The 133,617-nt window shown below is 39.9% G+C and overlaps 1 protein-coding gene and 1 long non-coding RNA gene across 14 annotated transcripts; both read right to left on the bottom strand.

The window, feature by feature from the left end:
- Window positions 1-3,959: 3,959 nt before the first annotated feature.
- LOC120296793 lies at window positions 3,960-10,692 on the bottom strand. The gene is made up of 3 exons (XR_005553584.1): window positions 10,650-10,692; window positions 4,664-4,777; window positions 3,960-4,077 (listed from the first exon to the last, which is right to left on the bottom strand). It is a non-coding gene; the product is annotated as an uncharacterized LOC120296793 (long non-coding RNA).
- Window positions 10,693-63,878: 53,186 nt separating this feature from the next.
- On the bottom strand, window positions 63,879-130,665 carry LOC120296794 (lipase member K-like). Of its 13 annotated transcripts, none has more exons than XR_005553585.1 (13): window positions 130,325-130,665; window positions 121,903-121,933; window positions 111,455-111,558; window positions 110,907-111,024; window positions 110,475-110,673; window positions 108,323-108,432; window positions 107,559-107,695; window positions 106,110-106,256; window positions 101,153-101,224; window positions 99,165-99,233; window positions 92,244-92,352; window positions 87,332-87,425; window positions 87,074-87,111 (listed from the first exon to the last, which is right to left on the bottom strand). XR_005553585.1 is itself a non-coding variant. In XM_039318771.1 (13 exons), exons 5-13 carry the CDS (start codon window positions 111,545-111,547, stop codon window positions 97,106-97,108), a joined length of 1,179 nt encoding a protein of 392 aa, XP_039174705.1. In that variant the 5' UTR covers window positions 111,548-111,558; window positions 121,903-121,933; window positions 127,969-128,118; window positions 128,615-128,781; window positions 130,325-130,401; the 3' UTR covers window positions 96,975-97,105. The 13 variants fall into 13 exon arrangements, 12 of the variants coding, with proteins under 12 accessions (XP_039174703.1, XP_039174704.1, XP_039174712.1 ...); XM_039318771.1 differs by lacking the exons at window positions 87,074-87,111; window positions 87,332-87,425; window positions 92,244-92,352 and adding exons at window positions 96,975-97,339; window positions 127,969-128,118; window positions 128,615-128,781 and having other exon boundaries at window positions 130,325-130,401; XM_039318777.1 differs by lacking the exons at window positions 87,074-87,111; window positions 87,332-87,425; window positions 92,244-92,352 and adding exons at window positions 96,976-97,339; window positions 112,231-112,309; window positions 118,972-119,991 and having other exon boundaries at window positions 130,325-130,400.
- Window positions 130,666-133,617: the final 2,952 nt, after the last annotated feature.

Here is a 133,617-nt window from a genome sequence, read left to right as displayed (position 1 = left end):
TGTTGAACTGCTTGGCAATGAGTGGGTGTATAACAGTTAGATGGTTCAACCAAAACCCATGCAGTTCATCTTCACCTGGTGCTGACCAATTTTTGATTTTCCTTGCTCTTTTTTCTACCATTTTTGTTGTTATTACTAGTTCTTTCATTTCAACTTCTGTTTTATTTGCATCCACCTCTTTTAACCAAGCCGCATCCTTGTTGTATTTCTTGGGTTATCCCATATCTGCTTCCAGAACTGCACTGTTTCTTCCTTGTCAGGTCCTGACTGATTCCTTGCAGTTTCCATTGATGGATTGGTAGAAGAAACGTTTTCTGATTGGACTTGAAATTGGAGGTTTACTGCCTATAGTTTGCAAATTCGAGCTTCATATCTACTGATTTTCCTGGCTATAGCTGTTATTGTTGCTTTATTATTTCCAGTGTTTCCTTGATCTTCCTTGTTTCTAAGTGGTATTTCTTGATTAGGTATTCTTTGGTCTTCTTGTTCTTCAGCTTCTTTTCTTTCATCTGTTCTAGCTTGCTTGCATGTGATCTTAACTTGCTGATCTTATTTTTCTAGTCTATTTTTCTGGTGCACTGTTTGTTTGTTTTTCTTCTTTGTTGATTTTACCATCCCAGGATTTGTTATAACTGCAGCTGTGCTGTACATTAATTGTTTGTTTCTTGCAGTGAATTGGTGCTTATACTTGATATTGCAGTATTTGCATCTTTTAATGCTTGTGCTAGCTGTTTCTTTGGAACAAGCTTCAATCAGGCAGCCTTATTCTGTTGTTTTTGTGCTGTTCTAGATGCTCAGTTATTCTTTGTTTCAATTCTTTTATTTCTTTAGTTAGAGGGTTTTGTTCTTCCTGAGGAAGAGGTGCCTGGTTTCCAAATGAGAACAGTTGTATATCTCTACTGGATTCTTTCACTGCCAACTCCCCCTGGTTTGCCTCTACATTCTGAATTACTTCTTGTAAGGCTTTGATTTCTTTGCCCTGGGTAAACCTTTGCAGTTCGTCTAATTCTGTTTCTGTAAATACTTTATTTCGTGTTATAAATCGGCGTTGATCTGCTAGTCTCTGTTCTGTTATTTCTGATTCTGGATGTTGTTCTTTCCAGAATTGGTGCATTTTTTTAGATATCCTCGTCTTGTTGGACTTGATCTGTAGTAACAGATCATTATTTCTTTGTTTTCCATCACTGTGTATCTGCGACGGGTAAACACCTTTTCTTCCCAGTAGTTCTTCTGCTGCTGGCCCTGGTTGCTCAGCCAACAGTCCTGAGTCCTGTAACCCATTTTTCACCAGATATCCAGGAACTCCAATATCTAGTGCGGACCTTGTTAACCCGGCGACGTCCGAGCCGGTATGGCATTCTGAAATTTACGTCTCACCATATTTTTTATGGGAGAGACACTCTTTGTCTGACTCCTCTGATGAGACCTGTCCAGTATGGTTGAACCTCTGGCATAGCTCTCATCTTCCTCAGAGTACACAAGCCCCACAACCACGTCAAGGTAGTGCCTCACTGGGGGATTATTATTATTATTATTATTATTATTATTATTATTATTATTATTATTATTCCTGTTAACTATTTCATCATTAATATAGTATGTAAAAGACGGGTCAATAATTTGCAAGTAGATTTACTAGTTTAAAAAATTTGGGGGGGAATGTTTTGCAAGGGATAGGAACCAATATTGTAGTAATGTATTAATCAATAATCAGTTAGTGGGGATATATGTATACGTGGGTTTTTTTCTTTTCATTTTGATATACTTTTTTAAAATGTCTTGATTGTTTTATGTTTTATCCTTTTGGGGATTTTTTGGGGGAGTTCTGTATTTTAACTTTCTTTTGAATCAAATAAAAAATAGGGAGGAAAAGAAATATAATAAGCAACAGAAGAAAAATCAGTAAAGATTTTAATTAAGATATGCCAGCCAACCTAGAAAATGACACAGTGGTCACAAAGAAGTAAATCTATGTTCCAACACCAAAGAAAGGAGACTTAACAGCTGTACAAACTATGGTTCTATTTCACACACTAGCAAAATAATGCTTAGAACGGTGGTTCTCAACCTGTGGGTCGGGACTCCATTTGGGGTCGAATGACCATTTCACGGGGGTCGCCAAACAACGCAGTCCGCCATTTTTTCCCCCTTTTCCTTAGCTGTGCTACTCCCTTTTATTCTATTGGCTTTTGAAAGAGTCTAATTCTATTGGCTTTCAAAAGCCAATAGGAATTGTCCAGGCTGTCTCTGCCCTGCTGAGCCTGCCAAAAGTCCCATTCTGCAAATGGTGCTGCAAGTTGTCTGCAGCGAAGGCGAGCTGTCTGGAAGTTTCCACCCCTCCCTGCTGAGCAACTACTAAAAATGTAAGTAACAGAGGGCCAGGAGTGGGAGGTGGGAGGCCGACGGGCGCAGGGAGGGTTGCTGGTGTGCGTGGGGCCCGGCGGGTGCCTTACCTCCCTTGGGCTGAGCCAGCTGGTGGCCCAGCCGGTGGTCGGCCTGCGCCGTCTCTGCTGCTTGCTAGCTACGCCTCGGCCGGCGCAGGGGGCAGCACCAAGCATGTGCAGCGCTCCCGGGCAGGGAAAGTCCTCGACTTACAACCGGTTGGGTAGTCCTCAACTTACAACCAGTTGGGTAGTCCTCAACCTATGACCAGTTGGGGGTCACGGCATTAAAAAGGTTGAAAACCACTGGCTTAGGATCATCCAGTGCAGATTAAAGAGCCCTTGCAAACCAACATGGTAAAAGAGGAAGTAAAGAAGAATAGAAAAAGAGATGCAAGATATTCAATCTGGCTTTTAAAATAATCCAAGGAACGTGAAATATTGATACACCTGGATAATTGAGAAAGCCAAAGAATACCAGCAAGAAGTCAATATCTGCTTTCTTGATTATAGAAAGTCCTTGATTATGTCTATCACATTGTTATAGAATGTCCTTAGAAAAAATGGGATTTCCTGAGCATTTCATTGACCTCATGAGAAACTTACCACATATATACTGTAGATCAGGAAGTCTCTTCTCTAGACAGAATATGGTGAAACAGATGGGTTCCAGGTTGGCAAAGGAATGAGACAAAACTGTATACTCCCTTCTTATTTAGATATTGAGGTAGGTGTCCATTGGCCTATGAGTACCCCTTGATTATTGCAAACTCTAAAATAACTGATTCAAATGTAAACTTACTAGTATAACCTTTACCATTGTATATATGAAGTCTTGATTCAGAAACCGGATTAGAATTGCTTTTTGCAATTGACTAATGGCAAATTTGTCAATGCCAATGGTGTTCAAGTGGTGCTCCAGTTGTTTTGGGATTGCACCCAAGGTGCCTATGACTATTGGTACTACCCTTGCTTGCTTTTCCCACAGTCTTTCTATTTCTATTTGTAGGTCTTTGTATTTTGTTATCTTCTCCAGCTCTTTCTCTTCTATTCTGCTGTCTCCAGGCACTGCCACATCCACTATCCAGACTTTTTTGTCTTTCTTATCGACAGTTGTTAAGTCTGGGGTGTTATGTTGCAGGTGCTTGTCTGTTTGAATTCTGAAGTCCCAGAGCAATTTAATTTTATCATTTTCTATGACTTTCTCTATTTTATGATTCCACCAGTTTTTGCTTACAGGCAAATGATATTTTTTGCAGATCTTCCAATGCACCATTGTTGCTACTGTGTCATGCCGCTGCTTGTAATCAGTCTGTGCAATCTTCTTGCAACAGCTTACCAAGTGGTCCACTGTTTCTTCAGCTTCTTTGCATAGGCGGCACTTACTGTCTGTTGCTGGTGCATGTGGGGCCCGGCGGGTGCCTTACCTCCCTTGGGCTGGGCCAGCTGGTGGCCCAGCCAGTGGTCGGCCTGTGCCGTCTCTGCTGCTTGCCAGCTACGCCTCGGCTGGCACAGGGGGCGGCACCACACATGTGCGGCGCTCCCGGGCAGGGAAAGTCTTCGACTTGCAACCGGTTGGGTAGTCCTCAACTTACGACCAGTTGGGTAGTCCTCAACTTATGAGCGGTTGGGGGTCACGGCATTAAAAAGGTTGAAAACCACTGGCTCAGGATCATCTAGTGCAGATTAAAGAGCCCTTGCCAACCAACATGGTAAAAGAGGAAGTAAAGAAGAAGAGAAAAAGAGATGCAAGATATTCAATCTGGCTTTTAAAATAATCCAAGGAACGTAAAATATTGATACACCTGGATAATTGAGAAAACCAAAGACCACCAGCAAGAAGTCAATATCTGCTTTCTTGATTATAGAAAGTCCTTGATTATGTCTATCACATTGTTATAGATGTCCTTAGAAAAAATGGGATTCCCTGAGCATTTCATTGACCTCATGAGAAACTTACCACATATATACTGTAGATCAGGAAGTCTCTTCTCTAGACAGAATATGGTGAAACAAATGGGTTCCAGGTTGGCAAAGGAATGAGACAAAACTGTATACTCCCTTCTTATTTAGATATTGAGGTAGGTGTCCATTGGCCTATGAGTACCCCTTGATTATTGCAAACTCTAAAATAACTGATTCAAATGTAAACTTACTAGTATAACCTTTACCATTGTATATATGAAGTCTTGATTCAGAAACCGGATTAGAATTGACAATGGGGTTCCAACCCTTAATGTATTTAATTTTGTACTAAAGTATATTAACTAGGTTAAACTTACAATATTCATGAATGTTTCAGGGTTCACTTCTTTCTTTGTTCTTGACAATTGTTTGGAATCATTGAACTCCAGAACCAAAAGAGACATCATGAGAAACAAAAACATCTTCAGTATCTGTAAAATAGCAATGTAACCTATAGCATTATTGTGTTTTTGCCAGACATTTTTAAGCAACTAAATTACAAATTGAAGCCAATATGTTTTTGATGTTGACAACATTGTTATAATAAGAATGAGTACCTTATATTACTATGCAGCCTTGAGGGATTGAATCAGTTGCCACATTTGTTGTTTCACACAAATTTAAACTTTTCTGCTTAGGCAAACATTACACAAGAATATTTAGTTCATTTGTTCATTTAATCGTTTAATCCACATAATCTTGAAATCATTTTCACTTTGATAAGATAATGTTATGATAACAAGAGGCATTATTGTATTCAGTAAAAATATGCAATTATCTTCACAATCTCATAAATATATCAGAAGCAATTTCTTTAAAAAAATAATACTTGAAAACAATGCAATCGTTATTTTGAAGCATATATCGAAAGAAAAGGACATTTGTAATTAGATGACAACAAGATTGAATAAAAGGTTATAAAAAGGCAAAAGCTAAACAGAAGGGTGTCTATTGTAAAGGAACCGTGAATCATGAAACTTGATGAACAGGCAATTCTGATTACAGTAATACTCAAGAGTTTGGAGGGAGGAGAATTTTTGTGTAAACAATGTGTACTATTTTCTGAGCCCTTATAAATGAAACAAATATTCTGGAGGGGAAGAACATCTTGCAAACACATATTCCTCTTTACTGCTTAGGATTGAAGAACATCTGAATGATATTAAATGATATTATTATGTGCTCAGCATATAAGGGACTTTGACCTACAAGGGAAACCCTTCATGCCTGTATGAAAAAAAAAATAAAACTAGCTTAAAACACACATCATTAATATGACTTAAAAAAAAGATTGAAAGAAATTCTTACCACTCACTCCAAGGCTCTGCTGTATATGAGGTGTTCCAGATAATAAAGGGTGGAGTTATTTGTAGGTATTGTGTCTTGAAGGATATTGAAACTAACATCTTGGGATTTGCTGTTGCACCACAGTAACATTCCAGGCTCTTCCAATTACTATAATATTTATTTGTTTAGAGCAGGGATTCCCAACCAGGGGTGTGAGACGATATTCCAGAGGGTGTGAAAACTTGGGTTTTCAAAATTATTATCTCAAAAATTGAGATTCTCACCCAAAAATATCAGTGAAATAATATGAAAAAGTTTCTGATGACTATGAGATTAAGACTGATCTGTATAAAGAATGCAATGTACTGAACAAATCCATTATGGGCCTATGCAAGCATTGCTGGATATTCTATCTTTTACTTTGCAAGACAGATAGAGAGTTATTACAACATAACACTAGTGCTTTTAATAGATGTGTTTAATTTCAGACTACCTCTAATATTTCATTTGTTTTTTGATGCCTATCATCAAAGTTGTCTGGGATGTAGCATAAGTGACAAATTATAGTAAGGCCATATTTCTCTATTATTTGAGCCTGGAGGAACTGACAGACTCAATATGGATTCTTAAAGCCTAGCTAAAAAAGAAATGTGTGTGCCTCCTTTGGAAATTCATCCTGCAGGATTTCCTTGTAGTTGTGACATTAAAGGCAAGGATAAAGAGTTGCAAGACTTTCCTTTGGGACCTTGGCTGTTACCAGGGTAAGTGCCTCTCCCTGAAGTAGGAATGCGGTTAGTTTTTCTTAAAAATGCATTTCTTCTTACTGACCTTCTTTCATCATTTCCTCCTTTCTTGGGACATTTTGGAGGTCACTCTAGCCTTGCCTAGTGAATGTTCAACTATGCAACTGCTTTTTCCTTTTTTTTCCCCTTCCTTCCGGCTGTTAGGAGAGAAGAACAAAGTCAGAACTTAATTTAGTTGTCTTTGAAATCTAGAGTGGATGTCTTTGAACCCTAGACTGGATCATGAATCAGGATGGTAATATGAGTGAGGGATTGAAGGATCCATATGGCATGGATTCTCTGAGTAACTATAGGGATCAATAAAGCCCTTAATAACAAAGATAAGTGCTGTTCAGAATAAGAATTGTTGTCTTAGAAAATCTGTTTAATACTGAAAACATAGGAAGATAAATTTCAAGCATATGGTGCTGGATAACCTGGAAAATTCTGGTTCTCTTCCAAAAGTCAGCTTTTTCTAATCTAGATCAATTACCAGTCTAAAATTTCCTATTTACTATTTAGATATATCGATTTCCAAATACATGTTTGTCAAAGTATTGATTTAACAGCTAACCAGCTTATGTAATGTAAGATGTAATGTAATGATGGGAATGACTCAGCAGGGTCTGTGTCTCTTTAAGAACTTTTGTATAAAGGGAAGGCTCTGCTGATGTGTTCTCTCTCTTCCGTTTCCTGCTGTAATTGTGGTTTGTTGGATTATGCTGTATTAGCATGTGTATGTATATTGTTCCTGGTATATGATGTTGTAGGTAATGTAAGTTAAACCACCATTTAATACAAACCACTGTTTACTATGTTCACTCCTGGGTTATCTCAGCGCAATAAGACTGTGCATGTTCTGAAAGGTTATGGGCCCAGAAAGAGGAGAAACTCAGTGAGAGCTTGATCCAGAGCCAAAGGAGTTAAGGTTTGTGGTTTGTAGTGGTTTGTGGTGGTAGCAGGCAACATGGACTCCAACCGCATAATGTGAGGAGGTTTCGTAATTTCTCATCTGAATGAGACAAACTACTTCTCCTGGTGTCTGAAAATGGAGATGTACCTGTGAAAGGAGGAGTTGTGGATGATAGTTACAGATTCACCTGCAGCCCTGGATGATGGGGACTGGAGAAAGAACGAGAAAGCATCGGCTAGCATAATCCTGAGTTTGGAAGATAGCCAGCTGATACATAAGGGGTCTTCAGTCTGCTAAAGAGTGCTAGGAAACTTTGCACAGTGTGTACATGAGAGAGACTGTGAGCAGCAAAGTAATGCTGACAAGAAAGCTATATAAGGCCAACTGAAACTGGGAGAGAGCATGTCTACACATTTGCAATCCATGAGAAAGACATTCCTAGAGTTAGAAGAAAGAGGAATGACTTTTATTGAGGCACATAAGGTGTATGTGGTCGCATTTTATTGGATACTTCATGGGATGTCCTAGTGACCAGTTTAGAGTCCATGCAAGACAGGGACTTAACCGTGAGTTATTCGACTGGCTGGTTGCTGGAAGAGGAACAGAAACGGCAGAGAGGGAGTGACGACAATACACAGACCAGGCCTAGAACTACAACATCAGCAGTATAGTTGTGCACAAACATTTAGAAACACTCCCATGCATGATAATTGCATATATACATGCAAGTTTTAGAGTGCTGCAAAGGATGCCAGAACTAGTTGAGGAATTTAACATTAAACAATGCAACACTTATTTAGATTGTGCTATTTGTAAGGAGTCAAAGTCCAGAGTGTATCCTGTAAGTAAGAAAAGCTCAAGACAGAGTTTTGCAGTTAATGCACGCTGATTTAATTGGTCCGATGGTGCCCTCTCTAGGAGGAGTTAGGTACGTACTAGTTGTTGTGATTCCATGCCAGCTTGTGATCTTGGTAGCTGAGTCTGGGGAATCAGAGGAGGAGGAGGAGGGGTCTGGAGAGCCATCAGAGTCAGAGGGAAGCTCTGATGAGCTGCAGAACTTACAGACTGATGAAGAGGCTGGTGCTTCCACTCGTGATCGAGCTGAGAGCCAGCTGTGCTGGGAAGATGAGTCGGATTCAGAAGAAGCACACCTGGAAGACCTCAGAGACACTCATAAATGTAGGCAGGTCACACAAGTAAGACGGAGGAAGGCAATGGGGCAACTCCAGGGGAGGAGGAGGAAGCAGTGAGAAGCCACGCCTTGGGAGCTGCATAACAAAAAAGGAATGTGTCGGCTGGTTGCTGGAGGCAATCGTTTGCAAAGAACTTCAGAGTAAAGAGATCATGGTCTGTTTATTTTGTCTGTGAGTTATTTCCTGTTTGACTCGTGCTCCGTTTTTGCTTTTGGACAAGGTCTCCATTGGAAAAGTGTTCTGTTGCTTTGGTTTTCTGGGACAATTATCAGGTCTGTAACTCAAATAAAAAGGGTTTATTTTCCAGTCTACTGTTCAAAGAGGGGTTGTCTTTGTGAAGTAACAAGGACATAGATCAGGCTGGGACAGAACACTAGTCTTAGTAGATGACTACACCAGATATGAGTTTTGCTATCAATTAAAGAGCAGAACAGAAGTTCTACAACAGTTCAGGCAATGGGTGAACTTTGTAGAGTGAAGATATGGCCATAAAGTATGCCAGCTATAAACAGACAGGGGAACAGAGTTCATTTCCAAAAGTAGCTGAGGACCTTAGACATAAGGCATAGACTTATGAATCCGTACTTGCCAGCAGAAAATGGAGTTGCTGAACGGAGGAATGGCGTATTGAAAACCATGAAAGTCTCACTGCTGGTAGATGCAGGAATGAGTAAAACATACTGGGGGGAAGCCATGTAAACAGCCAACTATTTAGTAAACAGAGTATGGAGTGTTGCTATAAATGAAACTCCATATTACCTGTTATATGGAAGGAAACTTTCATTGGCTCACCTAAGGACATTTGGCATTTATGCCTGGGTGCATATTCCAAAAAGTATCAGAAGGCAAGGAAAGAAAAAGGCCAGGAAACTTAGGTTTGTTGGATATGAGCCAGGTTCCAAAGAGTATAGATTCACAGATGGAACAAAGAAGGCTGTGATTTCAAAGTCTGCTAGTTTTGCAGAACAAAATAATTGGGACAGGATGCATGCAAACACCAAGGTGTTCATGCCAATATGTAGCGCTAGTTCTCAGAAAAAAGAGGCTACCCAAAGCCCAATGAAGAAAGAACAGGTTAGCAGGTCAGAAATAGTAGAAATAGAAGAGGATAGACCTGAGGTAAAGAGAGAAGTCACAGATACACAGGAACAGATGATACCAAGGAGGTCTGAACATAGCAATAAAGGGGTACCTCCCGATCGGTTCTCAGCAAGTGGGGTTACAGTGTATAGTGTAAGGTATGAATCCCGTAATTACCAAGAAATGATGTCATTGCCTAAAGTAGAACAGGATAAAATAGAAGGAGGCTATGGATAGAGAAATGGAGTCAATGAATGTGCATCAGGTGTTTACCTCTATGAGATTATCAGAAGGACAAAAGGCCATCAGGTGTAAATGGGTATATAAAAAGAAGGTTTTACACAATAATGAACTGCAGTATAAGGGAGTTAGTTGCGCAAAGATTAACACAGAGAAAAAATGTCCAGTTAATAAGAGATGTATGTATTGATGTAAAAGAAGCTGTGCCAATATTTGAGGACAATGTTGCATGTATAAAGATGGCAATGGGAGAACGTATTGGAAGTATAAGCAAACATATAGATATAAAATATTGTAATGTCAGGGAGGCTGTAAAGGATAACTAATAAAGTTACAGCATTGTTCCATTAACAACAATATAGCCAATATGTTGACAAAGACTTTAAATGCAGGCAAGCATCAAGAGTATATAAAAGCATTTGGGATAACAGCTGTTTAGCTTTAAATGGGAGGAGTGTCAAAATATTGATTTAATAGCTAACCAGCTTATGTAATGTAAGATGTACGATTTAATGTAATGATGGGAATGACTCAGCAAGGTCTATGTCTCTTTAAGAGCATTTGTATAAAGGAAAGGCTCTGCTGATGTGTTCTCTTTCTCTTCCATTTCCTGCTGTAATTGTGCTTTGTTGGATCCTGCTGTATTAGCACGTGTATTTATATTGTTCCTGGTGTATGATATTGTAGGTAGTGTAAGATAAACCACCATTTAATACAAACTACTGTTTACTGTGTTTACTCCTGGGTTATCTCAGTGCAATAAGACTGTGCACGCTCTGACAATGTTTGTTTATTTCTCTGTTATTACCTCCATTGGAAGGCCTCCAGATCTTTTCTCCACTTTCTTTCCTGCAATGGTGGTTTCCGTGCTGCCATATTCTTTCTCCACACAAACCAGCCCTCTTGGGGGGAAAGGCAGTGGCAGCACACAAGCTGGTCCTATGGAAAAGACAATGGCAATGCCATGCAAAAACAGCATTGTGTAAGAGAATAGAGCAGCACCACACAGGCCAGCACTGAGGGGGTAAACATATATTTACTGTACATATATTTACATATATTTACTGTACTGTACATATATTTACATATATTTACTGTACATATATTTACATATATTTACTGTACATATATTTACATATATTTACTGTACTGATTTATCATTTGCCCTGGGTTTATACTCTCAATTAATTGAGTATAAACCCAGGGCAAATAATAAATCAGTACAGTAAATATAAATTGGCTGATCCCAGGGAAACTGGAATGTATGGTAGAGGGAGTAATTGAGAGTATAAACCCAGGGCAAATGATAAATCAGTACAATAAATATAAATTGGGCTGATCCCAGGGAAACTGGAATGTATGGTAGAGGGAGTCCTTGACTTATGACTGGTTGCTTAGCAACCAAAGTTACAACGGATCCCCCAAAATGTATTTATGATATGATTCCAAAGTTCTGAGAGTTGCCTGATCTTGGTGGCTCAGTGGTTAGAATGCAGTATTGCAGACTAATTCTGTCAACTGCCAGCAGTTCTCACCAGCTCAAGGTTGACTCAGCCTTCCATCCTTCTGAGATCAGTAAAATGAGGACTCAGGTTGTTGGGGGCAAAATGCTGATTCTGTAAACTGCTTAGAGAGGGCTGCAAAGCACTGTGAAGTGGTATATAAGTTTAAGTGCTATTGCTATTGCCTTCCCTCATAGTCACAAGACCACATTTCAAGCACTCAGCAACCAGCTCATATTTACAGCCATTTCCAAAGTCCTGTCATTATGTGACCATAATTTATTTATTTATTTTTTTGCAAAAACCCCTCCAGCATTTAGTTCTGGTTTTCAGCAAAAGCACCATAGCCAACAATGAATTAACTTAATGACTGCTGCTTAACAATTACAATATTTGCTTGATAACCACTGTCATCACTTAACAACCAACATAAAAAACTGTGGTCTTAATCACATGATGATCTACTTTGCAACTGTCACAACCTCTGACCATACTTGGCAGGATCCATTATGGTCAGAAGTTGAGGTCTACCCGTAGTCAAGACTGAGAAACCAACATCATATAAGACAGAACTATGTTTATTGTAACAACCATAGTAACAGAATCATGCTTCATCCTTCCATCATTTTAGAATGGTGGTATTGGAGAAGACTCCTGAAAATACTATAGGCCAGTGGTGGCGAACCTATGGCATGGGTGCCAGAGGTGGCACTCAGAGCCCTCTCTGTGGGCACATGTGCCGTCGTCCCAGTCCTAGGCATTCAGCTGGGTTTTATAAAAGCTTTTTGCTTTAGGCCTCCACCGCCGTGTGCAATCAGTCAATTTCAAGTTTTCACGGGGAAAAAAGATCTTGCAAAGTTGAAATTAATTGAACATTTTAGTCCCAGTCTGCCATTACCACCACAGCCACGTCCACTCAATGGGCCATACCCACCCGGCACTCGACGATGCATAAGTGGGTTTTCGGTTGCAGGTTAGGCACTCAATCTCTAAAAGGTTCGCCATCACTGCTATAGGCAATCAAGAAAATAAACAAATAGATTATCGAACAAATCAACTCAGAGTTCTCATTCAAGGAACAAATGACCAATTACAAGTTATCTTACTTCAGACACATTACGTGAAGACCCAGCTCCCTGGAAAAGATTTGCATGCTGGGGTAGGTGAAAGGGAAGATAACAAGAGGATGGCCAGCAGTAAGGTAAACTGAGTCAGTTACAAAGGCAATTAGTGCACCATTGAAAGACCAGGTTAGAGACAGATCATCATGGAGAAAATCTATCTATGTGATTGCCACAGACTTGATGACATATTTCTTAAGTGAAACTGTTTGATTATTTCCATCTATATACATTGCTGGGAAAACCAATAGCAATGTTATTAAGGGATATAATTTCTAAATTGGGAAGGTGCTTCAGAATGGGCATAGGTGTGCTTGCCCTTTCTTTGAAAATGTGGCACACTTACCAGTATTCATTTGCAGTTAAATGATTGCAGTAATTGGAAGTTTTTGAATTAAGACTTCATGATGCAATTTGATGCAATAAGGTTATCTCATCCTTACCACCTCCATACTTACTTTAATTTAGAAATGCAGAATGAAATGTAGCTGAAAATAAATGTTGACAATTTAGTTCATGGCAATTTTTGTTAACCAATTATACTTCTAACTTGACTTCAATAAATGATTTGTACATTAATGCAATCATGTTTGAAATTTTTCTACAGATTCAGATTATATAATCCAATTATATTTCATCTCTAGTTATCAATTATAGAAAACCCCATCTCTGCCTTCTCTGGATTCTGTCATACAAGGAAGGGAAGGGGGGGAACAAAGGGGCTTTCTGGCCCTCACTTCCTTCGGTACAATTTCAAAGGGATTGAATGTGGATAGCATCAAAAAGGCCTAATCATAACAAAGGGGGCTATTACCTTTCATGTAGTTTTCTCTGATGTCTCCATCCAGCTGGCAGTAAAGAAAAGGGGTGGGAATGTAATGCCTGAGACTATTGCTGGAAGTAGGGGGGGATTGGGTAGGGCTACTGGGAAACCCCTTAAAACCTTGAATGGGAGAGCTTGGACCCCAAGTCCTGTCTAGAATGCCTGCAACCATTTTCTCTTAATAAAGGATTCCTGTTGGAAGAATTATTCCAAGAGTTCTGTCTTCTTAAGATGCAAAGTGGGGTGGGTCCTTACATTAGACAGGACTTGCAAAATTAATCCACCTGGAAGGGAGACCCTTGCCAGGGGATTTTGCAAAAAATTACCATGTCAGACAATGGAGCAAGAAAGGGGGAAAACTCCCTGGAAAGAGAGCCGCTGACCCAATTGGGACCTTACCAGATGTTGGGATCCGAGAGGTCAGATTCCTCAGGAGAAGAAGTGGTGGAGACATGGGACCACAAGCCTCGCTGGTCAATGGGCGTTGGAAAGAAAAGTGAGTGGAGAAAGGAATCAAGAAAGGTGACCCTGAGACGGGGGACCAAGCAACCAGAATGGAAGCAGGAGATGGAGAAATCCCTGCAGGCAAGTGAAGAGGGAGATAGCTGGGCACCATACTCAGACTGGATCCTAGAGAAAGCTATTGACCTGATGAAGAGAACTCTCAGCTCCCTAAGAAAGGAGAATCCTGAGCCCAACGGCTGCCCCAGCTCCTGGAGCCGCAAAGGGAAAGACATCGATGGGGAAATGGAACCTGCAACCCTGGGGACATCTGCTGATCCAGTAGTCCCCACCCCCTAGCGGATCACAGATGGCGATCGGGATGGAAGACACTACCACCGACAACGGAGGCACCGATCCATTCCAAGACGTCCGCCGTTGGAGGTGAAATTCAAAGGGGAGCCAACACACTTGGGGTTTTTCCTAACCCAAGTCCTCAGTTACATGGAGGAATACGGGCGGGACATCCCCGGTGACAAAGCCCGCATCCGGATCGTGCAATCCACCCTGGATGGACCAGCAGCAGACTGGGTGGTGAACTTGCATGACTCCAACGCCCCAGAACTCAGCGACTTCAACCGTTTCATGTCCTCTTTGAGAAGACAATTTGAAGACCCCCTGGCTGAACGCAAAGCCTGTGAAAGGATAAAAACGATGAGGCAAGGCAAATGCCCGGTGGCTGAATATACACAAGAATTCCGGGCCATTGCCAGCAAACTGAACTGGCCATCCTCCTTAGCCATTTCAAAGACGGACTAAATGATGACCTATATGACACTTGCCTGCCCCGAGGGGACCCACACCAACTTGAGGAATGGTACATCTTGGCATAGGAAGCAGAGATCGACATATTGAAGAGACACCACCGAGGAAAACAATGGAGCCGCTGCCCGCCTGAGTTGACACACGAACCGGTGAAATCATCGACTACAGCCAAGAAGCGAATGGGGTGTTTCAAGTGCAGAAGAGAAGGGCATCGAGCTGTAAAATGCCACTCCAAAGCCCCCCAGCACAACCCAGACAGATCCCCAATCAGCAAATCCGGAAAGTCTTCAGCTAAGCCAAAAGAAACTGCCATGAGAATGATGGAAATTGCGGAACCCCCCACTTCTGCTCATCAGGGGGAAAGAACTCCAGCCTACACTGCAGGGCCGGCGGACGCCTCAGAGGACAGCTCGGAGGGCGAACCCCTGGTAAGTGGACACATCGCACCGATCCTCAAGACAGTGACTATATTAATTCCCCTCGTGCCTGAAGCCGTGAAGGTAAAAGCCTTAATAGACTCTGGCTGCACCCGCTGCCTCATTAGCCCAATACTAGTGGGGAATCTGGGCATCCCATTGAGGAGACTGGAACAACCAATCTCATTTGGCCAGTTAGATGGATCCATAGCAGGGGTGTGTGCCAGCTACACTAGCCACTCTACCAATACACCTCTCCCTGGGCAAACATGAGGAGGACATAACATTTGTGGTGACCCCAGGCATGGAATGCCCAATGATTCTAGGGATGGAATGGTCGAAAAAATGGAACCCCAGGGTAAATTGGAGGATGACAGAAATCAAATTCCCGAAGGGGGACCCTATGGACTTAAAACCCCAAGGGGGGGGCTACCAGAATCAAGAATAGAAAAAGCATCCATGGGAAAGGAAAAGGGACTAACAGAAATACCAGAGGAATACAGAGACCTTGCTGAAGTTTTCAGTAAGGAGAGGGCAAATGAGCTCCCCCCCCACCGACCCACAGACTGTGCCATTGAATTCAAGCCTGGGGCAAAACTCCCAAAGCCCAGATTATACTCCATGAGCTCAAAGGAGAAGGAGGAAATGGAAAGATTCATTAAAAAAAACCTAGAGAGGGGTTTAATTGAGCCAGCCAAGCGTAAAGTGCCTGCCCCGGTCCTTTTTAGAGAGAAGAAGAATGGCTCTTTACGTTTATGCGTGGATTATAGGGCCCTGAATACAATCAGTGAAAGCAACCTATACCCTCTGCCCCTCATGAAAGACATGCTGTCACACCTCTCGAAAGGGAAAAATTTTTCTAAACTAGACCTAAGGGAAGCATACTATCGTGTGAGAATTAAGGAAGGGGACAAATGGAAGACCGCATTTAACTGCCCCATGGGATGCTATCAATTCAAAGTCTTGCCATTTGGATTACAAGGGGGCCCTGCAGTCTTTATGCAATTAATCAATGATGTTCTAAAGGAGCACCTGTTTAAGGGGGTCCTTGTTTACTTGGACGAAATTCTTATCTTCACCGAAACAAAACAGGAACATGTCAACCTTGTGAGAGCAGTTTTAAAGAAACTGCAAGCTGCCCACCTATATGCCAAACTCTCAAAATGCGAATTCCACCAGGAAAGGATAGACTACCTAGGTTATTGCATATCCCCCCAGGGCATTGAAATGGACCCAGAGAAGGTCAGAGCAGTATTAGATTGGGCACCACCCCGCACAAGAAAGCAACTACAATGTTTCCTGGGCTTTGCAAACTTTTACCACCAATTCATCCCCTCATTTGCCCAGATAGCCTTGCCCCTCACTAACTTACTAAAAATGAAGGAAACATCCTCAGTAAAACCTAGCCAGCCACTAACATGGACAATGGAGTGCCAAGCAGTGTTTGAGAGACTAAAGAGACTTTTTTCTGCCGAACCAGTGCTAAGGCACCCAGACATGGACAAGCCCTTCGTAATATAGGCAGAAAACAATGATGGAGTATTGCAACCCTGTGCATATACATCCAAGAAACTCACAGAAACAGAACAGCGCTGGCCCGTATGGGAGAAGGAGGCATACGGGATACCTTGGGCATTACTCATGTGGTGACAGTTCCTGGAAGGCAACAAAATCCCCTTCCAGGTGTGGACTGATCACAAAAATTTGGAAGCCCTGAAAACGCCCAGGAAACTCAATCCCAAACAAGCCCGCTGGTCCCAGCATTTTCACCAGTTCCAATTTAAGCTCAAACATTTACCAGGGAGAAGAACTTCCTGGCAGATGCCCCAATATAACAGCGCACAAACCACAGACTCTAGACCAATAATGGCAGAGTCACAACTGGCAGCACCAGTAACCACAAGAACCCAAGCCAAATTAAAACCACAACTGGACAGCCAAACTGGAATTGAATTCAGAAAAAGTTTGGAAACAGATGAATGGTTCCAGAAAAACAAAAATGTGTGCACAATGAGAGACGGGTTGCCTTGGGTAGGGGAAAAGTTATATATACCAACAACCCAAAGAGTCACTTTCATGCAGCTTTGCCATGACACAAAATCAGCAGGGCATTTTGGATTTGTAAAAACTTTACACTTAATTAAACGGCAATTTTGGTGGCCATCAATAAAAAAGGACATAGAAAGTTATGTTGCCAGCTGCCCAACCTGTGCATCGGCAAAGAGGTTGCAAGGGAAATCGCCAGGGCTATTACAACCAGTGGCAAGTCCCTCAGCCCCCTGGAGGGAAATAGCCATGGATTTTATAGTGGAATTGCCACAAAGCAATGGGAATACTGTTATCTGGACAGTCATGGACTTGTTTTCCAAACAGGTGCACTTTATCCCTTGCCAAAAGATTCCCACTGCAAAGGCCTTAGCAAAACTTTTCATCCAGCACATTTACAGATTGCACGGGGCACCCCAACGCATCATCTCTGTCAGGGGGGTGCAATTTACGTCTGCATTTTGGAAGGAATTTTTATCCCTCTTAGGGACCACTCAGGGACTGACATCTAGCCATCATCCACAATCAAATGGGGGGGCTGAAAAAAATGAACTCTGTACTTAAGCAATATTTAAGATGTTTTCTTAGTTTCCAGCAGACCGAGTGGGCGGACTTACTCCCTTTTGCAGAAGTTGCCTACAATAATGCAGTCCACTTCAACACAGGTTACACTCCTTTTCAAATAGCCACCAGTCAAAGTTTCAACCCCATGCCAGAATTAACCCCAAACGAACCAACAATCCCATAACTGAAAGAATGGATGGAACAATTACAAAACACCTGGCCAATAGTTAGAAAAGCACTAGATGAAGCTAGCTAGGCATACAAAGCACAAGCCAATAAAAAAAGGGTTGAGCCTACACCATTCATTATAGGAGAAATGGTGTACTTATCTACAAAATACCTAAAGTCCCTACAGCCCTGTAAAAAACTTGGACCAAAACATATAGGGCCTTTTTCAATTAAAAGAATCATAAACCCAGTAACAGTAGAATTAGAATTACCCCAAAATCTCAGGCAAATACACCCAATTTTTCATTGCAGCTTATTTATTTATTTATTTATGAGACTTATATACCGTTTTAAGTGCAAGCACTCTCTAAGCGGTGTACACCAGTAAGCAATGTATATATATATATATATATATATATATATATATATATATATATATATATATATTTACATTGCCCCCAACAATCTGGGTCCTCATTTTACCTACCTCGGAAGGATGGAAGGCTGAGTCAACCTTGAGCTGGTGAGATTTGAACCGCTGACCTGCTGAACACAGTCAGCTAAAGTGGCCTGCAGTACTGCACTCTAACTGCTGCGCCACCTTGCTGAAAAGAGAGCGTCAGTCACCTCTATGGCCCAAAATCTCCCCACCACCACCTCCAATCATGGTAGAGGGCGAACAGCACTTCAAAATAAAGGAAATCCTTGACTCGCTACTCAGTACCTAGTTGCCTGGAAACACCTCCCTCCCTCACAAAACGAGTGGGTCCATAAACATCATGTCAGAGCCCCGAAGCTATTGAAGACGTTTCACACAGAATACCCGAACAAGCCTGACTAACTTTTATACCTGTTTTGTTTTCTTTCAGGTGGATCTGTCATATCTTTGAGGGGCAGGATTTCAGAATCCAATTATATTAATTATATTTCATCTCTAGTTATCAATTATAAAAAACCCCATTTCTGCCTTCTATGGATTCTGCCATACGATGAAGGGGAGGGGGTGAACAAAGGGGCTTTATGACCTCACTTCCTTCAATACACTTCAAAGCAGCTGATTGTGTGTATTGCCAAAAGAGCTAACCATAAGAATGGAGCTGTTACCTTTCATGTAGTTTTCTTTGAAGTCTCTATCCAGCCGGCAGAAAGGAAAAGGGGGTGGGATTGTAATGCCTGAAACTGTCGCTGGAGAGGGGGGTGATTGGGTGGGACTACTGGGGAACCCCTTAAAATCTTGAATGGGAGAGCTTGGACCCCAAGTCCTGTCTAGAATGCCTGCAACCATTTTCTCTTAATAAAGGATTCCTGTTGGAAGAATTATTCCAAGAGTTCTGTCTTCTTAAGATGCAAAGTGGGGTGGGTCCTTACAGTTGGGAAATCCAGTCCTGACCTCCGCTCCACATTGCTATTGGGATGGTAATTGCTTCAATGTCATACAGAGGAGGAATTGTCTGTGAAAAAATAAATAATATAGTAAGCATTCACATATATTTAAATTCATGGTAATTAAATTCGTTTTAATGCTTCTATGTTGTATGGAGGAATTGTTTTAGAAAAAAACAAATAATATAGTAATCAACAAGACAATATCTTCACATATACTTTAATTTATGGTAATTAATATAGTAAATTAATCTGGAGGTTCAATTTTAAAAAAACAGGGTGAGAAAGAAAATGAACTAATTAAAAATTCAGTCCAATAGATATCTGTTTACTATTTACCTATTCACGTTATGTCAACGTTATGTCAACTTTTAGTGGCTTCTTATGTAAATATATTTTTATTTATTTGGTTATTTGACTTGCTGGTTCAGGAAGTCAAATAATGGATTTCCTTGTCATTTAACATATAAGAACAACCCACATTAATCCTGGTTAGCAATCTAAGATCAGCAAAGTTTGGTTAGGTACTCTTCTGGTATAGTGAACTTTTATAGCAATGGACTGGTATGTTTATGTACAAATACATTATGATCTCAGCCCTTGTCTTCTTTCCATACTACAAATGAATTGATCCAAAACAAACGCTGATATTGATAATAAAGCCAAAACAAAAGCTAAAATTGATCAAATGTAATTGAAATTAAAATTACTTTTACATTAATTAAATGCAATTAATATAATTATTTCTTATATATTTAAGACTTCAAAGAAAAACAAGAAAGTCCAGTTGCCCCCTGAAAAAGCACCTTTGGGACAACTATGACCTGGATGACTGAGAATCTCCATTGATGTCAGATCAGTTATTTCTCACTGGAAGAAAAAACTGTTACAAAGTTACACAGGATCACAGTGAGATTTTCATATTTATCCATGGTAGTAATCAATGGAATTTTCATATTAATTTGGGAAATATCATTATCCATGCTAGTTACGCTAAAATAAAAGCATTTATCATGATGCATGTCTTAAGAGTTTCAGAACAACATTGATTTCTCATTCTCAGTAATCGCATGTGGACAGATTACACATCAAATCCTTCAGTGGAAACTTCTTGAAGAAGCTAATCTCCTGGAGCAAGATACTTGATAGTTACTTTTAGTCATTGTTGAATGAAGCTGAACATCTACAGTACATCATAGATGAGAAATTATAGATAGTTCTGAATAGCTACTTGATGTCTTTATACTTTCTGATCACTTCCTGGGAATCAAAGTGTAGAAGATATTTTGTCCATTTGGGATTCTGTGCATGTGAAATCTTCATTTCACTGTTCAGCAACCAGTGTAAATTTTAGAGTTAAAGGCATTGCCTATTCATGATCTATACCTATTTCAAATAGGCTATAGCTTAGTACTGGGACAGAAACATCTTTATGGGGTGACTTTTTCTTCCCTTTTTTTTCAGTAGTAGATTGCCCAGTTTGTTTTACATACCATCAGAGAACGTAACAGAACAGAACGTAACAGAACAGAACAGAACCTTTAAATGGTCCAATACCTATATACTGAAGGAGGCTTTCCAACAATTCTTTTCCAAAATTATACCCACAACTCATTAAATTCCTACCTGATTGTATATAATTTTGTTTTTTGAGCCATAATCATAATATGCAAATCGACTTGATTTAGCTGCCTAGAAAATAAAAGAAAACAATGTTTGGATATGTATATAGACCCTTCAACAAAACACAAATTTGCGCTTCCAAAACAATAATGCAGCCCTAACTTTCACATCAAGGACAATTGATGAGAGAAACAGAGATGTTTACATGTTGGATTCAATTTCTCCGACAATAGATTTGTTGTATATTATCTAAGTAATAATATATCTTTGACCTATCTCATCATATATCTCCAGGTCTCCGAGACAAATTTTCTTTGCCCCCAACCTTTCATTAGAACTCTTCCTTATGCTGTAATAAAAGCACTACTTTTTAGGGTCAGAATTAAGATTAAGGCCTTTTTTATATGTTTTATTAGATTTAAATTGCAATTAGTGAAAGGTTGCACATCTCAGAGAGTTCTTGATTTGTGCTATGTTTACCTTTAATAATGCAATTTGTGAAAGAGTGCTTATGTGTATCAGAGACCAGAACAGTGCTGCTGGACTCACTGTGTAAATTGGTCCAGATCAGATGCCTCCTGGAATGCCTCCAAGGAAAATACGGGTATCTAGGAGAAACTAAGGACATCCTCAAAATATAGAACATAAAACGCAGAATCATAGTGTGGACAGGACATCAGAAGTCTTCTAGTCCTACCCAGTCCTCAAGATTAGGCAGGAAACCTTACACTACCAATGGTTGTCCATTTTATTTTTGAAAACTTCCAGTGATGGCGTTCTCACAACTCTGGGAAGTAAGCATATTGATTAATTGTTCTCACTGTCAGAAAATTTATCCTTACTTCTAGGTTGGAGATTTCTTTAAGAAGCTTTCACCTGTTGCTTCTTGTCCTGCCCTCGGTGCTTTGGAAAATAAGTCAATGTCTTCTTTTGACTGCTTTTCTAGTACTAGAACTTAACTATGATGTCCCCTCAATCCTTCCCTTTGATAGGCTAGACCAGGAGTGTCAAACTGGCAGCCTGTGGGCTAGATGCATCATGTGCAGGCCACACCCACCCCGGCTCCACAAAGGCAAAAATGTCATAATACGTCACGATACATCACGATACGTCACATAATCGAGCTTGACACTCATGGGCTAGACATATCTAGTTCCCTCAACCATTCATCATATGATTTAGTCTCTTATCATCTTTGGTTGCTCTTCTCTGAATATTTTATAGGGTCTCAACATCTTTTTTTTTGTATTGTAGTGACCACAACAAATATTTGTGCCAAACTATGTGCAAACTCTATATAGTATTCTACTGTGGGCTCAGTATAAAGAGGTATTATCGCTTCTTGTAATCTTCATGCTATCCATCTGTTGATGCAGCTCAGGACTGTTACAACTTTTTTTGGCAGCTGTAGCATATTGCTGACTCATACTTAAGTGGTGATCCACTAGGACATCTAAATCTCTCAGTTATTACTGTACCACAAATTTTGTACCTATGTTTTTTGTTTTCCCGACCCAAGTGCAAGACCTTACTTTTCTCACTAAGGAACTGCATCTTGTTGGAAAGGACTAAGATTCTTTCTGAATCTTGAATTTATCTTCCATAATGTTTTATCTACCTTGGTGCCATCTGCAGATTTCATGGATTCATGCATTCCCATTCTATCCCCTCATCTAGATTATTTATGAAGATGTTGAAGAGTACTGATCCCAAGACAAAATCTCAAGGTACCCCATTGCATGGTTCCCTCCATATAGATGTAGTTTCATTGAGGAAACTGCTGAGTGCAGTTGGTCAGCCAATTGTAAATCCATCTGGTGTTGATACTGTCTATCCTACATTCTTTTTCCTTACATATTGAGGGAAATTTCCTGACTTCCACTTTGCAGATTTGGGCTATTTGCTGGTATTCTGTTTTAGTTATGTGTTCCTCTTTCCATTTTATATATTTGACCTTTTTGTCAGAGTAATAAACAAAAAGAAAAAAGAAACAAACAAAGAAAAATCATTTACAAAAAGGTAATCACTGAATTCACAGAAGAATTATGGACATCAAAAAAGAGATTCTCCTTCTATTGCTCTTTATCTTTTTTTATTATTCCAAATCTGAATATCCATTTGCCTTTACTTTGGAAGAGAACAAAACAATGAAAGGATACATGCAAAGTTCTGTCTGGGATACAGCAGGTCTTTAGGTCAAATTAATCACTCTTCAATTCCCTAATAGCTCTGTGGTTTTATAACTGTGATACATTGATGACCTACTGCAGATTGCAGATAATGATATTTCAGTTGTACTGCTATTCCATCTCGCAGATCATAGACATGAAGTCAGAGGATTGTACAGTTCTGCAAATTTCAAATTTTGTTTCTAAGTAATATCTTTTCACAGGGTGACCATAATTTATCTCCAGAGAGAGTACATGCTGTTCACACCAAGGAAAAAGACCTAGCAACATTCTTAGGGATGTTGGCTTTTGCAGGCCAAGGATTGTGGACTGGATTCCTATACTCCATTATTCCAACCATATTTAAGGGCAATGGGTGATGAACAGTTTCAAAACTCTTAAATTTGTCCCTGCCTTGTATCCCTTGAAGTATACATTGCTTTCTTCATTTTTCTCTACAAGACATGCACATTCTAGGATAAATGACATAATTGTCCATGACTGGTTTTTTTTTCCCCTAGTTCTATATTGGAAGAAAACAATAAGCCAAATAAGAACAGCCAAAACCAGGAATGCCAGCCCCAAGCTTCTGTTGAGCATTAACTGGACAAGTCCACTTAAATTCCTTTTTATCCCCTCTCTGGACAATTGCTTTCTCCTCTTATCCAGAATGTATAAACTTTTCATATGTAGGGGATTTTTTTAAGTAAGAGTTTCTGGTCACCCAGGACTGGTCGAGGCATAATAATGATGTCATGGGAAATGATCACTTTGGAAGTGATTGTTATATTTTGGGATTCAGTAAATGGTTATGATAAATTTGCTGAAAAAAATTCATGACAGCAATTTAATATCTCTATTTTAGTCTGTTTCTGTTCGTATGTGGAAAAGTGTAAAACTATATGTGTGTGTGTGTGTGTGTGTGTGTGTGTACAGTATATATGTATGTATACACACACACATAAACACATACACACAAAAACATATTTTCAAGGTGGTGAGCATATTTATTACTCCTGCCTTCTATTTTCCCTCAGAATAACCACTCTATGAGTGACTGTGATGAAAGAGTCACTGGCCCAAAGTCACCTAGCCACCTTTCATGCTTAAAGTGAGAATACAACTTACAATGTACTGGTTTCTAGGCCACCACCTCATACCAAACTGGCAAATGGAGATCCTCAACATTCTGGACCCTTACAAACATTTTCACTCAAGGACATGCCACTCCAGAACATCTTCGTAATCTTAATATTCTAGTTGGTTGGAACTCCTGGTCCACTACATCCTAGTTGTGGATCAAGTTGGTGATCTTCCAATCAAGCAAAACTCCACCATACTATTATCAAAGGCAGATGCGTTGAAATACTTTTTTTTCACTTGCAGTTACTACACCTGATTCCAATGGACTATATTTTTCACAGAGGTATAATCTGGGAATCATGATAGGTACACATCAATCCGACTCTGTAAGAGAATGGTGAATTGTTGAGAAATCATATCATTCCATAGAGAAATCTTTCATTGAGACAGTTATAAACAGCAACTTAAATGTTGCTCTTGACTTCTGCAGCTGCATGGCCACATGAGAAGTCAGTGAAAGTGTCCCATTGGACATGCATACATCATAAATGACTGAAGTTATCCTGCTCTGTGCTTTAGCTGAAAATTCAAATAATCTCTTAAAGGAGCAACCATAAATGACCAGGAATCCAATAAGTGACCACTGCTTCATGGATGGCATGAGGTCATTGTGCAAACAATGCAAATTATGTAATGGTTGTGCAATCATTGGAGCAATGACCTTATGAGATGCATGATGTCACATGCCTTCTTTTACGTCTCCTGCCCATAACACATCAATTGGCTAGTGCAAATCTGTTTTAGATCCCATGACATATATGGGAATTGCAAGGTCAATTTTTTTCACTAATCTAGGAAGTACAAAGGATTTTCCTGTACAATAGCAATATCTACAAACCTCACGACAAGACTTATAGCTTCTATGAACTGATGTTAAACCAGCTTAATCCCCTCCAGGTGTGTTAGGCAACTCTGATGGATTCCAGAAGTTGTATTACTCACACATCTTAGGGCTGCCAGATAGGAAAAAGAACAAAGGAACATTGAATGTAAGCATTATATTGCATTTATACTTACTGTATTCAGACTTCTCTCCCTGAAACCAACAACAAGAAAAACAGCTTGCTTGCAGATCATGCTTACTGGTTGGTAACTGCACATTTGAGCCAGCTGTGCTCTCAGTTTGGGGCTCAGCAAGCAGAATTCTTTTGTGCCAAATATAATCTATACACAGATATAAAAACAGTTCACATTATGAATATTAATTAGATGCATTTCTAAGATCAGTTTGTTGCCTTAATTCAAGGATGTTGAGTACATTCATAAGATCCACGGTGGCGCAATTGTTAGAATGCAGTACTGCAGGCTAACTCACTGCTCATTCCAGGAGTTCGATTCTGCTCAAGACTTTCATCCTTCCAAGTTCAGTAAAATGAGGACCCAGATTGTTGGGGGCAATAGGCTGACTCTGTAAACCACTTAGAGAGGGCCATAAAGCACTATGAAGCGGTATAAAAGTCTATATTATTTCTATTTTCTGAATTTGTTTCTGCTGATTGTTTCATACTATAGCATTATTTTGACAGTGCTGCTTAAATACATAGTCTCTTTGTTGGTAAGATGGGCAGTTTCCAAATTTGATAAATAAATAATAATAAAATAAACTGTACCATGTCTGCAACAGCCTCTATTTCAATAAAGTTGTTTACATGTAAGTAAACAATCCACTCACCATTTGTGTTATTTGTGCTTTTCTATTCTGAATTTTTTTTAATGTCTGGACAGCACACATATTTTGAGGGCGTCCATTGGGCAGGATCAAAGGATAAAGAAGTACAAGACTTTAGAAAATATCATTAATGTAATCTTTGAGCAGATACAGAATCTTGGAAATCACAAGAAGGATTTTCAATTTTCATTCATAAGGAATTCATTATAGTGAAATCTGTTTGAAGGGTTTTAAATGGTTCTTCCCAACATTAGTCTCTCCAGGGTGTACAAAAGCAGGGAGGCCATGACCACAAATTGAAGCCCTTCCCATTTGTAGTCAGTGGTGGGATTCAGCCAGTTTGCACCACTTCGGCAGAACCGGTACTAAATTTTTTGTTGCCCAGGCCCAGAATGGACTTCCGGAAGCGAGATCCACTCAGAGAACCGGTTGTTCACATATTTGAATCCCACCACTGCCCCTAGTGCTCTATTCCCCCAGAATACTAATAACCTTCTCCCGGGGGGGGGGGAGAGGGCTTACCTTCAACAATAATTCTGGCAAGCGTACGATTTGCAATAAAACACTTTTCGTATCCTGAAAAGTATATGAAGGGGTCAAGGCAAAAAACATCTTAACCTTAGCAGCCAGGTGAGGTATTACTGAAAATCCTACAAAGCCTGGAGATAAAGATTTAAGTTAGTATCCTTTAATTTGACTTTTAATGCAATAATTGTAGGAATGCTGATTACATTTTGAATTAAGCTTGATTCATTGGATATGATTTACTTAGCAAATGTCCTTCATTTGCTCCAGAAAGTAGTTTTCATCTTCCAGATCAAGCTTAGATATTTGCTGTTTTTTGCTAAAATTTCAAATTCAGAATAGGTCAGTTAAGTGCTGCCACCTAGGTAGATCTTGTCAGTAAATACTGATTTAAAAATGGAGTGAGTAAAGAGTTAGAAAGGATGGAATAAATAGAAAGCAATTTCTGTAAAAGTAGTTTTCTCCTGAGCAACAGCTCAGCATATGAATGAGTTTATTTTCAACTGGTTTTCTATTAGTAACATATAAATAAAAAGATGCTTTGATGTGGGAATTGCAAAGCCCTCTGTCTTAATGCTCAACCATTATAACTGAATTGAAGTGCTTATAACTGAATTTGCTGAACAAAAATTCAGTTATGAGCACCCATTGCAATGGTTGAATAATGGAGTCTAATTCAATTATGCTATCAATGTATGAAGGAACATGAGAGAAATTGTGCTCAATTGCCACAAGATCAGCAAGTCTCTTGAAAGGATCTCTTTGGATTCCAATTTGCTTACAAAGTATTCTCATTTTTGAAACATTTATCTTATAAGTGTGTTATACAAGAGCCAGTTTGGTCTAGGGGTTAAGGCACCAGGAATGAAAGTGATCATGAGTTCAAATCCCACTTTGATCATTAAAATCAGCTGGGTGACTTTGGGCAAGTCACACTGTCTCAGCCCAATTCACCTCACAAGGTTGTTGTTATTGTGGAGAAAATAGGAGGAAGGTGTGTTGGATATGTTCACTGCTTTGAATTATTTGAAAAGTAATAAAGGATATAAATGGATGGAAGGAAGGAAGGAAGGAAGGAAGGAAGGAAGGAAGGAAGGAAGGAAGGAAGGAAGGAAGGAAGGAAGGAAAGAAAATCAATGGAGATAGGAAAAAGGAAGATAGGGATGCAAGGGTAAACATTTTCTCTAACCTTTCTTTATTCTTTATTCTTGACTTGTAATTGCTGATCCATGAGTGAACTGTTCTACATTGTACAACAGTTGATGAGATTTGCCGATTAATGTTTTGATTCTACAAACAGGGAGAAGGTATTACACCAATGAGACAATCTTCAGTGAGGACTAGGAAGGGGGTTGGATTAAATGATCTCAGAGATATTTTCTGATCCTTCCATTCTGTGATTCTATTATTTTTGATACCTAGGGTAGACCTTCTTCACATAGCTTGATTTCTGAAAGTAGAGTTTTCAGGCATCATCAGGAATGCTTGAAATGTTGCTTTGGATAATAGCAATTTGTTCTTTATTCTCAACATACCTATAGTGCAGCCTTGTGAATGGCAGACAAAATAGAAGTGTTCCTGTCCCCTTTTCTGAAGAGTAAAGTTTATTATGGCAGGAAGGTCATATATCCCAATTTGTGAAAAATGAAACCAAACACATATAATTAAAATTTGCTAAATATGTCATTGTAAATGTAACATCATTCAAATCAACTTTGAATTGCAATATATATACCTAAGGAAAGAGGATGATGAGATAATGATATCATTTGATGTCATTTCACTCTTCACCTCTATCCCATAAGATCTGGCAGTTGCTGTGATAAGGAGCCGCCTACAAGAGGAGCAAGGACAACACCAGGCCTCTCTCCGTACTGAGGATCTTGTACAACTCATAATCTTGTGCCTCAAAACATATTTCACCTTCCAGGGTGTTACATATGAAGAAATCAAAGGGACACCGATGGGATCCCCCATCTCGGGTGTTATTGCGGAGGCGGTCCTGCAGCAATTGGAAGCTGTGTACCAAGTACCATCCCAAATTTTGGGCTTGATACATGGATGACACGTTTGCAGTCATTAAGAAACAGGATATTGCTAGTTTCATGGATGAGCTGAATTCAGTGTTTCCTGACATCCGTTTCACAGCGGAAGAAGAGACCCAAGGCACGCTCGCTTTCCTAGATGTACTGGTCAGCCATCAACCCAATTGTAACCTGCATACAACCGTCTACCATAAGCCGACCCACACTGATAGAACATTACATTACAGGAGTAAGCATCCTGTGATGCATAAGATCAGTTGCGTCAGAACATTGTTCAAGCGTATCAGCTCACACTGCAATACAGGTAGAGCCAGAGTTGAGGAGAGGAGCCGCATTTACCAGATCTGTAGATGCAACGGCTATCCTGCTGAGTTTGTTAGGCGGCATAGCAGGCCATACAAACCTCGTGGCAGTCTTCATGTCAACACGACAACAACACTGATCACACGAATGACCCTCCCATATATCAATGGTGTGTCCAAGGCAACAGCACGGCTGCTAGCCCCCTTTAACGTAAACGTTGCCCATAGACCAGACCAGACCAGACCCTGAGCACTATGATCATGCACTCCAAAGAGCTGCTCCCCAATGATGAAAGATCTTCTGTTATATACAGAATAAAATGTAAGAATTGCCCATGTAACTATGTTGGGGAAACAACCAAAAGGCTTAAGACCAGGATCTATGAGCATGAGTTGGCGATCAGGAGACAAGAGCAGCGCTCACAGATATGGGGTCATATGGCCAGTCATGGCCATATGTTTGATCTTGCCAATGCTGAGACTATATCTTGAGATGCCACCAAGGGGGGGCCGATTGCTCAAGGAGGCCTGGCTGTCTGACGAGAATTCGATCAGCCAACATATAGACCTATTACCTGCTTACCAGACCCTGAGGGGATGGGAGGGACAGCACCGTAATTCATGACGAATACAACCACCCCGCTCCTTGCAGGATCAGAATGCAGGGCTGTAGGTGAAACAATCATGACCACCAAGGAGGACTATGAATCTATAGTGCGCCCCAAATTCAATTCTGAGATGGACCCTCAGGTTCGGTTAGAAGAGAGGGGGGAAGGCAAAGAGCTAAAGCGGCCAGATGGCCAGCGTCTGGGTGTCTGTACGGGCACTAGGAGAGCGACTGCAGGTGGGGGAGCAGCTTGTGAACCCGCTAATATGCTGATAGATGCGGGATGACTAAGAGCACTACTGCCGATTGAAGCGAATGGACCGGTGACTTGCTCAAAGATCAGAGCACAGAAGCAGCCGGACGTATAAGTAAACTTATATGTAATTATATGTAATTAAAATGTCATCTTGCAAAATGAATTCAAATCACTTACATATCAATTGAGCATACCTGAAATTCCAAAATTCTTCTTGATCTATTGAAAAGTGTTGGTGTCTCCTAGACCAGGAAGTTTCTCTGATATTGCCAATCCACACACAATATCCAGCATCTGTTAGTATGAAGCCAAGGCTCTGATGTGGAAGGCTTTGTACGCAAACACTGCCTTCCATAGTCAAACAATGCAGTAAGAGTACAGAAGTTTTGGAAGCTTGTGAAGTTTTGGAAATGAAAATATTTATTAATTGCAATATGTAACAATATAGCTACTATATACTGCTGTTCAGTTACTACATTTGAACATGTGATTTGGATTGCTGATGCTTAACTGTGAAGTTATGAGATGAATGTTTCGTGGAATTATGAAGAACCAAAACAGCCTTTTTCCTCTTTTGCTGGAACTTTGTTCCCAGGTAAGACAGGTAATGTTGGAAGTCCTCCAGGAAAATGAAAAATAATTGCATAGGCATCTATTCCTTTTGTCCAAATTATTATTTAATTGGAATACTTATTAAAGTTAAAGACAAATTCATTCAAGTATTTGAATCAGTTCAATTTGATAATCCAAATCACATCACCTCTTCAAATAGGGTTTTACCTGATCTGTACATCATAACTCTTCATTTAAAATTTATTTGTATTTCCTTAAGTCTATGTAGTGTACCTATTCTTACAGTTTGATTTTATGTTCTAAAAGCAAATTTATGACATCTCAAAAGAGAATATATCTTGACTTCCTGTGGGGATGCTGCACTGATGGCAGCTTTCTTTGGGCTGCCAGCCCTGTGATTGTGTAAAAGCGCACAGAGACAGTGAAAATCAACTGTCCCGTGACTTGGAAACCTCCTCCTCGGGAGAAGAGGGGGGGTGAGTTTACCTCAGGTAGAGGTAGAGCTCCCCTAGACCTCCTTAATTATTTGGAGGTCGAAGGGTGTGAGTTCCCTTGAAGCCAGAGGCTTTTTCTCCGCATTCCAGGATGCCTTTGTTCCGAGTTGTAGGAGCAAAGCAAGATACCGCACCCACATCTGCACTTCAAAGGGACTTGTGAGTAATTTAAAAGCAGATGGAGCTGACCAGGAGAAGTTAAAATTGTGAATGCTTGAAACTTTAACTCGGGGAGAAATAATCTTCTCCATACTTTAATTTGACTTAAAGGAAAAAATGGCAGAATGTTGTTTCTTTGTTTGAAAGGACAGTGTTAAGAAAGAGCTACATTTGGAAACAAAGTTTAAATAGTGTATTAGACTTTAGCTATTTACTTAAAAAGCAAGAATTTTTACAGAATATTTTTCCTTTTTTTTTCTTTTTCCTTCTTTTTTCTGGGATTTCGCTTTTTACTTCTTATTTTGTAATTGTTGATTTTACAAGAAGTGGACTGATACAGGTAGGAAAATGGCTTCAAAGCATTTGGGAATCTCTGTTGTTCCTAAAAGTTCAATTTCTTCTCCTGTAACACAGCCTGCACAGCAAACTAAACCTAAATCTCCCTCACCTTCTCCCCCACTACCAGCATTTATGCTTAAATGTATTCAGGATGCTTTGAAAAAAGTGACACAAGAGATAAAGGAGGAGGTGGCCGATCTCCTCGACAGTAAAATGAAGGAAGAAATGACAGAGCTTCTTGAGAACAAAAATAGGGAGATGAGGGAAGACATATTGTTTGCACTTCAAGGGCTAGCTACTCATATTGAACGCTGTATGATCAGGTGGATGAAGTTGTGGAAAATACTAAAAAATTAGAAAGTAGAATTGTCAAAGTTGAAAATAAGATTGATATAACAGAGGATGAAGTCACTATCTCACAATATAGAGATATGGAATTTGCATTGCAAATAAAAGGATTAAAAGAGAATTCATGAGAAGATCTGAAAGAGGAGATGGCAAGAGCTATAGCTCCCATTCTGCGATATGAACCTGAGGAATTATCAAGAGAGATGGATAAAATATTTAGGGTCAATTCATGGATTGCGAGGCAGAAAAATTTACCCAGACATGTGGTTATTTATTTTTCTAGGAGATCACTTCAAAATGAAATTATTCAGGCTTTTTATAAGCAGAGATTTCAAATTGCAGGTCAAAATATTATAGTCTTAAAAGAAATACCTCCAAAAATTCTTAGAAAAAGAAAAGGTTTTGCCTTTCTGTCTGAGGAGCGTAAAAATGGACAGGTTCAATTTAGATGGGAGATACCTGTTGGAATAGTGGTGAATTATGCAGGGACACAATATAGACTAAATACAATTTCAAAGGCAAAAGAGTTTTATACTTATGTCCTGAAAGCAGGTTCACCACCATCTCCATGACCTAAGACAGTGGTTCTCAACCTTTTTAATGCCGCGACCCCCAACTGGTCGTAAGTCGAGGACTACTCAACCGATCGTAAGTCGAGGACTATTCAACTGGTGCAGCACCGTTTGCAGAATGGGACTTTTGGCGGGCTCAGCAGGGCAGAGACAGCCTGGACAATTCCTTTTGGCTTTTGAAAGCCAATAGAATTAGACTCTATTCAAGAGAGTCTATTCTATTGGCTTTCAAAAGCCAATAGAATAAAAGGGAGTAGCACAGCTAAGGAAAAAGGGAAAAAATGGCAGACTGTGTTGTTTGGCGACCCCCGTGTGAAATGGTCGTTCAACCCCAAATGGGGTCCCGACCCACAGGTTGAGAACCACTGACCTAAGAGAACAGATGAAAGGCTGGAAGATAAACAGCCAGTTGAAGGCGTAATGTCATTGGTTGTAGGAGATTTACCGCAGGCTGAACCTACTGAACAGAGCTTGGAGGTAAAGGATGATTTAAATGAACACAGGATGACTCGTGCTGCGTATAGACGTAAAGAAAAGGAGCAGAAGCAGAAGGCTAATTCTGGATCAATAATACAAGGTCCGATTACTACAGAGCCTGTGGGAGGGACATGACCGAAGAGATCAATGGCTGATCTTCAAGCAGTGTTCCAGAGGCTCCAGGCCACTAAGAATGGCAAAGTTTCTGACATGGAATGTTAATGGTTTCAACTCACCACAGAAAAGAAAGAAAGTATTTCACTACTTGAAACAACATAAGAATGACATTGTTTGTTTGCAGGAGAATCATACTGTTGCAAAAGATCAAAAGCACTTGATTAATTCTCAGTTGGGATCACATTTTATAGCTTCTCCCCCAGATAAAAAGGGGGGAGTAGTTATTTATGTAAGAAGAGATTTATCAACTAGATTAATTGAATCTGACACACAAGGAAGATATGTTATTATTGATTTAGTGTTACAAGGCAAGAAATTTCTTATTATTGGATTATATGCTCCTAATCAACAACAAAAACACTTATATAAGTTGTTACATCATAAACTAATTCAATTGGATTATAAATCTGTTATTATGATGGGTGATTGGAATGGTGTTTTGGATTCAAGTAAAGACAAGAAGGAATCTTTCAAAACCTACAATCATTCTAAATTACCTAAGGCTTTTTTTGATCTGAAAGATGATTTGGAATTTAGAGACATTTGGCAAGAACAGAATATGGAGGACAGAGATTTTACTTTTTTTCAGATAGGCATCAATCGTTCTCCAGAATTGATTTTTTTTTAATTACTACTGATTGTTTTCTCCAGGGTCAAGAATGCTAAGATTTTTCCTAGAATATTGTTGGATCATAGTCCTGTATGGTTGGAGTTATCTGCTGAAGATGGGAATAGAAGATCTTGGAGACTGAATGAAAATTTATTTAGATATGAGGGGCTTTTGCAGAAATGTAGAGAACATTTGAAGGATTTTTTTGTTTTGAATATGCATAAAGGTACTTCGATGGCAATGGTTTGGGATGCTAGTAAAGCTTATATGAGAGGAGTTTTGATTCATATGAATAATGGACATAGGCGTAAACAGATGCAAAAACGTAAAGAGTTGCAAGAAGAGATTAAATTGAAGGAGAAGGCCTTTATTTTGAATCCATCGGATAATAGATTAAAGGTTTCTATAAATATGTTGAAAGAGCAATTTAATATATTAATGGCTGATCAGATTGCAACTAATTTGCGTTATGCAAAACATAACACGTTTTGTAATGCAAACAAGCCTGGTAGGTGGTTGGCTTATCAATTACAGAAGAAACACAAATCACGTATTATAGAGAAAATAGAATATAAATGTAAAGAGGTATACCAACAAAAGTTGATTAAAAAGAGTTTTTTTTTTAGTAAAATGGGCCCAAAATATTCAAGAACCGATTCCATTGGATATATGGGAGGTAATTTGGATTAGAAATGTAAAATTTACCCAGGCCCAAAATTTAAGAGAAAATTTTTATAAAATGTTTTATAGATGGCATCTGGATCCTAAAAAGTTGTCTTGTATGTATCCTAATTTACAGCCCAAATGTTGGAGAAGTGGTAGTTTGGATGCTACTTATTTTCATATCTGGTGGACTTGCAGAAATATGAAAGCTTTTTGGATTAAGATTTGGTGGAACATTCAAAAGATTTTTAGGAGAAAGATAAAATTTACACCACAATTATTTTTATTGGGTGTTATTGTAGATTGTGATGCTAAAGAAACTAATTTGATGTTGAATTTGATAACAGCTGCAAGGTTATTGGTAGGGCAATATTGGGAGAAGGATTGTTTGCCTACTATAGAAGAATGGATGCTTAAAGTGTCAAATTTAACCAGAAATGGCTAAGATTTCTGCTTATTTGAAGGATCATTCACAAGAAAGATACATTTCGGTATGGAGAAGATGGATAGATTATATTCAGAATAAATATGGGACTAAAAAGTTCCATTTACTTTATGAGAATAGAGTATTATTATTAATAATAGTTTATTATAGTGGAATTTTTATTAGTTTTATTATTATTTTTAGTATTAGTATTGTTTAACAATTTGGATATTGTATTGTTCAAGAATTAGGATATTAACTTGTTTATATTATTATGTTTATTTTTAATTTGTTTATTTTTATGTTAAAGGGGAGTTAAAGCACATTATGGACTTGGTTATTTACATAGTTGGTTAATGTTAGTTAGAGTATGATTATTATATTTGTTACCCTGTACTCAGCTCTGGGAAGTGGGGGAGGGAGAGGGGGGTTTAGGGTGGGTGGGTTTTGGGGTGCATATTGTAACTTTTATAAAACTTTTCAATTAAAAAAAAGAGAGAGAGAATATATCTTCACTACCCTGGGAGGATTTGCTTTCCAATAGTCATGTATGTCTTTTAGAGTAAGCAAGTGTTTAAGATGCATGATTTTGTGCAGTGTTTTAGCCTTAAATAGTGGCTTGATTTTATTTCCTTTGTGTGCCTTTGTATGTATGACTGTAGATATACACAAACATATATAAATACATGCACATAATATATACTGACCCAAATCTTGGAAAATCAACACAAATTGGATTTGGAGGGGAAAAATATCCTTACTATTTTTATGTCCTGGGACCCTGTTCAGGGTCAAATAGTAGCCATCCTCTGTAAGGACTTCGTGTTCTTCTGCTGAATATCCCCAGAATTGAATTACCTCACTCTATAAAGAGGTGTTGAAAGAAAAAATCTTCATCAGGAACCGGTCCAAGCCGGGAATAAACAACATGGAGACTGCTTTTAGAAAGAAGGTTGTAGTTCATTGAAGAGCAGAGCCAGACAGAAAGATGGTTCTGGAAAAGACTGACCACATGTAGCAGGGAGTGGGTTTTTATACCTTCTGGGGTTCTTGAGGTTGTTTCCTGTTCCTGTTTTGGCTTTGTATTTCCTGTATCATGTACTATGACCTGAATCTGAGTGTGCCCTGTAATGTATTGGCCACAACTGTTTTAAATCACTTGCTTAATGTCTGACTTACATTGCTGTATTGTTTAATAGTTGCTGTTACTGAAAGCCAGACTGGCTGTCTCCAAGCTGATAATGAGGTTTGGGACAGGAAACTGTTACTTTAAACCTATTGGTTGCCACCTAGAGGCTAACTGTATAAATAGCTGTGCAGCAGCCTTTAGGGCTGCTTCTGTTCTGAGTTAATAAACTTGTTTGCTGTTTCAACACTCTGCCTCATTCAATGCCTAAAGAACTGAAAATATAACAGTGGCGATGAGGATAGGATGTGCTACTTCATTGAGAGAGAGCTTGAAGTCACTAGGGGGTGAGGTCAGCACAGAGCCTGACAGGAACTATGCCCCCCCCCACTCGGTCTGCCAGCAAGCCATGCTGGAGACCACTATGCCCTAAGGATCTGTCCTAGGGCCTACACAGAAGCCAGCAGCACAAGGCATTGAACAAAGAAACAAACCACCTTGGGAAGCTCGAAGAGAGATGGGCATCCTACATCTCCCGCATTGAAAATTACCTCCGTGCCAACCAAGTTTCCGAAGATGGATTGAAGGCCTCAACACTCCTCTGCGTGTACGGCCCCACCATCTTCGACATTGCAGAGAACCTGGTCGCCCCGGTGCCACTCAAGTCAGTCACCTACGCGGATTTGAAAAAAAAGGTCTGAGACCACTTTGAGCCGAAGTTATCCATTATAACGTGGAGGCACACTTTTGAGCAGCGGGAGCAACAACCCGGCGAGTCTGCAACAGAATTCATTGCCGCTCTTCGTCAAGCATCCCGACTCTGCAACTTCGTGGATTTGGAGGAAAGACTACGAGACTGCTTAGTCTGCGGACACTGGAATCGAGAGTTCCAACAAAAACTGTTCGCTAAGGAGACTCTCTCACTACAAGAGGTCTTGAAGGAGGTCATGGTGGACGAAGCCGCTGGAGGGGCCGTTAAAGCATTGTGGCCCTCCAAAAGCACACCAAGCACCAAAGCCGTCCACCACAAGGATGCTGAGCGGATAGAAGACACCAACTCAGACTATGAAGTCAACCAGCTACGAAAGCACCTGGAAAAGGGACCACAGCCAGCTGAGAAGGCAGTTCCATTCCTTAGATGCATGGGCTGCAGAGGCCACCATCAACGCGTGGATTGCCGATTCCGAACTGCAATGTGCCGGGCCTGTGGCACACTAGGCCACATCGCCGCCATCTGCCAAGGTCATCAGAGGGACTGCCCGAAAGAAGACGCATTCAGGAGAGGTACTGGGGGCCCGGGTCAACACCGAGTAGGGTTCTGCTCCAGCTGAAGAAATGTATTCCGCACTGGTGCCCATCGCCCCCTAAAGCAGAAGCTTAGACTACAGGTCAAGCTTCAGGGAGTTCCATGCAAGATGGAAATGGACACAGGCTCAGCCATGTCCATCATTTCACAAGGAACATTCAGGCACCTATGCCATCGCAGCAACAGATAGGCCAAGCTCTGGCCATCTAATCTACTACTCCCAGACTTCCAAAACTCCCGAGTGGTGGTCAAAGGCAAAGCCACACTTCTGGTGGAATTCAAGGGGTTCAAGGGGCCACTAGATTTCATAGTGGTGGAAGGCCAATGCAGGAGCCTCATAGGGATCAATTAGTTTGATGCATTGGGCATTCAAGTAACCAGCATTCACTGGACACAAGCAGCAGATTTGTCTACAGTCTGCAAAGAGTTCGTGGATGTTTTCAGTTCTAGTCTAGGGAAGTACAAGGGTCCTCTGATTGCCCTCAAGCTTGATCCTATGGTAACTCCAATGCGTATCAAGCCTCATAGAGTGCCTTTCACATTAAAACCCAAAATCGATGCAGAGCTGGATAAGCTAGTGGAACAAGGGGTATTGCAGCCCATAGACAGTGGGGTGTGGGAGACCCCCATAGTAACACCATTAAAGGTCAATGGGGAAGTGCGAATATGTGCTGACTATAAGTGCACCCTCAACAGGGCACTTCAACAGCACGCATACCCTTTGCTAGTTGTCAGCCATATTTTGGCATCATTGCAAGGAGGCCACGTGTTCTCCAAATTAAATTTGGCACAGGCCTATAAACAACTGTCTGTGGATGAGGCCATGGTGGTAGTCCAGACCATTGTTACCCATAGGGGAACTTTTAAGGTTAAGCACCTACAGTTCGGGGTGAGTGTAGCCCCAGGGCTGTTTCAGGTAGTGACGGAGCACATGCTCAAGGGCATTCCAGGGGTTTGCTCCTACTTCGATGATGTCCTCATTGCTGGGGAATCGGTTGAGATTCTGGCTGAACGGCTTGAGGCTGTCCTTCAGTGGTTCCACGACACGGGACTTAAACTAAAAAAAGAAAAGTGCAAGATTGGGATAGAGTCGACTGAGTTCCTTGGTTTCCACAGGTATTCATCCGGCAGAATCCAAATTAAAAGCAATCCAGCAGGCCCCAAGGCCGAAGTTAAAGGGAGAGTTTCAGGCTTTCCTAGGCCTTTTGAATTTTTACCATGCCTTCCTCCCAAACAAGGCCACAGTGGCAGAGCCATTACACCAGCTCTTGGATAGACAAACTCAGTGGCAGTGGACCAGTGTCCACGAGAGTAGCTTCCAAGCAGTCAAATCACTGCTGTCGTCGAACTCAGTTCTCACTCATTTCAATGAGCAGCTGCCTATCTGCATTGCGTGTGATACATCCCTGTATGGGGTTGGGGCTGTGTTAAGTCACTTAATGGCTGATGGGAGGCAGAAGGCCATCGTTTATTACTCCAGGACCCTATCGTCCACAGAGTGCAACTACGTGCAAATTGACAAGGAGGCTCTGGCCATTGTGGCCAGAGTTAAAAAGTTCCATGACTACTTATATGGCCACCAGTTCATGGTCTTCATAGACCACAAGCCACTCCTAGGGTTGTTCACCACAAACTAAACAGACACCTCAGATTCTGTCTCCTCAAATGCTACAGCTACAGGATGATTCACAAACCAGGCAAGGAAATGGGCCATGTAGACAGCCTGAGCAGGTTGCCCCTGCCACATGTGGAGCCAGATCCAGCTATGCAGGATTTGCCAGAATCTCCCCTTCACGCTGGGGACATAGCTGCTAAGACAGCAGCTGACAAAATGCTGAGTCATGTGCTAAACTGGGTACACACAGGATGGCTGGACAAATTTCAGAGTTTCTTTTTTATTATTATTAAAAAGTTTTTATTTTCCATTTATTCATACAAAATACAATTAAATTCCTAACCATTGGTACTGCCTGCCCATTTCCCCCAGGCTGCGTCCACCCTCTCTAACCTTCCCCACATCCCTCCTCTTTCTCTCCTCCCCTCCTACTCTCTTCCCCTCCCCTTCTCCTCTAACCATCCTACTTCCTCCCTACTCCTTCCTCCCCTCTCATCCCTCTCACACACATGAACGCAGCATAGGGGAAATGCCCAAGCATTTATCATGACTATATTATCATTACCCACCCACTCACCCACCCACCCACCCTCAACCCTCCCCCCCTCGCTTCCCAGAGCAGAGTACAGGTTTATTATTAAGAAAGTTAACAATAATAAGAAAAGAAAAAAAAGAAAAAAAGAAAAAAAGAGAAGAAAAAACATCATACTTAACCTTTAACTCCCCTTAAATTAAGTCATATAAACAAATCTCTACAACAGTTACTATAAAATTTACTCATAAAATAAATGAAACTTTATAGTCCCATATTTTTTCTGAATATAATCTATCCATCTTCTCCATACAATAATATATCTTTCTTGTGTATGATCCTTCAAATAAGCAGAAATTTTTGCCATTTCTGCAAAGTTAGAAACTTTAAATATCCATTCTTCTAAAGTAGGCAACGAGTCCTTCTTCCAATACGAGCCTACTAATAACCTTGCTGCAGTTAATAAATTCAACATTAAAGTAGTTTCTTTGTCATTTAAATCCACAAAGATACCCAATAGGAATAATTGAGGGGTGAACTTTATCTTCCTTTTAAAAATCTTTTGAATGTTCCACCAAATCATAATCCAAAAAGCCTTTACCTTTTTACAATTCCACCAAACATGAAAATATGTCGCATCCATATTACCACATCTCCAACATTTGGGTTGTAAATTTGGATACATACAAGATAATTTTTTAGGATCTAAATGCCATCTGTAAAACATTTTATAAAAATTTTCCCTCAAATTTTGAGCTTGTGTAAATCTAACATTTCTAATCCAAATTGTCTCCCATAAGTCCAGTGGGATCGGATTCTGGATATTCTGAGCCCATTTAATCATACAGTCTCTGATCTTTAATCTGAATTACCAGATTTCCATCTTCTAGTATTATTCCTTCTTTTTTATCTACAGTCCATCTGTCCACTATTTGTAAATATTGAAACCATGACTGTAGAATATTTTCTTGCCTTAATACATCTAGAGATTTTAAATGCCAATCCGAACCTGACCAAGTTAATAATTCTTTATACGAAATTTTATCAAAATTCATCCTCTTAGAAATCCCCTCAATTGCATGTCTAGGAATCCCCCAGATAGCTATTTTATAGTTTAACCTATAATAATACTTTTTCCAAACTCGAAGTAAGGCACTCCTCAAAATAGGTGATTTGAAAGCCCGGTCCACTTTCTTATTAAAAATTAAATATGCATGCCAACCATACATTAAATCCCATCCTTCAAGAACAAGAATATCCTTATTTGTTAAATTAAGCCAATCACTTATCCAAGTTAAGGTGGCTGCATCATAGTATAATTTCAAGTTAAATGCTTTAAGTCCTCCTCTTTCTCGGGCATATTGCAAAATCTTAAACTTAACACTTGGTTTTTTCCCAGCCCAAATGAATCTATTGATGTTGGTAGAAATTCTAGCCCACTGAATAACACCAAACAGCAAGTTGAAATTAGACAGAGATTTATTGGCTACAACGGTTTGCAAAGCGTGGTGGACTCCAAATAAATATTTGAGCCACACCTGGTCACAGCAAAAACACACATTATATACATTCTATCCCGACGCCTTGGCCCCACCTCTGAGGTTACAATCTTATCAGGATTGCCTAAACAAAATACATTATCCCTGCCCCTTACTATTTTGCTTCACCTATTCCCTTATATGTACTTTATCATGAAATCCTATAGCTCAGTGTGGAAATCCTATAGCCTACATGCAGAACTCTTCCAAGGTACGTGTACATGTAGAAATTGTGTAGAAATCTTGCAGTCTACGTGTAGAAATTTTGTGTAGAAATCTTTCTGTCTGCGTGTAGAAATTTTACAGAGTACGTGTCACTTAACTTTACTTTTTATTCTAAAATTTTATTCCTAACAGATCCACCCTTTTTCTTTTCATACTTAATAAAATTTTAGAATCTTCTTAAATTCATTTCAATCTCTTCTTTGTGATTATTCTCTATTATGTCTGCTTTGTCTTTGATTTCCTTAAAGGCTAACAGTGCCTGTATCTTTTCCTCCTGTTTGATGCTATCCGTTATACTTGTTACAGTTGTATGGACTAAATTTTTAATCATAGGAATTAGGCAGGGCAAACACATTAGTCCTAATAATATTATGCCCACCATGAATAATGCTTGTTTCCAATTGCGAAAGATTCCTCCCAAAAATCCCCCTTCATCTAAAAGACCAGTCCAAATCTGGACTGGAACATGTACAAGTTGTCTCATTTCAGTGGTTAATTGCTTCACTTCTGCACCTGTTTCATCTATCTGTAAGCAAAAATTCGTTAAATTAAACTTCCCACATACCCCTCCTTCTTTAGCTAATATATCTTTTCTTTCTTTATAGTGATATAAGTCAATGGATCTGTTCCTGTTCCGTCTATCCCAAATCCATAACTTACTATATCAGAATGGTTCTTAGTGATTTCCAACTCCATCATATTAGTTCCATATATTCTTTTAAATTTGGTAATACCATTACATCCTGGATAACCTCCTCCAGCGTAACCACACACACACAACTCCACCCTGAACATTTAATAGATCCCCCACAAAGTAACCATTGATTGGGGTTTCCATTTGCAAAGTTCAAATTGGTGGGACATATTTATGATTTTGTTTATATGCTGTGATCCAACTAGAGTCTCCACACTTTGTGGCGAGATAAGATAAACTTAATACTGTGCATGCATCAAATTGTATCAAAGCCTTTTCTGTCCCTTTTTCTAATATTTTAGTAGAATTAACGTGTATTAATCTTTCTTCACCTTCAGGTCTCTGTCTCACTCCTACTTTAGCTAAACCCACATATATACTGAAATTCAAATATGTTGGCATCGATGGATCATAGCATTGTATCTTTTTGTCTCTTCCCTTACAAACTGAATATTGTGTTTTATTTAATTGACATATAGATTGAAATATACACCCCTTTGGTGGCATTGGTAATGCAGGCTTCACATCCTTCTGCTTCTGTTGCTCTTCTATATCACTCCCTAGAGAGGGAGAGATATACAGCCAGGGACAAATATTCACATTTTATATTAATTTATATTAATTATATTTTATATTGATCTTCTTCTAAACTGTGATATTTTATGAAGGCTTCTCGTTGTTCTTCCTGGACTAATTGGATTGAAGGAGTATCTTTTAGAGTATATCTTACCACTCCAGTCAATGTCTCAGTATATTCCTCAAAAGGTTTCAATTTCTTTTCAATGAGTACTATATCGTATGGTCCAAAATGTTCTTCACATCCAGTACATCTTACACAGTCAATACAATGGAAACAACAACAATCAACATGGCATTTAAAGCACAGTACCAACACATTTAAACAGGAATTTTACACAGTATCAATTTAAACAAGTCGTCACCCGGAACACAGGTCCACTGTCCTTTTGGTTCAGCTACTGGTCCCTTCACTTGCATATAATGAGTCCACCCTTTTTCTTTCGTCCGAACTGCAGTTTCAGAGGTCAGCAACACCTGGAATGGTTCTTCCCATTTAGGTTGCAATTTCTCCTCCTTCCACATTCGGATCAGGATCCACTGTCCCACCTCAAACTTGTGGACAGGAAATTCCAAAGGGGGTGTTTGGATCAGCAAGCCTTGTTTCCTGCAATGATCAAGATACTGCGACAGTTTATGCACATAATGTCTTATTACTTTATCCCTTGTTACTAAAGAGTCCATGGAAATGTTTCCAGGCATAAATGACACACCATACAACTCATAAGGAGACAATCCTAAATCTTTCTGTGGTTGTGTTCTTATTCGCAACAATACTAAAAGTAAACATTCTATCCAAGTCATTTGAGTTTCATATTGTGGAATTTCCCACTTGAGGTAATTTAAAATCAACTTGAATGCATTGAAATAACCTCACCATTAGATGTTATAGAACATTTTATATATTTGTCTACATATCATACTTATTGTATAACCAACCATATATTAACCATAGAAAAGTATCAATTATCCCTCCCCTAGCCATTCCTTTGTCTGTATGTATTTACAAACAGATTACTTAGTAAAGAGCCAACAAAGGAGCGCTCACCAAACTCTGCTTGAGTTTGTTTGCATACAAATCTTTATTCAAAACAACATAGCTCATTTATAATCCCAAAATTTTTTTTTTCCTCATCTCCTTCATTTTAAACAAGGGTTGAATTATAATTCCTTCAATTCTCCTAGGTATTATTATTTATTTATTTTTTATCAGTGTGTCCTGCACAGAGATAAAAACATAAAAAAATAAAACAACAACAAAAAGCAACTCCACAAAATAAATAAACAAACAAGCTTAATAAGATATTCTGAGTTACTGAAATAGTTTTGTATTAAACTCTAGTATCAACTCTTTGATTTAATATAATTTTTGTCAAATTCCAATTTAATCAGATTCCATTCAGATGAAAACAAATTTCCATTAAATAGATTAAATCATTTATAAATCTAAACAAATCAATTCAAAGTCATTTCTATTGGTTAATGGTTATATAGGTGTATTCCAGTTCTTCTCATATTTTATTTATTTTTTAAAAAATAACCTTATTTCTTACTGCAAGAATGGGTATTAAATTTCACATCCAGCTCACCTTCCTCAAACTAGAATTCTAAGCAGAAAAAAAAGTTTAAAAGATCAGACCCCCCTTTTCTTTTCTGTCTTTCTTGCTCTTAAAGCAACACAGCCGGCTGGGGGTGGGGGGAAAGAGACAGGAAAAGAAGAAGAAATTATGCAACAATTTCACCACTAACAAAATAGTTTTCTCTTCACATGCATTTTCCATTTCACTTTTACAGTAATAACAAAAAAAAATCTTCAGTTTACTGTTTCTTTCACGGTCTGGGATGGGGGAGAAACTCACACACACACACACACACAGGATCAGCATAGCCACACATTCACTTCCATTCAAACTGCTTGTATAAACACTTTCACATACAGATATTTCATTTCATACTTTCTCCTGGCAAACAAATAACTATTATTATAATTTTAAGGAACTGTTCAAAAGCCAATGAGCTCCTTTCCTCTCCCAATTTCCTTTGCTCTTAGAGCTTGCCTATTAACTTTCTTGCAAAATGAGACATCCGGCTGTTATTGGTTTCACAACAGTGAAAACTCTCCTGTAGCCATACCTTTCAGAAACACGTCTTCTAAAACCCTCATGGAGTGTTTGGATTACTTCACATGTTATGGCTTTATTCAACACCTGCTATCCATCAGGTAATATCCATTTTCCTTCTGTATTCTTTTCCTTTTGTTTTATTACTTGGTTTATTGTGGCAACCATCATTTTATTCTGTTGCCTAAATTTCTCTACATATACCTTTGCAGATATACCTTTTGTGCTACCTTTAACAAATCATCTATACTTTTCCCTGTCCATCCCTCCAATTTTTGTAGTTTTTTTTTTTGCTTATATCCGGCCAGGATTTTATCACAAATTGTATTTTTACCAGAAGAGTATTTGCTGGGTCATCTAGATCAGTTCCAGAATATTTCCTCATTCCGTCTTTCAGTCTTTGGAGGAATGTAGCTGGAGATTCTTCTTTTTCTTGTTCTGTCATTAAAGTTTTACTCATGTTCTGAGCTTTTGGGACAGCTTCTTTTATTCCTCTTATCAATAATACTCTCATATCTTCCATGTTTTGTCTATCTGCAGCATTATTATTATCCCAATTTGGTCTTACTACAGGAAACTTTACATCTGCCAAAATTGCCCCCTGTGCTTGGGGATTATGTTCCCTAGTCCAGACCAAATGAGCTGCTCTTTGAATTAACTGTCTTTCTTCTGCTGTAAATAACGTGCTCTGTATCACTCCTAATTCATCCCATGTGCATATGTTTGCTCCTAACAACAGATCCAGTTGCTCTGCTACTCCTATTGGATCTTCTATCATGCTTTTCATTTCTTTCTTAAAGGCGCATAATTCAGATGCCTTTAAGGCTCATGTACAAAACTGATACGGGCCTGTCCTTGGCCATCTACTCCATTGGGTACTTCTCTTAAAGGAAAAGCCTGTAGTGGTTTATCCTTAAAGGAAAATTCTTTATATCTTTCTTCAATTGTTCCAATTCTTTTACTAATACCTTATAGGGTCCACCTCTCACAGCTCCCTGGGCTTGTGTTACAGGAGCTGGTAGGGGTGGTGGAATAGGTATTTGTACATTTGTTGGTTGTGGTAGATTAGGATTATAAAGTGGGGGTAAATATTTCATGGATTTTTCATCATCTTCTTCCTCTATTTCATTCTTTTCTTCTTCTTGTAAATATATTGAGGTTACTTTATGAGGGCTAGGGCCACTCATAGTCAAGGTGACCCATTTACCTGGGTTCCAAATTAAAGCATAGTCTAACTCATTGACTAATGATTTACATGTTTTCCTTGACACATACTCATATAAATTCTGACAAGCAAAATAGTCATTTGTTCCTAATCTAGGCCACTCTACTTTTTCATCTTCCCACCAGACAAAACAACACAAATTAACCATATCTTCCTTGGTTATGTCTAATTTACTAATTATTTCATTATACAGAGGTTTTCCCCAATTACTCAATAAAATCCCTAATGGACTTTCTTTATCTATATTTAATTTGGGGTTCCTTCTTATTTTTCTCAAACACTTCTTTCCTGGAGTACTCCCTGTGTTGCCCATACTGGTTTATCATCCTGTGTATTCTAATTGAGACTTCACGTAAATTCCTTAATTCACTTCCCCCTGATCCCCCTAGATATGCACTCGCATATCAGAGGTCCACTTTCGCTAAGTGGATACTTGGGATGTCACACACACAGTCTCAAATTCACACAGGCCTACCCAGTCTTCCCACCGACTGCCTAGGCAGTGTATACTGGCCACCCCAGAACACTTACCTAGATCCGTGCACGGAGTTGCCCAGTTCCCGGAAGCCAGCAACACACACACCGGTTCAATTCGTATCTCTGTCTAATATCAACTCTATTGGTTCGCCGAGGAAAGCGTTGCTGCTCCTTTACCAACAAGATGAGATAGACTGTCGAAATCGACAGGGCATGCCTTCCACCTCACCTTCTGGATCTGGTGCAGACAAATGATCCCAGTCTCGAGCCCCACGTTGGGCACCAAACTGTTGGTAGAAATTCTAGCCCACTGAATAACACCAAACAGCAAATTGAAATTAGACAGAGATTTATTGGCTACAACGGTTTGCAAAGCGTGGTGGACTCCAAATAAATATTTGAGCCACACCTGGTCACAGCAAAAACACACATTATATACATTCTATCCCGACGCCTTGGCCCCACCTCTGAGGTTACAATCTTATCAGGATTGCCTAAACAAAATACATTATCCCTGCCCCTTACTATTTTGCTTCACCTATTCCCTTATATGTACTTTATCATGAAATCCTATAGCTCAGTGTGGAAATCCTATAGCCTACGTGCAGAACTCTTACAAGGTACGTGTACATGTAGAAATTGTGTAGAAATCTTGCAGTCTACGTGTAGAAATTTTGTGTAGAAATCTTTCTGTCTGCGTGTAGAAATTTTACAGAGTACGTGTCACTTAACTTTACTTTTTATTCTAAAATTTTATTCCTAACATTGATACCCTTGAATTTGCCATTCCTCCAAATTTACATCTTTTTTTAAAATAGGTATCATCTGAAACAAGAAAAGAAACTTTGGTAGAACATTCATTTTTACAGCTGAAATTCTCCCCAACAATGACAATTGCAGTTTTTTCCAGTCATTTAAATCCTTTTGCACTTTTGCCCATAGTAATTCATAATTATTTTTATACAATTTTCCATTTGAGGCAGTTAAATATACTTCCAGAAATTTCAGAGTTTCTTCATGAGAAAAGATGAAGCTCATAATGGGGTTCAGTTTACAGCTTCTGAATTCCAGTCTTTCCTCAGGGCAAATCTAATATGGCATGCCATGTCAGCTCCTTTTCACCCAGCCTCAAATGCATGATCCGCACAACCAAGGAATCACTAAAATGGATTGTCACAGGGGATTGGCACCACAGACTGGCAGATTTTCTACTCTGCCAATGCACAACTCCCTGTACTGCCACAAGCAGAAGCCCTGCCGAACTCAGATGGGGCCGATGTTTGATCACCAAGCTGGACAGGCTGCACCCCAACCAGGTTGCCTCGGACTCTGCTCAGCCAAAGGCACCTCAGAATTTGCAAGTGGGTGACCAGATTTGGACCTGGAATTATGGGCAAGGGACTTTGTGGGTGGCAGCCATGGTTGTTAAGGTGTCGGGACCACTCTCTTATGAGGTGGTCCTGGACGATGGGCGAGTCATTCGCCGGCACATTGACCAGCTGCGTCGGAGGTTAGCGAACCAGTCGCTGGCTCAGGACTCTCAAGAGGGGCGCACGCAAGGGCCGTGCGACAGCAGCCCAACAGAGGAGCTTGCACGCTCCAACAGAACTTTTAATCAAGGAGACGGGGAAAAGTCCATAGGAGAGCTTCCCCCGGACAGACAGACAGACAGTATCTGCTGAACAGGACCAGCAAACTGCACTGAGGGACAGCCCTGCAGACTTTGCTGCACAATTGGACTTTGGTTTGAGCCGACTGGGACTGGCCTGCAAAAGGGACCTGAGTCAACCTGACTTCACTGGACCTCAGAGTCCTGGTCTATGCAGCTGGGCAGGCGAGGAGGTAGATCACGACACCCCTGCAACCCTAGACGTTCAGAACAGTCAAGAAGGCCGCCTAAATATCTGCAGGATTATGTCCAGCAATTGAGAGTTTGAGCCATCTAGGGGGAAGGATTGTAATATATTGGCCACAACTGTTTTAAATCACTTGCTTAATGTCTGACCTACATTGCTGTATTGTTTAACAGTTGCTGTTACTGAAAACCAGACTGGCTGTCTCCAAGCTGATAATGAGGTTTGGGGTGGAAACTATTACTTTAAACCTATTGGTTGCCACCTAGAGGCTAACTGTATAAATAGCTGTGCAGCAGCCTTTAGGGCTGCTTCTGTTCTGAGTTAATAAACTTATTTGCTGTTTCAACACTCTGCCTCATTCAATGCCTAAAGAACCGAACATATAACATGCCCCTTTGGCATTGGTAAGTTAATCCTCTTATGTCCTGTCTTAGAATTTGGGGTATATAGATTTTAAGGGTCTTTGTCTTCCTAATCTCTTCAACTTCTAGCTGGAAGGCTTCAATCTTCTTGAATGGATTATTACATCTGCATTTCTGAAACTGGTTTCTGCTGAGTTGTCCGGCTATCTGTGGGGGGGGGGAGAAGTTTCTGCCTTTTTAAAGATCTTCTCCATTATTCCTTTGAGGGAGTATACTCTGACTTTTTAACATTCCCCAAAATATTTCTTTCACTGGATTCTTCCCACAGAGGCAAAGAGAAAATCTGCAACCACCATTATCCAAGGCACAAATATGCTGGCAGTTTAAACCAAAATTCATGAAAAGTTCAACCTTAAAGACCCCCTTATATTCACAAATATTAAAATCATTGTCCAAATGTTTATTGTCACATAGTCAAAGAAGCATTGACCACAAACAAATTGGTATCAGCATAACCGTGAGAACAAAAGCTTTCAGAAGTACCTATGTACTTTAAGGGAAAAAATGATAAAGAGAAAATAAATCATCATAGATATTTCTGATCCCATTCATGAGCCACAAAGTGCTATCTGATTGTAGGGGAAAATCCTGAAAGGAAGTTAGAATGCACTGTTAGAGAAATGAGTATGTCTGAATCCCAAAATTGGAGCACTCTCCAATGCAATATCTCAGTGGTGGTGAACCTATGGCATGGGTGCCAGAGGCGGCACTCAATGCCCTCTCTGTGAGCACATATGCCATCGCCCCAGTCCCAGGCCTTCAGCTGGGTTTTATAAAACCTTTTTGCTTTAGACCTCCGCCGCCATGTGCAAAAAAACAAAGGTTCAATCAGTCAATTTCAACTTCTCACGGGGAAAAAAAAGATCTTGCAAAGTTGAAATTGATTGATTGAACTTTTTAGTCCCACCCAGTCTGCCGTTACCACCGCAGCTACGCTCACCCAATGGGCCATGCCCACCCAATGGCCACACCCACCTGGCACTTGATGATGCATGAGTGGTTGCCGTTTGGGCACTCAGTCTCTAAAACAGTGGTTCTCAACATTTGTGTGACAGCGACCCCGTCACACAAACGTGCCGCGCATGCGCGGCGGCGCCCCCATGCGCGGCGGCGCCCCCTGAGGGGGGAAAATGGCAGATTGCCTTCTTTGGCAACCCCCGTAAAATGGTCGATCGACCCCAAATGGGGTCGCGACCCATAGGTTGAGAACCGCTGCTCTAAAAGGTTCACCATCACTGCAATATCTTATTTCATGATTGAACTGAAAAATTAAAGGCTACTTTATCAAGCTGCAAATAGACAACTACTCGATAGAGGAAAGGAATCAATGTCTGCCATCTATTGGGTCTTCTTACTATCTGCAGCCTGGATACAAAGGCCCTAGAAAAGGCTTGATTATATGTATACATAAGTAGGAGCAAGTCCCATTGAACACAATTGTAAAAATACTTTTTCAGAGCTCAACTCACAATATTCATGTGGGATTCAGGATTCATTTTTCTGTTGATTTCTATTTCTTCTGACCTCACATTTTCATATACATGAATCATAAGCAGCAATAGCCATATCCTGGAGCACCTGAAAACAGTTAAATATTTTAGGGAAGAGATCCAGTTCAATTTGGAAATTGCATACCTGGATTCAAAGAGTTGTATTCCATTGTAAGCACTGTTGCAAAAAACAGAGGGGGGTATTTTGGTGTATTTAAAAGTAAACTAGTCAATATATCATATGGACGGAGATGAAATCTTTTTTAAAAAAAGTTCATAACATTGCTGAATAGAATTCCTCTTTATTGAATTTAATTATTCAGTCATTACTGAATTCAGCTTATTCATTACAAGCTAACATTTTATATATTCAGAAACTCTTTAGCTGATGTACAATTACAGTTTAATCAGGAGCCAAAACCATAATATAAATCAATACATATTCAGTGAAACCACACATACACACAAAAAAACCCTCTCACACCCTCTCACTTGGCAATGTAAGGCCTTTCCAAAAACAATATGTAATATGATATATTTCTGTATTATATTATGATATAATGGCATGAAAATATATTTATTCAGCAAGAAGCTAAAATAATAGCCTTCCAGCACTAAAGATGAAAGAATTCTGCAAATCTTTATCTCTTTTCCCATTATCTTTTCTAGGATAACAGGAGGGGCAAGAAGAGAAGGAGGAGAAAATTCAAGAATTATATCCACTTCTTCAAATTAATAGTTAAAATTCCTCAAAATTCCTCAGAATTTTTCATCATCAAACTTATCATATTCAATATTTAGAAAACATTGATGCAAATATTACCAACTTTCTATGTAGAGTATAATAAAAACATCAAAAATTTAAATGTGAAAAGTCAGTGGGAAAGGAGATTACTATTTTTAAGAGCTATGAGATTTGAATAAAATCATCTCAATCAACTTCCTTTAGCAGAACATGTCAGAAAGCAGATAGTCTAATTATTCTGAATTTTAGGAGATTTTGGATTGAATATTATCAGTGTAACCTTTTCATTAAAACGAATCAGAACTTACCACAACAGTCTTTCAAATTGTTCCATTGTTCCCCTTTTCTACATCAAACAATAATATTTCTCTGTTGCTATATAAAAATTATTTGAAGAGAAGTTTTGATGTCCCTTCTTGTTAACCAAGTCTAAAAAATATATAATTATATAATCTTTATATAATGAATGCTAAATGTCACGTATTAGATTCAGTCCCGCCTTTTTAATATGTGCCATATTATAGGTTGGTTTAATTATAAACCATCATCTATAATATTAATATATGTTCTTCATTCTGACAGGTTTTAGAGAAGCAATACATAGTTTGGATTTGGTCTTAAAAGAAGTTTTCATTGCAATTATCTTTAATGTGATGCCTTACAGTGAGAGAAAAATGTAGACGTCTACATATTTAAAGGAGTATCTGCTTCTCATAGGATTTTCCGTCTATACTTGCAGCAGAGCTACCTCGGACAAAAATTGGAATATAGGAACAAAAAATTATCAGATGATACAAATGCTATTGTGTTTATATTCAAACAGCTGTTATTGCATCTTCTGTCATATCAGATGTGCAATATTTATACATTCACATCGGGATGGTGATTTTGAATCATACATGGAAAAAATTATCTCTGAATTACTTCCTAATTTCTTTTCCATCTTTGTGCAAGTGTGTTTGATGAGAAGCAGATGGATTTCATTTCATCATATTTATGATTTTTCACCTCAAGGCTAGATTTGGACATTTCTGTACAGTACGATAAAGGAAAATCTCAAGAAAGGAATTTGAGAAGAAAATGAGATGTATGATCAATAATTGGAGAACAGTTTTGATTAATTAAAAATGAATATAAATAAAAAACATGCCTAATTGGATTTATGAAATGAATACTATAATATTCTATAGATAGGCAGAGAACGATCTCAAAAGATGGAAACTTAGCATAGTATTTGTAAATATGTTTCTCATAGTGAGGAAATATAGTATTATGCACTACTTTTCTCTGGCCTCTGTGTTTCTGTGGATAAAACTCATAGGCTTTAGTTGTACATAAAGCAAGGCCAGACATGCTTCAAGCCCAACAATAGGAGGAAGAAGAATGGAGGATATGAGTATATAAAGTTGACATCAGAGAAAGATTTTGATTAATTAAAATGAATATAAATAAAAAGGGATGCCTAATTAGAATTCACAAAATGAATACTATGATACTGTCTATATCAGATAGGTGGAGAACTTTCTCAAAAGATGAAATCTTAGCATAGCCTTGATCCTAGGTTGATGCTGTGTAACAGTGGGAATTATGTGGTTTTCCCACTATCATTTCTAAGAACAAGGAGTCAGCGTTTCTGATAGTTTAAAGGATATAAAATTCCATCTTGTGCTCTGTGTCATTTCTATTCAACATGTTCCTTAATATAAATTGTAATTTTCCATTGCTGAGTCTTATTTAATTCCTTACTTTCACTTTAATCTCATCTCATTAAATGTCTAGTGCCCACAATTTAATGTAGCAAAACAGCCTGTTTATGCTGTTGTCAGCAAACTAGGATCTCTAGAAGCATATGTGGGAAGAACTATCTGCCATCTGGCCCACATATATTTCCCCAAGAGGCGTTACACTCTGGAGATGTTATCTCTTGACAGCAGCACTTGTTAGGCAAACTGATACTGGCAATAGCCTCCAGCTCAGTGGTTCTCAACCTTTTTAATGCCGTGACCCCCAACCGGTCATAAGTCGAGGACTACTCAACTAGTGCAGCACCTTTTGCAGAATGGGACTTTTGGTGGGCTCAACAGGGCAGAGACAGCCTGGACAATTCCTATTGGCTTTTGAAAGCCAATAGAATTAGACTCTATTCAAGAGAGTCTATTCTATTGGCTTTCAAAAGCCAATAGAATAAAAGGGAGTAGCACAGCTAAGGAAAAGGGGGAAAAAATGGCGGACTGCATTGTTTGGCGACCCCTGTGAAATGGTTGTTTGACCCCAAATGGGGTCCCGACCCACAGGTTGAGAACCACTGCTCCAGCTGCTCATAGTTGACAATATGAGATACACAGTGGCACCAGCTGCATATCTCCTAAAATTAGATGTCCTAGAAAAGAGGAAAAGCTTACAGCAGGGGTCTTCAAACTTGGCAACTTTAAGACTTGTGGACTTCAACTCCCAGAATTCCTCAGCCAGCCAGGACTGGCTGAGGAATTCTAAGAGTTGAAGTCCGCAAGTCTTAAAGTTGTCAAGTTTGAAGACCCCTGGCTTATAGCCTAGCCTAATGCAGTGCTTCCCCTTGGTGACCATTGGAAGGTACATTCAATTAGGTACCATATGGCTATTATGAGTATGGGCCTATAAATCAGGATAGATAAAATCTTGGTTTTTAAAATTAATTTTTATTTTATTCAGAAAGTTAAGGTAAATACAAACTCCAAAAAAAGAAAAAGAACTTTTACAAAGACAAAACAAAAATAGACAAAATATTTTAAAAAGAAAAAACATATTTAAAAACAAAAGACAAAAACAAATATACCAAGAATGTCTAGTCAAAAATGTTTTTCAGTTAGATATAGTAGGTCCATTCCCCAATCACCTTCAATCTTCTTTTTTTAAAAAAAGTCCAGTTCATCCTTCAGCAATTCTGTTAACTCCAAATCTGTAGAAACCATGTCTCTTTCAGCCTTCTCCAACAAGCCTGCAGTTTTCAAATGAAGTTCCTTCTCCTTTAAATCTGCTAGCAGCAATTTAGATTCTGATCCATCTATTTCTGAGTCTGGTTTGGCTGCAGTTGTGTCTGGATATCCTCCTTGAGTTGATTTAAAACCATTATTATTTTATTGAACTTTTTACCAAAGTTTTCAATTGTGCTTGTAAATTAAAAAGGATTTTAAAAAAAAGCTTCCTAAAAGGCTTTATCTTTACATTGGTGCATTGTTTGCATTTTTAATATAATCCTTTTAACTGGGAATTTACCACCAGACATAAACAGCTCCTTTCAAAGACAGGACAATTAGATATACTATAACAAAATAGCCACAGAGAATGTTCAGGTAATATTTTTCACAATAAAGAAGAGAAGAAAAAAATTTCCATTAAAAATTAAGGAAATGTAAAGTCCCTTTAGTGCAGGGGTGTTAAACTCACAACGTCACGTGATGTGTCATGATGTATCATGACTTTTTTTCCATTGCCAGCAATGGGGTGGGCGAGGTTTTGGCATGACGCATGCTGCCCATGGGCAGGCAGTTTGACACCCCTGCTTAGTGAATATCTGATGCAAATGTAAATCCAAAACAGATCACTTTCACCACCAAGGAAATTTCTGTTGACTGACAGAGAAACAAAAGTAGTTCAGATTGGCAGAGTAAAACAGTGAAAAAACACTGAAGAATTCACACTAAAATCCAGCAAGGTGTTAGAGTAAATCAGCATTCAACCAGTCAATTAACTTTTAAGAGAAAGATTGAAATAAAAAAAGATAATCAAAACGGGCAGTTAAAACCAAGGCATTCTTTTAAAAAATTAACATCTGAGAGGAAGGATGGAGACCCAATTTTCTAGTCATTCCTTCCAGAAATTGCAATTTTCAACATTCCTCTACTCAGGTGGGTCCATGGTCATCTGTGTGTTGTCTTGGGACATTCCTGAGCAGAGCCTGCTTTGGCAGCAAAATTAGCTGTTTGTCAGCAGGAGAACTAGATCACCTAATCACTCAGAATGCCATCTTGGGGAAAGTCAGGGTAGAAAAAAAATCTATTGAGGGTGTCCTTCTCTCACAAGGAACCCCTCAGTACTCTAATTACCAAGCTTTTCAATAACACTACAGGATTTACCACCTCACAATATTTTCTGGTGATTCCATCCCCAGATAAACCCGTGGCATAGCCAGATCCTGAACACCTGCATGTACAATAAGGTATTTAGTAACTGAAAGCAGCTGGATCTTCTTGATTATCATCTGTTACTTATGTCTTGCTCTAAGCCAGGGGTGTCAAACTGCCAGCCCACGGGCTGGACGTGTCATGCGGAAGCCACACCCACCCCATTGCCGGCAATGGCAAAACAGTCCCGATACATTGCGTGACATTACGTGACGTCGTGAGTTTGACATGTCTGCTCTAAGCACTAAAATAGGACTGATCTTTTTATGAGGCAATACTGCTCATATTTTAAGTTACATTTTTTCTTTTAGTTAAAATTTCTGTCTTGCATATATATTCTGCCATTTTAATTTTATCCCTTTATTAGTTGTTAAATGAAGTTTTTTATCTTTAAATGCTCATTTAGTTAAGATTATAGATCAATATTCATCTTCTATCATTTATGCTAACCTTTCTATTCTCATCTTTTGCCTCCCTACTGAAGGCTCCCTGTCATTTATTTCTGCGATTTAGTGATTACAATAAATATAAATTTGATTTAAAGTGGTTTGATCAGATTAGAAAAGCAGAAGCTACTCTGGCAAAAGCATTCCTGACAAGTTCCTAAAACAAGAAATAGCAGAATTATAAATTGCATAATCTGAAACTTACAAGGATATTACTTTAGAAGTAAAATCCAAAATAAGAAATATTGCTAAGCACTGATTTCACAGTTTCTCCAGTTCAATGAAATATTATCTCTTTTTTTTCCTCAAAGAGCTTACGGTCCTTCAGGAAGCTATGAGATGCTTAATATCCATTTTGTCCAAAGCACAGACATCAAAAACTCAACTCATTCTAATCTGATTGTGTTACTTTATATTGTCAGTGCCATCACAGGAGCAGTTTTGACTACCTTTGAGAACTTTATTAAATCTCTCCCATAAAAATGCCAAGGACAAATTATTCTATCTGGGATTGGCCCTCTGTTGAAGAAGATCAGCAAATTGATGTAATTAGCTTGAGCCATTTGGAGTCCTGATGAGCAATACTTCCCTAATCTGTGTAAAGCAAGAGTGAGACATTCATCTCTGCTATTCAAGGAGGTTGAACATTTGGATCTGAATGTTCGTTACTGTCAGGGAATTCATTGTCCCATGCCATTACAGCATCTGTCCAAGGCTTGAAGTGTGCTATTCATAATTTCCTTCCTAACTTTATTTTGGATCCATGGGAATTGTCAGTAATGTTAACCCAGTTCTACATTATTAGACACACAAGGAATTTGTCTCTGGTTGAGAAGTTTTCAGTATACATACAAAGTAACAGAATCATCGTCATCATCATACAATAAAAGAGAGGTGGGTAAAGAAGATGGACATGGTAAACAAGAATATTTGTAGCTCAGGGTTGAGCTTGGCTGTTTTCTTGAAGACATTTGGGTAATGAAATTTCTGCAAGACAACAAACAATCTCAGAGAGCACCAAGGACCCCTCATACATGGACATATTCAGCAACATTCCAAGGGTAAGACCTAGGAATAATAAATTACACTGTTAATTAGCAACAAGAAATTACAGATAATTTCATTATAATGTATGCTGATTAGTGTACATTCAAAGTGACAATAAAATTATCATTCTATTCATATTAGTAAAGTTGGAAGGGACCTTGGAGGTCATCTAGTCCAACCCCCTGCTCGGGCAGGAAACCCTACACCATTTCGGACAAGTGGCTGTCCAGTCTCTTCTTAAAAACTTCCAGTGTTGGAGCATTTACTGCTTCTGGAGGCAAGCTGTTCCACTGATTAATTGTTCTCACTGTCAGGAAGTTTCTCCTTAGTTCTAGGTTGCTTCTCTCCTTGATTAGTTTCCACCCGTTGCTTCTTGTCCTGCCTTCAGGTGCTTTGGAAAATAGCTTAATTCCCTCTTCTTTATGGCAGCCCCTGAGATATTGGAATACTGCTATCATGTCCCCCCTTGTCCTTCTCTTCGTTAAACTAGACATACCCAATTCTAGCAACCGTTCCTTATATGTTTTAGCCTCCAGTCCCCTAATCATCTTTGTTGCTCTTCTCTGTACTCTTTCTAGAGTCTCAACATCTTTTTTGCATCGTGGTGACCAAAACTGGATGCAGTATTCCAAGTGTGGCCTTACCAAGACATTGAAGAGTGGTATTAATACTTCACGTGATCTTGATTCTATCCCTCTGTTAATGCAGCCTAGCACTGTGTTGGCCTTTTTGGCAGCTGCAGCACACTGCTGGCTCATATTTAGGTGATTGTCTACTAGGACTCCGAGGTCCCTCTCACAGTTACTACTATTGAGCATGGTGCCACCTATGCTGTACTTGTGCATTTGGTTTTTCTTGCCTAAATGTAGAACCTTGCTTTTTTCACCATTGAATTTCATTTTGTTAGTTAGTGCCCAGTGTTCAAGTCTGTCCAGATCCTTCTGTATCTGAAGCCTGTCTTCTGGAGTGTTGGCTATTCCTGCCAGCTTGGTGTCATCTGCAAATTTGATGAGTTCCCCATCTATCCCTTCATCCAAATCGTTGATGAAGATGTTGAAGAGTACTGGGCCCAGAACAGAGCCCTGGGGCACCCCACTACACACTTCCCTCCATATAGATGCAGTTCCATTGAGGACCACTCGCTGAGTACGGCCGGTCAGCCAGCTACGGATCCATCTGGTGGTGGTTCTGTCTACCCCACATTTTTCTATCTTGTCAAGTAGTAGGTTGTGATCTACTTTATCAAATGCCTTACTGAAGTCCAAGTAAATTATGTCCACAGCATTCCTCTGATCCACTAATTTTGTCACTTGGTCAAAGAATGCAATAAGATTTGTCTGGCATGATCTATTTTTGACAAACCCATGTTGGCTTTTAGTAATGACTTTGTTTGCCTCTAGGTGTTCGTTGATTCGTTGTTTGATTATCTTTTCCAGGATCTTCCCAGGTATTGAGGTCAGGCTGATAGGTCTGTAATTTCCTGGATCCACTTTTTTTCCTTTTTTGAGGATGGGAACTACATCAGCTCTTTTCCAGTCCTCTGGTAGTTCCCCTGTGTTCCAGGATCTTTGAAAAATATAGTTCAGTGGCTCCGATATCACATCTGCCAGTTCCTTGAGAACTCTGGGGTGTAATCCATCTGGTCCTGGCGATTTGAACTCATCTAGGCTGGACAGGTGCTCACTAACCATTTTCTTGCCTATCTTAATTTGTGTTTCTGTTTTCTTTTTTATGGCACTATTTTTGATAGGTTGGTCTGTTTTTTCCCTTTGTGTAAAGACAGATGCAAAAAATGAGTTAAATAGTTCTGCTTTCTCCCTGTTGCTTGTCACCTTCTTGCCACTTCCACCCACTAATGGACCAATAATCTCCTTCACTTTTTTCTTGTTTTTTACATGTTGAAAGAAGCTTTTTTTGTTATTCTGTTCTGTTCTGTTCTATTCTATTCTAATATGATTGGTTACAGAGAAATGCAAAGTCAAAGATAACTGGGTCCAACTTGTTCTGTGTAATAACGAAACATTTCACTAGCAATACACTAGAGTACACTCTCTCTTGCATCTTGCTCTAACAATCTTTCCAACCACATATGTAGAAACTAATTCTTGAAGCTTATTTATTTGCTAAATATTTATTGATAGAGTTTAAATTAGGATTTCACAATCTTGGCAACATTAAGATGTGTGGACTTCAAAGTATCTGGTATTTAATGTAGAAAAATAGATTTGGAGAAGCTTGTTGTTGTTGTTAGTTGCGGAGTTGTGTCCGACCCATTGCGACCCCATGGACAATGTTCCTCCAGGCCTTCCTGTCCTCTACCATCTTCTGGAGTCCATTTAAGTTGCCTAGATCCTTCTCACCCAGTACCCTAGCTCCTTTTGCAATGAAATCGTTCTAAACAGTCTTTTATTTTCAGGCTTTAATAAAAACGTTTCCAAGGCCAATTAAAACTAATCATAAGTTAACCTGTTCAAAACCACAAGAAGAATAAAATTTTAAAAGACAAGTAGGACAAATACTGGTTAAATTAGTATAGTTGTCTTATTAAAGATAGCATTTGCTTAATGATGGAAAGAATCTCTCAACATTATTGCACATCTCAATTTTTCTTCTAAAAGCTTCTTAGGAAAGAAAATATGGCTACACTAAACACATTTAATCTAATCCTAAGGTGAACGTTTGTTTGTTTTTTTACATATAGCTGCCACATTTTTTTTAAAGTTAGCTCAAGTACCATAGGCAGATGAAGAAGGGACAAGTGCATGATCAAAGTCCTGGCCAGTGATGCATGTGAAAAAAAGAGCAATCCGGCTGATGGACTTTTTTGATTCACCTATCTTACTATGGAGAAGTCTCTGAATGCATGTGATTTACAGACCAAGGCCTATGCAAGTATGATTTTCTCATTATAGCTACCTGAAAACATTTTTTTAAATAAACTTTCAAAAAGAACATCTTGCATGCCTAACATATAGCAACACCAAGGCTAAATATTACAAGAGTGTGAACAACTATGTATAAACAACAGCTAGATCAGGATGCCTTGCAGTGAAAACCTAGATTTTTTCCACTGGCTTCTTTATAGCTAGGAAACTGGAAATGATGAGTTGATTTATAAGAAGATGTCTGTTTATGAAAAACAAGCCCAACAGTGGGCCTTTTACCATAAACAAAATGTCTGACAGTAATATTTGAAAGGTACATGGTGTTATACTTATACTAGTTCAAAGATCTTTAGATAACAGGGACCCCACGATCCAGCCCACACATGGGGCAGCTCCGGGAGAGAGGGAGGGGAGTCCTGGTTGCCTCTTAAGGACAGGGAGCTCCCCGCTCTTCCTGTTTGCTGTCAGTGGTGCAGTGATGGGTGGGAGGCTCATCCCACATGTGCGGTAGAGCTGGAGGATGAAGTTGGATGGTGGGGGTCAAGTGGGCAGGGGCTGTGGTGTGGTGGTGAGAGTGACCATCTGGGCTACCCCTGCCTGCCACAGCTGGGATGGGGTCAGAGGCCAGCTGGCCACCCAGAGCATCTGACAGGCTGCATCATGTGCCTCCCCTCCACATCTCTGCCTCTACCTGCTGGTTGCAGGGCCAGCCCAGCGGCCATGGCACTCGGACTCACCACACATCTTTGCTTGCCCGAGCCTGCCAAGGCTTGGTGGGATGGGTGGATGCACAGCTGCCCAGCATGTCTGATGGGCCGGATCACATGCCTTCTCCCCACGCCTCTGCCTCCACATGCTGCTTGGAAGGCTGGCCTGGTGGCCACAGTGCTCAAACCCACCTGTGTTGCATGTGCTGTGGGATCTCAGGGTGCACCAGACGATGGGCAGTCAAGGTGCCGGCAGGCTATGGCTGCTGCCAGGCACCATGGGACCTTGTGATTCTGCTGATTTGGCCTGCAGGCCTTGAATTTGACGAATCTTAAGGTGACCAATCGTCCTTCTTTTGTAAGTTCTGTCCTCTCTCGAAAAGTGTCCTCCTACATGTCCTCCTTTTCGATATTTGAAGACTAATCTGTAAATCTCCGTATTCAATCAATGCCGAGCCGATCTGTTGCATGTGATGTGACATATTTGTATTTGACATGATGATTCGTCAAGGTTCAGTACAATGCGGCAAGACGCAATTATGAGATGCATGCACTCCACACAGGAGAATTGTTTTGAGAGAGTGCGCCGCGCACAAGAGTGTGCTGTGCACAAGTGGCTTTGTTTACTTCTTACCAAAACACGACACAGCACACATGCATGCATTAGACTCACTTTTTTCTCAGTGAATATTCAATCATACACAAGTGAGCACAATAATTCACGTTTTATTAATTCATTATCTATTTAATAATTTCCAAATATATATAATTTTATTTACAAGTTTATTCACTTATGTTATTGTTTCAGTTTTAATAATTAATTTTATTTATTCATAATGAATGTGCTTGCATCATTCATGTAGCTCTATATTTTATTTTTAATTTTAAATTTCATTTAAGGATGGAAAAATCAAAAAAGAGGAAATGCCATTTCAACGATAAATTGAATAAGGAATTTCCATTCCTCAAATCAAAGAAGGATAACATTGTTTTCTATAATATTTGCAGCAGAGAATTTTGTATTGCAGTTGGGGGCAGAGCAGCTATTATGAAACACTTGACCACCAAGAAACATAAGCAATCATCAGATGCATCTGCTTCCAGTTGTAAAGTAACAAGTTTTTTTAAAACTTCAAGTTATTCTGAAGATGAAAAACAGTTAGCTGCAATGGAGGGAACATTTGCATTTCATACCATAATTCACAATCAAAGTTTTCGTAGTATAGATTGTACAACTAAATTATTGAAAAAGTTTCACGATGCTAAATTTTCATGCGCCAGGACAAAATGTGAGGCTATTATTAAATCAGTATTTACAAATTACTGTGACAAAATACTTACAGAAGACTTGGAAACTACAGCATTTGTAACGGTTTTATCTGATGCATCCAATCATAATGAAACTAAATTGTATCCAATACTAGTAAGATATTTTAATGTTACCAAGGGCATTGAAGTAAAAATTTTAAATTTAGAATCCATTGAGGGCGAAACTGCTGAAATTTTGTCAAACCATCTATACAGAATAATAAATGAAAACAATTTGGAATCCAAAGTTGTTGCACTAATAGCTGATAATACAAACACAAATTTTGGTGGGCGAAGATGCAAAGGGGTGAATAATGTGTATGTAAAATTACAAGATTTCCTCCAAAAGAAAATACTAGGAATGAGTTGTAATGCACAGCAGTTAGAGTGCAGTACTGCAGGCCACTTTAGCTGACTGTGTTCAGCAGGTCAGCAGTTCAAATCTCACCGACTCAAGGTTAACTCAGCCTTCCATCCTTCCGAGGTAGGTAAAATGAGGACCCAGATTGCTGGGGGCAATGTAAATATATATATACATTGCTTACTGGTGTACACCGCTTAGAGAATGCTTGCACTTAAAGCGTTATATAAGTCTCATAAATAAATAAATAAATGCAATCAACACAGCGTCATGTGCCATGCCAATTGATGTAGAAGTAATAATAGCTACAATTTATTTGTATTTTAGTCGTTTTACAGTTCGTGTGGCTACTTTAAAACAATTTTGTGAAGAAGCGAATGTTCAATACAAAAAACTTTTAGGATATTCAAACGTTAGATGGCTTGCTCTAACACCTGCTATAGAGCGTGTTCTACAATTATTTGAGCCACTCCGTTCATATTTTTTAAGTTTAGACAAATGTCCTAAAATCCTGGAATCGTTTTTCAGTAATGAAATATCTGAGATATTAATGTATTTTGTACATAATCAAGCATCTATTTTTCACAAAATGATTCAGAAGATTGAAGATGAACACATTTCAGCTACAGAAGTTAGTCTTATTTTGAATGACTTTATCCTTCAATATAAAACTCGATTTGAAGAAAAATTTCTTCCTTTAGTTATAAAAAGAAAATTGTCAGACTTAGAGGAATCAAATCCGGGCATAACGGAAAAGTTTATGAAAGAAGTGCAGAATTTTTACCAAACATGTTTTCAATATATCGAAGGATGGTCTGAAACAAACATCACAGGAAATAACAGTTTTCAATGGTATTTTTTGACTTCATCGCAAATATATTGGACAGATATTGAATTTTGTGTTGTTGAGTGTTGAGTTTTTATCTAAAGAAATGCCAGACATTAAAATAGACGACAATTGTCTCTTTGAAGAAATTAGAAGACTGAATATATTTTTAAATTCTGAAAAATTAATACAATGGGAAAATAAACATGTTGAAATGATAAAAGATGGGTGGAAATATTCAGCCATTTCAAAAATGAACATATTCCATACGAAAATTTATTTATTCTTGTTCAATTTACATTGTGCTGCCCTGGAACTAATGCAGCAGTTGAAAGGGTTTTTTCAATTGCTAATGATTTTTGGAAAAGTGAGAAATCAAGATTGAATGTTGATATTCTAGCTGCAGCACTTGCCATAAAATTCAATATGAAGGAGATTTCTTGTTCAGATATTTCCAATATATTGTTAGAAGATGATACAATGACAAAAATATTCATTCAATGGAAAAGTACTCATTTAAATAATAATTAATAGGCATATAAGCATAATTACAATATAAAATGTTATTGTTACAAATGTTTTTATTATGCATTTATCATATTATAGTGTATTCTGTATTATTGTTGCAATGAATAAAATGTTTCTTTTATTTACGATATTTTTTTCTTCAATTTATTTTTGTCCTCCTTCTCATTGTAAAAAAGTCGGTCACCTTACAAATCTGATATATCTACTGATATATCTATCAGTAGATTCTTTAACTGAGAGTTGAATTGATTAATTGGTTAAACAATCAGTTTGTGTAATCCAGCTTTTACCAACCCTTATCATCAGGTGTTAGTTTCTACAGCCTTACTTGTCTGCATTCTTCAATACAGAGTGGTAGAATATGGTAAGGAAGCAACGTAGATTTGCTCTACCTCTAAGGTTCTTTCTACACTAGGAAAAGCACTCAGTTCTCATTCCATCTCATGTCTATGACTGTGATCCCCAAGACTCTCATTCATCCTAACCCTGAAGAGGCATCACCTCATTTTGTTCATCAGAGAACTCTTGACATGTAACCCAATATACAGTCCAGTTAAGGGGAAGTGATTCTAATGCTACATTTTAAATACTAACTTGAAATTTCAAAATTCTGCTTTGTTAACCACAAAGTCCTTGTGTCTTCTAAACCAGAAGTTTCCTCTGCTGTTTCTAGTCCACACATCATATCCAGCATCTGCTAGTATGAAGCTCAGGCTTTGGTGGAGTAAATTGGACACTACCTTCCATACCTAAACCATGCATTAATAGTAGAGCAGACTTTTGGCCTGAAAAGAAAATGATTCTTATACCATGCACAGAATTAGAACTTGCCAAAAACTATGGTAGATACAAGGAGGTTTGTGATACACCTCTTTCTGCATGATACACATAAGGGGGGGGGGATGTGAATAAAGGAAGGATACACTACTCCACTGCCCTATCTTGTTCCCAGGAAGTACTCAGACCCCATATTTTTTGTTTCTGCTTTTGTTTTACCTCCTGGAATTCTGTTCACACTTAGGTAATAGCCATCTTCTGTAAGGATCTCATATTCTTCACAAGAATATTCCCAATGTCTGATTCTCTCACTCTGTAAAGATTGAAAGACAAATCTACAATATGGAATGGATTCTGATATAACAAGTATGGACCTGCACATATGTTGGGACAGTCCATGGAGAAGCACAAACAAGCTATCTGGGAAATGATTTCATCAGAGAAATTGTGTGCCATAAACTGGCTGAACTGATCAAGGATAGATTTTTAAAAATTTAAAAGTGCAACTATTATTGTGATGATATGGATATGTATATAGATTTTTCTTGGTAGCATTGGGTGACCTCATAGGCTATGGTAAACAGTCAAAATAGTGTGATCTGAATTGTGATTTTTTTTTATGAATGTTGTATGGCAAAGCTTTGATACACTTTTGTGATTGGCTATTTGATCATGACCTGTATACAGTCCTGACAGCAATTGAGAAGAAATCTGCCACTGTCTTCTTCTGAGATATTTTTGACTTCTCAGTCTGCATATAACCTTAAGAGTCTACCCTCCAAACTTCGAGACCCGGAAATACTCAAGTAAGTGCTACCTCCTGAGACTATGAGATTATGCTTAGACAAGAATACTTCACATGAAGCAGAATATTTAAGATGATCTAGAATATGCTGTTACATCATTTGGGAGAGGGAACCTAGCATGTATACTGTATTATGAGAATCTTTCTATTATCTTACTATCCAGTAGGCAGATAAATGATGCTAACATTACGCCAGTGTTCAGATCAGATTTATTTAAGAAAACTTACAGACCTGCCTATAACCCATCTAGGATGTTATATTGTTTATAAATCAGTAGGATATAAACTTAAATCTTCAGTAGGAAAGAAACACACAATGATTCATAAATAAAATGGAAGGATAAGCAAATTTGAACATAAATCAATTGAATAATAAAGACAGTCAGCATAAACTCAGGAAACAAAAAACACTTAAGTGTCTAGCACTACCACAGGCATAATGAGGACAATGGAATTTTAATTCCAGGTGGCTTCATAGATATTTCTCCATTAGGCCAAGGATTTCCTTGTATGCATGTTGGTGAGCATCAATGCCCCAAATAAAATCCCAGTGAGTCCAATCAGGGAACTCCTTATTATAAACAAGGTTAGTAGTTTGAGAGCGTAATTGTGCAATTTCCATCGGCTGGCAAACCCAATCTTGTCCTCCACTCCACATGGCAACTGGCACAGTGATGGCTTCTATCTTGTAGAATGGTGGAGTTGTCTGAGGAAAGGAAAAATCATGAGAAAAGAAATGGCACTAGAAATTCTTTTAGAGCAAAATTCAATATAATGATTGGGAATTCCACCACAGGACTTTTTCCATGCAAAAAGTATCCAGAGGAAGCCAAAGAAATTCTGAATCAGAGTAGTGTCATAGATTGTTTCAGTGCATTCCTTGTTTTGCTATAGATTGTTCCAAAATGCAAAAACTCAGACAAATGTAGCAGATGCTCCTCAAAATAGCAGGCATTTTTTACTTACTGGAATTTTGCAAAACAATGGAAAGTTTTCAAATCAAAAATACTTTCAATTACTTATACTTTATTTTTAGCTACCCAGGATAAAGGTATTTTACAGAGTAATCTGGCGGCTTGGCAGAAAGTAATCATTATATTAGATTTAGGAGTCAAATGTTCATTATTTGTCTTCTTTCCCATGGGAAAAATCCAGAAAATCCTACATTAAAGAACTGTCAAAATCCAGCACAACCTACCTGGTTATACATGTCTATATTCTTCGAACCATAGTCAAAATATCTGAAAAGCCCACTTTTCATTAACTGGAATAAGAAAGAAAACACAGTAACTATATTTTTCTCTGTGTTATAAAAGCAATTGTCAGAATCCAATTATATTTCATCTTTAATTATCAAATATAGAAAACCCCAATTCTGCCTTCTCTGGATTCTGCCATAAGGGGGAGAGAAGGGGGAGAACAAAGGGGCTTTATGGTCCTCACTTCCTTCAGTATACTTCTAAGGAACTGAATGTGTTTATTGCAACCTCAAAGAGTTTGAATGTAGTTAGCACCAAAGAACCTTACCATAACAAAGTGGGCTATTTACCTTTCATGTAGTTTATCTGAAGTCTCCATCCAGATGGAAGAAAGGAATAAAGGGGTGGAATTGTGATGCCTGAAACTATCACTGGAAGGGGGGGTGATTGGGTGGGACTACTGGGGAACCCTTTAAAACCTTGAATGGGAGAGCTTGGACCCCAAGTCCTGTCTAGCACGCCTGCAACCACTTCTTCTTAATAAAGGATTCCTGTTGGAAGAATTATTCCAAGAGTTCTGTCTTCTTAAGATGCAAAGTGGGGTGGGTCCTTACATTAGACAGGACTTACAAAATTAATCCACCTGGAAGGGAGACCCTTGCCGGGGGATTTTGCAAAAATTTACCATGTCAGAGCAAGAGAGGGGGAAAACTCCCTGGAAAGAAAGCCGCTGACTAAATTGGAACCTCGTCAGATGTTGGGATCCGAGAGGTCAGATTCCTCAGGAGAAGAAGTGGTGGAGACACGGGACCACAAGCCTCGCTGGTCAGTGGGCGTTAGAAAGAAAAGTGAGTGAGAAAGGAATCAAGAAAGGTGACCCTGAGACGGGGGACCAAGCAACCAGAATGGAAACAGGAGATGGAGAAATCCCTGCACGCAAGTGAAGAGGGAGAAAGCTGGGCACCATACTCAAACTGGATCCTAGAGAAAGCTATTGACCTGATGAAGAGAACTCTAAGCTCCCTAAGAGAGGAGAATCCTGAGCCCTACGGCCGCCCCAGCTCCTGGAGCTGCAAAGGGAGAGACGCCGAGGGGGACGTGGAACCTACAACCCCGGGGACATCTACTGATCCAGTAGTCCCCACCCCCTACCGGACCACAGATGGCAATCTGGACAGAAGACACTACCACCAACAACGGAGGCACCGATCCATTCCAAGATGTCCACCGTTGGAGGTGAAATTCAAAGGGGAGCCAACATGCTTGGGGTTTTTCCTAACTCAAGTCCTCAGCTACATGGAGGAATACGGGCAGGACATTCCCAGCGACAAAGCCCGCATCCGGATCGTGCAATCTGCCCTGGATGGACTGGCTGCAGATTGGGTGGTGAACTTGCATGACTCCAATGCCCCAGAACTCAGTAACTTCAACCGTTTCATGTCCTCTTGAGAAGACAATTTGAAGACCCCCTGGCTGATCGCAAAGCCTGTGAAAGGATAAAAATGATGAAGCAAGGCAAACGCCCGGTGGCTGAATATACACAAGAATTCCGGGCCATTGCCAGCAAACTGAATTGGCCAGAAGACATCCTCCTTAGCCATTTCAAAGACGGACTAAATTATGACCTATATGACGCTTGCCTGCCCCGAGGGGACCCACACCAACTTGAGGAATGGTACATCTTGGCAGAGGAAGCAGAGATCGACATATTGAAGAGACACCGCCGAGGAAAACAATGGAGCCGCCCCCCGCCTGAGCTGACACACGAACCGGTGAAATCATCGGCTACAGCCAAGAAGCAAATGGGGTGTTTCAAGTGCGGAAGAGAAGGGCATCAAGCTGTAGAATGCCGCTCCAAAGCCCCCCAGCACAACCCAGACAGATCCCCAATCAACAAATCCGGAAAGTCTTCAGCTAAGCCAAAAGAAACGGCCATGAGAATGATGGAAATTGCAGAACCCCCCACTTCTGCTCACCAAGGGGAAAGAACTCCAGCCTACACCACAGGGCCGGTGGATGCCTCAGATGACAGCTCGGAGGGCGAACCCCTGGTAAGTGGATGCATCACACCCATCTTCAAACAGTGACTATATTAATCCCCCCCATGCCTGAAGCTGTGAAGGTGAAAGCCTTAATAGACTCTGGCTGCACCCGCTGCCTCATTAGCCCAACACTAGTGGGGAATCTGGGCATCCCATCCAGGAGACTGGAACAACCAATCTCATTTGGCCAGTTAGATGGATCCATAGCAGGGGGGGTGCCAGGTACCCTAGCCACTCTACCAATACACCTCTCCCTGGGCAAACATGAAGAGGACATAACGTTTGTGGTGACCCCAGGTATGGAATGCCCAATGATTCTAGGGATGGAATGGTTGAAAAAATGGAACCCCTGGGTAAATTGGAGGACGACAGAAATCAAATTCCCGAAGGGGGACCCTATGGACTTAAAACCCCAAGGGAGGCTACCAGAATCAAGAATAGAAAAAGCATCCATAGGAGAGGAAAAAAGATTAACAGAAATACCAGAGGAATATAGAGACCTTGCTGAAGTCTTCAGTGAGGAGAGGGCGAATGAGCTCCCCCGCCACTGACCCACAGACAGTGCCATTGAATTCAAGCCTGGGGCAAAACTCCCGAAGCCCAGATTATACTCCATGAGCCCAAGGGGGAAGGAGGAAATGGAAAGATTTATAAAAAAAAACCTAGAGAGAGGTTTCATTGAGCCAGCAAAGCCTAAAGTGGCTGTCCCGGTCCTTTTTAGAGAGAAGAAGGATGGCTCTTTACGTTTATGCGTGGATTATAGGGCCCTGAATACAATCAGTGAAAGCAACCTATACCCTCTGCCCCTCATGAAAGACATGCTGTCACACCTATCGAAAGGGAAATTTTTTTCTAAACTAGACCTAAGGGAAGCTTACTATCGCGTGAGAATTAAGGAAGGGGACGAATGGAAGACTGCATTTAACTGCCCCATGGGGTGCTATCAATTCAAAGTCTTGCCATTTGGATTACAAGGGGGCCCTGCAGTCTTTATGCAATTAATCAATGACGTTCTAAGGGAGCACCTGTTTAAGGGGGTCCTTGTTTACTTGGACGACATTCTTATCTTTACTGAAACAAAAGAGGAACCTTGCCAGAGCGGTTTTAAAGAAGCTGCGAGCCGCCCACCTATATGCCAAACTCTCAAAATGCGAATTCTACCAGGAAAGGATAGACTACCTAGGTTATCGCATATCCCCACAGGGCATTGAAATGGACCCAGAGAAGGTCAAAGCAGTATTAGATTGTGCACCACCCCGCACAAGAAAGCAACTACAAAGTTTCCTGGGCTTTGCAAACTTTTACCGCCAATTCATCCCCTCATTTGCCCAGATAGCCTTGCCCCACACTAACTTACTGAAAATGAAGGGAACATCCTCAGTAAAACCTAGCCAGCCACTAACATGGACAATGGAGTGCCAAGCAGCGTTTGAGAGACTAAAGAGCCTTTTTTCTGCCGAACCAGTACTAAGGCACCCAGACATGGACAAGCCCTTCGTAATACAGGCAGATGCAAGTGATGTGGCAGTGGGGGCTGTGCTATTACAAGAAAATGATGATGCAGTATTGCAACCCTGTGCATATACATCCAAGAAACTCACGGAAACAGAACAGCGCTGGCCCGTATGGGAGAAGGAGGCTTATGGGATACGTTGGGCATTACTCACGTGGCGACAGTTCCTGGAAGGCAACAAAATCCCCTTCCAGGTGTGGACCAATCACAAAAATTTAGAAGCCCTGAAAACGTCCAGGAAACTCAATCCCAAACAAGCCCGCTGGTCCCAGCATTTTCACCAGTTCCAATTTAAGCTCAAACATTTACCAGGAAGAAAGAACTTCCTGGCAGATGCACTATATCACATGCCTCAATATAACAGCGCACGAACCACAGACTCTAGACCAATAATAGCAGAGTCACAACTGGCAGCACCATAACCACAAGAACCCAAGCCAAATTAAAACCACAACTGGACAGCCAAACTGGAATTGAATTCAGAAAAAGTTTGGAAACAGATGAATGGTTCCAGAAAAACAAAAATGTGTGCACAATGAGAGACGGGTTGCCTTGGGTAGGGGAAAAGTTATATATACCAACAACCCAAAGAGTCACTTTCATGCAGCTTTGCCATGACACAAAATCAGCAGGGCATTTTGGATTTGTAAAAACTTTACACTTAATTAAACGGCAATTTTGGTGGCCATCAATAAAAAAGGACATAGAAAGTTATGTTGCCAGCTGCCCAACCTGTGCATCAGCAAAGAGGTTGCAAGGGAAATCGCCAGGGCTATTACAACCAGTGGCAAGTCCCTCAGCCCCCTGGAGGGAAATAGCCATGGATTTTATAGTGGAATTGCCAGAAAGCAATGGGAATACTGTTATCTGGACAGTCATGGACTTGTTTTCCAAACAGGTGCACTTTATCCCTTGCCAAAAGATTCCCACTGCAAAGGCCTTAGCAAAACTTTTCATCCAGCACATTTACAGATTGCACGGGGCACCCCAACGCATCATCTCTGATAGGGGAGTGCAATTTACGTCTGCATTTTGGAAGGAATTTTTATCCCTCTTAGGGACCACTCAGGGACTGACATCTAGCCATCACCCTCAGACAGATGGACAAACGGAACGGTGCCATTCAGTACTTGAGCAATATTTGAGATGTTTTTTAAATTTCCAACAGAGTGATTGGACGGACTTACTTCCTTTTGCAGAAGTTGCCTACAATAATGCAGTCCACTCCAGCACAGGCTACACTCCTTTTCAAATAGCCAATGGTCAAAGTTTCAACCCTATGCCAGAGTTAACCCCAAATGAACCAACGATCCCTTCACTGAAAGAATGGATGGAAAAACTACAAAACACCTGGCATACAAAGCACAAGACGATAAAAAAAGGGTTGAGCCTACACCATTCATTATAGGAGAAATGGTGTACTTATCTACAAAATACCTAAAGTCCCTACAGCCCTGTAAAAAACTTGGACCAAAATATATAGGACCTTTTCCAATTAAAAGAATCATAAATCCAGTAACAGTAGAATTAGAATTACCCAAAAATCTCAGGCAAATACACCCAAATTTTCATTGCAGCTTGCTGAAAAGAGAGCATCAGTCACCTCTACGGCCAAAAATTTCCCCCCCACCACCTCCAATCATGGTGGAGGGTGAACAACACTTCGAAATAAAGGAAATCCTTGATTCTAGGAGATATCATGGAGCAACTCAGTACCTAGTTGCCTGGAAACACCTCCCTCCCCCCCTCACAAAACGAGTGGGTCCATAAACGTCATGTCAGAGCCCCGGAGCTATTGAAGAAGTTTCACACAGAGTATCCTAACAAGCCTAAGTTTTATACCTGTTTTGTTTTCTTTCAGGTGGATCTCTCTTATTTTTAAGAGGGGCCGGATGTTAGAATCCAATTATATTTCATCTTTAATTATCAAATATAGAAAACCCCAATTCTGCCATAAGGGGGAGAGAAGGGGGAGAACAAAGGGGCTTTATGGCCCTCACTTCCTTCAGTATACTTCTAAGGAACTGAATGTGTTTATTGCAACCTCAAAGAGTTTGAATGTAGTTAGCACCAAAGAACCTTACCATAGCAAAGGGGGCTATTTACCTTTCATGTAGTTTATCTGAAGTCTCCATCCAGACGGAAGAAAGGAATAAAGGGGTGGAATTGTGATGCCTGAAACTATCACTGGAAGGGGGGGTGATTGGGTGGGACTACTGGGGAACCCCTTAAAACCTTGAATGGGAGAGCTTGGACCCCAAGTCCTGTCTAGCACGCCTGCAACCACTTCTTCTTAATAAAGGATTCCTGTTGGAAGAATTATTCCAAGAGTTCTGTCTTCTTAAGATGCAAAATGGGGTGGGTCCTTACAGCAATAATAAAGTGTAGAGACCAAAATGATCCAGTCATATTTCATTACTATCTAAGGGGAGTTAACCTCAATGAGAAGACATCAAAATAACTCACTGTTCTATAACTTCCATGAAGTTACTTACTGTCATACAGCCAACAAAAAAACAGCCAGAACCAGATATTACTGTATGTAAAGTTCTTCAATCTAAATACAACACCATGTGTCTTTCCAAAGCCACTGTCAGCCATTTTGTTTATGTTAAAATGGCTGGCATTTTTTCATAGATCTTCTATCTTACAAATCAATTCATAAATTCTACTTTCCTAACTACAAAATGGCCAATGAATTCACTCCAAAGCTTTCTGGAATGGCTGACCCAAAACTTTATACACAGTCAAAGACCTTTCTGAAGTTTTATTTTAAAAAAAACATTTCCAAGTAGTTATCATGAGAAAACCATATTTGTACAGACTTTGACACATAAGCCACATGCATCCAAGGATATCTATGGGTTAGATGGGTGGGTCAAAAAGGTTAAATCCCTGCCTCTTTCCCTTTTTTTACATGCATCACTGGCCAAGATATTGATCTTGCAGTCGCCCCCTCCTCATCTATCTTTGATGCTCAAGATAACTTAAAAATCAATGTGGCACCTTTGGATTAGACAAAATATGTTTATTATTTAGCATATGCCATATCGTATATGGACTAGCAATCATTTAGATTAATAAAACACAATAAAATATAAATGATAAAAAAATCTATGTTCAAGTATTTCTTTTCTTAACTAACAGCCTTTTGGAAGAAGGCCTGAGATTCTATTAAGAATTTGCTGAACTGATTTAACCAGCATTTGTCCTAATTATTTACTTACCTTGTTTTTCTTTCTTATTCTTATTGTGGTTCTCAACAGACAACTTTATTTTTACCTGACCATGGGAATGTTTTTTATTAAAAGATGAGAGTGTCTGTTGAATTAAATCATCAAAATGAGTCTTACCTGGCTCAAGTGGACTACATTTTTCACAGAAGTATAATCTGGGAAATGTGAAATATACACATCAGAACGGCTCTAGAAACAGTAAATAAAAGACTGTTTAGAAGAGTTTTAATCTGCAAAAGTCGTCTGTGAACTGTACCTGTGTAAAAGGTGAGAAACATCTAGGCTAATCTTGAGCTAATAACAGTAGTTTCCCACAACAGTCAAAGGGAGGGAGGGAGGGAGAAAGGGAGGGGAAGGAAGGAGAAGGAGAAGGAGGGAGAAATAGATATCCAGATGAAATATGAAGATTATGATAAATTATCATAAATAATCCAGAAAGTTTCTATTTACTGTATCTTTCAGTGTTTGAATACAATATGTTTTAAAGACAGAAGGAGCATCAAAACAGTGTTACACAGTATGTCACATCAAAGGACAATAAGCACCATTGGCATCATTTTTTAATTTTGTTTTTGTTCTGTTTTAGAATCAGAGACATTGAAGTGAGGCAGGAGTAACAAACACAACTTCTTTATTGAGATCACAAACAGAACAGAACAGCAAACAAAATGGCGCTGGCTCTTTTATACTTCCCTTGCAGGGACAGCATCAGCCTATCAATGCAAGGCTAGTCTCCCACCTTGCACATGCTCACAAGGCTGGAGACAGCCTGTCTGGTCCCGGGCAACCACTGGTCTGCCCGGGCCTCCTGCAGCCTCCTGAGCCTGCTGAGTCATTCAGCAGGCCCAGGACATGACACCCCTCCCCCCTCATGGATAAAACAATAAGTGAATACTTACTGTTTTATAGCAGCATACATGTGTTCAATTAAGCATGTTGTTATTTCTAAACACAGTTATGCCTGCAAGCAGGCAGACCCAGTTATTACATTTCTCATATTTATACGAATACCACATATTGTTTAATACTATCAAACAAAACACCCCAACTATGAGTGTGCCCTGAGTTCAAGAGAACTATTAAGCCTCCCTTACATACATTCTATTTTTTCACAAGACTATTAAGCCTGTCCTGGAATTGACAAGAACCTTACATAGTCTTGTAAATGCTTGGGGGGACCCTTGCTCGCTCTGATCTTCTTAGAGCTGTTGTGGGCATCTGGTCTGCAAGCTCACCTGCCAGGCTTGGCAGACCAGAACGTAGATGCCCCCTTGAATCCAGCCACCCTCCATCGTACCGAATGGCCGGCACCTGTCACCCCAGACCAGAGTTCTTTGGTGGGGTGGAATTCCCCAAGTCCACAATGGACCCCTCTTAGGAGCACTATCCCATGAGCCCAAGACCAGCAGATGGAGAAGCCTGTAGTGCAGGTTGACTGGCCAAATCCATAGACCCAGTGCCCGAGTCAGGAGCCTCCTCGTAGGCAGAACCCCCTTCTGGAGCCAGTGTATCCCCACTTTCGCAGAGAGACTGTGGTCCACGATCATAATCGTGGTCTTCCTCCCCCCCAAGAGCAGAGCCAGGGGTGGAAGTGTTGCTGGGAAGCCTACAGCATAGTTGATCGATGTGCTGCCTTAACACATGACCATCGTCCAAGGCCACTTTGTATGACAGTGGCCCAGAGACCTTGCATACCACTGCGGTCACCCAGAGATGTCCAGGTCCATAGTTCCTTGCCCAGACCGGATCGCCCACCTGTAGTAACAGGCGGCTGTGACACCTGTGAACTCACCCAGTCTGGGTGCAACCTGTCCAGTTTGGTAATGAGTCTGCGATCCCAGCAGAGTTCAGCTGGGCTCTTCCCAGTGGCAGTACAAGGTGTGGTGTGGTGGCAAAGAAGAAAGTCAGCTAACCTGTGATGCCAGTTGCCATGAGTGATTCTCTTTAAAGCATCTTTGGTAGTACGCACCATATGCTCAGCCTGGCCGATGGAAGCTGGATGGAATGGTGCAAATGTGGCATGCTGGATCAAGTTGGCTTGAAGAAAAGCCTGAAACTCAGAAGACGTGAATTGGGGTCCGTTATCAAAGACAAGGACGTCTGGAAGACCATGTGAGGTGAAGATTCCTCTCAGCACCTGGATGGTCCTAGCAGTAGTAGTGGAGGAGACAGGAACAACCACTAGCCACTTGGAATGGCTGTCCACGAGGAGAAGGAAGAATTGCCCCTGAAAGGGCCCAGCGTAGTCGATGTGTACCCTCGACCATGACTCCATGGTCTCCTCCCACCTATGTACAGGGGCCTGGGGCATTTCAGGCCTTGACTGTTGGCACACTTGGCACCGATGAACCTGGGTGTCAGGCCATCCTGACAACACCCATGTCAGCACGCGTGTAAGCGTGTGATCAGTGGCAGTTTCTGCAGCCACATCCCTAGCATTGAGGAGAGCTTCAGGCAATTCCTGAATGGAGAGAATGTGCAGAGCAGGAACACGATCTGCCTCTACCTGCTGTAGAGGTAATCTGCTGAGGCCATCTGCATGGCCCATTTCTTTACCTGGTTTGTGAAGCAGGGTGAAGTCATATGCTGACAGGAAAATTGACCGTCTCAGCATTCGAGGAGATATTATGTGAGGGGTTTGTTTGTTTGTTGTAAACAAGCCCAGCAGAGGCTTATGGTCTGTGTAGACTGTGAGTGGTGGCCATATAAGAAATCATGGAATTTCTTTATGCCAGCCACTATTGCCAAGGCTTCTCTGTCAATCTGTGCATAATTACGCTCTGCAGATGAGAGAGTTCTGGAATAGTAGGCCACAGGGACTTGTGTCCCTTGAGGTGGCTCAGCACAGCCCCAACCCCATAAGGGGATGCATCACAGGCTATGCATACAGACAATTGCTCATTGAAATGAGCTAACACAGCATTTGAGGCCAGCAAGGCCTTAGCTTCTGAAAAACTCTTTTCATGGACTTGTGTCCACTGCCAAGGAGCCTGTTTATCCAAAAGCCTCAGGCACTGTGGCCTTGTGAGGTAGAAATGCATAGTACAAGTTTAACAGTCCCAGAAAAGCGTGAAGTTCATTTTTGGAGTTGGGACTTAGGGCCTGCTGAATTGCTTTGAGCTTGGATTTAGCAGGATGGATGCCTTCAGCATCAATATGGAACCCCAGAAATTCAGTGGAGGTAACTCCAATCTTACATTTGTCTTGCTTCAGCTTCAACCCTGCTTGGCGGAAACGCAGCAAGACAGCCCTCAGCCTTTCAGCTAAGTTCCCAGCAATGAGGATGTCATCAAAGTAGGGACAGACCCCAGGAATACCACGGAGCGTTCACTCTATCACACTTTTGAATATTCCAGGGGCCACATTAACCCCAAACTGCAGCCTTTTTACCTTAAAGGCTCCCCAGTGCGTCACAATTGTTTGGGCCTCAGCTGTTGCCTCATCAACAGGTAACTGTTGATAGGCCTGAGCCAAATCAAGCTTTGCAAAGATTTGTCCCCCCTTGAGTGAGGCCAGAAAGTGGCTCACCACAGGCACCAGGTAGGCATGCTGCTACAATGCCTTATTAAGTGTACATTTATAGTCCGCACAAATTCGGACTTCTCCATTGGCCTTCAGTGGTGTGACTATAGGGGTTTCCCATGGACTAGAGTCCACAGGTTCTAACATGCCCTGCTGGAGCAGCTTGTCCAGCTCTGCACCTATTTTGTTCTTTAGGGCAAAAGGCACCCTTCGGGGCTTGATCCTGATGGGTGTGATGGCTGGGTCTAAACGTAAAGCAATGGGAGGCCTCTTGTACGAGCCAAGCTCTGAACTGAACACATTAGCAAACTCCTTGCAAACTTCTGCAAGACCTGACATTTGCAGATTGTGAAGTCCAGTCACTTGAATTCTAAGGCCCTCGAACCAATTGAGTCCAATAAGACTCATATGATCACCCCCAACTACCACCACATCTAGCAGCCCTTCAAAACTTCTACGCTGCACCTTGAGCATGGCTTCCCCCTTCACGCTGACTCTGGAATTCTGGAAGTCAGTAAGGATTAAATTTGAAGGCCTGAGTTTAACTCATAAGCCACTTCTGCTGCAAATCTTTTTAAAAGTGTCTAAGGAAATGATTGATAGATTGGACCCTGTGTCCAACTCCATCGACTAGGGAACCCCTTGCAACTTCACGTCAATGTGAAGCTTCTTTTTAAGTGGCCTGTGAACCCCAGTTTTGAAAACAGCCCTATGGGATGCGCAGAAGCCCACCCTGTTTTGGCTGGGGACCTTGGTACCTTTCAGAGGCAATTCTTCTGGAAACCATTCTTTCTGGTGACCCAAACAGACAGAGGCAATGTGGCCTTGCCTTCCACATGCCCGGCAGATAGCGGAGCGGAACCGGCAGTCAGAGCACTTATGGCGTCCTCCACACCCGAAACACCGAGGGAATGAGGTTGTCTGTTGTCTACCTTCCTGAGGCCTTCTTTCTGCTTGCTGCTAAAGCCTGTCTATCTCCAATTCTGAATCCTCTTCTGGAATCTCCTAAGTGAACTCGTGATGGATGGTGCTAGGTGTTGGGGGGTTCTTGGCAAGCCGCACAGCCTTCATAGCTCCTTCCACTGCTTCTTCAGTGGCAATCTCTCTCAAAGCATCTTGAAATGAGACATCTTACTTTGCAAAAAGTTTCTGTTGCAGCTCACGACTTCGTAGGCCACAAACCAAGCAATCCCGGAGCCTCTCTTCTAGGTCCTTAAATGCACAAGGCCTAGCTGCTTGTCTTATGGCAGCAACAAAGTCCACAGCAGACTCACCAGGCCTCTGATCCCTCTGCTCAAAGGCGTGCCTCCATGCAATTACTGAGAGCTTGGGTTCAAAGTGCTCTCGCAGCCTCCTCTTTAAGTCAGCATACAGAATTGATTCCAGTAGTGCTGGGGCTACAAGATTCTCTGCAATATCAAAAGTCTTTTGGCCACAGACACACAGCAATGTAGCAGCTTTAAGGCCATCTTCTTGGATCTTGTTTACTCGAATGTAATTCTCTACTTGAGCAAACAAAATGGCGCTGGCTCTTTTATATTTCCCTTGCAGGGACAGCATCAGCCTATCAATGCAAGGCTAGTCTCCCACCTTGCACATGCTCACAAGGCTGGAGACAGCCTGTCTGGTCCCGGGCAACCACGTGGTCTGCCCGGGCCTTCTGCAGCCTCCTGAGCCTGCTGAGTCATTCAGCAGGCCCAGGACATAGCAGTTTTCATCCAGAGACTTAGGCCACAGAAACAGTTAAAAATATCTATATTGCTGAGAATCTGAATTAAAAGCTCCACACATTCACAAAGCCATACTTTCCCAATGTAAACTGAGCTTCCAGGCTAGGATTAAATTAATAGAATCATAGAATTGTGAAACTGAAAGAGATCACAAGGGTGTCCCATATTAAAGAAGACTCAAGACATGTTCCATGTGATGTTGCCCAAGAACTACAATTCCCATATATATTTTTTTCTTTCCAATCATATTTCACAAGTTTATTAAGCCTTGGCCAGTCCAACCTGCAACTTTTGTCAAACCTGCAACTTTTCTGCCAGTGTCTCTCATTTTCATCATATGAGAACTTCTTTTAGGAAATGTATTTTGTTCTGCAAACGCTTTATTATGGACTATTTCAATCTTTGACTATATGAGAACATTCTAGAAAATTCTTCATTTTCTTTAATATATTTTTAAAAACCTCATTTAAATACCTTATTTAAATTCTTCAGATTAAATCCACCAATTAGAGAAAGTCCTTGTTTGCAGAGTTCATCAACCAGTTGCTGTCTACATTGTTGGGCCAGACCTGTCCTCTGGCATGGACTCAGCAGACCAACTTCTTTCTTCCCAAATATGAACTGCAAAACCAAGGAATTCTTTTTTTTATGAATCTTTCCAATGGATTTCTTAAACAAACTGGCAAAGTAAGAAACTTAAGATTTTAAAATCCTTAATTTAAGAAGAAAAAAGCTCCAGGCTATGTAAATATGTTTTTGAGATTCTTCCCATTTCAATTATTTTTCCAGTTTTCTGATTTATAAAAGAATTTGCTCTTTAGTTTCTTTTTTTAAATTGAATTTTCTATAAAATATAGAAAATATGAATTTTCTATATTTTAGAAATTATGGAAGAATAAACTCACTTCCTGGGTGAAGGGAAAAGAAAAGATTTTAAAAAGACATGTCCAACTTTTTTGCTTGCCTGGGCTTCATGGAGTAAAAAGGGCAACATATAAAATATATAATATAGTTAATATATATAAATAGCACTTAGACTTACATACCGTTTCACAGTAGGCTTTACAGTCCTCTCTAAGAGGTTTACAGAGTCAGCATATTGCCCCCAACAATCTGAGTCCTTGTTTTACTGATCTCAGAAGGCTGAGTCAACCTGGAGCTGGTAAGAATCGAACTGCTGGCAGTCAGCAGAATTAGCCTGCAGTTCTGCACTCTCACCACTGCACCCACCACAGCTCTTTTGCACATAATAAGATTTAAAGTTTACAATTTTGTGAGGCTGCTTTACTAGCTGTCTAGGACGATATGCAGCACGAGGACCATAGGTTGGAAACGTCTCCTTTAAAGGACTAAGAAATAGTTACAATAAGAAAACTCAGTGCTGCAAATATATAAATAGAACCTAAAGATAGAAATTCCAGAGTAAATAAGAATAGAAATAGTTGTAAACTTACAGTAATAGGAAGGCAGAAGAACTAGACAGGGATTTAATTTTGCATAATAAAACAGTTTTGTATGGTCTTTATAATAAATAAACCTAATATAAATAAAAGTTTCTCATGTTAAAAGCAAATTTCAAGAGGAGTATCATGTGCACGAGGTCAAAAACAGAATCTAGTGCCCAAGTAGATGAAACAATAAAACTGGACATTGGATCCTGTATATACAGGATATATATATCCTGTATATATCCTGTATATACAGGAACCGATCTTAATGGATTCCTGGGAGATAATTTGGGTTAGAAATGTTAAATTTACTCAAGCACAAAATTTGAGGGAAAATGTTTATAAAATGTTTTATAGATGGCATTTGGATCCTAAAAAGTTATCTTGTATGTATCCAAATTTGCAACCCAAATGTTGGAGATGTGGTTCCTTGGATGCAACTTATTTTCATGTTTGGTGGACTTGCAAAAATATTAAAGCTTTTTGGATTATGATTTGGTGGAACATTCAAAAGGTTTTTAAAAGAAAAATTAAATTTACTCCCCAATTATTTCTTTTCGGTATTTTTGTGGATTTTGATGTTAAAGAAACTATTTTAATGCTGAATTTAATAACAGCAGCAAGACTATTGGTGGGTCAGTATTGGAAAAAAGATTCCCTGCCTTCTTTAGAAGAATGGGTATTCAAGGTTTCTAATTTAGCAGAAATGGCTAAAATTTCTGCTTATTTAAAGGACCATTCACAAAAGAGATATGTTTCTGTATGGAGAAGATGGATAGAATATATTCAGAAGTATGGAACAACAAAGTTTCATTTATTTTATGAATAATGGATTTTTATTAAATTATAAATTGAAGTTTGCAGAGAGTTAAGGGTTATTATGATTTTGGTTATTGTATAAGTAGTAAATTTAAGTTGATTATGTTTAGTTTGTGTGTGTGTGTGTGTGTGTGTGTGTGTGTGTGTGTGTGTGTGTGTAACCCTGTACCGAGCTCTGGGAAGCTGGGGAGAGAAGGGGGTGGGGGTGGTGGAGGGGAGAGTATGGGTAGTATGTTCAATAGTTCAGATAAGTAGGAATAGTTTTATATTTTTAAGATTTTTTTTTCTTTTTTTGGTGATAGAGGATTGCTCGGGCATTTTCCCCTAGACCGCATCCGATTGAGAAGAAGAGGAGAGGGATAAGCAAGTAGAAAGATGGAGGAGAGAGGGAGGAGAGGAGGAGAGTGAGGAAGAAGAAGGAAGGGGGAAGTGAAAAGATGAGAGGGGGATGCGGTTTGGGGGGAAATGGGTGAGCAATGCCGGAATTTGTGTGTTGTATTTTAACTTGTTATGTATCTGAATTTTTTTTCTTATGATTGTAATGAAAATAAAATAATAAAATTTAAAAAAAACTGGATTGGAGACAAACTTTAACCCCCTGATGCCTTCAAATGCTCCTGCATCTTAGAATAAAATCAGAGTATCTTTCTAAAAAGTGCAGAGAAGAATTTGCATTGCAAAGTTTACAAATATTACTGCGAGTGCCAAAATGAGGCAGGTCTGAAAGTTGTTCTTTCTTCTTTCTTTCTTCTTATTAGTACAGGTAATTAAAGATTGGTATTGGGTCTGTATTATAAGACCTGATACGCCCACTCCAGATTAATGCAGTGCAGTGTTCATTACAGTTTTGCAAATCTCTTAAATTTTTCATCTCCTTTCAAAGTCTGGAATTCATATCCCAGGATAAGAATCTCCCGCTGGCAATTCTAGTGATTTCTGTTATTGTTCCTTAAAGTGAATTTTGACTTGGAGAAGTCCTTGCAGTTTTCCTGGCAAGATTTTGCAAGTGGGTTGCCATTGCCTCCTTTCCAGGATTGAGAAAGAGGGACTGGCCCAAGGTTACCAGCTGTCTTTGAGCATGAGCCAAAATTACAACACGTATCTCTGTTTCCAGTTTGGTGCCTTAACCACTATATCAAACTGGCTCTCATTCTGAAGGCAAAAAGAGAAGCAATGGATGGAAACTAATCAAGGAGAGAACTAACCTAGAACTGAAGAGAAATTTCCTGACAGTTAGAACAATTAATCAGCAGAATGGCTTGGCTACTGAAGTGGTGGGTGTTCCAACACTAGAAGTTTTTAAGAAGAGTTTGGATAACAATTTATCTGAAGTGGAACAGGGTTTCTTGCTTGAGCAGGTGGTTGGACTAGAAGACCTCCAAGGTCCCTTCCAATTCTATTATTGTGTTATTCTAGTCCCAGTTCCATACATTAAAATGCACATTTTGGGACAAGACTGTAAACAAATGGGTACTTGTTATTGTAGATCAAACCATGCCAATTAATATATAATCAGTAAAATAAATTCTTGCTTATTTATTTGTTTGAATCATATCCCATCTTTCTTGTCTATGGAGATTCTCAGTCATCTATATCATAGTTATCCCAAAGATGTTTTTTCACGAGGCAACTGGACTTTCTTGTTTTTCTTTGAAGACGTTTCACTTCTCATCCAAGAAGCTTCTTCAGCTCTGACTGGATGGTGGGGAATGGAATATAAATCCTTCCAGGAAGGAATATAAATCCTTCAGCTCTGACTGGATGGTGGGGAATGGAATATAAATCCTTCCATTTCCCACCATCCAGTCAGAGGTGGAGAAGTTTCTTGGATGAGAAGTGAAACATCTTCAAAGAAAAACAAGACAATCCAGTTGCCTCATGAAAAAGCATCTTTGGAATCCCACCTTTCCTGCTTCCATGTTTCCCAACAAGCTGAAATCAACCAATAAGTTTACATGGCTGAGGGTTGACGTAGTGCAGTGATTCACTTAACAATTGCAGCAAGAAAGGTTGTAAAATGGGATAAAACTCATTTAACAACTGTCTTTTGAGATTAATTTTGGTCATGTTGAGGACTACTTCTATTGTATTAAAATTTAAGACAGAGTTAAAATACATTTGTAAAATAACCTAACTAGCATCTAATAATTGAGATCCAGGATACAGCCTATATGAAATTATAATGTAAACACTAAAATTATATGAAATTTAAATTATATATAAAATTACAACAGTGGAAAGATATCTAAAACTATTAATGTCAGCAAAGTGGTAAGTACTCAATTTCTGCTCTTGAAAGTCTTTCCTAACCTCAAGTCCCTAGTGAAGACTTCCAAGGCTTTGCTCACAAAGAAAAGGGAGTCAAGCTATTCTCCAAGGCGCCTGAAGGCAGGATGAGAAGCAACGGATGAAAACTGATCAAGGAGAGAAGCAACTTAAAACTAAGGAGAAACTTCCTGATGGTTAGAACAATTAACCAATGGAACAACCTGCCTCCAGAAGCGGTGAATGCTCCAACACTGGAAGTTTTTAAGAAGAGACTGGACAGCTATTTGTCTGAACTGGTATAGGGTTTCCTGCCTGAGCAGGGGGTTGGACTCGATGACCTCCAAGGTCCCTTCTAACTTTATTATGGATCATCGCACAGTCAGCTAGATGTTCAGACTAGATTTGGCATTTTGTCTACTTATCGAGTCCTTACCCAGGACCTGGGATAGGCAGATGTGGATGTTTGATGGTATTACAGATATCGTCGCAGGATGGAAGCAGTTCCTAGTAAGGCCGCCTTTTGCAATTGACTAATAGCGAATTTGTCAATGCCAATGGTGTTCAAGTAGTGCTCCAGTTGTTTTGGGATTGCACCCAAGGAGCCTATGACTATTGGTACTACCCTTGCTTGCTTTTGCCACAGTCTTTCTATTTCTATTTGTAGGTCTTTGTATTTTGTTATCTTCTCCAGTTCTTTCTCGTCTATTCTGCTGTCTCCAGGCACTGCCACGTCCACTATCCAGACTTTTTTGCCTTTCTTATCGACATTTGTTAAGTCTGGGGTATTATGTTGTTGTTGTTGTTGTTATTATTATTATTATAACAGGTTCAGCTTTGATGCACATACCTTGATTAACACTTCTGGAAAACGTCCTATTTGTAATATGGGACTTATGGCTTGCTGCAATGTGTATGCAGGACCCAAGGCAAAAAACAGTTTTATTTTCTCAGCCAGGTGTGGAAGGGCAGAAAGTGCAACATAAACTGGGAAAACACAAAACATTTTTATTTTAGCACCATTTTAAATGCAGAGAAAAGTAATTCTGTATTTACAGGCAAAAATGGAAAAAGGTCCATTGAACCCTGTATGTGGACTTCATAGGACTACCTCACGTAATATGTCAAAGACAACAGTTAGGTTTTTTATAAAGTTATTTATGGTTGAAACCATCAACTGCCTAGGTTGATGTCAACAAAGTTTATAATCCCTTGGCTTAGGTTATGAATTGACCATTGCTTATATGTTTATACCATATTTTTAATTGTTTTTAGAGAGAACACAGGGTAGTTTTAACTTCACAATAATACTCTGACCTGTGCTAAAAGACAATGCTCAAGATTATTCACTGAACTTGATATTCTTCTAAATGGAGGAGAAAAATAAGGCATTGGTTATTGCAAAACATCTCCCTGCCTGGATTTCTTTCCTACATATTTGGGAAACCATAAATAGTGCAGGCTCAGCCATGAAAATATGTAGAAAGCCAAGGAATATTGGTAAACCTGGGAAAAGATACCAGGAGATGAGCATAGACTTTGGAAAACAAGGCCAATATAAGATAGGTTCATAAAATTAACTTTCTTGAAAATAACTATGTCCATGAAATGCTTTTTTTGTTATTTCACACTATTGTTTTTGTAACCCCATCGTATCACCTCATAGAAACCTCTCATGTCTGACATATGTGCCAATAGAATATATGTTTAACTCATTCATATATAATATGAATCATTCATGTATTACTTCTTCTACCCTCAATTCAGGAATTCATCTCGGGATTCAATGAGGGTAGGGAAGGAGACTTCAACTTTTCATTCTGACTTTGATGTCATCAGAAGTGTGACATGACAAGGAAGGTGGTGGAGAGAGTGGTGAGAATGGCCAAAAAGATCATTGGCAGTTCCCTCCCTCCCATCCAGGACATAGCACAGAAGCGCTGCTTGATTAAGGTCCGTAAGATTATCTGGGACACTACACATCCTCTTCATGACCTGTTTCCCTTGTTACCTTCTGGGAGGAATCTTTATTGTATCCGCAGCAGAACATCCAGGTTCAGCCATAGTTTCATTTCATACAGCATTAACCTTGTGAACTCTCAAGCCTCCTCCTTCCATTATATATTCAAGACAGTATTTAATATGTATTTGTTATGTATAAGGGTGTGGGTCTATACCACAGATCAGCAACCCGCGGCTCTGGAGCTGCATATGGCTCTTTGAGCCTTCTCCTGCAGCTTCCAGCCTCCTCTACCATTTGCAGAGAGAGAGGGACAGAGACAGAGAGAGGCACTTGTGCTTCCCTTCTCTCTCTCTCTCCTTCTTTCTCTCTCTCTCTCTCTCTCTCTCTCTCTCTCTATGTGTGTGTGTGTGTGTGTGTGTAAAAAAGAGAGAGGCTTCACACTGCTCTCCGACAGGTGACAAGCTTATTGGGCGTGGCTCCTGCCTTGGCTGCGTCTTTGCAGGAAGAAGGAAGGGCAGGAGAGAGCCAGTCCAATAAGAATGTGTGTCAGCTTGTTGGAGAACAGCGTGAAGCCAGCTTGCCAGGTGAGCAGAAGATCGGAGTGAGGAAGAGAGAGAGAGAGAGAACTCATGCACAGCACCCTCTATTTCTTTTTAATTAAACTCTTCAATCAAGCCTCCCCTAGTGCGTGCACACGCACATGAGTTTTACGGCTCCCAGTGTTTTCTGTGGGAAATGGGTCCAAGTGGCTCTTTGAGTGTTTATGGTTGCTGACCCCTGGTCTATACATATGTTGTATATAGCATGTTTTAGGTGTGTTTCATATATGTGTTTCACTTTGAGAGCGGGCAACTAAATTTCATTTTTGATGTGTGCCGTTGTGCTCACAGTAAAAAAATGACAATAAAGGTTATCTTATCTTATGATCTAAACAGGGATTCCAGCTGGCTTTAGTAAAAATAATTTTCTAAATGTTGAGAGATACTATGGGATTAACAACCATGAATTAAAAGTGGTACTGGCTGGGCAAAGACACAGTCATCATGAGTTATCTGGAGAAAAACTCAGGAAAGAGGAAAGAAGGCAAATATGAATCAAATAAAGCCTGTCAACTAGGGGTTGGCTCTTTTCTCAGGGAAAAAAATGAACTTTATGCTTTAGGCTGTAGAGCAGGGGTCTTCAAACTTGGCCCTTTTATGACTTGTGGACTTCAACTCCCAGAATTCTTCAGCCAGGCATGTTAGACAGCTCAGGATGGGAAAAATGCACACATATGGTATTGATAGTTAAACAATTTGATCATTGCTAGGATGAGGCAAGCAGACAGAAGTAATTTGAACACTGGATCAATATCTCTGACACCAAATTAGCGGATAGTATATATCTGGCAACAAGTTTTTTCTCTAAAATTGGTTACTGATTTTACAGGTATCACCAAAAGCAGGAAAATCTTCCTGTAAAAAGGAATAGCAAATCATGACCTACCTATTGTGGATCCCAAAGCATGACCAGCATAAAAAATTTTCTGCTGTCCAGTTTTCTGTAGAATAAACTCTGTCATGGCAGTAAGATCATAAATGCCCATTTCATGGAAACTGCAAATGTAAAGATGCCGTGTAAAATATAAATATAACTCTCAACCCAGAATTCTCCCCTGAGGCACAGACTCAAAGTATATCATTTTGGACACATATGCAAAGATCTGGAGAAGTCTTTAATTCTCGGAAAGGTGGAAAGAAAGAGAAGAAAAGCAATTACAGCAGCAATTGGTGCATATTGGGAGACTTGAACATAGATCATCTTGGAGAAAAACTATCTATCAATGCATCCAATCATGTTCTACGGTTGTCCCCCTTGCAAATCATTAACAAGCATATTTAACCAACAGAATATGCAAACAACAAATCAATCTGGATAAAGAGGAGATAGAAATGCTTTTTAGGTCAGCTAATTGCTAACTGCAACTAAACAAGTTTAAATAAAATTATAAATTAGCAATCGCAATAGTATGTAACAGAATGTAAGAAGATTTACAGGCTTCCTTGACTCTTGTTTCTCCTATCTGATTAAACCATGATTAACCCATTGAAAAGGATGAATAAAGCAGTGAAGAACTTTTGGGCTGAATGAACATAATCTGGTTTTCTATACCACACCATTCAACCCAAAAGCTTGTCACTGCTTCATTGATGTCAGCCATGGAAACAAACAAGAGTATACTAAGATTTCAAATACTTGTTTCTTGATGGCTAAAGGAGCAGTTAAGGTCCCTACATAAAATTATCCCTTAGATTCAGCCAATCTATCCAGTTTCAAAGATGTATTTCCTGGAATTATTGAGTAAGAAGATGGCAATCATCCAGAATATCTGGTTCCATATTCAATAAGCTTTTGGCTGGGACATGGTAGTGATACAGCTACCTAACACTAGAAAATGAAAGTGTTCTAGACCTTTCAAGAGATTTCAACACAACTGATCACAGAACTTTTGAACGGGATTAGACATAGAGTATGACATTTGGTATTGTGTCCTGTTAGCCCAAATCAAGAAAGTAAGATGGGACATTTGCTCCACATTCCATTAAACACCAATATGATTTTTTTGCGGGGGATTACTCAATAACTTGCTGTAAATTCCAGAGGGCAATTAGAAACTGATCTGCCTTTTGGAAAACTAATGGAAAGCAGGCACTAGGTCAGAAAAGGACAATTTCTTGTAGAAACGCTCCTTTTCTGTCTCAATAGATTTATTGCAGGAGACAACTAGGCTGAGCCCAAGGGAAGGCTCAAACCCGTCATCAGTTTTGAGTCCTTTTGCGCCCAGAAGAGATCTAAGTCCAGCCCACCCTGAATTTCATTGATTCTTATCTACCGCCTATTTGCTTTGACTGTCAGGGTAATTCAGATTCTCTTAGAGAGCTTTAGTATGCAATAAGCCTATAATTATTTGAACTGCCTGAATGCCTGATTTTTTGCGCTTGACATCCTTTAACTGACCGTTGAATTGATTAATTGGTTGAATAACCAATTGACTGATAACCTGCTTGAGTAAGAGCTACATTTTAAATACTAACCTAAAATTCCAAAATTCTGTTTCATTAATTGAAAGATGCTTGTGACTTCTAGACCAGGAGTTTCCTCTGACATTTCCAATCCATACATCATACCCACCATCTGCTAGTATGAAGCCCAGGCTCTGGTGGGGTAAATTTGATATCCACACACTACCTTCCATAAGTAGTCCATGCATTAATAATATAGCAGACTTATTGCCTGAAAAAGAAAGAACTTCTTAAGTCAGATTCTTAATAATAAGGTTCATAGAATCAGAACTGCATAAAACCATGTTGGATGGAAAGTGACATTTTGATACTGTTTTTCTTCAAGGCACACATGAAGGGTTTTCTTTTTTATATGAATAAACACCACTGTCCTGATTATTTCCCAAGAAGTACTCACAACCTATATTTCGGTTTCTGCTTTTTTTTTTTACCTCCCAGAATTCTGTTCACACTTAGGTAATAGCCATCTTCTGTAAGGACCTCATATTCTTCACAACATAATCCCCAATATCTGATTCTCTCGCTCTGTAAAAATTGAAAGACAAATCAATAATGTAGAATAGATTGTGATGTAATGAGTGTGGCCCTGCACATACGGTATGTGGGGCAACCCGGAAATTATCTGAGAAATGATTACATGAGAAAAATACTTAAATCATTACTGAATTGATGAGGAATAAATCTAAATCATGGCTGAATTGATGAGGGGGAAAACTAAAAAATGTAAAAAAGTGCCGATGTTATTGAGTCAAGATCAACTGCTGGTGAATCTATGGATATATAGAATTTTCTTGTCAACACTTGAGGTAAAATAGTCTGGGGTAAAAAGTCAAGATAATAATAATAATAGTAACAACAACAACAACAATAATAAAGTTGGAAGGGACTTTGTAGGTCATCTAGTCCAACCCCCTGCTCAGGCAGCAAACCCTATACTATTTCAGACAAATGGCTCTTCTTAAAAACTTCTAGTGTTGGAGCATTCACCACTTCTGGAGGCAGGTTGTTCCACTGGTTAATTGTTCTAACTGTTAGGAAGTTTCTCCTTGGTTCTAGGTTGCTTCTCTCCTTGATTAATTTCCATCTGTTGCTTCTTGTCTTGTGTTCAGACGCTTTGGAAAATAGCTTGACTCTCTCTTCTTTGTGGCAGCCCCTTAGATATTGGAACACTGCTATTATGTCCCCCCGTCATCCTTCTCTTCATTAAACTAGACCGGGGTAGGCAACCTTGGCTCTTTTATGTCTCATGGACTTCAACTCCCAGAATTCCTGAGCCAGCATGGCTCAGCTTGGAAACCTCTCTCTTTCCCCTCAGCATGGCTGGCTCAGGAATTCTGGGAGTTGAAGTCCATGAGTCATAAAAGAGCTGAGGTTGCCTACCCCTGAACTAGACATACCCAATTCCAGCAACCGTTCCTTATATGTTTTAGCCTCCAGTCCCCTAATCATCGTGGTGACCAAAACTGGATGCAGTATTCCAAGTGTGGTCTTACCAAGGCATTGTAATTTCCTGGATCCATTTTTTTTTTCCTTTTTTGAACATCAGCTCTTTTCTGGTAGTTCCCCAGTGCTTCAGGATCTTTGAAAAATATAGGTCAGTGGTTCTGAGATCACATCTGCCAGCTCCTTGAGAATCTTGGGGTATAATCCATCTGGTCCTGGTGATTTGAACTCGTCTAGGCTGGACAGGAGCTCACTTACTATTTTCTTGCCTATCTTAACTTGTGTTTCTATTCTGTTTTTTATGGCACTATTTTTGATAGGTTGGTCTGTTTTTTCCCTTTGTGTGAAAACAGATGCAAAAAAGTGCTAAATAGTTCTGCTTTCTCCCTGTTGCTTGTCATCTTCTTGCCACTTTCACCCCCTAATGGACCAATCATTTCCTTCACTTTTTTCTTATTTTTTACATGTTGAAAGAAGCTTTTTTTGTTATTTTTGACTTTGGTTGCAAGCCTTAGTTCATTTTGAGCCTTAGCTTTCCTCACTTCATCTTTAGAGGCTCGGGTTATTTGCTGATATTCTGACTTAGTTATGTGCCACTTTCTATACTTATCCTTTTTATTTTTCAATTATCTTTCATGATGGCCACAACTGTGATCAAACTAGTTTTTTTATGTATCTTGCATAGCAGATGTTGAACCACTTTTGTGACTGCCTTCTTGACTTTTTTGGCCATAACCTACATATAATCCTGGCAGCAATTAAGAAGAAATTTATTATTGCCTTCTTCTGAGATGCTTTATGACTTCTTAGTCTGCCTAGTAATTTGTCCTCCAAACCTGGATTAACTTCAAGGCTCAGAAGCACTCAAGTATTGCTAACTCCTCAGACAATAAGACTATGCTTAACCAAGAATATTTAACATGAAGCAGAAGATTTAAGGTGATCTAGAGCAGTGGTGGCAAATCTTTTAGAGACCCAGTGCCCAAACTGCAACCCAAAACCCACTTATGTATTGCCGGGTGAATGTGGCCTGCTGGGTGGGCATGGCTACGGTGGTCATGGCAGACTGGGTGGGCATGGCTAGGGTGGGCATGGCCAGCTTGATGTTGGGGAGGGATGCCTGTGGGGGCCAGGCAGGGTTGGGGGAGATCCAGGGGGTCTCTGGCAGGTGAGGCAGTGGGCAGGAAAGCATCTTGCTCAGCTGATGGCTTGGGGGGGAGGGGGCAGTTACACCCCCTCCCAAATGCTGCCATCTCACGAAAGCAGGAAGAAAACTCCAAGAAGTGACAAGGAAAAAAAGTTAAAACAGAAGAGTGTCTCGCGATGGTTTTCTTTCCTTGGGAAGGTGGGGGAACATGGGGGAGGCTCCTGAGCCCCGCAGCTCTTCCAAGGGGGGGAGGAGGAGAGTGGGAGGGTCTGTGCTGAGATTGGGGCTCCTCGTACCTTCCACTGCCTGCCTGCACTCTTCTTCCACAAATGCCGCGGTTCTGCTTGCCTGGCAAGGGACACACGTGAGGCTGCTGCCTCGCTTGCCGTGCCATGGCTAGGCTGGACTGGGCTGGGCATGGACCCTCCATACCGATTCTCCCCCCATGGACATCAGGAGCACCCACCCCACCTACCCCTCATCTCGGGGGAGCTGCCACTGTCCAGCATTCTCCAGCCTGTCGCTAGCCAGCCGGGCATGCTGAGATGCCTCCCTTCAGGCTCCCTTGGCCTCTCCCCCCCTCCAGGCTGGGGCTGGTCATATTACTCCTTGTGGGCAGCACTGTGCCTGTACCCAGCCAGCCCTCCTCCTCCATCCTCCTCCTCCTTCTGCGGGCAGATCGCGGCTTACCGAGTCAGGCAGCACCTCTCCCCGCACGTGTCCTCAGGTGGAGGAGTTGAGCAGCTGTGGCTCTCGCTTCCCTCCAGCCTCCATCTGCCCGAGGCTCGAGCTCAGTGCACCAGCTGGCCGGCGATAGGCTGGAGAGCGCAGGATGGTAGCAGCTGCCCTGGGATGAGGGGTAGGCAGGGTGGGCATTCCCGATGTCCACAGGGGAAGAAGCAGCTAGGCCCAGTCCAGCCTAGCTCCAGCACAGCACAGAAAGTGAGGCAGCAGCCCCAAGTGTGTCGGACCTAACCTTCGCAGACTGCCCTTCTCTCATCACCCTACCTGGTTCCTTACCTCCGCCCATCTTGTTACGTAGACTCATAGCAGCGACATTGGGCAGGAGGAAGCAAACAGGGCTTGCTGAGAATCGAGCCATGTTTGCCACTGCCACTGCCAATCTCAGAGCCAGTGATCAGCAGGGCCCTGTCACGGGAGGACTCGGGACTGCTGGGGTCCAGCCTTACAAAGCCCACCTTCTTCTCGCCTGAACTGCCCATATACACACTCCCGTTGTGCGACTTCTGCACCATCCTGCAGTGGCAGCGGAGACATGGAGACTGATCGTGGGCTCAGAGCAGGTGTGAACGGAGCAGCCGCGCAGGGCAGAGGCACTGCCAGGGGCTGGAGCAGAGCCGGGCAGGACTGCGGCAGTGCAGAGACTGATTGAAGGTGTGAGCAAGGCAGCTGTGCGGGGCAGAGTTGCTGCCTGGGGCTGGAGTGGAGCCGGGTGGGACTATGGCAGTGGTGGTGATGTGGAGGCCAATTATGGGCATGAGCAATGCAGCTGCGCAGGGCAGAGGCACTGCCCAGGGCCGGAGTGGAGCTGGGTGGGACTGCAGCGGCAGCAGCAGCATGGAGGCCGATCACGGGTGTGAGCAAGGTAGCCGTGTAGGGCAGAGGTGCTGCCCAAGGCCGGAGCAGAGTCAGGCAGGACTGCAGGGTGGAGGTGGTGCAGAGGCCGATCGTGGGCGTGAGCGAGGCAGCCTTGCAGGACATAGGCACTGCCTGGGGCTGGAGCAGAACTGGGCAGGACTGTGGGGTGTCGCTGGGGTGGAGGTCGATCACAGGCCGAGAGGGACAACTGCACAGGGCAGAGGCGCTGCCCGGGGCCAGAGCAGGCAGCAGCATGGCAGCGGCAGAGCCAGGTGGAGATGCAGCGGCAGCAGCAACAGCTGGGTTGCTTTGGCCAAAGCAGCAGCGGTGGCAGTGCGGAGGAGACGAGGAGCGGTGCCCACAATCTGCCCTGCCTCCCCTCCGCCTGCTTTCTGCAGTTCCTCCTGGACCCCTGCTCCCGCCTTTAACCCTCCTGCCACCATGCAGGGTAAGGTTGCCGCCCCCGCCCAGATGCCCTCACCTCCCCGAAGAGGTTTTTTTTTACTAACCTGCCTTTCAGCTGCATTCTGTTTCTCCATTTGCTTCTCAGCCTTCGCCACGTGTTTGTGGGACTATCAGTAAAAAAAAAAGTTCCATCAGACTTTCTAACTTCTTGCGAGATCTCGTGAGATGGAACTTTTGTCTGATGGAACTTTTATTTTGTCCCACAAACACGTGGCGAAGGCTGAAAAGCGAATGGAGCCCAACCAAGCAAGCATCTTGAGATGATCCAATCTTTTAATGCAAAACAATATTGACTGCATCATTTTGGCACATATGAAAACAAAAAACAGCTATGATTAAATACCCCCTCCCCCAACCTTATAGTAAAAGTATAGAATATTTCCTTTTCCCATTCATGCAGTTCACATTGTCCAATTGGTTGTTACAATATTGTTATGAGAACATGTCTTGGGATTAGGCAGACACTTAGTGAAGTGTCCTTGGTTCCCACGGGCTGACTTCTTGATATCTGGAGCCTGCATTCCAGTTTCCCCTTCCCTCCCTCCAAGAATGTTGGCAAGCAGAGAAGCAATAATGGTCGCAACAGCATAAACATGCTTCGAACTTGACAAGGACAATGTTTAAGACAGGGGAGTAGGAGCAGGATGGGTAGGATGGGTACTGATTAATATTCTAAGAGCTCAACTTACTATATTCATAAATGATTCAGGATTCATAAATGTTTTGCCATTCACCTCTTCTGAATTCAAAATTCCTTGTGTGGTTATCATAGCCATCAGCATCCACATGGTGAAACATCTATAGAACAATGGAGTAATTACCAATGGAGGAAGATATGTATCTATTAAGCAGATTTATGGATACTCACACAATCAGAACATATAATGAGAGGGCCAGTTGGTCTAGTGGGTAAGGCACCAAGCTAGAAAGCAAAAACTGTGAATTCAAGTCCCACCTTAGCCATGAAAGCAAATTGGGTGACTTTGAGCCACTTACATTCTCTCTCAGCCCAACTCACCTCACAGGGTTGTTATTGCTGGGCAAATAGAAGGAGGAAGGTGTGTTGGATGTGTTGCCTTGAGTTATTTATAAAAAATGATAAAACAGGAAATGAATGAATGAATGAATGAATGAATGAATGAATGAAATGTAAAACAATCATCCATTGTAGTATAGGCATGACTTTAAATATAATTCAGTTAAGATATTGCAAGAGAGGGGAGAGAAAATAAAGAAACATAATTTAAATATACATCATTAAGTATACATATAAGCATAATAATGACTACAGCATTATTGGTAGACTGTAAATATAGAATGTTCTGCAATCATTTTATATATAGAAAATCATATTGATGTACAGTGTAAGACATAAAATGCATTTGGTAAAAATAATCTGATAAAGGAAACTTTTCAGATAACACATCACTCCAGGGACAAAATTGCATGGAGCTAATTGGATACACTGAACCCTAAATAGCCCCCTTGTTCTCCACTGTGCACTTGATAGAGGGAAAGGAAATGAAGATGCTCTGTGCTGCCCAACTTGATGTCCAACTGCTTCTTGTTTGGAAGAACATGAAGACTACAGTCAATTTCATTGAGAAGAAAGAAGGTTTCTTTTTACCAATGCCAGGAGGAACCCAGCTTGAGTCTCCTTGAGTCTCCTTCATGTGGCATCTCTGGATGAATTTGAAAGACTCAAACATTGTGATATGACTCTATACCCTGAGCATACAAGGTGCACAGGAGTTTCAAACCAAATTCTTGTGTAGAACATAATAAGCCAACCGTTGTAAAATGTTTGTTGCCGATTATCCCAGCATCAGCCACTTCTACTTTTTCAATGATGGGATTTATGTTGACATTTATGTGAGCTTTTAATTCCCAAAAAATATAGATACTGTTATGTTTCGAGATCGGTGAGGCATTGACGAGGCAATTGGTGCAAACAACAACCCATTTATTAAGTTAACACAGAAGCAGCACTAACTGCCTCTTAACCTCTATTTATACATATCACCACTAGGTGGCGGCCAATAGAATTAAAGCAGTATTTTCCGCTTAAACACAAGCTAACAAGCATGTAGACAGACAGTCTGGAGTTTAAACAGGCACAACTGTTTGACCGTTTCAAACAGTTTTCAAGTAATTCACATCAATACGTAACAGATACAATCACTAATAATCTTCCAGAAAGCTCCCTAATGATAAATCTTCCTAACTTCATCTTTTTCATTTTTTTCCAGTAGCAAATGAAGGTCAGATTCTATAATTAATGCAGGCATGTCAAACTGCCGTCCTGTGGGCCAGATATGTCACGCCAAAATCGCGCCCGCAAAACCGTGCCAGCAATGGGGGAAAAGTCGCAATACGTCACGTGACGTCATGTGACATTGCGAGTTTGACATGCCTGGATTAATGAAAAATAAACTTGAATTTAATCCACTTGTTAATGTTAACTTACTGCCTCCAGTGAAATAAAGATTACTGTAATTAAAAACTGGGGATACCTGTCTTTAAACAATTATATATTTCTTTTTTCAATATGCAAATGGCGCCTCAGGAAAAAGCTTGGCACTATATCATTAGATCTCTCTTTCTTTATGTGATGGGTTAGATTTTCTGAAAGGATTTCCAAATTTTCAAATCAGCTGCTTTGCTCTGCTTATTTTGATGGATAATTATATATCCTAGTTCATTTAATCTGGAGGTTAAGACACCAGGCTAAAATCAGGACTATGAGTTCTAGTTCTGCCTTAGACATGAAAACCAGCTGGATGATTTTGAGCCAGACATTCTTTCTCTCAGCCCAGGGCTGTTGTTGTGGAGACAATAAAAGGAACAAGTATTATGTTTGCCTCCTTGACTTATTTATTTATAACAATAACAGTAATAAAGTAATAAAATTCATTTATAAACAGTAATAAAGGTGGCACTTTTAAAAATAAATAAAAACAAAATTTAAAATATATATTAACTGGAATTATAATCTTAGTTTTTTCAAAATAGCTTTAAAACTTAAATATGTAAACCAGAGATAGCTAGAGAAAGTAGAAAAAGGAAGGAAGGAAGGAAGGAAGGAAGGAAGGAAGGAAGGAAGGAAGGAAGGAAGGAAGGAAGGAATTTCCTACTCAAACTAAAACCTACTTTAAAAAATCATATAGGCACAATCATATAGCTTTAACCTCAGCATTAGTCAAATGCATTTGATCAAAAAATGTAGCAACTATTCAAAAGTTACAATATTACCAAAAGTGATCAAAAATATTTTATCATAACTGTCTTTGGCCTAAAGAGCACTTTGTCCTAAACTATCAAAGTGTAATTTTTTATTTTCCAAAGAGAATCATTTTCTTGAATGAAAATTGCAGGACATAATTCTATATTGTGCCATATTGTGCCATAGTTATAGAGAAACATCTGTTTCTTTGTACATTATTTCTTCAAATGTAAAATAAAACAAAGACAAATTATCCACGTGAGATTTAAAATAACATTTCTTAAAAATTCGTGGTAAATGTACATTTATATGTGTCTCATTTAATCTTTAAATTCATATTTAATGTTATTAAATTCAAAATGTTTTGATACAGAATAATTCTCTTGTATGAATATGGATTAAAGTTAAACTGGGAAAGACTGGGATGGGAGGGGAGGAGAAGGAATTCCATGAGATAAATATCAGTAATTAAATAAAATCCTTCCCCAAAATTCATCCAGCAGCCATAGATCCAAACATTAATCCATTAGACATGGATCATTTTAGATATGAAAATTCCATTTCATCAATAAGCATTTTGAAAAACATGTTTTGATTGGCATGATGAAAGATAGAACTTACATTAATGTTGCTTTCTTTTCTTTCATTCTTCTCATTTCAAACCCAGCACACAATATTCCTGATGAGATACAGATCAGTTACCAATGTCCTCTCCTAAATGGTATGTTTTCTTCTCACTAACAAGTTTGAGAACCTCCCTTTATAAACCGTAGACACTTTCCAGCTGTAGCAATCTGCTGAGTGTAGCAGCTATTTGATCATATTTACACCCTGTTGGCTGATGTCTTCCAACCCAATCCAATAGGAAGACGTCCCTATCAAACAGGTTCCTTTTATTATAGTAACGTATAAGGCAGCATATCTGCACTTTCTGCTTTGTCCCTCACCAGTATGAGCCACTCCATTTTCCTGAGAACAGAAATCAATGACGTCTCCTTCTTATTCAATACAATTCAATTCGGATACAAATAGTCTCTTGAATTCTTCTAACAATGTTTTAATTGTATTATAGTTAATTTAATAGGTGAATTTGTAATGGTTGAATTAATGTTCATTTTTTCTAAGTTGATTTGCTTTGAAAACAATTTCAGGATCATATAATTTATGTCACGTTCTACTCTTATTCAGAGAGCTTTAGAATTATAGACAGAGGACAAAAGAAGAGAAAAAGAGCAACAATAGGCCAAATATTAATTTTTGTGGCTGACCACTCAGATCTCCTTGACTAAATTTCAGTTATTTATTTGTATCCCATCTTTATTATTTTTACAAATAACTCAAGGCAGCAAACATGCCTAATGCTTCTTCCTCGTATTTTCCCTACAACAACCGGTGAAGTGGGCTGGGCTGGGACAGAGTGATTGGCCCAAGTTCAACCAGCTAGCTTTTATGGCTAAAGCAGGACTTGAATTCATGCTCTCCTACTTTCTAGCCTGGTGCCTTAACCACTAGACCAAACTGGCTCTCATTGGGTTTAGTAGGTAACCATGTTAGTTCTAAGAATTGCAGTCTCTCGAACACATGTGATCAAGGCAGGGAAGTCTGTTCTAGTGCATCAGCGTGTTTTGTTTTACCTTTTAAGTATTTGGGAATGTTACAGTATATTATTTGGAATCACATGAAAGGAACCCCAACCAGGCATCCCGCAGGCAACAGTGATGTCATCAGCTAATCCTTTCAGCCCAGAAGCACCTTAAAAGGTGCTTCCAACACAAACAGGACAAGATGTGTAAATAATAGCAATAGCACTTAGACTTTTATACTGGCTTTACAGCCCTCTCTAAGCGGTTTACAGACTCAGCATATGGCCCCCAACAAACTGGGTCCTTATTTTACCAACCTCGGAAGGATGGAAGGCTGAGTCAACCTTGAGGTGGTCATGATCGAACTACTGAACTGCTGGCAGCTGGCAGTCAGCAGAAGTAACCTGCAACACTGCATTCTACCACGGCTGTAAGGTTGGCTATACTGCATTTTCTCCATTAGGGATACGATTTCTGTGTATTCATCCCACTCAGAGTTTGAAAGAAAAGTAGTTTAGGAGCCATTGTAAAGATGAAGTAAACTCTGAGTAATGTGTAAATAGAATAATTTATGCATCCAAGTTAGATGACTTGACATGTACAGAAAACAAGTTAATAGAGATAAGAGTATGAATTCGCAGGATGGTCTTTCATTTTGTATGTAATCTGAAAGTTTATTAAAAATGGAAAAATCAATAGAAAACAAACAACAAATGAACTTCTTATCATTACTGACAAACATTTCTCAAGGATTCCTCTGTAGTAAGTCCAATATTTCACAATACAATTGATCAGGTGCATCTATACCATACATAAAATCCAGATGGTTCCATTGAGGAATAAATTTGTGGGAAATAAGGTTTTGAATTTGGGGGATTAATTGATTAACATCATCAGGGTCAGAAAGCCAATCATTTCCACCATTCCAAATTGCTGTTGGTACAGTCATAGCTGATATATTGTATTCAGGAGGCAAATCCTGTTTTTAAAAAATGAAAAAGGAAATGTGATATAGTCCTACTTCTCAGACTCAGACAAAGATATTATTAGCCAAATTGTGTCCAACTTTGCAAAAAGGTAAAAGAAAGAAAATGGAGTTGAATTCTCGAGTATTCATTAATGAGTTCTGTAGAATGCTATGTACTGACATTCCTTCCAAGGAGCATTTTCTTATTTTAATTCAGGATGCAATGCTTCCACCCATATTACTGAGTCTCAAAAGACTTTTCCTGGTTGACCTACCTTCATATTTCACCATTTTCCTTCTGTCGATTATGTTTTATGTTAAAGATACTCATGATATATAAAGGAGGTATACTCTGAAAAGCTCCAGATGGGTACAAAATGGCGAAAGGTACCTTTTTCCAAATTCAAATTCAATGCATGGTTTTGTTTGTGTGTGTGCGTGCGTGCATGTGTGTGTGTGTGCAACAATACTTAAAGACATTTGGGAAAGTCTGTTATCTTAAGGCCTATTTGGTTTTCTGATGCATACATGCATAAGGCAGAATTTCAAGGTACAATTTTGCATAATCCACTTTCAGTCTTAAACCTTATATCATGGGTGTCAAACTCGCTGCGTCACATGACGTGTCACAATGTATCGCGACTTTTTTTGCATTGCCGGAGCTGAGGTGGGTGTGGCCTCTATATGATGCAACTGGCCCACGGGCTGGCAGTTTGACACCCCTGCCTTATATTATAACTATCCATACTTCTTAAGGCCATTCCCATTGTATCTATTGCATTTATTTACCTACTTATTCATTTGCTCATTCCTTCCTTCATTCATTCATTTTATAGTACTTATAACATGCCCCAATGCCAATAGACAACATCAAACAAAATAATGCTACCTAAAAACAGTATGATAAAAATTAAAAGTCCAGAGAAAACCTGTGACAGAGACATTCTGTCAATCATCCAGGACTAAAAGCATGTTGGAATAAAACTGCTCTAACATGTGTATGGAATTGCAGTGAGGGGAGGGGGCTTCACACAGGAGAATATTCAAAAGGAACAGTCAATACAAGAAGTCTAACCCACACCCCACAAACCTCACAGAGGGATGGAGTTTGCAGGTAGCTTGTTCTCGATGACTGAACCAAGCAAATTCAGTTCTGACAAAGGTTTGCCTGAGATAGCCTGGTACTATATAATTTAGGGCCTTCACCACCTCTCTGAAGCAGGCCCAGAAGAATACTTTCAGTGCTATGAATTCAATAGAGATGCCATTCTAAACTGGCAGGCTACCAGCTGTAGCCTCCAAGTTGTCTTCAAAGGCAGCTTCACATGGAACATGTTCAATCAAAGGCATGAGTTACTGGGGTTGGGCCAATGAAGAAAAGCCCTTGGGATTTGACCTGGGGTCTATTTCATTGTGCCAAAATTTGTGAACCAACCAGTACTTTTACTTTTCCTCTCCACTTATCTGTTTTTAGTTCACTTTATGTGCATTTTCACAGAGACTGAAAAAGGGAGCGAGGGAGGGAAGGAGGAATTGTTCTTGGTTGCATCAATGGCTGAATTCCTGGATGAGGCTGGTTGTGTGCGCAGTAGCCAAAAGCCAGGATAAGGCTATTCTCAAACAGCCCAATACTGTAGATCTACTGAGCTTCAAGCACTGGGGATGAAACTCCTTTGATGCAATTCTGGTTACATAATAATAACTTGACTCAGCTTCCAAACAGAAAGGAGAGCATAAAATCACACGGGAACTAGACGCTTGGAGAAGCTGACCTAATGTCCAATACATATCATTATTGTACCATATTGAAACAACTATCTGCTGGAAAAAGCCTTACCTGTTCATAATGAAATTTATTTCCAAACCTTCCATAGTTGTAAGCCTGAAGTTTACCACTATTGATGGCCTGCAAATATAAAGAAATCTCAAATGAATGTATTCGTTTTTTCAGTAGAAATGAAGAGCTAGAATGTCACAAGATGAACACAGATTCTATATTTAAAGGTAGTCTTCATTAAGGGATCACAATTGGGACCGCCAACCTGGTTGTTGAGTGAAGCAGTCGCTAAATGAATCCATGTTTATGATCTTACTCCAGCTTTCCTTTGCTTTACAAGGGCTGCAGGGATTGCTTATAAAGTTACTTTTTCATACTCATCGTAGCTGAGTGGTTGCTAAACAAGGCAAGTTGCAAAATGACCTGTAATCTCAATTGGCAGCAGGATCTTTGGGATGAAGGGGAGTTGAAATAGGCAAGATGGTAGGCAAGGCATTCCTTTTTGTATGTTCATCAACAGATAGTGTAATAAAAACATAAAATACAATATCAGTAATAATAACTACTTCAAGTTATTCATAAGATGGGCAGAACTTGTATCATAACACTGCATCTGCCATCCCACCTCTTTTGATCACTCCCTGCAGTTGCTGATGATGATCATCTTCTCTTAATATGCTTATTGGCCTTTCAAGCAATTCCCTGTACTGTATATTGTCATTAGCAAAAAAAAAAAAAAAAAAAAAAGACCAATATGTTAACAACATTAACTTAAGTTAAGGAACATGAGGAAACTGAAAGAAGAGGCCTTTCCTGATACAATCTTCATGCAAATTTTGACTAGGGACTGACTGATTTATTTATATATTTATACAATTTAGAAGCTGCCTATTTCAAATGATTCTGGGACATTTGCATGTTTGTTTGTTTGTTTTTTAAAAAAGGAAGAGCAATACAAAAAAAAATAAAGGAATTGGTTACATGCATCCAATATCCAATTTTCTATATTAAACAAACTCAACCAACAGCTTGTCCCAAAGCCTGGGAGAATAACCAAGTTTTTAGTGACTTTTCTAATGTCATCAGGGAGCCACAAAGGGCTCTTGGGGAAGCAGGGAGGCTATTCCAGAGGGAAGATACTGTGACAGAGAAGGCAAATTCCCTAGGTTCTAAGTAGATAATACTGTTTAACTGAAGGGACCTAAAGCTACTGTGTCATACAAGACAAACACACTATTGGAGAGAGGTCAAATATTAGGCCCAATGCCATGAAGGGCTTTTAAGGTAGTAATCAGGATCTTGAATTGCCCCCAGAGACTAACTGGTAACCAATGCAGCTCACAGAGCAATGTTGTCAGCTTGGCATATTGCAATATGCTGTCTGTTTCACCATATTCTGAAGCAACTATAACTTCCAGGTGGTTTTCAAGGGCAGCCCCATTTGGAGTACATTGCAGTAATCCATTGGTGAGGTGATTAGGATCTGAGTAATTGCTAAGAGTCTTCCAATTCATCCACAGGCATGATTGGCAAACTAGATAAATCTGTGCAAAGGCCTTCTTTGAGCAAGAGATGGAGATCAAATGAGGACCCAGATTGTTGGGAGCAATGTAAATATATATATACATTGCTTACTGGTGTACACCGCTTAGAGAGTGCTTGCACTTAAAGCGGTATATAAGTCTCATAAATAAATAAATAAAATAAACCCTCAAATTGTGGACCAGTCATGAATGGGGAAATGTTCTCCCATTCAAAACTAAAGATGGGAAAACCCCAGAACTGGAGAAGCCAAATATTCACCGCCATTCAGTATTGTCTCAAATCTGACTCTTTTTCTCCCTATCTAGATCAGTACAGATTTCAGACACTGGGACAGAACCGAGATAGCATAACGTGGACAGCTCAGGATTGAAATATCAGTTGGGTATTATCAAAAAGAATAATAACTTAGAACTCTCAAGAAAAGCCATTTACTTATCCTACAATTTCTTAAAGCACAACATATTATGCCTTCCCAGCATAGCAATTTACTTTAGGATATCTACCTGTTTCCAATGAATCATATTTTGCACAGATGTACTAGCTGGGACATATGATGTATACACATCAACTCGGCTCTGAAAAAAAAAGACATCATGTAGATTATTGTTTAATGAAGTTAATTTTAGCTCAGTTTCTTAGTTATGCTAAGGAATCACATGGTTTCTTTCTTTGGGTTTATGACACTGCATAAATGTAACCATTAATGATTGCAAACCATGGCTTATGGCAGAGAAGACTAAAAGTCTTAAAAATGTCTCTGCTCCAGAAAGGGAGGGACTGAGATTAGTCATCTATTGTGTATATTATATAAAGCCAAAATGTGTGTATTTCATAAGTTTATTCCATACGTTTATTCCATGATTGAGTAAACCAATCTAATACATAATTCTGAATCAATAGGCTGAAAGCCCACTCAAAGGTTTATAGAAATGAAAATATTTGAAATCTTTCATAAAAAGTTAAGTTTCTTTTTTGTTCATACTGTTGGGACAAAATGAGCACAATGATAGGGGCATCTGCAACCGTGCAAAAAAATGTCTGTCACACAGTTGCAACCAACATCGTGACACTCCTGAACACCACTACATATTAGTCTCATAATGGCAGAAAAGATACAATAATATTATCAAAAAGTTCAGGGGCAAATATCTCATTACTGACAGAAAATATAATGTAATCTGTAATGCTTAGGAAAATAAGTGACCAACTGTGACTGCACCAACAAGTGTGGTCAATATATTCTAAATGTGTCTCAATTAAAAATGTATTTACCCTTGAGCTGCAGAAAGAAGTCTATTTAGTAGTGAGTTCTCTATGTCAGTTAAGTAAATTTTAAAAAGGGAATCTTTGAAATAAATACAACTCCTTCCCCATATCAGGTATTTTTCAAACTTGGCAATTTTAAGATATATGGACTTCAACTCCCAGAATTCCCTGTCCAGCATGAATACTGGAAGTTGAAGTCTACACGTCTTGAAATTTCCAAGTTTGAAAAATGCTGCCCTAATTGGTTGTCCTCCTGACATGCTGAAATTGTAACTTCCAATGTCTGTGGAGATTCTCAGTCATCCAGTTGTCTCAGAGGGGCTTTTTCAAAATGCAACTGGACTATTTTTTCTTTGAGGAAGGCGTATCACTTCTCATCCAAGAAGCTTCCTCAGTTCTGGCAGGATGGTGGGAGTGATGGAAGGATTAGTTCTGAAAGGATGGGGGGGGGGGTTCGAAGGATCATATTTCTTTGCAACACTTTGGTTGTTAGCACTCTCCCTGAGAACTCTTTTTTTTATTGAAAATTTTATAAACTTTTTACAATAAAATACCTCCCCCCCTCCCACCCCCATAACCCTCCCCCCTCCTTCCCAGAGCTGAATACAGGGTTAAAAAAAAAACAAAAAAAATATACAAATTAAATGAACATCAATCAACTATACATACATCCAAAAAATTAAAAGTACTTTAACTCCAATACATAGAAACAACAAATCCAACCATAGCCACATTAAACTATAAATTATTCAAAAGCTAAATAATACTTTCTAATCCCATATTTATTCTGTACAAAATTTACCCATCTTTTCCACACAGAGTTATATGTCTCTTGTGAATGGTCTTTCAGATAAGCCGAAATTTTTGCCATTTCTGATAAATAAGAAACTTTAAGAAACCATTCCTCTAGAGTAGGCAAAGAATCTTTCTTCCAATATTGCCCAATCAATAACCTTGCCGCCATAATAAAGTTCAACATTAAAGTAATCTCTTTGCCATCACAGTCTTCAATAATACCTAACAAAAATAATTGTGGTGTAAATTTTATTCTTCTATTAAAAATCTTCTGAATGTTCCACCAAATCTTAATCCAAAAAGCCTTTATATTTCTACATGACCACCAAATATGATAGTACGTTGCATCCAAACAGCCACATCTCCAACATTTGGGCTGTACATTCGGATACATACGAGACAACTTTTGTGGATCAAGGTGCCACCTATCAAACATTTTATAAAAATTTTCTCGTAGATTTTGAGCTTGGGTGAACTTAACATTCCTCACCCAAATTATCTCCCATGTATCTAATAAAATTGGTTCTTCAAAATTTTGAGCCCATTTAACCATACAATCTTTAACTAATTCTGTTTCTGAATCCAATTCCACTAAAACATTATAAACTCTTTTTATATGAGATCGACTTTGATCTTTAATTTGTTTCATCAAATTCATATCTTCCGTAGTAAAACCCACTTTTTGATCTATACTCCATCTTTCTAATAATTGCCTATACTGGAACCAAGAATAAATAGTATTTTCTTGCGTTAATTCCTCCATAGATTTTAATTGCCAATTATACCCTTCCAACTTAAGCAATTGTTTGTAAGAAATCCTATCCATTTTCACTCCTTTCCTTATCCCCTCTATTGCATGCCCAGGAATTCCCCACAACGGTATTCTAAAATTTAATCTATAATATTTCTTCCAGATCTGCAATAAAGCAATTCTTAAAACATGGGACTTAAAAACCCTATTCACCTTTTTATTATAAATTAAATATGCATGCCATCCAAATAATAAATCCCATCCCTCCAGAAAAAGTATATTTGAATTTGTTAAGTTAACCCAATCACTAATCAACGTTAAGACCACCGCATCATAATACAATTTCAAATTCAGCACCTTGAGTCCTCCTCTCTCTCGAACATCTTGTATAATTTTAAGCTTAACTCTTGGTTTTTTTCCCAACCCAGAGGAATCTATTAATACCCTTCTGCCATTCTTCTAAATTTACCTCTTTCTTTAAGATAGGTATCATTTGAAACAAAAAAAGAAATTTTGGCAGAACATTCATTTTAACTGCAGCAATTCTCCCTAACAAAGATAATTGCAATTTTTTCCAATCATTCAAATCCTTCTGCATTTTAAGCCATAACATTTCATAATTGTTTTTATACAATTTTACATTAGAAGCAGTTATATAAACCCCCAAATATTTTACTTTTTTTACAATTTCAAAACCTGTCAAATTAACTAAAATCTCCTTATCCGAATTAGATATATTTTTAGATAATATTTTAGTCTTATTATTATTAACTTTAAAACCAGAAACTTGCCCATACTGATTTATAATCTGTAACAATTCCAATACCGAATAGGTTGGTTGAGACAAAGTAACAACCAAGTCATCAGCAAAAGCTCTTAATTTGTAATCTTTCTTATTAATCGTTATTCCCTTTATTTTAGATGATTCACGAATTTTAATCAACAAAATTTCTAAGGTTAAAACAAACAACAAAGGGGACAGTGGACATCCCTGTCTTGTACCCTTTCCGATCTGAAAAACCTCAGATAAACCTCCATTAATTATAAGTTGCGCCAATTGTTTTTGATAAATACCTCTAAGAGCTTGCAAAATTTTATCCCCAAAATTCATCTCTTCAACCAACCTTAACATAAATTGCCAATTTAACTGATCAAAAGCTTTCTCAGCATCTAAAAAAATCAAACCTGCAGGAATCTGATTATTTTTATCCAAATATTCTATTAAATTAATAATTTGTCTAACATTATTCTTCATATATCTCCCAGTTATAAAACCTGTTTGATCAGTATGTATCACTTGATTCAATACAATCATAAGTCTATTTGCTAAAATTTTTGAAAAAATTTTATAATCTATATTCAAAAGAGATATAGGTCTATAATTTTTTAGGTAAGGTAAGATCTTGATCCTCTTTTGGAATCAAGGATATAAAAGCCCTTCTCCAAGATGGAGGTATCTCTAAACCCAATAATATACTATTAAAAAGTTCCTTTAAAGGCTCTATCATCTCCTCACTTAAAGTTTTATAATAAATTGATGTCAATCCATCAGTACCAGGTGCTTTACCAACTTTTAACTGTTTAATTGCCATAATAATTTCCTGTGAAGTAATCAATCCATTGATCTCATCTCTTTGATCATTTGTTAATTTAGGAAAATGAGCATCTTGTAAATACTTATCTATATCCAAACTCTGTACCTTCTGACCCATATATAATTTTGTATAAAAATCTAAAAAAGATTTTTTAATCAATTCTTTCTGAAAAACCACTTTACCATTATAATTTATTTTATCTATAATTCTCAACCTCTGTTTCTTCCTTAATTGATAAGCCAACCACCTGCCCGCTTTATTTGCATTACAAAATGTATTATGTTTCATGTAACGTAAATTAGTTGCAACCTGATCAGCTATTAACATATTAAATTGTGCTTTAAGCAAATTTATGGAAGCCTTTACATTCTTATCCAAAGGATTCATAATTAATGCTTTTTCTTTTATTTTAATCTCATCCTCCAATTCTTTACGTTTTTGCATTTGTTTTCGCCTATAAACATTATTCATTTGAATCAAAACCCCACGCATATAAGCCTTACTGGCATCCCAAACCATTGCCATTGGAGTTCCCTTAGACATATTTAAAATAAAAAATTCCTTTAAATATTCTCTAAGTTTCTGTACATTCACCTCATATCTAAATAAATTCTCATTCAACCTCCAAGATCTTCTCTCCTCCTTCTCAGCAATTAATTCCAACCATACAGGACTATGATCAGTCAATGTCCCTGAGAACTCTTGAGGCCACTCTTGAGGCACAGATAAACCCCCAAGGGGTCTCAAGACCTCTTAAGGAGAGTGCTAATGACCAGATGACAGTAAAGAAATATCATCCTTCCAACTCTGCCCCCCATCCTGTCAGAACTAATCCTTCCATCGCCCCCACCATCCTACCAGAACTGAGGAAGCTTCTTGGATGAGAAGTTAAAAGTCTTCCTGAGGAACAGTCCAGTTGCCTTTTGAAAAAGTACCTTTGTGAGTAACTTCCAATAGTTAATCCTGCTGGAAATATTGTCCAACTAGTGGCATTACCTGGGAAAAGCAGAGACAGAAAGTCTTTCAGCATTATACTAAAACAATGGTACTCACCATATTCAAGTTCCCCTCATTAAAACCACACAATACAAATAAGAGGTTGCTACAAATAGACGCCAGCGCCTCCTGACTGCAGACTTTGGTAGAAAACAAAGTACCAAAATACGTTTTGGGCAAAAACTCTTTTCTTCCAAATAAGATCTGTAAAATTTCAGAGAGTTGAGTATTAGTTATACAGGATTGTCCACCCCACTCCACCCAGCAGTTCCTCAGAAGATGATATAGCTGTAAGGAACAGAGTGCAACATACCGATAGTCCTCAACTTACAATAATTCATTTAGTGACCGTTTGAAATTACAATGGCATTAAAAACAGTGACTTATGACTGTTTTTCAGACTTAATGACCATTACAGCATCCTGGTGATCATGTGGTCAAAATTTGGCTGTTTGGCAATGGGCTCATATTTATGACGGTTGCAGTATCCCGGAGACATGTGATCACCTTTTGCAATCTTCTGGCAAGCAATATCAATGGGGAAGCCAGATTCACTTAAAAACTGTGTTACTGATTTAATAACTGCAGTGATTCACTTAACAACTGTGGCAAGGAAGTTCGTAAAATGGACAAAAGTCACTTAAGAACTGTCTCGCATAGCAACAGAAATTTTGGGCTCAATTGTGGTTGTAAGTCAAGGACAGCCTATATATAGGAAAATCCTCCTTTTTAGTAATACATTGGCTCTGCATGATGTCTGCATATATATGTGGTGATGATAGAAAGATGGAAAAATGAATAGGAGGGACGGAAGGAGAAGGAAGGAAGGAAGGAAGGAAGGAAGGAAGGAAGGAAGGAAGGAAGGAAGGAAGGAAGGAAGGAAGAAAGGAAGGAAGGAAGGAAGGAAATTTCAAAACTAAAAGAAAAATTATTTATTTGTTTATTTATTTATTAAATTTATGTGCCATATCACTATCATATGACTTTCAGCGACTTACAAATATCGTAAAAAATAGGCGTACAAATATTGAAACATTCAATAGTAAATTAACAGAAATTAAATAAATTAAAACCAGAATACTACAGGGTGAAGGTGGGTTCTTCTTCCTAATCCACTAATCACCTCAACATGAAATACTCCCATCAGGACCCCCAGCCATTTGGCAGATCCAGGTTTTGAGGCACTTAGGGAAGGCCAAGAGGATTTGAGCAGATCTCAGCTTGAGGAGCACAATATTTTCAGAGGGTGGGAGCCATAGCAGAAAAGGCCCTTCTCCTGGCCTCTGCCAGTCCTTGATTGACAGGGTCCACAGCATCTGTCAGAATGAGTGGAATGGGCTAATCCCATTGGAGTGAGATAGTTCCTCGAGTATCCAGGTAAAATGAAAATATCCTGTGTCCTAAGACTACATTAGGACCAAGTTTCTAAATCTTACAATTTTATATAATGAATCCTTACAGTCCAAAGTCACCTAATCCACATACGAAGTCACCCAATCCACATACCTTAATTTCTTTATCAGAAAGTTTTGCAAGTTTGGCTAAAGGTGTTTTAGCGTTTTTAACAGTAGCAACAGGTGCTAAAGCAATATACAGTTTGATTTTGGAAGCCAGTTGTTTATTGGATGAAAAAGCTATAAAAGCTGAGGAAGAGAAAAAGAAGAGAGAAACAGCTTTTAAACATCAAAGTAACTTTCACCTGGTTAAATAAAATTCCATCATTGATATGCTTAACATCTAGCTCTTGTTAAAAGCATGGAGAAGAAACAGAATGAATTCTGACTTAATCCTCCACTGAGGTTGCTACTCACTCTGCCCCCTGTAAACCTTGGCTACTAAAAAGAAAAGGAGGCAGGTATGCAGACAGCTACAAATTGTTGTTCAATGCTATGCGTGCTGTGAGGGCTTGGAAATGCAAACTTTGATAACAATTTGAAATTGTTGCTTGCTTGACTGGCAAGGTTTTTTTCCCCTCCTTTTCAATTATGTCCAATTCTTGGAGATTGCCAGAAGTGGTTTGCCATTGCTTCCTCCTAAGGCTGAAAGAAAGTGAGTGGCCCCAGTGGCCCAAGGTCACCCAGCTGGCTTCATGCCTGAGTTACTGTCACTAAAACCTACCAGATGCACTCCCAAGTAAATGCATTCCCAGTACTGTCCTATATATGCATAGTTATAAGAATGTTTATTTGAGTTCAGTGGGACTTACTTTCTGGTAAATACACATAAGATTACAGCCCCTTAACACAAGGCTGGGCAGCTTCTGAACTTACCAATGGTGGTTCCTTGGGAGTGACCAATATAATATATTTGTTTCTGCCCAGTTTTCTGCAGAACAAACTCTATAGAGGCTGGAAGGTCATATTTAGCCATTTGATTATAACTGGAAACAAAAATAAATGTCCTCATTAAGCTGCATGTATGGCAAGGATCTTTTTCGGATCTGAGAGTGTGCTAGTCTCATTTTCACAAAATGGCTTCCATGGAGATGTGGTGCTCAAGTCATGCATCCTAACCAGCCTAAAATTGCCCCAATCTCTAATTAAGTAAAGGACAGGGGTTCAAGTTTTAGAACCAAAAACCCATCTTTCCATCTTGTCCATGGCTAACCTTTAGGACTGGGTTTAGGCAAGGTGAGACACAAAGCTTGCGAAGCTGGAGAGGCTCAATTTGTGCTAGCAGAGATTGACAACTGAACACCATCAAGGTGCCTAACCAACCCTAGAATGCATGTAGGAACAAAGCACATCTTAATCAATTAAGGAGCATACGTAAACCATACAGAAGGGCTTAATGGGGACTTCTTGATCCTCGATGAGCTTAGTTGTTTGCTTGCAGAAATTTCATTACACAACTAGATAACATCATTGTTCAGCACTGTTCAAACCTAAGCTACATACAGTATATTCTCTTGAAGGAAAATAATTTATGGAAATATCTTCAATGGAATAATAATATAATTGTAACAGTTTTTAAAAATATGAAATTTTAGGAGGTCCTTCTGATTGCTTAGTTTATGCCTAAATCCAGCTGTGCTAACTTTGCTGAAGCCTCTCTACCGGCGTATGTGTTGGAAATGGAGGTAATGGTGTTAGTATAGCAATAATCTCTTTTTTTTCTACTAAGAATCAATGAATTTGGAGAAAGAGAACTTCTTGTTGTTGCTGTTGAAAATTTCTAATGGCTGGAGTGTGTGGAAGTAGTGGATTTCTTCAGACAGCCAAGAATTTGGATGCAAATGTCATATTTTCATTGTACAATATGTAAGTCAACCAAAAACTTATAATAGGGATGGCAAAAGAAAATGTATGCTTGTATATATGTAATAAAAATTAACCATCTCTCTCTCTCCCTGAGAATAAGGTAGTAAAACAAAAGCCTTTTTAGTACAGAAACAAAAAGTTTTGAGAAACTGTAAAGGATATTAATGTATTTTTCCCTAAAAGAGCTACAAATGGAGAAACACATTTTGGAGAAAGTACAGGAAAGGAAGTAAAAAGCAGAAGAATCCTATTTTTGCTCCAAAAATCAGAATCTCCTTTTTGCTCTTTCTTTTCTGTTGGGAGTAGAATCAAGCAAACAAGCCAGCTCTTATCAATGTATAGATCAGATCAGTGTATTTTCAACCTTGGCCACTTAAAGATGAGTGCCCAAAGTTGAGAAACACTGGCTAGATCATGTACTGTTCTTGTTCAGAATAGGAAAGAAGGAAAAGATGAAGGTAATGAACTTACAACATGATAAGAAATGCTTTGAGGATGTTGAAAAAAAAATCCCAGGAGTATCTAGGATTGTGCTTCCAGGACAATCAGAGAGAAAGGCAGCAGCCCAATTGATAGGGGAGACATGATAGCAGCATTCCAGTATCTGAGGGGCTGCCACAAGGAAGAGGGGGTCAAGTTGTTCACCAGAGCACCAGAGGGAAGGACTAGAAACAATAGTTGGAAACTGATTAAAGAGAGAAGCAACCTGGAATTAAGGAGAAACTTCCTGACAGTGAGGACAATCAACCAGTGGAACAGCTTAGCCCCAGAAATCGTGGGCGCTCCATCACTGGAGATTTTCAAGAAGAGACTGGACAATCACCTGCCTGAGATGGTATAGGTTCTCCTGCTTGAGCAGGGGGCTGGACTAGAAGATCTTCAAGGTCCCTCCCAGCTCTATTCTGTTCTGTTCTGTTCTGTTGTTCTGTCCTATCCCATCCCATCCCATCCCATCCCATCCCATCCCATCCCATCCCATCCCATCCCATCCCATCCCATTCCATTCCATTCCATTCCATTCCATTCTATTCTATTCTATTCTATTCTATTCTATTCTATTCTATTCTATTCTATGATAATAGCCTCAAAGACTATAAAAATGTCTCCAGCATGAGGAGTCTTCTGAGTTTCACATGGCTCTGCAGAGTTTAAATCAGGATACCTGAATTTCCAAAACTTCCCAAAGAAGGGAGAAAGAGATGTGTGATTCTTGGACCAGGTGTTCCCTCGGCTATTTCCTAGCCAGACATCATATCCAGCATCTGCTAGCATGAAAGCCAGACTATTATGAGGAAAATTTTGGTACCAATTGGCAGCATCCACCAGCAAGCCATGCTGTAGAAACACTACTCGCTTTGGACCTGAAACAAAGCAATGAAAAAGGCATCCTGACATCTGGTGCTTCAGATAATCTTTGTAGGACGAATATTGGATGTTATTTCAAAATTATAATTAGTAGCAGAACTATTCCAGCCGACTTGTTGCTTCACTCTCCACACTCACAGAGAGGCTTTGAATCCAGAATTTTGTTCTTTGCTGAGAAGCACATTCACCTTACTATTGTAAAATGAGCCAACTTAGTAAGCGTACAAACTTGTGGTTTTGTTGTTTTCTCTGCCATGTGGAATTCTGAATAAGTTGAGAATATAGCCATCTTTTGTAATGACATAATGTTCCTCAAGAGGATATTTCCAGTACAGGATGAGCTGTTTCTACCAAAGATGAAGAAGACAAACACAAAATCAGTTTATCATACTGATAAACCTGATGTTATGAATAAACCCAATAGACTATTTCAATCTAAAGAAATGCTAAGAGATATTGATGTGAATGATATGACGAATAATATACTAATACAGTAACCAACAGTATAGATAACTCTCTCTCTCTCTCTCTCTCTCTCTCTCTCTCTCTCTCTCTATATATATATATATATATATATATATATATATATATGAAACTATATAACTATATAGTCTTCCACTATATATTCAGAAATCTGAATATATATATATATATATATATATATATATATATATATATATATATATATATATATATATATTCTTCCTTCTTCCTTCAGCATTGTTCCAATGTTCAATGTTCTGAAAAATTCCTTGGAGAAGTTTGTAGATTACTTACTGAATTCAGTCTGGCTTCAGGATTAACATTTCTGTTCAAAATTTTTCCTTCAACTAATACAGGCCAATAAAGTAAAATCAGAACCAGCCACATATTCAGTTTACCTGTAATTAGAAGATTTTTTTTTAATTTGATTTGTAAGCTACCCATCTTAAATGCACGATTCTGGGCAGCTATCAATGATTAAAAACAAAATAAAAACAATAATAAATCAATAAATTATATATATGAGATAGAAAATCAACCAACCTCTCAATTAAGGTAACCACGGTATAGACTCAGTCACACACTTGGGGTCAAAGGTCAGTACCAAAATCAGGCCTAACACCTTAAGGCAAGTCTAATCTCCAGAAGAATGATGTTATATAGGCTAGATCAGGGGTGTCAAACTGCCGGCCTGCGGGTCAGATGCGTCATGCTGAAACCACGCCTACCCCATTGCCAGCAATGGAAAAAAAGTTGCGATATGTCGCAACACGTGATGTGACGTTGCAAGTTTGACACCCCTGGGCTAGATGCTACAACAGAAAAAGTTGTATACCTAGGAAGGAATTAGGAAGAAACAATCCCACAAGTAAGCCAAGCCTAAGCCATGAAATGCTTTGTAGGTAATTACTAGCGCCTTGAATTGAATCAGAAGCAAGTTCACTAGATCTTCTCTTGCTTCATTTAAATTGGTATCAAAGACCAAATATTGAAATAATTTCATTAAAACTTCAATTAAAACTATACCATCTGGGATATAAATCAGTATTTAGAATAAAAATAGTAATTACCCTAAGAACCAAGAAAACATTTGCATTAGCCAAAAGAAATGGTGCATCTCTGTTTCAATTTGGTACCCTTGTGAATGTTCTTTTTTTAGAAAAAGAAAAAAGAAAAGAATCATTAAAATTCTCATAAAAGTTTGCTTGGAATGCATAGTGACCACCATTTTCCCACACATACATTTTCTACATTATTATCAAAATATAAACAATATTCAGCAACATACCTTTGCCTAAAATCAACTCTACAATACGTAATTAATCTTTAGAATTGAATTTCAGGAATTTAAGTTTGCATTCATAGGAACCCTGATTCTTAACTTTGCAATTTAATTTTAAAAAGTACCCATTCAATTGCTATTTTAATAGATATTTATGTGTAATTTGACCCTCTCACCAATTCAATTGTTTGTGTAAAGCTAAAGAAAATCCATGAAAATCTATCTGCAGCTGTAGCCATTTTTCTCAATACAACATTAATCATAGAGAAATGCCATGTAATATAGAATCAGGATCAAGTGAAGTGTTAATACCACTTTACAATGTCTTGGTAAGGCCACACTTGGAATACTGCATCCAATTTTGGTCGCCATGATATAAAAAAGATGTTGAGAGTCTAGAAACAGTACAGAGAAGAGCAACAAAGCAACAAAGGGACTGGAGGCTAAAACATATAAGGAACGGTTGCTGGAATTGGGCATATCTGGTCTAATGAAGAGAAGAACAAGGGGTGACATGATAGCAGTGTTCCAATATCTCAGGGGTTGCCACAAAGAAGAGGGAGGCAAAATATTCTCCAAAGCACCTGAAGGTAGGACAAGAAGCAATGGATGGAAACTAACCAAAGAGAGAAGCAACCTAGAACTAAGGAGAATTTTTCTGACAGTTAAAACAATTAATTAGTGGAACAACCTGCCTCCAGAAGCTGTGAATGCTCCAACATTGGAGGTTTTTAAGAAGAGACTAGACAGCCATTTGTCTGAAATGGTATAGGGTGTCCTGCCTGAGCAGGGGGTTGGATTAGATCAGACATGTGAAACACAAGGCCCACGGGCTGGATGCAGCCTGCGAAGCCATTCTGGAAATAGTGAGGGAACGGCCCTGTTCTTTCTTTGGTTCTTTTTTTATAATATATTTTATTAATTTTTTAACAAGCATAACTCACTCAGTAATTGGTAAACTGTGTTGTCTGGGTTATATTTGTAAAGACACTCCTTAACAATTGATTTCTATAATCTGTATTCCATATATTAATTTTAGTTGATTTCCTCTTTCCCTAAAACATCTTTTTTTTTTGCAAACATTGAATTAATACAATTCTTATCGCTTTAGTAAATGACAATTAGGTATATACTTTTTCCAATATTCCTAAAAAAATAATCATCGTATTAGTATATTTCTTTTTGTTTTCAGTCATTTGGGTTGCCTTATCATCAATCCTGTTACAATCCTTATTTTAGTTTATTTCTCCCACCAAGTTCTAAATATTCTTACTGGTAAGGGTTTTCTCAACGATTAGTTACATTTACATTGACAGATTTAATTCTATTTTTCCCATATAAGCCATCTCACATTTTTACATTTCTAAGTAATAAATAAAAGAGTAAAAAGACTTCCTGTTCTTGTGAGCAGTGGAATCAGCTGAGAGATTCAGGATGTCGAGCTCTTCAGCTGAGTTTCTTCCTGTTTGGGTACCCTAAATGGGCTAGAAGCTGCCCCGGAGAGGTGGCAAGGAAGGAAGGTAGTCCTAGGGACCTAGGAGAGATGGCGGTCTCCCCGATCGGTCCAGGAGAAGCCTCCCAGAAACCAACAGGAGAAAGGCTAGCTAACTCCATTGTCTAGCCCCAGCTGCAAGCAACAGAAGTCAAAAGCTCTACTATAAGCTGATTGTGAACAGTGCGTTGAAGCTGGGTAAGAACTGGTTTTCTCTATCCTACTTATTTTCCTGAAAAGGAGAACTCCCAAGAAGCAAAAATACCTCTGAGAGTGAGAAAGGGAAGTATTTCCTCCCCACCCTTTTGGCTATTGGAAGCGGCGAATCTAACTCATTAAGGAGGAAAAAGACTAGAAAGAACTGAAAAATGATCCAATGCTGACACCTACTGGTGGATGAGGATTATAAAATCTCTGTCTGTGTCCTTCAAAGTCTTAATAAACATAGCTGTTTAGATAAAGTGTGAACTGCAGAAACAATGTATGCTTTACAAGAGGAAATATATGATCAGCTGCAATCAATTCAAAGGACAATGATCTCAAACCACAAAGAAATACAAAACAACTTGGAAAGTATAAATCAACTTATCTCCAATTTAATTTTACTCCAAAAAAACCCTCAGGAGAATACAGCAGAGATGACTGAATATAAATCCGAGGATAAAGACTTAAAGATGGACTTCCATAAAATAAAAGAGTATGATTTAATCCAAGTGGAAGAAAAGACAACTTTACAAAGTAAATTTGAATATAAGAGAAAGGATTGGATGAAGAGACAAAAAGTGACAAAAGAAATGGAGAGAAAGGAAGGAAAAAGATTCCTAATAAAAAGAGGTGGGCAAATGCCCATGATAGAGACATTGATTTACTCTCTACATCTACAGCAACACCTATGACCATATGGGAAAACCTTTTGATTCAGCAAAGTACATTGATTAAGAAAGATTCTGGGCAAAGAAAAAAGATTAAGATGGAAACTAAGAAAATAGATGATGGGACATATCAGACAGAATACTTTAAAAAGAAACATGTGTTTGAATATGGTTAAAGAAATAGAAAAATTTTGGAATATACCACTCTAAGAGGGATGAAATGTTTTAGATATTTAAATGTGACTGAATTTAAGGAAAGTATATAAAAATGCTTTGAATCAGAGTTAAGGGATTAGATGACCAGACCTATTAAATGGAATGTCTAAAGTTTAAATATATTCTTAACTATGATTAAAAAGAATAACAAATTTGAGAATAAATACATATTAATCTAGGAGGAATATATATTCTAAGTACTATGTTATTTCCTATGTTCCGTTGCTCCTGTTTTCTTCTCTTCTTATTTATTTTTTATTTCTTTTTTTCCCCTTTCTTTTTACTCTTTTATCTATTACTTAAGAAATATATCTTCCATTCTTTAGGCATTGAATGAGGCAGAGTGTTGAAACAGCAAACAATTTTATTAACTCAGAACAGAAGCAGCCCTAAAGGCTGCTGCACAGCTATTTATACAGTTAGCCTCCAGGATGGCAACCAATAGGTTTAAAGCAGCGGTTCTCAACCTATGGGTCGCGACCCCATTTGGGGTCGATCGACCATTTCATGGGGGTCGCCAAACCCCGCTGTCCGCCATTTTTTTCCCCTTTCTAACTGTTCTACTTCTTATTTGGCTATATAGAAAGTGCCGTTCCTGCCTCCCTCCTCCTTGCGCATGCGCAGCTTTTTTCTATTTAAAGTTAGGAAGTTTCGGTTTCAGAGCACGTGGAGGAAAACAATACAGAGGACAAGCGAGAGAGAGCAAGCAGTGGAAAGCAAGAGAGAAAACAACTAAAAACAGTAAGTTTCCTCTCTGGTCTGCCGCTGAGCTTCCTCTGCTTGGCAGAGGAATATATGTACTGTATTTTCCGGCGTATACGGGTACTCTCTAATTACTTCAGTGGAGTTTAAGTTTGTAGTTCGTTTTGTTAAAGTTAAATAAATGAATCAAAAATTCTTGCATACTTATCTCTCTAAGCGTCAAGGATCGCAAAGCAACATGAGCCCCAAATTACTTTTGTGCATCAATTTCTCACTATTTCCCATTGTGCCAAGGCAAAGGTTTTTTTTTGCATCGTATCGTAGAAATCCCCTCATTTTCCCTGCTGCCCAGCCGCTTCTCTCTTTGTTCCGGCCTCTCCCCTCGTCGGCTGCTGCGCTCTCCAGACTACTGTTTTGGGCTCGTCTTGCCACCGCCCCCTCCCTCACTTCTGAGTGCCAACTCTGCCTCCGGAGCCGACCCTCCCCTCTGCCCGCTGCCCTGGTCAAGTCCCTTCGCGCGCTCCACTCACCACTCGCTTCTGTCCATTCAGGGCTGTTTGCACTCTGCTCCTCGTAGCCACCGATGCCGCCTCCTCGCCATGTCCCAGCGCGGCGCTCCTGCTGGCGCACGCTCCACTCCCCACCCGGCTTTAGGCGCCCTTCATCCCCGAGGCGCACGCCAAATGCACCACAAGGATCAAGTCTCTCTCGGGGATGGAGGGCACTTAAAGCCGAGCGGGGAGTGGAGCGTGCGCCAGCAGGAGCGCCGCGCTGGGACATGGCGAGGAGGTGGCGGCGGTGGCCACAAGGAGCAGAGTGCAAACAGTGCTGAATGGAGAGAAGTGTTTCTCTCCATTCAGCACTGTTTGCGCTCTGCTCTTCGTAGCCGCCGCCGCCTCCTCGCCATGTCCCAGCGCGGTGCTCCTGCTGGAGCACGCTCCACTCCCCGCTCGGCTTTAGGCGCTCTTCATCCCCGAGGCGCAGGCCAAACGCACCACAAGGATCGAGTCTCTCGAGCTCGACCTACCAGCAGGAGCGCCGCGCTGGGACATGATGAGGCGGTGGCGGCTATGAGGAGCAGAGCGCAAACAGTGCTGAATGGAGAGAAACACTTCTCTCCATTCAGCGCTGTTTGTGCTCTGCTCCTAGCCGCCGATGCCGCCTCCTCGCCATGTCCCAGCGCAGCGCTCCTGCTGGTAGGTCAAGCTCGAGAGACTCCATCCTTGTGCGTTTGGCATGTGCCTCGGGTATGGAGGGCGCCTAAAGCCAGCCACGGAGTGAGGAAAGTGGGGTCGGGATGATCTGGAAGCTGAGGCAGGCAGGAGCCATGGAAGTGCAGTCGGTATCTAAGCCGTCGGTGGCAGCGGCGGCAGGGGCAGTGGCCCCCGGCACCAGTGCTTTCCCTTTGGAACCGGCAAAGGATACGGACCGCCAGCTGCGTCTTCGCCTCTGTGTCCTCAACCGAGCAGGATTATGTGGGCACCCTGCGCTTCCTGCAGTCGGTAAACACCGGGGCTCCGGAGGGTATGCCTGGACCCCAGAAAGGGGAGGGAGTCACTGGGGTGGGCGAAAGATTGCGTCAAGGAAGAGGAAGGGCAGCTGTGCATCTGCTGCGGCGATGGGACCCACGGCGGCCACTTGGCGGCCACGCCCACTCGGTAGCCATGCCCACCCAGTGGCCACACCCACTCAGTGGCCACACCCACTCAGTGGCCATGCCCCTGGGGTCACCACAACATGGGGAGCTGTATTATGGGGTCACGGCATTAGAAAGGTTGAGAACCACTGGTTTAAAGAAACAGTTTCCCGCCCCAAACCTCATTTTCAACTTGGAGATAGCCAGTCTGGCTTTCAGTAACAACAACTGTTAGGTCAGACATTAAGCAAGTGATTTAAACAGTTGTGGCCAATACATTTCACTCCCTCCCCCTAGATGGCTCAAACTCTCAATTGCTGGACATAGTCCTGCAGATATTTAGGTGACCTTCTTGACCATTCTGAATGCGTAGGGATTGGGAGGAAGGCATGGTAAAAATTCAAAAGGCCTAGGAAAGCCTGAAGCTCTCCTTTGACTTCGGCCTTGGGGCCTGCTGGATTGTTTTTAATTTGGATTCCACCAGATGAATGCCTGCAGTATCGATGCAGAAACCAAGGAACTTGGTGGACTCTACCCCAATCTTGCACTTTTCTTTTTTTAGTTTAAGTCTCACATCGCAGAACTGCTAAAGGATGGCCTTAAGTCGTTCAGCCAGAATCTCAACCGATTCCCCAGCAATGAGAACATTATCAAAGTAGGGGCAAACCCCTGGAATTCCCTTGTACATGCGCTCCATCACCCCCTGGAACAGCCGAGGGGCTACACTCACCCCAAACTGTAGGCACTTAACCTTAAAAGCCCCATGGGTTAGAATGGTTTGGGCCAACTCCGTATCCTCATCCATGGGCAGTTGTTGATAGGCCTGTGCCAAATCTAATTTGGAGAACATGCGGCCTCCTTGCAATGACACCAAAATATGGCTGACAACTGGCAAAGGGTATGCGTGCTGTTGAGGTGCCCTATTGAGGGTGCAGTTATAGTCAGCACATATTCGCACTTCCCCGTTGGCCTTTAATGGCATTACTATGGGGGTCTCCCACACCCCACTGTCTACTGGCTGCAATACCCCTTGTTCTACTACCTTATCCAGCTCTGCATTGATTTTGGGGGTTTAACGCAAAAGACACTTTACGAGGCTTGATCCATATTGGAGTTACCAAAGGATCAAGCTTGAGGGCAATCGGAGGACACTTGTACTCCTCTAGACTAGAACTGAAAACATCCATGAACTCTTGGCAGACTGCAGACAGATCTGCCACTTGTGTTCGGTGAATGCCAGTTACTTGAATGCCCAATGCATCAAACCAATTGAGCCCTATGAAGCTCGTGCATTGGCCTTCCACCACTATGACATCTAGTGGCCCCTTGAATTCCACCAGAAGTGTGGCTTCGCCTTTGACCACCACTCGGGAGTTTTGGAAGTCTGTGAGTAGTAGATTAAACGGCCGGAGCTTGGCCCATCTATTGCTATGATGGCATAGGTGCCTAATGTTCCTTGTGAAATGATGGACATGGCTGAGCCCGTGTCCAGTTCCATCTTGCATGAAACTCCCTGAAGCTTGATCTTTAGGGAGCAATGGGCACCAGTGTGGAATACGCTCCTTCAGCTGGAGCAGAACCCTACTCAGTGTTGACCTGGGGCCCTGGTACCTTTCCTGAATGCATCTTCTTTTGAGTGGTCCCTCTGACAACCTCGGCAGATGGCGGCGATGTGGCCTGGTTTGCCACAGGCCCGGCACATTGCAGTTCGGAATCAGCAATCCATGTGTTGATGGTAGCCTTTGCAGCCCATGCAGTTAAGGAATGGAACTGCCTTCTCAGCTCACTGCAATCCCTTCTCCAGATGCTTTCATAGTTGGTTGACTTCGTAGTCTTCCATCCGCTCAGCGTCTTTGTGATAAATGGCTTCAGTGCTTGGCGCACTTTTGGAGGGCCATAGAGCTTTAACGGCCCCTCAGGCGGCTTCATCTGCCATGACCTCCTTCAAGGCTTCTTGTAACAAGAGAGTCTCCTTAGCGAACAGTTTTTGTTAGAGCTCTCGATTCTGGAGTCCGCAGACTAAACGGTCTCATAGTCTCTCCTCCAAATCCATGAAATTGTAGAGTCGGGGCGCTTGACAAAGAGCGGCAATGGATTCTGTTGCAGACTCACCGGGTTGCTGCTCCCACTGTTCAAAAGCACGCCTCCATGCTAATAATGGATAACTTGGGCTCGAAATGGTCTCGGAACTTTTTTTTCAAGTCCGCGTAGGTGACTGACTCGAGCAGCACTGGGGCGACCAGGTTCTCTGTGATGTCGAAAGTGGTGGGGCTTCACACACAGAGGAGTGTCGCAGCCTTCAATCCATCTTTGGCGATCTGGTTGGCGCGGAGGTAATTTTCGACATGGGAGATGTAGGACACCCATCTCTCTGGGTGAGTTACGTCCAATTCTTCCCAACCTTCGCCATGGTGGTTTGTTTCTTCGTTCAATGCCTTGCCCTGTTGGCTTCTGTGTAGGCCCTAGGATGGATCCTTGGGGCGTGGTAGTCTCCAGCATGACTTGCTGGCAGACCAGGGAGGGGGACATAGTTCCTGTCAGGCTCTGTGCTGACCTCACCCCCTAGTGACTTCAAGCTCTCTCAATGAAGCAGCACATCCCATCTTCATCGCCACTGTTATATCTTCGGTTCTTTAGGCATTGAACGAGGCAGAGAGTTGAAACAGCAAACAAGTTTGTTAACTCAGAACAGAAGTAGCCCTAAAGACTGCTGCACAGCTATTTATACAGTTAGCCTCTAGGTGGCAACCAATAGGTTTAAAGTAACAGTTTCCCACCCCAAACCTCATTATCAGCCTGAAGAGAGCCAGTCTGGCTTTCACTAACAGCAACTGTTAAACTATACAGCAATGTAGGTCAGACATTAAGCAAGTGATTTAAAATAGTTGTGGCCAATACATTACAGGCCCCCTCTGCCTTGGCCCTGCCCTAGGCCGGCTGGGAGCCAATGTACAATTTTGTGATGGCCATCTATGCTGAAACGCATTCAGTCTTAGCTCCACAAGGCCTTCTGGAACCAGCGAGGAACCAGCCACTACAGGTTGGGGGCTGGGCGGCATTGTGCAGATAACTTTGACTCTCATGCTGCTCATGGCATCCCCTCCTCCAGAGCCCACCAAGCCAGATATGTGAAGTAGGTGAGGGCCATGTGCTGCCACTTCCAGGCGATGGTGCATTTCTTCATTCCTCACGAAGGGTGACACCTCCCCAGCTGCATTTCTTGCCTGTTTTTCTCCCTCCCTCATCTCAAATATTTTCCCACCACTCTGTACTTAGGAAGGAAGGAAGGAAAGAAAGAGAGGGAGGGTCTGAGGGAAGTCCTGCTTTAGTCATGCCCTGCTGCCCTTTCACCATCCCCTTACCCCCTCCTCCTGGCCTATCCTGGAGTCTCCCATCCTATTGCTAAGAAAGCTTTGGATACAAAGCCGGGTCTCCTCCCATGGAGAGGGAATGGGCCTCCCTCTGACTTTGCCCTCGTACCCATCATGAGCAACTTGGCTAAGGAGAGCAAGTACAGCAGCAGCAGCCTTGAGGAGGAGGTAAGTGCAGCTGGGCGCTCCCTTGGGGAAGTGGGGCTGGGCTTGGTGCTGTGGGTGCTCAAGGGCCAGACTGGGTGTTTGACCTCTGCTGCCTGGGCTCCGGGCAGCTTGACCACCATCCAACCCCCCCCCCATATGGTCTGAGAGGAACAGTGAGGCTCTTCCAGTGGACTATGCCTTGGCACTTGCCCTGGTCCCACCCACTTCTGCTAGAGACCCTCAGATCTGTCCCACTCCTGCCCAGTTTGACAAATTGAGTGTGACACCCCTGGACTAGATGACCTCCAAGGTCCCTTCCAATATTATTGTTGTTGTTGTTGTTGTTGTAGTAGTAATAATAATAATAATAATAATAATAATAATAATAATAATAATAATATCAATCATCGCACAGTCAGCCAGATGTTCAGACTGGATTTGGCATTTTGTCTACCTATCGAGTCCTTACCCAGGACCTGGGATAGGCAGATGTAGATGTTTGATGGTATTACAGGTATCGTCGCAGGATGGAAGCAGTTCCTAATAAGGCCGCCTTTTGCAATTGACTAATAGCAAATTTGTCAATGCCAATGGTGTTCAAGTGGTGCTCCAGTTGTTTTGGGATTGCGCCCAAGGAGCCTATGACTATTGGTACTACCCTTGCTTGCTTTTGCCACAGTCTTTCTATTTCTATTTGTAGGTCTTTGTATTTTGTTATCTTCTCCAGTTCTTTCTCTTCTATTCTGCTGTCTCCAGGCACTGCCACGTCCACTATCCAGACTTTTTTGTCTTTCTTATCGACAATTGCTTCCATCCTGCGATGATATCTGTAATACCATCAAACATCCACATCTGCCTATCCCAGGTCCTGGGTAAGGACTCGATAGGTAGACAAAATGCCAAATCCAGTCTGAACATCTGGCTGACTGTGCGATGATCAATAATAATAATAATAATAATAATAATAATAATAATAATAATAATTTGCATTTATATTCAACCTGGATAGCTCAAAGCAACTTACCAGAGAATATTAGTTGCTTGGAAGGTCCAACCTGCCAGATTCAGAAAAATAAGCTAAGTGAATAAAAGCAGAGCAGAAATAACATAGATTATATCAGAATAAAGTGGAGCCACAGTTCTTTCAACATGGTTAGTTTGGATAAATGATCCTTTCTTCTTAATAAACTCTACCTTATATTTTAACTATAGGTTGGGATAATAGGAAGAGGAATGTAATGAGATCAAATTTCTAATATTGTAACATTTTAGTACTGCAAATAACAAGCCAGATGAGAGATTTATAGCCCTGTTGTAGTACAAATGTTAATCAAATCAGGCTCTGTTCAGTTCTTATTTCTTCATCCAGAAATACTTATGAGATGTTTAAGGAAGATTTTTGTTTGATAGATATGCTTGACATTTTCAAATAATGTGCTTCACATAAGTGTCAGGTCATAACTCAAAGTGTTCTTTGCTTTTCTAACTTTTGAAACAATAATGTTTTCACTCAGCCCATTTAGAAAAAAATAATAAAATAGCAAAATGCAACCCAAGTCATTGTGCTTAGCTGTATTTTAAAAGATTCATATCATTTACAAAATTTATATTATTATCTAAATCATCTCCTATCAAGCCTGCAGTCTGAAAGGGCATTTTCCTTCTGGCTAATGATCAGTTGATTCTGTCAGAGCATGCACAGTCTTATTGCGCTGAGATAACTCAGGAGTAATCACAGTAAACAGTGGTCTATATTAAATGGTAGTTTATCTTACACTATCTACAATATCATACACCAGGAACAATATACATACACATACTAATACAGCAGGATCCAATAAACCACAATTACAGCAGGAAACAGAAGAGAGAGAACACAGGAGCAGAGTCTTCTCTTTTATACACATGCTCTTAAAGACACACAGACACAGCTGGCTATGAAAGGGACATAGGCCCTGCTGAGTCATTCCCAACATTTCATCATACATTACATGAGCTGGTTAGCGTCTAAATCATTACCTTGGCAAGTTCAATAATCAGGGGAAAAAAGTGACATTGATCATCATCCACTCATACAGGCCTATGTATTAGCGTGGAGTCTACTAACAAGCTGGGTTCCTCAGTCTGCTATATTAGGCTTATACCAAAGATTGGAAATCAGATGGTTCTAGAAATATAGTGCTAATGACAGCCAGCAGTGTCTGAGGGAGTGTCCATACTGCAATATAATGGATAGAGATTGTGGTATACCAATGTTCAATGCAGCAAGGTCGCCGTTGCAATACTGCATTCATCATCTTGTAGATTTTAGTGGAAATGGATTCAGAATCTGAATTAATCAAAGATTGTATGATTAAATGGGCACAAAATATTGGTGAACCAATCCCATTGGATACTTGGGAACTTATCTGGGTGAGGAATGTTAAATTTACACAAGCGCAGAACTTAAGAGAGAATTTTTATAAAATGTTTTATAGATGGCACCTTGATCCACAAAAAATGTCTATTATGTACCCTGATCTAAAGCCTAAATGTTGGAGATGTGGTTGTTTGGACGCTACTTATTATCATATTTGGTGGTCGTGTAAAAATATAAAAGCTTTCTGGATTAAGATATGGTGGAATATTCAAAGAATCTTTAGAAGGAGGGTAAAATTTACCCCGCAATTATTTTTATTAGGTATTGTTACTGATTGTGATGCTAAGGAAGTTATATTGATGTTAAATTTGATTACAGCCGCAAGGCTGTTAGTAGGACAATATTGGAAGAAGGAATCTTTGCCTACTTTACAAGAGTGGTTTTATAAAGTTTCTTACTTGGCGGAAATGGCAAAGATTTCGGCTTTCTTAAAGGAGCAATCTCAAGAGAAATTTTTTGTTGTATGGGAAAAATGGATAAATTTTATACAATATAATTTGGATATGGAAAAATATCATTTAGCTTTTTCATAACTTGTATAGATTGTTTTTTCTTTTCTTTTTCCCGTCTTTTGTTTTCTCCCTTCTTTTTTTTTTATTTTTTTATCTTTCTTTTTCTTTCTCTCTCTCTTTCCTCTCTTTTTTCCTTCTTTTTTAAGTATTTTTCTTTTTAATGCTTATGTCACATATATCTTATTATAAGTTGTAAAAATTTGTTTAGGTTTTTAAAAATTTTAAATAAGCCTATATTCAGTTCTGGGAAGTTCGGGGAGGGGGGAGGGAGGGGTGGGTTTGGGAGGGATTGGGTGAGGGTTGATTTGTTTTTGGTTGTTTATTTGTAAAACTTTTAAAAAATTTTCAATAAAAAAAAAATACTGCATTCATCATCTTGTAGATTCTCAATCCCCACCACTGGTTCCAGTAAATTAGCAAAAATGTAGGAGAAGAAGTGTACATCATCAGCTGTTACATTGCCACAAATGGTCCAACTCTTCTAGAATTCCATTGACCCTTATCTGATGCAATTTAGTACGAATGTTATAGTTGACTAGAGTTTTGTATTTAGGCATGAGCAATAAATTTTTTGAATTGCAACTTAATGTATGGTCTTGATCCCTTTGTGCCTGAGCAATGAGCAATGTTGTAACCTTCCCCTCGAACAATGCAGGTAGTCTTCGACCACAATTGAGCCCAAAATGTATGTTGTTAATTGAAACATTTGTTAAGTGAGTTTCACTCCATTTTACGACCTTTATTGCCTCAGTTGTTAAGTGAATCAATGCAGTTGATAAGTTAGTAACCTGGTTGTTAAGTGAATCTGGCTTCCCCATTGATTTTGCTTTCAGAAGGTCACAAAGGGGGATCACATGATCTTGGGACACAGCAACGGTCATAAATATGAACCAGTTGTCAAGCATCTGAATTTTTGATCATGTGATTATGGGGATACTGCAAAGGTTATAACTGTGAAAAATGATCCTAAGTTCCTTTTTTCAGTGCTGCTGTAACTTTGAACAGTCATTAAATGAACTGTTGTAAGTCAAGGACTACCTGTATTTGTCTGTAAAACAGTTTCTGTTAGCGCTAGTTCAAACTCAAAATGTTCCCTTTTAAGAACAACATGGCAGACTTAGAATGCAAAACGGGCTGCTGCAAACATTCAGAGTATGTTGGATATGAGGCAGCTCCTTCAAAATGGAAGCAATCTACTTGGATTCAAAATATTTTTGTTTCAACCCTGAAATAGCAGCTTTACATTCAGAGCCAATGCTGCTGACAAGATTTTTTATTTTATTTATTTCAAACGTTTACAGGGCTGCCCATCTTAAATCAAACTCTTGGCTCACAGTGCAAGGATAAAAACAATATATACAAAAAATGAAAGAAAAACACTAAAACAAAGAACAAAAAATGACCTGGCACCACAGCTAAACTTTTCAATAGAGTGTAGAACATTTAATTGTACCCTGATCCCGATTTTAAGTGCTCTTTGGAAGGATAAAGTGTTTCAAATTCAAAACGGGGGTTTGGGGAGGGGAGGGCTTTATATACTAAACCGATTATTATTTAATTACTATTCTGTGCATAATATACTGTATTTGGTCATCAAAATGAAACATTTGTATAAGAAAAAAGAAAATGATATTAGAGATACACAGGCTACTCATAGACATACTGACACACACATGCATGTCCATATTTGTCCAATATTTTTAATACATTTTCTAATTAAAATTAATTAAAACTAATTAAAATTTTAATACAGAATAAAAACTAGCAAGACCTAATATTTAGAATGACATTGAGGAGAAATGAAAGAAAGAAGAGCAAGGACAAAAGAGCAGAAAACAAAGGAAAGAAAAAATGAATTATAAAGAAGTGATTTTTTATTTTCTTTTACATCAGTTATGCGTATGAATATAAAATAACCTCTTACTGTACGGTTATAACGTTGTTTACAATAGTTTCAATAAAGAATTATCATAATCCTCCACAGTACGGTCTCCCCTACATAAATTATGTTTGTAAGCATTTCTTTCTTAAATCACAAGTCACTAAATGTATCTTTCCAACATTGAAGCAATTCAGATCTGAAATGTTTTGCACTCCCTTGATCTGTGACAGTGGCTGACCAAGCATTTAGAAAAATGTGTTAAAGCCAAGTTTCATCCAGACTAATCAGCCATGGCTACTGCCAAATTCAGATGGGACAGTAAAACACTGCTACAACAACCGACTTCCTTTTCAAAAATAGCCAGTGTAGTATACCAAGATCCAGTTTAACTCTCACCTAAAGAAGCTCATTCGATGACTTTGGAATATTCACCAGCTCATCTTAATTTACAGCACAAGATTATAGTTGTTGGGAAAAACTAGAGACTGGAGGCCAGAGGCTATCATGAGAGGACAAATCATGCACTACAAAGATTGTGTGGAGGCAAGAAAAAATTCAAATGTAATTTACTGGATTCCCTGCATGGATTACCCCTGCAGTTATGTGGACAGACAAGGATGAAGCTAGCCACCAGATTACAAGAACACAAGCAAGCGCTTAGAAGAGGAGACCTGAACTCACTGGCAGCCTCATATTGCAATGAGCGTTCAATTTTGTGGCTACTACTATTGTTGGCTAAGCAGGGATAAAAATAGCCAGAGGAATGATTGAAGTCTGGGAAATGGGCCCCTGTCGATCTGCAAGGGTTCTGATTTACCACCAGCCTATCAGGTACTTAGGAGCCAAGGGTGCAGTGCACAAGGAAACAATAGTTAACAATTTAATGACCAATCATTAACACCCTAATTAACAACTAAATGCTACACACAGGAGCTATATAAATACAACACATAGAACAGCTCAGTGTGCATATTCTGAAGAGAGAGAAGTTCTCTGATATGGGCTATAGCACAAGCCCCAAAGCTTGGAAGAATAAACTTTTGGTCCTGGTGACCAACTCAGATTGGATCCTGCAACAGTATTCTGGGATATGTATATTTACTTTCATTCACTGAAGTGCTTCCTTAAGTTACTTTCAGTTCCTGCAGGAAATGCAGGATATAAACCTAACAAGTGGATAAATAAATAAAACTTCTAACACACCTCTATTTCCCTTCACTTGGAATTTGTGACCAGTTCTAATCAAATACTATAAAATAAAAGTTTTGGTTAGGAAACATAGGAATGGGGACACTTCTGCATAAAAGCTGAGACAAAAAAGAAGAATTAAAAACAACATTTTAGCCTGTGAGTGAGGGACACCAACTCACAGAATTCACCACAAGGGATAGCTTCACATCAAAAATGGGAAAATTTCTAAGAACTTTCTAAGAGTATTACCTTCACACTTTGATATTATTTAATTAAAAGCAAATTAACATTAAATAAATGAAATGCAATTGATATATGATTTTCCATGGATTTGACAGTTTTCAGTTCTGTCTTTAAAATTCACAAGTCAGTGATAATATCTGGAATCCCACAAATATAGAAAGCATTCAGAGATCACTATACCCAAAAGACAGCTAAAAGCACACTTTCCTCTTTTACTCTCACAGGTACTTCCTAAATTGGGAAATTAATTAGGTTAGGAAATAAAACATCATTTTCTTATAAAAATTCTGTTATTTTTTCTCCTCCCCTTTGGTATCAAGGAGAGAAGAAACAAAAAAATACTTTCTTAAAGATGGGAAATCATGGTTCCTGTCCATATTCTAGTTGGGAAGAAACAGTAACAAGTTAAAAAACAGAAATGATCTTCTCCCAAAATCTTGGATAGAAACAAGAGTAGGAACATTACTAATATACAAAGCAGTATACTAGCAGTATTTCTAATACACATATTTTACTTAATGAACTTTCATCACACATATTTATGATATCATGTTGCTTGGCTCTTTTTTATTAGTCCTTTGAAAATCAGATAAATAATGTGTTCTTTCAGACGATTCTTTATACCTGCAATTTATGACTGCAGTTATACAAGGAACAAGATAAGGAGCAGTTTCAGTCAGAGACTAAGGCAGCTGTACCAGATCAGCTAGAATGTACTTCTAGATCAGCGGTTCTCAATCTCTATCCATCTCCAGGCGGATAAAAACAACACAGAGAATGGTAAGACTTAAAGCATCAAAGGAGCAACTCTCCGCCTCTCAGGTAGAGCTATCAAAAGCCCACCTTCTCCCAGCCTTTTCAGCAATCAGAAGCCGCGGCCTGGACATTGGCGTCCATGATGTATCTTCCCAGGGAATCTGTGAAGCCGGCGGAGCTGCTCCAGATTGCACTTGCGTGCAGTCGCTCGCGCCTCTGTGGAAGAGGGAAGACAGGCTGGTGGGGAATTGAGGGGGGAGGGTGAGGCAGGAGGAGGAGGAAGGGAGGGAAGGAAGGGTTGTTAGCTGTGGAATCAGCACGCCGGTGGGCTTTGCCGCGGGGTGGGTTCCTTTTGTATTTTGATTCCCTCCCTTTTGGAGGGAGGAATGGACATTTTATGATGGGGGGGGGATCTGGTGTCTGTGAATAAAAGCGCCGGCTATCATCTTTTCTTTCCGCAAGCTCGCCTTGATGCATTCAGTGCAATTGCTTTTTTAAATAGCGCTTTTGGATTGTATTTTTTTTAATCTTAGCTTTTTTAAAAAAAAAACGGGGGTTGGTCTCTGCCCTTGTGTGGGGGGGTTGCAAGCATCTTAATTGAGTCTCTCCACCCCCACCCGTGGCATTTTCCTCGGGGTTGCTAGGAGCTGCGCTTAAATTCAGAATCGCCCGGCAGCAAGCGAAGAGAAGGGAGTTGGCGCGGGCGAGAAAGCCAGCAAGCCAGCCTGCTTACCTGCCAGCCCAAATTGCGAGTTTCCCTTCGCCTTTTTCGTTGTGAATCGGGAGCAAGCCAACCTCGGTATTTTCTCTCCTCCCGCCTTTAAACGGCTTCCTTTTATTCTGCCTCCCGCCTGGTTGGGATACAAAGGCGAGGCTCCGATTGGGGAAGTGTATACTCCACTGCCAGAAATTGTTAGGAAAAAGGAAATGCATCGAGGGACTTGTCAGAAAACATTTAGATGAGAATCAAGTACGCTCAGTGGAAGGTGAAAATGTTGGAAGGAGGGGATGAAATAGCTGGAATCTGGGACAGCTATAAAGTCGTATCCTTCTGTTTTGGGAAACTTCCATGAAAATGTAGTTACATAACCCCTCACTTCATCCACAAAATGTTACAGGGGTTCTGATTTTTTATTTATAACCCTTTTCCTTTCTTCCATTCTCTTGCTGCTTTTCCTTCAATTGGTCATGTGATCAAAATGTGGATGCTTGGCAACTGGCCTGTATTTATGATGATTGCAGTGTCCCAGGGTTATGTGATTATTTTTAGCAATCTTTTGACAAGCAAAGTCAGTGGGGAAGCCAGATTCATTTAACAACTGTGTTCCTAACTTAATAACTGCAGTGATTCACTTAACAACTGCAGCAAGAAAGGTCGTAAAATGGGTGCAACTCACTTAACAACTGCCTTGCTTAGCAACGGAAATGTTGGGCTCAGTCGTGGTCGTAAGTTAAGGACTACCCGTAGTTGTGGAATTCCTTTTGTTGGATGGTTCTATCTTCTGGAATCTAGAGTCTGATCCTGCATATCAGATATTTACATTACGATTCATAACAGTAGCAAAATTACAATTATGAAATAGCAACGAAAATACTTTTATGGTTGGGGGTCACCACAACATGAGGAACTGTATTAAAGGGTCGCGGCATTAGGAAGGTTGAGAACCACTGTTCTAGATATTTCTTCAAGCCTACCTACTTCTTGTTACTGTTTGCTTAAACTATTTGCTTCCTATTTTCCCTTTGCTAACCAGAACTCCTTCCAAGACTGTGAATAGGTTAAAGCAGATTCAGTACTGCACCCAAACAGCATTACAGCATTACAGGACACATTATCAATATTATTAATAGATCTGAAGAGATCCCTTTATGTGTACTGGGAAATCTATCCTGGATATGCCATCTAAGAATAGAACTCCTATTATTGGAGAAGCACTTAGCCCCTATTTTAATGCAAAGGAGCTAGTACTGTGCTCTGAAGCCAAGTCATGTCAGCTTTGACAAATTAATATTAATACTATACTACTGTAATTCATCCACTATTTCTAAGGTTGTACAATAATCTAAGCAGATGGGAACACATAACTGGCTTTGTTGAACTCAAAAAAGCTTAAGTAGGTTCAGATCTGATTAGCATTTGGATGGGAGACCATAAGAAATCTCAGCATTACGGACTAAACTTAATAATTTCTGGGCTGGAAGGGTTCTAGATTTTTTAAAAAAAAACATTTTGGAATCTGTGATATAGCTACATTGATTGTATTGGTACTGGTATGTAAAACCCTAAACAGCTCTTCAAAGAAGAAAAATATGATGGAACAAAATAAAGAGCATTCTTTTAAATGTAACAGTTCTATTTTCTAAATAAGGGCTAACTTTACTATAATTCTGTTTTTTTACTTCCAACCACACTAATATAGAGGTAACTGCAAATAGAACTTACCAGGGAATGTTGCTGCAATTTTCTTCCATTTTTTCCAATTTCTCTGCCTATCATTTTTCCCACCATTGATATCCTGAGCTTTCTCTGGCAAGGAGAGTACCACCCACCACCTTTGTGCTAAAGTTAATCTATGGATTCAAGTTATTATTCAGATCAGGCACAAAGTTCAGCTGCCAGGAAGCTGACAAAATGATATTGCCTCTGCTGTCTGCTATCACACTGCATGAGGTGAAGTCCAATTATGAGCCAAGCTTCTCCTTTTGGACTGATGGTCTAAGTAACACAGGTCCCCATGAGGCACTTTCCAAATGTATCATGCTCCAAACTCTAAAGTTCTTTCATGTTGGCATAGAGCAGGGGTAGGCAATCTCGGCTCTTTTATGACTCATGGACCTCAACTTGAAGTCCATGAGTCATAAAAGAGCCGAGGTTGCCTACCCCTGGCATAGAGTTATGAAGGATTTACTGCCAGCATGAAATTGATCAAGGCTGGATCAATCTACAAGAACAATCTAACAAGTTGTTACTTTCTTATGAGGACAATAGTAACCTGACATTTTGAGATCTTGCTTTTAATGGTAACTTGTGCCCCAAATCTGCTGCCTTTTCAAGCAAATTTTTTTGCCAGAGAGAATCCTAGTCTTTAGTTTGAATATTCCAAATTGTGACATTTGCTGTAGACAAATAATGTCAGATGTTGTCTCAAGGTGGTAGGGAAATATTGAATGTATGTATATTTCCTTTGGTTTCTGAATTAAAAAATGGATACATTGACTCTTCCCCACAAAGATACTGTCATTGTTTTTTTTAAATGTTTTACAACTTAGTGCTTCAATTTTGAAAACATTCTTAACTTATGGTTCACATGATCATCATCTGTGCACTTCACAATAGGCTGCCGAGAAGTCAGCAGTAAAATTGCAAGTCCTGGTCACGTTATGTTTCATTTAATAACCAGAGATAGAAGTGGCAGTAACTTCGTAAGACCTGCATGGTCGTGTGATTTTTTTGCTTAATGACCATAGCACTTAGTGATGGAGTTATGATGCTCTCAAAGATAACTCTGTTCCTTAGAAGATAAAATGTTCAGATTTAGAAGACTGACATTTCCTTGTAAATCCAAAGGTCACACTGCTTGTATTTGTCATAGGGTGATACACTTCACATGACTTAAATACATTTTATTTTATTTAGTGAGGACTATAGTTTCCATTTTCCTTTTCTTAATTAAGTCATGTTACCTGGGTTCGAAGAAAACTGAACTCCCCAAAACTAGAAGGCAGTATGCGTTGCTTATTATGGAATTAATTCCTGCAAGAAGCACATGAGGTAGACTATCTATTGTGTACCACTTGTAGGAGCACAACTGAGGATTTGTAGGGCGCCTTCCTGAGGACTAATGACCAGGGGCATCTGCAGAGATAGAATAAATAACATCATTATACAGTACTAAGCTCTTGTCTAGTTTGTCTCCTCTGTGTGATGACCTCATGTGATGTTATCTTGGTTTGTTCCAACACTGATGGAAATGATCAGTACACTTGGGCTCATGAGCAAGTAGCACAGGAGGAACATTCTTTCACCCCTTTTCATTATAGTTCTTGTTGGCAATTATTAAAAACAAATAATTTTGTTTCAGAGGAACAATCATAGCAACAATCATGATTTGGAATGTAACTGTTAAAGTTTTATTAAACTCTAACAAGAACTTAAACTAAATTGTGGTTTAATTGTGAATTAAAATGTTAGCTCTTTTATTACTAGGACTTATATGCCCCTTTAGTCACACATATGGGTGGCTAGAGTTTCATTCCTGACATACAGCATCAGTCTGGTTTGGAAACATCACTGTTTCAGACAGGAAGGTGGTGCAGAGTGGTGAGGATGGCTGAAAAGATCATTGGCAGTTCCCTCCCTCCCATCCAGGTCATAGCACAGAAGCGTTGCTTGAGCAGGATTCACAAGATTGTTTGGGACACTACCCATCCTCTTCACAACATGTTTTCCTTGTTACCTTCTGGGAGGAGGGGGCTCCAAAGCAGAACATCCAGATTCCACCACAGTTTCGTTCCACACAGTATAAACCTTGTAAACTCTCAAGCTTCCTCCTTCCTTTATATATTCAAGATGGACAGTGTTTAATATTCATATGTTATGCAGGTCTATACATATGTTGTATATAGTATGTTTAGGTGTGTGTCATGTATGTGTTCACTTTGAGAGCAGGCAACTAAGTTTCATTTTTGATATGTGTTGTCATGCCCACAGTAAAAAATGACAATAAAGGTTATCTTATCTTATCTTAGCTTAGCTTATTTCCAAAGCCATAAAATTACCCTTGAGCATATATTCTTTATGTAGATGAAAATAATTTCTAAAGATGATTGTAACATACCATACCAAAATCCAGGAATTAAAACAAGCCTTCACAGGATCTGAGTACACAATGAAAACACGTAAACCATGCAAAGATTATGGGAAAAATTTCCTATGTGTTAAAAACAATGTATGTATAGGTATCTTCATACCTGCAAATATAATCTTAGAGCTACTTATTGTACTTACTTCAACATGGTTAAATACCCTGAAATTGTAAGAAATTCTGACATTGATTCATTGTGTATCAATGTCAATTCTTTCGATCACAGATTTTATCCAGGACAATCTAAGCCAGCGGTTCTCAACCTGTGGGTCGCGACCCTTTTGGAGGTCGCACGAGCCTTTCACAGAAGTCGCCTAAGACCATCGGAAAACACATATTTCTGATGGTCTTAGGCAGGGCTTCTCAACCGCCTTCTCTCCCTCCCCCCCTCCGCTCCACCTCACTTGTTTGTGGAAAATATGCTGCTTGGCGGCAGTCTGCACAAACTCTACCAAATGTGCCCTGCAGGGGGCGCGTGAAGAGCGCAGGCGCAGAGCAAGGCCCTGCCCTCCCCAGAGACTCATTGTGCAGCAACTGGATTGACTTCTTCTCGTGCACACAGGTCAGCGAAGGGAGGCCGCTGCAGCACCCAACTCCTGCACCTGTCAGCTGGCGACCCCCGAACTTGCGCCAGCTGATGCAAGAGGGAGGGAAAGAGGAAAGGACTCTTTCTCCTCTCCTAAGCTTCAAAGCACAATCGACTTCCCAAGGGCGCCACAATCCTCACAAAAGCGGGGGAGGGGGAGAAGCAAAGGGGGCGAGAAAACTCACGGCGGGCTCGAAGCAGCACCTGCCAGCGTTGGTGACGAGAAATTCCCCACAAACCCAGGAAAGGGGTGGAGAAAAGGAACCCCCTTTAGGAGGAAACCGC

This window comes from Crotalus tigris, unplaced genomic scaffold, assembly GCF_016545835.1.
Source record: "Crotalus tigris isolate CLP2741 ecotype Arizona unplaced genomic scaffold, ASM1654583v1 scf7180000021533.416912, whole genome shotgun sequence".
Taxonomy (NCBI): domain Eukaryota; kingdom Metazoa; phylum Chordata; class Lepidosauria; order Squamata; family Viperidae; genus Crotalus; species Crotalus tigris.
The sequence above is the reverse complement of the archived record's forward strand: the minus strand, read 5'-3'. Positions and strand labels throughout refer to the sequence as shown.

Coding starts and splice junctions, on each gene's coding strand:
- LOC120296794 (XM_039318768.1), bottom strand. CDS start 130,390: ATGGTGGGAAAAATGATAGGCAGAGAAATTGGAAAAAATGGAAGAAAA. Junction 111,559..121,902: donor CAAGCAACTAATATTCTCTG/GTAAGTTGCTTT, acceptor TTCTAATTACAG/GTAAACTGAATATGTGGCTG. Junction 106,257..107,558: donor TTTCTGATAAAGAAATTAAG/GTATGTGGATTG, acceptor GAAATTTTACAG/ATCTTATTTGGAAGAAAAGA.